General features: G+C 46.7%; 1 protein-coding gene across 3 annotated transcripts; it reads right to left on the reverse strand.

Annotated features, from left to right (window-relative positions):
* Positions 1-4,506: 4,506 nt before the first annotated feature.
* LOC144111161 (putative ferric-chelate reductase 1 homolog) lies at positions 4,507-99,330 on the reverse strand. Of its 3 annotated transcripts, none has more exons than XM_077644324.1 (17): positions 99,223-99,330; positions 32,387-32,598; positions 30,667-30,803; positions 27,815-27,906; positions 22,824-22,914; positions 21,699-21,914; positions 16,283-16,381; positions 15,235-15,400; positions 13,721-13,828; positions 13,468-13,583; positions 11,892-11,978; positions 11,079-11,135; positions 10,151-10,250; positions 9,322-9,468; positions 7,622-7,681; positions 6,458-6,555; positions 4,507-5,567 (listed from the first exon to the last, which is right to left on the reverse strand). In XM_077644324.1, exons 2-17 carry the CDS (start codon positions 32,571-32,573, stop codon positions 5,466-5,468), a joined length of 1,863 nt encoding a protein of 620 aa, XP_077500450.1. In that variant the 5' UTR covers positions 32,574-32,598; positions 99,223-99,330; the 3' UTR covers positions 4,507-5,465. The 3 variants fall into 3 exon arrangements, with proteins under 3 accessions (XP_077500450.1, XP_077500449.1, XP_077500451.1); XM_077644323.1 differs by lacking the exon at positions 99,223-99,330 and adding an exon at positions 90,148-90,813; XM_077644325.1 differs by lacking the exons at positions 7,622-7,681; positions 99,223-99,330 and adding an exon at positions 90,148-91,080.
* Positions 99,331-121,092: the final 21,762 nt, after the last annotated feature.

The raw sequence follows: 121,092 nt of genomic DNA on the forward strand, positions 1-121,092 counted from the left end.
GGAATTATTTTCTTTCTTACCCTGGCGTGATCTGTTTCGTGACGAAAAAATTATAGCGAAATATTAAGTAAAAATTTATAAATTACGCTTTCTTGATGTGTGGTCGTCGAAAATTGTGAGGTAATTTCTCTGATTTCTTTGACGCTTTCTTTGAGTTCATTGCCACATTTCTTTGACCAAAGCGCAAGCGAAGAGTCCAAAAACGAGGGAATAAATGTTAAGGCTCGTTTTCTGACCTTTCACATTTTCTGCGATTGGCATCACTCACACCTTCGTAATTTCGTAACACAGGAAAATAGAATGATTCTATTTGTCGCAAACGATTTTTGAGAGATTGATAAGTGTAATAAATCTCTTAATTTTTTCCTACACGTGCAGTACTATATATATGTTCGTTATTTTTGTAAGAAACGTTTTCATGTAACTATGCATGCATAAGTACATGATCATCTAAAAGAAGAGCTAATAGCGTCATGATAGAGAACAGGGCTTTGTGAACATGCTGGCATAAAAAAAAATTATAGCGCACTTTCTACTCAATTATTTAAGACCTTGGGGTGACTGACGAGGGTGTGAATTAAAATGACTCAAGAACTGCACCAGGTATACGTAAAAATAAAGCGCATTACTGAAACTAGCGCAGCAGTTAAATATTTGCACCAAATTTAGGTACATATCACATGCATAAATAACGAAAACACTTTTCATAGCCGCGCCCCCTCTCAATCTCGCCACGTGTCTGTTAGTAGCACGCCTGCTTCTTCAAACAAGCTTCGCGATCATGGACCACATCATGAAACATGGCACATGTGTGATTCAATGAAAAAGCATGTGGCGTTCAGCACACTTAAGGTACGTTATTCTAATCATGCCAACGTGACCGCGCAAGAACTTACCAGATTTCCTTCAATTCGAATCAAATAATTACGTCAGTCATATTTAAAAAAAACAATTTCAGGTATATATTAAATGCCATGAAACATGCTGTGCTATTAACAAAAGAATGCATTCCTTGGGGGCGAGTGAACCTGCCAGCGCTCCGTGCACACCGGCTCAAGGTGATAAAGTATACGTTCACAGCTATATATACATATGTGCTTTTTTTCTTTGCACAGTTATAAGCGCGCCATGCTGATGTTCAGGTGAATGAACGCAGTAGCTGGCATGCTATTAAGTGCATTGAGAGGCATTGCCTATCGACTCCCAGACTTCGCGCTTTACTACCGCGGCCCATTCCCCGTTAGCCAGTTTCCTAATGCGGTATTTATCTGCGAGAAACCTATCGGGGCTAATTTAAATTTCCTTTTGTGGTACTACGCAGATCCAACAGTGACGCAGCTGGTCATGTACATGCTGCTTCTGCAGTGCGCAGGCATGATGCAGCCGCCGGTAGCTGCATCGCTTTCTTTTCTGAGAGACGCTCGTGAGAACATGGAATCATTTTTGGTAAACTGTCGCATGTTTTTCTGTAGCCAATGAGTCGTGAGTGTTTGGAGAATTTCAGCACAAATTCTTCTGGCCGCCGGGAGAATAGACGCTCAAGTATATTTCCCACAAGAAGCTAAGATGATGCGTCCTACCGTTTGCACGACAGCGGAAACTCAGTACAGATATCGAAATAGTTGAATGACGTCCGATATTTCAGCCGCGTGTGCATCAAACAGCCTTGCATTAAGAGTGCCGGAAGTCATTTTGTTCCCTTTAAAAGCATCGCTAGCAGCTGGAAGGTTTGATTTGTCTCAATTTAAGACGTCTGCGCCGCTAAATTTTCCTGTACATACAAACAGGTCTTAGAGATTGCGGTCCTTTTTTTAACTAGAAACAGCCTGCTTCTCCATAGCCAGGCGAACAACCTGCGCGAATAGCAACAGATGAAGCCCTTTACATTTTTTTTTATTCGAGAAGTGTGCCATGAGGCATAAGTTGAGAAAGGAAAGGGGGGAAGGAATGCACGGGATTCAAAGTTAAAGAAGAAGTGAAGAACCGTTGCGCTGAGGTAGTCGCAGAGGTTGCTAATGAAACGGTTGTCCATAGTCCACTTCATGTTGTCACTTTCGCGGTTCCACCGCAGGCCAACCTCCCTGAGGAGCCGTTTTCTGATAGCAGCCGTCGCTGGGCACGTCCACAACAAGTGCCGCACATCACATATGTCTGGTGCAGCGCCACAGTGAGGGCACCTGTCAGGTAGTGGCAGATCTTTGGCACGCCACCGATGACGGACAGATGGTGTCAGAGCCGCCCCTGCCCGAATCCGGCGCACGGATACCTCCTCCTGCCGAGTAAGACTACGGGGGAGAAGGTGCGAACACGGAGGAATTAGAGCGCGTGTTCGCTGGCGCAGAACTTCGGAATCGGAAACGTGGGACAGGAACGGATCTGGGGGAAGAGGGGAAGGTGGCGGATCGTCTAATGTATGAAGATGAGTCATAGCATCCGCTTGAATGTTATGTGGATCCTGGGCATGGCCGCGAATCCAGTGTATGCGCACAGGACATGGATACTTTGCGCAGAGCACATGAATAGATTGTGAAATCTGGAACGTTCGTCGAACAGCCTTCAGCTGTTTAAGGGCGGCGCGGGAGTCGGTGTAAATGTGAACTGTATTGAATGTTGGAACGAGCGGAAGGGAAGCAATGGCATTATAAATGGCTTGAAGTTCCAATGCCAGGGGAGTGCACGTATCCGCAGTATACGTTGCGCGAGAGTTGAGATGCGGATGAGATGGACTATACACTGCAGTAACTCCCCTCTCTGCAGAATGAAATGCATCCGTGTATAATATGCACCCTTCAGGCAGATACGCTGCTGATACCGACGGGGAAACAGTGGGGCGATTATCAGTGAGCTGGCAATAGGACCACGGTGGAAGTGTCTTTAAACGATGAAGTTTGAGAGACTGTTTTCGAGCTCTATTTGCCACCCGTTGGTCGATGATTTCACTGAGTGTATTAAGTTGGGCGAACTCCTGTAGCACAGGTATGGGTGTTAAACGAGGCAGATATGTTATGACGCGCATAGCCTCACGATTGATAGCTTCAAGGGAGTCCCACTGTCTGCGGGTGAGACGTTGAAATTGAGCCGAACATTTCACTAACTTGTCAATATTTTTACTTACCTGTAAATTATTGTTCTGCCTGTATAAAATTCGTCGTAGCAGCTTACAATTCTCTCAAAATTGTGCAATAGGTTCACTTGAGAACAACGGAACGTTGAAAAAGATTTTCAATGGCATGTGGTCATGTCGGCAATGTGCAGTGCTGACCAAACTTTACTGTGTTTTAGTTGCAAACAAACATATTCTGGCATCAGCTCCTGCGGTCGTAGCTTTACATTGATAGGTACAAATTTCATTTAAATTCCACGGCTCGCATCCTTCTTAACGTATTTGTGGTAAAACATGGGTATGGTATCAATGATTGCATACAAAAGCTGGCAGGAAATTTTCGTTTTCGCAAATATTTGCCTTCAGATTTCCTACTTCTAAATTTTTTTGCTTAGCAGCACATTGGCTAGACTTCATCTGGGATACACACAGGATGCTAGCATTACCGAGTACAGCCTGGAAATATCTTCTCTTGCTCTTTTAGGAGCACAAAAATGAGTCTTACTAGTAACTTTGCAGATTCATTTCTCTAAGCGATATTGTTCTTACCAGCTGTTGTCCGATGGCTCGGCACACTTTTGAAAAGCAGGAGCACAATCATGGTGTTCTTTGTGCATGCATACTGCCGACCATGGGAAGCATCATCGGCATAATCGTGGAACATCCACCGAGGCCATGGAAGGCAACTGTCATGGATGTCACCAGGTACCCTCCCCTGAAATAAGTGCGAGCAAACCCCCCGGCCTGGCACCAGGCACTTCGTATGAGGCTGCAATGATCGGAACCTTCTCAAGCCGCACCACAGGAGGCCCACAAGTCTTGGAGCATCCGGCTTGATCTGTACTCCGGCCAGGTGCTCGGACACTTAAGGCCTTCATCTGTAAGCGGTGTCTATAGCGCACCGTCCTACGGGGGCCCTCGGACCCCCCTGCCGAACCACAGTTGGCCTTGTGGTTGGGCATCCAGCAAAGCCGTGAGAGGCACTTTACTGTCGTCGGAGAGCTACCAGTCGAACAGGTACGACGGCGCTCCTGGCCTAGTGCTCGGTGATTATGGGACCTTAACCCTCGGAAAGATGACCGAGCTCGTTCTTGGAAATGGCCGTGTTGGTACGGGTGGCCATCTTTCACCGAAGTGGTGGCCAGTGGTAGACCATCCGCCCCTCATTCGGGAGGTGCTGGGTTCGATCGACAGTGCCACCAGGTTTTCCAAAAGGTACGCGATTTCCCCCGGACTGGTGCTCGGCTTGTTTAGGACAAAATGCTTGGAAAAGGGCCTTTGGTCCCGTCACCCTCCCTCAATAGAAAATCTATCGGCGAGGAACCGAAGGCCACCCTGTAAGGTAAAGCCCACTGTGGCCCTATTTTTATTCACGGTGGGGTGCATGTAAAAATTCGTGCATGTAAAAAAACAACTATTTATTAACACAATATATTATTTCCTTATTTACACCACGTATTGAATAACACTGATTTGCAAGAATTTCGCAGCAGCGTGGATAATTTTTGGCCATGCCCTACATAAATGCTTTGATGCAAACAACAATCTATCTAAGAGCCAGCATTTTTGCGGTGCTAGCCACAGTGTTTTACTCTAAAATTGTCAGTTGAGGTAGAAGCACACAGAACATAACACATTATGAGCGGACATTTCGAGCAGTGCACCAAATTTGCTCAACCTGGTGTTACACAGGTAGGTACCAGAGATTAACGCTGCCTAAGAATCAACAGCGCTTTGCTTGAAAAATTCATTCCTCGAGCACTGCTGAAGGCCCAGCGTAAACAGGCAGCTTTGCTCACACTAAGTACTAGTTAAGTTCAAACACATCGATAAAACACGTAAGAAATAGCAAAGAGTAAAGCAACAGAACACTAGAAAACTGCTAAATAAGGCAAACAAGCACGCAAAGTATGTCTTTTCGTAAAAAAACAGCCTTGGCACTTCTGTCCATAATCACACTGGCGTTGGGTTCATGTACGCATTTCGCAACACAAGGTCTCAGACGCACAATGCGCTCAACGCCAAGCACATTTCGTAGTCTTTGTTCCACAACACGCACAGTCAGGGTCGTTTATTGCCCAACCAAGGCAAAAACAGAGGTGATGAAGACTGCAGTGGTTGGAGTCAGCGGCCCGTCGATGCACAAGTAGGTCAAAATGAGCGCAGGTGTTGATATGTTGACCGAATCTTGCTTGACTGCCCAACGACGAGAAGTACTCTTTGTGGTTCGTGACAAATGTCGAAGTCTGTCGAAAACAAATCGACATGAATGCAGCACGCACAAAAATTTGGCAATGTTTCTTGCTCGTTGAGGTGATCTTCTCGTCTTATTTGCACTCTATAGGTCGTGTTGGCAGACTTATCACGGTGCCGTGCTGAACCAAATGGTCGAAACCAACGCCGCTACGACGAGTATGGCCACAACCAGGTAGATACCGAGAATAAAACGTCTGAAGCCTCCCCCCTAGAACAAATGGAAAAGACAGCATACATCCTTCAGAAGTAGTTCGAATAAGCATTCATTGCGGCTTTACTGCTTGCGAGCGAAAGAATAAAGTTGGATAAAGGTGCACCGAGAACATGCGACACAGTTATGCATTAATGCAATAAGAGTCCGCTCACATCTTAGTTTGAATTTTTTGTCCCTTTTATTTAACAAGAACCTAACAGTCGCACCACCACACTCTAAACAGAAAGGCATAAAACAGGACTAAAACAGGAGTAAGCTGTCGTCTAGCACACACAAAAGGGTGTGTGTGCCAAAAGGACAGCTTACTCCCTTGCCAAGTAGCACAGGTAATCGGCCCAATACTGGCAATTGATTATTTCACTCTGGTCTGTTGCAGGGCCGGTACTTGCGAATACATTGCCAATAATGGGCCGATTAGATGCGCTGCTGGGGTTTTACTCCGATATAGGTGTATTCCTGTTTAGAGCGCTCACTGCAAGCAACACATGATTAGCGAACTACATGGCTTCCATACAGGCAACCTATTAGCTTTCCCGAAAACAGGTAAACGACGGATATATTAGTTATAACGTGACCTTCGTTAAGTGTCCTAGTTCCTAGTTCCTTGTACCGGGACCAAGAGCTCATGAATATTATCCACTGAACTGCCTTAACTTAAGCTGATTGTAACAAGCAAAGATACACCATAAGTCAGTTTGCAAACAAACTACTTGTAACGACCAATTTCTCCACTCAGCAACACCACAGATTAGAGTCTCTTGAGTGTTAATGAGAGGAGCAAGAGTCGGTCGACGGACCATAACTGCGAACAGCTTTACTGTAGATGCGACGAATAAATACGCTCAGATGTTCACTACCATATGACGCAAAGACGAATTACATACCGGGGCGTCTGCTGGTGGTTGTGAATCCCGGCCAGGTTCGACATTATGAACGCCGTTGCCTGCTGGCATATCTTGCATCTTTATGTCATTGGAAGCAGCTGTAAAGAAAAAATGGTTCGTAAGCTTGCGTTAAACGATACTTCTAAAGTACGTCCGCAGTTTTTACCTATCGTCAGCAGCTTGAGAGACAAGTGGCCTTAGAAGAAAAGGAAACCCAGTTGTGCGAATGAAGTGCACCGATGGATGAAGCATGCAGAACGGAAGAAGCAGAACTTTTCTATGTGAGCCAATCAGAGGTGGAGCTGCGGATCAGCATGCGCGCTAGTTTCGTAATCGTGGAAGCCACAGCACTGAGGTTATAAAGTTCCATTTTCGTTCAGCACAACTCACACTGTTCAATTATAGTTGCGCTGCAACAATACATTACGGTGTTGAAGGCACGGCGTTTGACGTCCCAAAGTGGCACATGTGCTCTCAGCGATGCCATTGTGGAGGCCAACAAATTAATTTACCATTGTGGAGGCCAACAAATTAATTTAGAGCACCTGGGGTTCTCTAACGTGTGCTGACATCTCACAGTACACGGGCATCTTTGTATTAACGCGATAGTGCCAAGGATCCCGTTCAGCCAAAAATTCGGCGTCGACGATGTCGTCGGAATTGAGAGCAAGAAAGCAGACTGCGACCACATAGATTAAGGGAGAATTTCGGGAACTCGGGCGCTCAGCACAGTCAAGGTAAACTTAAGTGCAAAAGGCACACAACCACTCCAGCGAGTCTTTCAAGCATTATGCTTTTAAGCACAGCACAAAGCAGAGTTTCATGTGAAAGGTAACACCTAGAAATTTAAGTTCCTCTTTCATAAGCAGTCGTGATTGAGGTATAGATTTGGACACATCTGTATGCCTCGTTTTGATAAAGAACTTCTACTGATTTTTTTAAGGATAATCTGAACAGATTTTCTCTAACTAGTCTGGGTTTATTGTTGTAGTTCTTTATTATATATATATATAATCTTTTTTTTTATTTTTGGAGAGTAATTACACTGTATACGGTGCCATTATGCTACATCTGTCCGATGCCTTTGCTATTCAGGTAAACATTCGTAGCTTAAAACTAATTCACTACAGTGCACAAAACTAGAGAGAGTGTAAAAATGCTCACCCAATATATCTCCTTGTTTCTTTGTGCTTGTTTGTGCACCGGGAGATGAGAGAAGAGGAACTGTGAATGGGCAGAAGTTCCCGCTTATCTTACGAACCTGCTCGTATAATTTGTTTCATGCGTGTGAACTGTTTCTAGATTACATTAAGGTAGTTTTTCCACAAATATTTTCAGCATTTGGAAGAATAAATCCACTTTTCCTCTGGTTGTCTTGAGGTCTATAAGTCTATGCGCTGAATGCTTTCGAAGTCTATGCGCTGAATGCTTTCGAAGTCTATGCGCTGAATGCTTTCGAAGTCTATGCGCTGAATGCTTTCGAAGTCTATGCGCTGAATGCTTTCGAAGTCTATGCGCTGAATGCTTTCGAAGTCTATGCGCTGAATGCTTTCGAAGTCTATGCGCTGAATGCTTTCGAAGTCTATGCGCTGAATGCTTTCGAAGTCTATGCGCTGAATGCTTTCGAAGTCTATGCGCTGAATGCTTTCGAAGTCTATGCGCTGAATGCTTTCGAAGTCTATGCGCTGAATGCTTTCGAAGTCTATGCGCTGAATGCTTTCGAAGTCTATGCGCTGAATGCTTTCGAAGTCTATGCGCTGAATGCTTTCGAAGTCTATGCGCTGAATGCTTTCGAAGTCTATGCGCTGAATGCTTTCGAAGTCTATGCGCTGAATGCTTTCGAAGTCTATGCGCTGAATGCTTTCGAAGTCTATGCGCTGAATGCTTTCGAAGTCTATGCGCTGAATGCTTTCGAAGTCTATGCGCTGAATGCTTTCGAAGTCTATGCGCTGAATGCTTTCGAAGTCCATGCGCTGAATGCTTTCGAAGTCCATGCGCTGAATGCTTTCGAAGTCCATGCGCTGAATGCTTTCGAAGTCCATGCGCTGAATGCTTTCGAAGTCCATGTGCTGAATGCTTTCGAAGTCCATGCGCTGAATGCTTTCGAAGTCCATGCGCTGAATGCTTTCGAAGTCCATGCGCTGAATGCTTTCGAAGTCCATGCGCTGAATGCTTTCGAAGTCTATGCGCTGAATGCTTTCGAAGTCTATGCGCTGAATGCTTTCGAAGTCTATGCGCTGAATGCTTTCGAAGTCTATGCGCTGAATGCTTTCGAAGTCTATGCGCTGAATGCTTTCGAAGTCTATGCGCTGAATGCTTTTGAAGTCTATGCGCTGAATGCTTTTGAAGTCTATGCGCTGAATGCTTTTGATGTCTATGCACTGAATGCTTTTGATGTCTATGCGCTGAATACTTCTGATGTCTATGTGCTGAACACTTTTCAATAGAAGTGAAATTCAATGGAGGTGAAATTCTAGAGGCCCGTGTACTGTGCGATGTCAGTGCACATTAAAGAACACCACGTGGTCAAATTCCTGGAGCCCTTCACTATAATAACCTATAACACCATAAAACCAATTTTGAATTTTGCTGTTGATTTTATCTGTATGCACCTTCGTATTGGCAATAAATTTTATCGTCCGAATACATTCTCAAATAGCCAAACAAGCAAAGCTTACGTATATTTTAATCGATCTTTCCCTTAAACAACCTTGCAAATTCTATTTATGCAATGAACAGCTTTATATTGATGAAATCCTATAGCTTATAACCTTTATCTCACGCATCCAATGTCTGGACATTACAGGATTAATACGTGATGCAAGGAAAGGTTTAAGTCCAGCTAGAATGATGGAAGCACTTGCTTTTCTTGGACATGAGAGCCGAGTGGAGCTGCATGATGATGTGCACGAGGACGTGGAATCCGATGAAGGCAGCCAAGATATACACGAACCAGTCGGCGCCTTTGAGCTGTGCCTTCTCGAGACCCGTTGCGAAGAAAATGGCGGCCACTGCAGAGCACAAACGACAAAATTACTGGGAACACTTCATGAAACACCACCAAAATGATATATTCGACCGACCTGGGACATCATTAAAGGCGACTGGACACTGGAACATTAGCTTAATTCACTAGCATATCCTGAAAACCAGAAGATATCACTTGTCCGATAAATTTTATATTTTCGCAGTACATTATCTTTCATGAGTGATAAGATTATAATGCTACATATTCCTGCATTAGCTGCACACAGCTAAGCTAAATGCAGCCTAGGGACTGCAGTGTACTGGCCCTAGATATATATATTTGTGTCCAGGTGCGTGGTGTCGCGGCCCGTCTGAAGACTGCAGATGTCATTGCAAGGACACAAGTGCAGCTGCCTATAACAAGAAAGTGCACATTTTTTAAATTTATATTTAACATCAATAGCTTTTTCTTTGCTTCAGAAAAGCAACAATAATCCCCAGACACACGTCAGTACACATGCTTATGCCCCTTTAATTCACACTGCGGACACCAGAGGAGAAAGCAAAAAAAATCTAATAGTGTACTACGTGACAAAGGAAAGCAAGGCTCACACCAAGCACAACACTGGATGTCGTGTCGAAGAGGCATCATGGTGGGGTCGTACGTCGAAACAAACTCGTGCTATACATCTTGTGAAGCACAGTCACACAGTCGCAAATGCTTACCGCCGATAATCTGCGCAGCGTTTCCGTTGAACCAGTGGCCCCAGTTGAAGATGTACCTGTTGTCTTCGTGTGGATGACAGCGAAAGAGGGCCATGATGGGCTGAAATTTTATAAATTGGAATCAGTCGCTTGGTTTTTGTGTATCTGCGTGGCCGCTACCTCACACATACACGACGACCCTTTATTTCTGAAATTATAACTGAACAATAAAAGCATTGTCTCTTCTTTCAGCTAGCTGATGTCCCAGCTTTAAAAAGCCGATATCAAAATTTTGTTAGCGGTGCTGAAGTTTCAGAAATCAATATGCTGCCAGTTAGAAACAATTATCACTGCGTTCATTTCGTTAAAATTGTCCCGAGTTGTGTGAAAGACCAAATCGAAAGACTCAAACTAAATCGAAAGCCCAGAGACAGTAGACAGTTTTTTTATCCGCCCTTTAAACACTATCAGAAAATGAGATACGTGTTTTGGATCTCGGTGGAAGTCATACGATCGCTATCCTTTTTTCTTCACACAGTGGCTTCAAGTCGTATCAAACATTTCCATCAGAAAGCAATTGCAACTGGCTGCAAGTTGACAGAAAAGGTTACGTTCAAACTGTATGCAGTAATGAGAACACTGTGTACAAACAACAGATCAGTAATTAAAAACACTGGGCGTTCAGGGGTTAAACTACTGTTGCAAATAAAAATTGGCCAGCAAATGGGAATCTTGGTCAATAGTCTCATGCACAGTACAAACAATAAGCTTAGATATAATGCCAGCTGGAAACATAATTTACACTAATTTTCCCGAGCATGCAAACCTTTTAACGGAAATGTTGAAATCTGACCACTTGTTCCTTACTGCATTAATGCTTTTTTCACATTTGCAAAGGCCATAAAGATAGCTGTGTCAACAGCGCGGCAACGAAAATAAAGAGGATTACCTGTAAAAATCCCAACACCGAGCAGACAATGCCCAGAATAGGGTGCGGATTTTCAGTCTGGAAAAAAATAAAAATAAATTGCAATAAACGTGAAAACAATGCACCTAAACTTAACAGTCATTCGCTCTATCATCTGTAGATACACACTGACAAAATACAGGCACTCGTCTTTGGACTGGTATCTATATAGAGTGAATTGATCCCGCAGGTAAGGAGTTCTCAATCTATTTGCTTTGGGGAAACCCAACAGCTTTCAAAAGTTACCAAGAACCGCCTGTGTCTTTGATACTATCCCTACTTGCCCGCACAGTTTCGCATCGTACTTGTGGCTAGTGAGCAAAAACAATGAAGCGGTAGCGGCAGCACTGCGGCACACCGCTATGCTATCAGTAGTGGAATTATAGCGATGATATGGAAAGAGAACACCCATCTCCGCTAGGGGGATGCAACTACCGATCTTCACGCAACACCGATGCCATACGCCACATGCATAAGGGAATTAACTTTCGCTCTGAATAAATGTGTAATGCCACATTTCGGCAGATGAGAAACGTGTGAGCTAAGACATGGTTATCAGCGGCGTCTGAGATTTGAAGCGAACTGTCCCATCTTTATGGACAGAATTATGAGCGTATCTACATGAATGGAGCGTGTCTGGGCCAGTCCCGGCGCTGAGGCTTGTAGATCCCCTATTTCTCGAGCAAGCTGATTGCGGCAGTAAGCTGTGAGAGATAGGAGTAGGCGCTGTCTTCGAGAGAGTTGTCGCAGATAACTAAGGCTCTGGTGAGTAAGTCAAATGGCCCCACAACTTACAACGCTCCATTGGCCGATCCTGTAGAAGATCAGTACAAGACCCGCGATGGTCATGGCCACCGCAAGCATCATGAGCACCCTGTGGAACTGAAATGAAAAAGAAAGACAGAACAAATTTTGAGGAAAATTCTTGTCTTGTACAAAAAAAGTCGATTTCAGAAGTTTTCGTTGTTTCTGAACACCTAAACATTGGAATTCAACATTGCCACGAACTATAAAAAGATGGAAGGCATTATGAAAACGAAGAGGAATCTTAGCAAATAGAGGAAAAGTTCCGCATTATTAAAAGAAAGCTTTGCTATGCAAAAGACTTACATGAGTAATTGCAACGAGCTGTCCCAGAACGTTTTACATTCTCTATGCAGATATATTTATTATACAAAAGTACCAACTCGTTCAGAGCACATGAGAAGGCAATAAAACCGTTAAGCTGCTGTGCTATTGTGCACTTACTGCTTAAACTAAAAAACTGGAACCTATCTTAACATGCGGAGTAAGGTGGACTGTTCGGCAAGCTGAATCGGCTTTATGATTAAAGTGGCGCGAGGGAGTTCTCCTAGCCCTCGGCGCTACTTTCACCATGAAATCAAAGTGCCAATCATAATGAAAGATAACATGAGAGAATAAAAGTACAGAATGAAAATAATTATCAAAGCCGCGACCAGGCCAAAAACGCCCCGCCTGCGAAAAAAGCGCACTACTGATTGCGCGCATTGTGAAAGGCCCCACTGGGCCGTGTAAAGAAAAAAGGAACCTCTAACAAGTTGTCCAGCACTTCGGAGGCACTTCAGTGAAAGCAGAACACTTGTCCATAAATACAGCAACACCCGCGCCACCATGCATGTTGCTGACTGACTACTCGGGCAGTTTCATACTGACAGTAAAGCTTTTCTCACAAGCTGCATGTCTCTCTTAGAGTCTTGGTAATGTAGTACCCATAGACAAGAATGCGACAGGCAGCGTATGCAAACCAGGCTACATGCAACGCTATCATGACTTTCCACAAACCGCAATGCCAAGACAGCTAAAAACTGGAATCTGAAACAATCAGTAGTGGTTATATCTAAGCGTGAAGCAATAAATATTTGTACACCCCATCTGTCCCCATCTTTCTGGAAGAATGCTAATCTAGTTTTATTACGCTGACTGATGGAAAAGATAAACAGAACTCACAGCTATACGTTACAACTGGTTAGCGCGTGGCTATCAATGTATTCGATGTAATCTCGTGGTAAAACAGTAGTGTTATCAGCAAAATTATGAGTTACAAGCGCACTGCAGAAGACGGCCCTGGCTGCCTAGAGATTCTCACTCTTGTTCTGAGTAGTATAATGCTTGAAACAAACGCGGTGGCAACAAGAAGCACTCAGTTTTTAATTAATATGCTGATAATGCCAGTGGTCCAAAAGACGGTGCTGATATTAAGGAAGCCATGCTTCTACCTGCTGTAACTAAAAGTTGAGAGTTGGTTGCCAACAACTATGGCAATGTTCACCATATCCTTGTGGTAAATCTTTCAAGAGCTGTTTATCTGTCAGCTGTTTCGGTGCGCACGGAAAAGTAGTGGTGTTCTTACAGCAAACCAGGGCTTTACACCGCAGATGGTTGTAGCCTCCCAGACATTCTTGTAGTGTCGCGCCAGAAGGATGCCCACGCTCACAAGCAGCACCCAGGCGACAACCATGAGGGAGCCTGCAGCAACATTAGCACGTATAAGATCACTGACTGCGGCGAGGAGGGGCTTTCTTATAGATTGCATCCCTGTATTTTCAATTGTACCCATACGATTCAAAGGAACCTAATGACAGCATAACACCACGAACACTCACCGTGAAGCTTGATGAAGATGTCAGAGCCAGCTCCGCCAAGTGCAACCTGCATCGCTTTCAAGTTCACTGGAGCCTTGGTGTAGTCCCGTTCGTAGTGTTCTTTTTTAACTGGAAACAAACAAACAAAAGTATGCTAAATGGATGACCTTGCCTATCAAGCGTTAGCACAACAGAAAGATTCAATATAAAGATTCAATATGTAAATTCTGATGCGTACGCGTGAGCTACATGGGTCATCGCTGAAAAAAAAAATCCGCATAGAAATGAGATAGGTCATTTCCCTCCCTGATCTAACATGGTGTTGAGTTTCGTAAAACGCATGCTCAAAAACAGCACCAAGCAACATGTGTCCCTGCCAAATTCCACTGGCAAGCGGCATAGCAAGAGATCAAAGCATATCTATGTAATTACTAACAGAGGGAACAAGGCTGAGTGCACCTTCAGTTTTGTGGTGAGGCAATCAAATTTGCTATTTTATTAACGACGGTTAAAGTTAGTTTTAGTTACCACTGTGTGATCCAGGAGGTACGCAATCCTGTGATCCCTACAGTTCTCCCCAACTCACAAACTCAGTAGAACAAGTCTGATCGGCGTTTAGACAGCGTGGGTATTCTGGCGGGCAAAACGCTATTCCCAATGAGGGCTGGTTCTACCCCGAATCACTTCACTGTAAATGTGCACCAAGAACATTTAAGAAAAAACTGCAGCTTAATTGTCCAAAAAAAATGAAAAAGTCATTACAGAGGTTTCTCACATGCGGCGAAACACTTCGCGCCGTCATTGCACATTAAGCCCTTTCTCTACTGCAGCCTTTTGCATTCCGACTTGAAATAATTTTGCCTGCTGTCTTCAATATCAGCATTTTGGATGAAAAGAATACATGTTAGAACACGCCAACACACTACCCCAATGTCCTTTGGGAAGAAAAAAATAAATTCAAATAACCTACCGCACCTACAGGAATTTCTAGCAGGCCTACATGAGGATCTCTGAGAAACAGTCCTGCCAGGTTTCCTGCTTTCTGTTCAGCTAATATTGCCTAGTACGGTTACAACCCAGCAGATTTTTAAAATAAAACTGTCAGCCCAAAAGGCCATTTCAACCATTGTTGAAAGAATGAACCGGACATTTCAATCGTTTGAGTTGCTCAAAATTCGAGGAAGTGGAGGTTATGACAAAATAAATTGCAAGACGAAAACGAACAGTGTTAGCCTCTGAATTCTGAAAGCACTGTAGTTCTGCGTTGCATTTTAGAATAAAGGCGGATTCACTCTGGCGAGTTGCAAACGTCGCCCGATCGATTTCAGTCAATTAGTTATGGTTTCCGAAGCACTAGGAAAGCGTGGAGGGAGTGCAACAAATCGATTTACACCTGTCGCGCGACCTCCACGACTCACAAGTGTGAACCTGCTTTAAGTGTGGCAAAGGAGACGCATAGACCTTTCCGAAGGCGCCACCGCGGAATTTCATTCCTTCTTGACTGAAGAGCAAAAACGGCTACAGAATAAACTTACTGTCAGTGTTCCCATCGAACTGTCCGGCCGCCAGAAGCAGGTGGTAGCTGTTCGTCGCGGTGTTGAAGGTGGTCTTCTGGACGCTCGTGACATGCGCCCGGTGCCACGAGCAGCGCAGCATGCCGTCGCTGTAGTCGCGTCTGGTGAACGTCAAGCCAGGAGTTTGCTGAAACGAGGAGGCGAAAGCAGCCATCTGAACTAAAGGTACAAATCAGAAAAGTTGTGTGAGAAGTGCAAATAAACCGATGCGTGCAGAATATCTTGCAGACAATGGCAATGACAGCGCTACATGTATTCAAGTATTTTCACATTAGATAAGCAGCAGCAGAAACAAGAAATAGTCTATATTTTTTCCGATTAGTGGTGATAAAGTGCTGCCATGCAACAGTGGAAGCGCTAAAACAACAGTCATACAAGAGCTTTTAAAAGAAGAACCTAGTTTCTTTCTCACATTTCTGTATAAATGGGCACTTCATCAATGCCAATTTTATTTGTCAAATTAGGTTTATTGTGGTCTCCAGACATCAAAGTGCACACCAGGCTGATGGAAAAACAACTTCATTACTTGTGGCTTGACCAAAATGACAAGCTTGCTGATGCAACTACCAATCCTATCTTCCTTCATGCTAATGCACTATAAAAAATTGAGTTACGGGGTTTCACGTCACGAAGCGACTCACGGCCTATATGGGACGCCGAAGGAGAGGGTTCTGACTTAATTATGCCACCTGTGGTTCTTTTACATTCGCTGGAGCTGTACGGAACACACAAATTCTTATATTCTTGTTTCATATAAAATAGAGCCACCAAAGCTGGGATCGAACCCGCGACCTTGGGGATAGCAGCCGAACGTCAAAGCACTGAGCCACCACAACAGGTGCAAATGCACTGAAGTCAAAGATATTGTAAGCAATATAATCTTGCACTTCGTACATGATGGCCTTAGTTGCCTGTGTGCCATAAAACCCAACCTAATGTACCATAGCCATATGCTGGCTACTAAGGCTTGATGCCACGGATGGAGAGCAGTGAGGCACGGCAGACTTACATTGGCGATTGGAATGTTCCGTTTGTTATCCGCATTCCAGGATTCACGCATCGACATCAGCCCATTGTGGCGAAGACACTCCACGACGCTGGCCATATCCTGAAACAGAAACAAGAAAATGTCATGCAAGCATAAAACAACGTGGGAGAAACTCTGTGTCTATTGTTTGAACCGATACATCAAAGCTTAAAAACGCTCAAGCAAAGCAAAGCTCTTGACGAATCGTGCCTTTTTTTTGCTTAAAACAATGAGCAAAAAAGACAAAATACAAGGAAAATCAAATCCTAACATCGATTTCACTGGCGAAGATGGTGTTTTGTATGGCGCCCGTATGGCGTCTAAAAAAGAAGTAACTGCCATGCGCGTATTATAAACCAGGCAGTGTGACCTGCGATCCTAGTCATGAGATAACTAAAAAGCCCGAAGACATTGTCATATTTTCTTCCTCAGCAAGCTAAGAGCGACTATTGATGGGTGGGTAATGCCATTGGCATCCCATTTTCAAGACATCCCACACAAATCACCAGGATCACGATCATAAAATTGAAAATTTTACAATCCACTGCCACACAACAAAGCACCGGCATTGGCGACATTTGGCTTGAACCACTTAAAATCGAAAAAAAAATTCGTAAAAATTTACGCCAACAATTAAATGACACGGAGCTAAGCTTTATGAAGCAGAAATTAGGGCGGGCTCCAGGAAAAAGTGGAGTCACAAACGTCTGGCCTTCTGTCAAACGCGCTTGGTGTTCTGTAATTCATAGCCATCTTCTAAAGCGGTGATGGTGTTCTCTTTGCCATCTGAGTTAGTTATGATTAGTGGATATTGCCATTAAACAGACACAGACAATGAATTCATGTGAGCTTATATCATTGATTACAACGTTCTAATGACAGAGTCTACATTATGAATAAAGGCCAATAACGAAAATTCAGGCATCGCCGCCATTGGCCGAATTCATAAACTGCGATGATGGCAATGCTTTTTTAGGCGCATTTTTGAGGCTAGACCTCACTGCCGTCGGCCTGTAGCCCGCTATCATGGAGTCCATAATGGTCTTGACGACATCATCAACTTCAAATCGAGAGGCCGGTAAAACAGATTCCATCCTCAACCCCACATTCCTGCTCTCAAAAATGGTCTTCTTCTGCCTAAAGAACGTCACCACAACCCTAGAAAGTCACAATATCGATTCTTGTGTAGAAGATAACTAAGTCGTCCTCAGTGGTGGTGGTAATGAAAACTTTAATAGACACAGGGGAGTTTAGGACACTCAGGTTCTTGGGCCCCCGCACGGCCCCACTGCCCTCAAACATTCATGTCCTGAAGGCTCATGAAGCTGGCAGCCCGTTCTGTGGCGATGGCTTGCTTGGCTGAGTCCTTGGAGCCCAGTAGGGTCTCCCAAGCCTCCCAAGTGGTAAGGTGCTCCAGGCCCCGCGGGGGAGGATCCGCCGGGCAGAGGAAAAGGATATAATCGAGAGTGGCTTAGGGGTGGTGGCAAAGGGTAAAGGAGGGGTTTGTGTGGACTTGGTGATAGCGCGAGCGTATATAAGGAAAGGGGAAGGTGCGTGTTTGGAGCCGCCTCCAAAGTGTCTGGTGATAATTGTCGAGGGAGGGATGGGGTTGGGGGTAGAGCTGACGCTCGGCTTTGCAGGCCTGCGTCAGTTCACTGAATGAATGCATGCGCTCCCGTGAGAACCCTAGATCATAGAACGCCGGTTCCCGGTTGAGAGAACCTCGGGTTAAATTGGCAGCCTCGTTTCTGGGATTCCCGGAGTGGGCAGGCACCTATATGAGCTCCATGTGGTGGGGCGGGTATGTGGCGAGGGAGTTCAGCATGTGAAATGCAGGGACGTGAACTCTCCCGCGAATAGAATTTAGTATGGCAGTTTTAGAGTCAAGATAGTACATACTAGGCCTCTGTGCACATGATGGCTAGGGCAATGGCGGCCTCTTCAGCCTCCTCCGAAATAGCAGTGGGAGATATGTGAAGGGTAGCAGTCGGTTGTAGGGAAGTGTTCGTGATGGCTACAACCGCGTCCGCGCCTGTGCATGCGGCATCCACCCAAACGGCATCCGATTCCGTGCCATAGTGCTTGTGGAGCGCCCGTGCGCGAGCTCTGCAGCGCGGTTCGTGGTAGGTGGGGTGCATGTTTTTGGGGAGATGTTTAATAAGTAGTTCGCTTTGAATGTGGTGGGGGACTGGCAGCTGTGTGGGAAATGTGGCTGGTATCCTGATACCGAGGGCGTGTAGGATGTGTCTGCCAGTGGTGGTTATTGCGAGACGTATGTATTGTGTCTCTCAGTGGGCGTCGATAAGCTCACCGGTCGTGTTGTGTAGGCCTAGCTGGAGGAGTTTTTCAGTGGAGGTATTTAGGGGTTGGTGTAGTGCTGTCTTAAATGCTGTTCGGATCATGGCATCCAGGGTGGAGATTTCTCTGCCCTGGAATTTCAGGAGGGGAGCGTGAAGAGAAAGCGGCTGACAACGAAGGCATGAATGAGACGACATAGGTCGTGCTCCTTCATGCCCTGGTGGTGTCCAGAAACTCGGAGGATTAGATGGGATATCGAGACCGCCGTCTGCTTGAGTTCGTGGATGGTGAGAGTTTTTCCAGTCGTTCTGAATGTGGAGGCCCAGTATCCGGGGAGTGTGTACCTCCGGGATGTACCGGTTTTTCAGTGTCACGGTTATGGGAGCTGTGAGGCAGTTTCGGGTTGTGGGGCGGAGTATGGGGAACTCCGACTTCGCCGGAGAGTGTGAGTCCGATACTCCGCGCATGTGTTTGGGTGTGGATAGCTGCCGACTGCAGAGTATTCTCTGTCTCCATCACTGCCATGGGTGGTCCATAGCGTGATATCATCAGCATAAAATGTATGACTAAGGTGAGGGATGGTTTGTAGTTTGCTAGAAAGGAGGATGAGAGTGACATATTGAAGAGAAAAGGGGAGAGGACAGATCCCTGGAAGGTGCCTCTGATGCGTTAAAACTTCAGCGAAACTTGGATTCCATCCAGTGCTGGTGCTCAAAACGGCAAATGTCTTTGAACCCTACAAAATGCCAATTTATCTCTTTCACTCGAAAGCATTCCCCTATACAAACAAGTTACTCATTACGTAATGTTCCCTTGCCAAAAGTACTTGAATATAAGTATCTCGGTGTTTATTTTGCATCTAACCTAATGTGGACGAAGCAAGTTGAGCATATTACATCCAAAGCCTGCAGAATGCTTAATTTTTTAAAATGAAATTTCAATAAAGCGCAGTCTAATGTCAAGCAATCCTGTATTTCACTTACATACAACCAATTCTTGAATATGCTTACATATGTGACATACTCGAGCGCGTCCAGAATAATGCTGCGAGATTTGCGTCCAATAATCCAGCTTATCAACTAGTGTCACGTCTCTTAAAAACCACCTTGGTTGGGGATATTTAGCTAACCGTAGGAAACATCTGAGGTTGCAAATCATGCATCGCATCTATTTTGGAAAGCTGAGCATTGACAAATACTGGTACCTGCTTCAACCTCACTTTTTTTTAGACGACTTGATCATTAGCCGAAGATCCGAGAGATTAAATGTAGTACAGATATTTACAAAACCTCGTACTTTCCACGGACGATCAATAAGTGGAACAGGCTGCCAGCCGGCGTCACTGAGTGCTGCACGGAAGGTCAATTCCGCGCATTTTTATCTGATGTGTGACGTGGCATGCAGTTCTCTTGCGTGTCTTTTCATTTCATTAGTGCCATTGTTTTTATGGAGCACGGTTGTCCTCCTTCAGTGCATGCTTTTCCTCATCTATTATTAGTTGTATTTTGTATTTTTTGTAGTTGTATTTTTTACAGTTGTATTTGTGTTGTATTTTTTTTATCCTCTGTACTTTCTGCCAAACGAGTAGAAGTTATTGTGTTTCCCCCCGGCAATAATGCCTTCGGACACTGCAGGTATCTGTAGTAAATATTATAAATAATAAATAAAAGGTGTATGGGCGGGATGTGTGGGGACTGAAGTGAATTTCGGCTGTGCAGTTAGTAAAAAATGCTTGAATATAGGTGTACATATGTTCACCTATGTTCAGGGGGGAGAGCACTACCATGATCTCTTGATGGTCTAGGCGATCAAAGGCCTTGGAGAGATCCAAGGAGAGGACAGCTTTTGTGTGGCCCGGCATGATGGGGTCGAAAATATCCTGTGTGAACTGGAGCATGGCGTCTTGTGCCGACAGGTGGGGACGGAAGCCCACCATGCTGTGCGGGTAGAGGTCTTGCTCCGCCTCCTCAGTGCCCCTTTAAGTCACGAATGCGTAAATTGTGTGCCATCATTGCAATCAGTCTAGCAAAGTTCAGTAAAAGTTGAAAATATTATCTTCCGATCCCCATTTATTATGTCCTACCTTACCTGTTCTAAAGCGAAAGCTTTACTACGCCAGCCAGCGAGCCATTTCGGCTCATCGCGCCGTATGCTGTGTGCCGTGGTCGATGAACGAGCTTGAGCCGCCGTTGCCTAGCAACGCCGCAGTCACGTCGACGCCACTACCGTCGCAGCTAGCTCCACCAGATGTGCTCCGCTGGAGTAGAGCGAGAGAAGGTGTCGCCTCGCGGGGTATATATATATATATATATATATATATATATATGCGCGCTTCGCCTCAGTGTATTGTCATTATGGAGAGCGTGAAAGAGACGCAACAGTGACAGAACGAAGCGAGGAAGATACAACGCGCTCCAGAGACGCCAGAAGAACGCACTGCACGACTCGAGAAGCGTCGTAACGAAGATGCGGCTAGAAGAAGTCGTGCCACGTCCCGGAGTGACTCTTCAACTGCGGAAGAGACCGGTTTGAGTTCTCGAGAGCATCGGAATGCGACGCTGCGTAGATGACATGCCGAGCAAATGAAGCTTTCGGGATTCAACTAGGTTTAGCCAGAGCTAACCCACAGAGAATTTTTTACTTAGCACTATGTTACGTAGTTATCACTGTCCATAAAAAAAACCCACGCGTTCATTCAAAACTCCGTTCATCGCAGTACCAGTAGTCTGTCTATACTTGAAAAGAGATGTAGCGCAAATGGGATGATGATGCGGTTAGTAAAGAAAATAGGGATCAAGAGAAAATTGGCAGTGGCTTAGCTCGGCTATGTCAGGATATACGTAGCGAAAAGCTAAGGCATATAGTTTGGTTAGCATTAGTTAATCTTCATTGCAAGTCCGGGTTAGCCTGGTTGTCTAGCTCGTTGTCCCATGGTTGGTCACATGACCAGTCATGTGGTTGGTCACATGGTGCGGTGCGAGCACGGCGAAACTGCGAGTTCGTGGCCAATGTAGCTTTCGCTACAAAAACAAGAAAAGAAAGAAGAAGTTGAAGGAAAACATTTGTCCCCTGAGCACAACAGCAACAAAAAGAAGCGCACCATGCTGGGCGTCTCGGAGATGCCGGCAGCGATCCACATCTCCTCATGGCGGGCGGGCGCGCTGAGCTCGAAGTCGACGCCGTCGCCCCGGGCCACGTACGTGAGCAGCAGGGAGCAGGAGCCCCGGGTGAGGCAGCCCTTGGGAGTGCCGAAGCAGCCCATGGTCTGGCCGCAGCCCGCGTACGCGCCGCTGGTGGCCGGGGTGGTAGCGGTGTCCTGCAGCACGGTAAAACGGGGCTCAAGCAGACGCTCTTGGAGAGACACAGTACACAAGCCTCTAAACGGAACCACCGATATCCTCATTAAATAATTTCAGACCCTATAGATATTTGCACATTTATTTTGCAGCGTTGCTTTTTGTGATTTCTCTAACTTGTTCACTCACTATGCTTGTACTTCATACTGAGACTGGGGAGCGCTACAATCAAGACAAGGGAACAACATTACATTAGAACACCACGAGACACGAGCGCAATATTGGTGTTCTTATGTGGTGTTGTCCCCTTGTCTTGATTGTAGCGCTCCCCAGTCTCAGTATGTACGACCAACTAGCCCCCTACAAAGCTTTTTTGTACTTCATGTCCGACATATTTTATAAATAAATAAGAAAGTGGGCGTGAGCTAGGGTACCGGTTTTGAGACAGTTCTTAGAGCATAATGAATACTGCACAGTGTGGTAGCAGCAAGGCACTCGAAAATAGGCTGTACTGTATCCCTCTTCTCGGGTCTCTTTCCTACCATGTTTTGCAGCCCTAATTAACATAACCACTTTTAGTGCACTGTAGGGCTCTAACACAACCTAGTAGACTCCATTGCACATTGTGTAACGGTGTACAGGTCGCTTTAATACGTAGCCCGAGTTAAGGGTTTGTGAAAAATTTTATGTAATTGTGCGTGCGTGAAATATCGCATCTCTTTCTATAACCTGCGACAACACAGTGGAGCGCAGCTCTCCACGGTGTGGTTTAGCATGAAAATGTAATCTTTATCCAATATGAGGCTGTCGCGTTTTTTTCGCCCAAGCTCAGATTTTCTTCCCAAACACCTTTGGGTCTACTGAAATAGCCAATAGAAACTACTTAACTGCAACTAGGAAGAGAAAGTTACCGACAGCGGCAACCATACCTCGTTCCTCAGATGAGGGGACTTTTCAATTGAGACAGGTGACGACAGGATGCGTTCCACGTAATGACTGTAGTCCTGCACGACAGTAGCGCTGAAATGCAATGAAAGAAAGGTCAGCTCTAAACCCTGAAATGCAGTACGCTGTGCCCTGAAATTACTATTTGGATAGCACTTTTTGGGTGATATTTTGATGCAGTGAAAGGCATTAATATAGGTGGCATGACCACCTCAGATTTTTTTGTTAGAGCTTTAGGAATAGGGCGCGGCAAATGAGTGGCACCGAATGCATTATTTTTCCCCTATCGAGATGCAATGCAACGAGTGACGGCAATCTAAGGAAATAACGGACTGTGCATAAACATGCCGCTTTAAAGCCACTGTAAACGCGCCATGGTGGCTCAGTGGTTATAGCGCTCAGCTGTTGACCCGAAAGACGCGGGTTCGATCCCGGCTGCGAAGTCGAACTTCAATGGAAGCGAAATGCTGGAGGCCCATGTACTGTGCGATGTTAGTGCACGTTAAAGAACTCCGAGTGGCAGAAATTTCCGAAGCCCTTCACTACGGCGTCCCTCATAGCCTGAGTCGCTTTGGGGCGGTGCAAACGAGACGAAGAGATGAACGCGTTGTTCTCATCCGCAATGAAGAGTAATGTGCAGACTGTGCGTAGCGACAAGACGGAAAAAAAAAGGACACTTAGTTCTCTGAACTCATTTTTCATGAAGCTAAACTTCGTTCCAACGGTCCCCGTCCGTTCCACAACAAATAAATTGTGAACACACCGCGATGTCTATTAAATTACGGCGCTAATATCGGCCATACTGACAACCAGACAGGCGGGGGCTTCCTTTTCACAGTACTGAGACGTTACTCACTGAAATCTCTTGTTGGGCTAGCTGCTTTCTACAATATTTCTGAAGGGAGGTTTGGAAAACAAAACATGCAAACTACAGAGGTCAGGAATGGTGTAAGCTTTTAGCAGCTAGGCTTAGCTTGCACTTAGGATACAGCAGGTACAATACAGGCAACGATCAAGCATGCCCATTGTGTCCCCCAAAGAAAACAGCTGGAGAAAAGTGTGTGCGTCTAAGACGAAACTATGCATGAAGTCTAGTTCTGAGCTAAACAGATGATAGCTGTCACTCACACATGCATCACCCATGTAATCTTATCAGGCTAAACAGGAGCACTATTGACCCCTCAATGCAGGGCGTGAAAGTGCAGAGTAATGCTATATAGTACCATGATTCTTTGCAAAAGCAGCAACTAAGTGGCACAGGAGATACTCCAAGCATGCTGCAAAAAAATGACAATAGAAAGGGGGCAGGGGGTGGAGGGGCGGTGGGCATTGCTTCTGAGAGTGACAGATTGCTTTCTCTCTTCAGCTCGCATATCTTATAGATAATTATAACAAAAGTGCAAAAAAATATGGATTAGCCCAGCTAATCCAGGATATACAAAGCGAAAGCGAGATTGAGGTCTGCACTGACGCACATACGGACCCGGTTGTGCGCCTTTTCTTATGTGAAAATGAACAGTCTTTGCAAAGTTGTCAACACCAATGAACTCTATGAAGGCCATCGGCTCACTCGTTTTGTTTGGTTTTTGAGGAAAGTAAATGGCACAGTAACCGTCTCACACATCTTGGTGGACACCCGAACCACACCTAAAGGAACTCATAAAGGAGGGAGGGAAAGAAGAAAGAGAAAACTGAAATTGAAAATTTGATTTTGAGAAAAGGCGCGGCGCTGTGTAGCGGGAACACCTGTGACTCGTGCTACTAGTGGCGCATGCGCAGTAGTGACTAGAGAGCGGGAGAGAGAGAAAATTGGCAGTGGCTTAGTTCGGCTATGCCAGGATATACGAAGCGAAAACTAAGGCATGGCCTTGGTTAATCTTGATTGCAAGTCCAGGTTAGTCTGGTTGTCTAGCTATGTTGTCGCATTAAAGACGACACAACTGTGGTTGCAGCGCACGCGAGCTCTCCTTTTCAGTCCTCCGACGTGTTATCAGGCATGCGACGCAGCCGGCGAAGCAAGCGGAGGCAAGCGCAACGACGAGGAACGCGGTGTGACGTCATACCAAACGGTTGCGGCGGCGAGCCGCGCGGAGTGACGTCATGCCAGATGGCGCGGCGAGCGCGCAAAGCACAGCAACCGTCTCACATATCTCGGTGGACACCCGAACCGCGCCGAAGGGATAAAGGAGGGAGGGAAAGAAGACAGAGAGAACTGAAAATTGAAAGTTGCATTTTGAGGAAAGGCGCGGCGCTGCGCAGCGGCGGAACACCTGTGGCTCGGTGCTACTAGTGCGCATGCGCAGTTGTGACTAGGGAGCGAGAGACATATGCACCGTGTGCCGTAACTGCTGCTCGCGCATGCGCAGCACGGCTCTCCAGGAATCGCGCGAAACTGCGCAACCTGCGGCCAGTAAAGCTTTCGCTTTAAAATTGCAGCAACGACCACTTAAAGTAAGAGGTTTCAGCGTCAGACGATACTACTTCATAACCTAATGTAGAGTTATGCATGATATGAGTCAATTGAAATTTGTTATTCAGTGAACGTTGCTGGAAGTTTAATTTTGTTGTTTTGGATGCAAACACACCACCATTCGCTTAGTAATTACACACCGCAGCACGCTACTAACGCGGGGGCTTCACTAACACTATCAAACGCTGTTTTGGTGCATGTTGTCAAAAGGTAAATGCGGGCCGAGCCGCGTACTAAGGAGGATTCTGAGCTCGTCTTTCTACCGCGGGAACTCGATCTGCACGCTCCAAGCATCCTTAAAAGCTACGAATTATTGTCCTTTGCGGCCGATACTCCTAATTTAGATCGGATTAAACATCCCGGCTCCCGCCTTTTTTTCCCCACCTCCGAAAAGAGGTGTCAGCTAATGGGTGGAGTCCCTTTCAGCCAGCCGCGTGGCGGCTTGCCGCTCTGCCATCGGCGGAGTGATACGCAGCGATCGGCGACAGCAAGCAGTCCACGCGTATTTTTATTTCCGCGGGTCTAATTTTCGGCTATGCAGTCTGCCACCGAAACTATTCACGGAAACCGAAAAAAACAAAGAAGCGATAGCGAAGCCGCCACGCGACTTGCTGAAAGGCACTGCAGGCGTTGGCTGACACCTACTCTCGGTCAGTTGAAAAAAAAAAATTCGGAAGCCGTGGCGTTTAATTCGATTTAATAGGGAAATCGGCCACACAGTATAATAATGCAAAGTTTCTAAGGGTACTCGGGGAGTTTAGATTGAGTTCCGGCGGCAAAATTGCGATTTCAGATTCCTATTTAGTGCATCTTTTAACGTGACAAGTTGGGCTACAGGCATCCTGTGCAGTTCAGGGGGCGCCGAGGAAAGGGACCTTTAACCACACGGCTTCAGCGCAGAGGCCGTGGCCTGCTTCCAAGTGTTGCGACTAGACATTTGTCTAGCAACAGAGTTACAGCGGTCCACTCAGTTTGAATCGGCGAGCTGGGCAGCATACTCAGCCGCCTTCTGGGTGAGGTCGTGAATCCGCAAGCGGAGTTTCCTGTTATGTTTCTGACGGCGCCACCTCTTAGTGAGGCTGCGCCGCGCTTCCCAAAGATGAAGGAGATGGTTGACGGGTTCACGCGGACGGGCCTCCCGGTAGCACCATTGGCAAAGTCACGCTTCTAGGGCCCTCAAGCTCGCCTTGTTTTGGAGGCTTATTCAAGAGATCCACGAGCACGGAAATTTTCGGATAAAAGAATTTGATGAGAGATCAATGAACGCGTTGCCCGGCAGATCAAGTATTCATCCTGAGCTCTTGTAATTTACTTTTTGCCTATACACGCAAGGCGGTGTTGTTGAGGGGTCATTGCAGAGGAACTATAAATAGAGCTGGCCGACCATCCCACAATATGCATAACATAAGAACGGTAAACGTCGGGAGCGACGCGTTCAGCAGATGAATTCCTTACAACTGCTGGCGTTACTGAAGAAAATGCAAACTTCCGATTCTTCTTCTAGGAGCGATCGGTGTTTGTATGCTGACAAGGCTTTGCTCTGCGAACCGATTCCACCAATACAACAGTGCTATGTTTAAATCCTGCCTTCAAAGCTGCGCCATTTGGTGTGTGCTTAATACGATAATATTGTAGTCAGTGAAAGTGAGAACAAATCAAATCCAATGTTACGGCATAATTTCAGCTAAACGCATATTGCACGACGCCACAATAGCATGTACCGACTACCTTTCATAACGTCGGCTAGGTTAATACAACATTGCTGGTTGGTTTATGGTTTATGGGGTTTAACGTCCCCAAGCGACTCAGGCTGTTAGGGACGCCGTAGTCAAGGGCTTCGAAAATTTCGACCACCTGTGGTTCTTTAAAGTGCACACACATCGCACAGCACACGGGCCTCTAGAATTTAGCCTCCTTCGAAATTCGACCTACCCGCCGCGGTGGCTCAGTGGTTAGGGCGCTCGGCCACTGATCCGGAGTTCCCGGGTTCGAACCCGAGCGCGGCGGCTGCGTTTTTATGGAGGCAAAACGCTAAGGCGCCCGTGTGCTGTGCGATGTCAGTGCACGTTAAAGATCCCCAAGTGGTCGAAATTATGCCGGCGCCCTCCACTGCGGCACCTCTCTTCCTTTCTTCTTTCACTCCCTCTTTATCCCTTCCCTTACGGCGCGGTTCAGGTGTCCAGCGATATATGAGACAGATACTGCGCCATTCCCTTCCCCCAAAACCAATTATAATATATAATAATAATAATTCGACCGCCGCTGCCGCGATCAAACCCGCGTCTTTCGGGTCGGCAGCCGAGCACCGTAACCACTGAGCCGCGGCGGCGGCCAATACAATACAACAATACTAAATGTGTGTCATTGCACTAAACGCCTTCTTTTTCCGAGACCTCTCCGGTGCTTAATGGTCCACGAAGAGAGTGGCAGCATTCCACTAAACAAGCACCAATTACCACCGTCGCCGACTTGCAACTACACGACTAAGAAAGTGAGCCTGCTCACCGGAAAACCACCTCGCCCGCCCAGTTTGCCGGCGGTATCCACGTGGCCTTCACCTGGCTCTTGACATCGCCGTCGGTGTGAGTCAGCGCCGCCTGTAGAGAGAAATGGCAAATATAGCAGGAGAAGGCATGTGGCCGCGAGAGTTGTACTAGCGCCTCGGAAAGCCACCTATCGGCCGTTGATACCAGCGAGACAGATGCAGTCAGCCACGGGGCGTCCGACACCGTACCGTACGTCCTTCCTGCAGCCCCTATATTTAGCCTGCGTTCTCTGGAAGCGGTCGTCAATTCCTTCCACGCCCCCCTCTCTCAAAAGTCCTGAGTATACATGTAGTTTAGGGGGCAAACCATACTCACTCCTAAGGAGGTTCACGCACCCCGAAGACGATGGCTGAACAGGTGGCAAGTCTTATACGAGACACATACCATGCTGTTTACGCAAAGCAGAAGAAAGCATAAGGTTAATCACTGCGACTATAGGCTTTGCAGTTCATCGTTAATAACGCGACAGCGTTCAAGGCCCCGTTACACAGAAAACCCTGAGTCTGCGTTGTAGGCGTTGCGAGCGATAAATAGGGTGCCGAAGGCAGCCACCCCCGGAAAAACAACCTAGGTGAGTAAGGTAGGTAACGTGACCATGTGAGGTTCTCACTAGAGTCACTAAATAAAGTCTTTATTTAGTGACTCTAGTTCTCACAAGCTACCCACCAGATTGTGAACAAACTAACCATCCTGGCAGGTGGCAGTTAAAATAATGGTTTATCGCGAGAGGTTGCTCGGAAAGAGTAGCGCGGGTCGCACAACACTCACCGGTGGCAGCACCTGCCATCGCAAGGCAGTGGCGCATCCCTCAACTGCTGCACCACTGCGCAAGGAGTGGTGCGAGGACTCCCAGGTACACATGAGTGTAAAGTTTAGGCAATTCCGCACATATGGGCATTCGTGTCATATCCTTAAGGCGCGGGAATATTCAAAAATTTCAAAAAGCGAATGAAATACCGTTCAATTCGATTTAGGAAAACAAGCGCATGTTAAAAATTGCACGAAAGGAATCGAATCCTGTCTGAAGCTTTCGCACAGTTTTAGAATAAATGGCACGAAGTTTTTAACAGAAGCCGCCGCAGTTTTTTTCGACGACTGTTCCATAAGTAGGGCCCACTGGGAAGCTGCAGAGCATGCGTGCTGCCGCGATTCGACGACACGACAGGATTCAGCCAGTTCTAGTGAATCCTTCGGTAACGCCTGATCTCGCAGGTGGCTCAACTCTCGCCCCTCTCACAAACTGCGTTTTCGAGCCAATTTGTATGCTATATCGGCATCAGTAGCAAAAACTAATTTTCCGATGGGCATGAGATGGCCACAGAAGTAATATATACTTCGTGTTACGTGCCGCCTAGTGGACATCACTGCTACGCATTTCAGCAACTGCAGCTTTAATTCCATGACATAACTACGGTTCTACCACTAGCATTTCGCTGCTCCACATGACTATTCAACTTGTGCGAATACCCGCACAAGTACCAAATAATAGCAGGATTATTCGATACGGAATCGACTCCGCTTTTAGCTCCACTATTTTTATACAACTCGGTAGCATGGCTAGCCTATTAAAATCCTATTCACTTTAGAAAAATCACTATTCTCAAATCACTAAGTAAATAGCATCGTCTATGTCGAGACTTGCTGATTGGGAGAAAGGAAGGATGTCTGATCATAGCCTACAAATCATTCGGCGATTATGGAAGTCAGCTGAGAGGACCTTATTAATTTGATGCCGAGGAACCGGTAGAATATCACCGCAGCTTTTTCACTCGGTATCCAAAATCCCTCAGTACACGGCAAATCTAGCGCACACAGCAAAACAAGCCGATGTAAAGACGTAGCACTAACTCAACACGCGATCACTACGAAACGGATTGCGACCGTTTTACACCGGTTCGCCTACATTTTTCCGTACCTCCGCAATAATGACGACTGTACCGCCGAACACGATGCCTAAAAAGAATAGGCAGTTAAATAAAACGTGTGCAGTTCTCCGCATGCAATAAGGAAAAACGGTGAACTTTTTCCGCTTGCATTCCTTAATCAGTGCCTTCATGCTGCTTCTTTCCTCCTGAGCGCGACTCAATGAAATTAGTTGCTTTATATATATTGCATATGCAGGTTGTACTTCTGTACTTATAGTTTCATGTTTTTTTACTGTATGTTGATATAGTGCTGTGCCAAATAGGCAGAGCTGACACATTTGGGGGGGGGGGGGGAGGTGGGGGGGTTTGTTGACACTTGTCAGGCATCACTGCCTGTTTGACAGCTCCCTAGATAGCTGTACCAAGTTCCTCAAATAGAAAGATTTTATGCAATTTTATTTGAACATTGTCCGCAAATAAATTAGTGCTAATGTTAGCGGACAAATAAATTAATGCTAATGCTAAGAAACTTCTCTCAAATTGCATGCAGCCCTTCACTTATGATCAACACGCCCCTAACCTTGGCATTGTCTGTCTCCATTTTACAGCTACAACTCTCAAGCGGGCTTTTACCGATTCGGCAGCGTCGACATAACACGCCATGACAGTATGCAGTAGCGTCACGCATAGCGTCCCGCGTAACGGCACGCATAACGGCACGCATAACGGCACGCATAACGTCACGCATAACGTCACGCATAACGTCACGCATAACGTCACTGCCACTTGCCATGATCAGTGGACCGAATACATCCACCATTTTTCGTGCAAATTTGAAAGAAAAAAAAACTTGGTAAACAAACTTCCCACTGCACGGGCCGTCAGGTCATCCGATGACAAGGTAAAAAGCTACAAATTGCTTTTAAGGCTAGTCCTCCACACTCACCGCTTCGTCGCCCAAGCAGCTTAAGGTGGCCGTGGTAGCGTTGTCGACAGGGACAAACTTTCCGGGCACCAGACTGTCGACGTCGTCCGCTTTTCTCGCCTGGATCAAGAAGCCCTTGAAGGTGCCGGTGAGCGTGACTGCGATGCCGCAAATGGAGAAGGGAGAGAAACAAGCGCGAAGGCACGAAGAGGTCAGTTTGAAAACCGAAACAAGAAACACAAGCTGCCGTCAGCTCCGAGGCAGCGTCACGGCGTTTTAAAGAAAGCCGTGTCTCAATCATGACTCCTCTGCTGTACCGTTAAGCTGCCGCTTGGGAAGGACGCTGAATGACGCGGCGTCACGTTACGCCATAGCCGTCACGTGACTGCACGCCGCAGCTCGTCAAGTTTCGTGCGGGGTTTCGCGAGCATGCGTCTAGACCGTGCAAGTACCTCGCTAGGGCGACTTTGGAGACATGTCTGGAACTGGACCGCAAGGGCGCGAACTGAGTACATGTCGAAGCGAGAATGGTTGCAATATGGGACTGACTGCCCTGTTCAGTCCTCCGTACGAACGGGTAATAATTGGAGATACCAATTAAGGGTGATATCTTTTTGCAGTTAGTCTCTCAAGGAGTCACTGTGGCGGAGTAATTGCGCAAAGGAAAAAGACCAATCGTTGTTCCAACCAGTTGGTCACTGAAGGGTTATCCTCCGAAACATTTAACTCTTGCTGCCTCAAACAGCATCTGTCAGCAGGCGACATTCAGCCTCAACTGAAACGGAAAGAGTCGTGGGATATCCTTTTGAGACCGCGAGTGCTAATAAGTGGCACCGATTTCCGTTAAGCGTTCAGGATATAAGTTGGTAAATATTTCGATCACATCGTAGTGGTAGTCGCCTGGAATTGTGCGTATATAATTATTCGCTGAAAATGCTTCATTACTTCCTAATGCGAAAGCATTATATGGTTATGTCGCGTAAGCAAAAAGTGTCCGCAAAATTTGTCCGCACGATTATGTCGTTCTGTGCAAATAAATGTGCAAAAGTGTGATTTTATTAGGTAGTGCGTGAGTAGATCTTGAAATGTGGTCAGTTTGGTTGATGAATTGTTATTAATTAAATTTAACTGATGAGAGTAGATGCTGAATTTCGAAGCAGGTTTTGTGTGACTGATTCGATGGAAACCCATCAATCAATCAATCAATTCTTTTTATTATCATTTCTTCAGTACAGTACATATCATCACTGTCTGGATCCTTAGCCAAAGGCGTGAGAAATGCGTGAGAAGGTTTACTTAGTATAAAAATAAAGTGACAAAATAAATAGGAAAAATAAAGAAAAATAAATCAAAAGAAAAGAAAATTCCAAATAATAAAAATCAAAAATAAAATGTACAATGGAGAGAGGAAAGAGAGGAAAAGGAAAGGCTTTCGCATTTCCTCCCTTAAGTAGACTTAAGTGCTACCCTGAGATTTTTGCTTCTGGTGCTGCGTTTCAGTGAGTTGAACAGTGTTATGCAGCTTCTCTTCCTACTGAACAAATGGCTTGAAGTGTCAGCTGCTGCTTTATGTCTGTGCATTGTTTTTATGCACACAAGCTTTCTGTTAAACTGTCGTCTGAAGGTGAAGGCAGCCTGGAATGCACGCAACTTCGGTAGAGATATATTTGAGATCAATTTTGGAACCCAGCACCTACTCCGCACAAGAGTTACGAGCAGCTCAGAAGGGCAAGCCTCTCACCGCGGACAGTCTGGTCAGGCTGCTTCTCCGCCGTGAGCTGGTAGCTGTCGGCGCCGGACTCCGACGGGGCACCGTGTCCCGGCACCATGGCGTCGCAGGCACCCTGAGGCGCCCCCGTGTGGTACGGGACGGCGGTTCCCAGCAGGACCAGGAGGACAGCCAGGAAGAATGGAAACCGCGTGGCCATGCTGGCGGTGGCTAACGTCCGAAACCTTGAGAAGAAAGAGGGCGGAAATAAGTGAGCTTCTTCACGTCGCACGGGGAACATTAGTGAACAGTTCTCAACCGTTGCTCAGCGCCTGCGTTCAGGGTTTTTTTTTTCTGCCGCGATGACTTTGTGATTAGCGTATTGCCTGCTGAGAACGAATACATGGGATCAATTCCGTAGCCGGAATCTGGACCGCGGCAGTCGCGTTTGGATGGAGGCAACACTTAAAAGGCGCCCGTGCGTTGTGCGATGTCAGTGCACGGTAATTAACTCCACAGTGGTTGAAATTTTAAGGCGAAAGCCTTTAATGGTTCATCGTTGTCCGTCCGACCGTCCGTACGCATTATGTGTCACACTATAACGTCATCAATGACATAACTGCTATAATCCATATACTCTTAGTAATTACTAAGTAATGGATGATTAGTAATTCGACATTAATTGATAAATATTCGTTATTTTAATTATGTATTAGTTGGTGATTGGTTAAACCAATAAAAATAAAAATTGTAAAACTACACAAAAGTTTCAAAATAAACGGATAAACAAATATAAACACAAAAAATTAAATATAAGAAGATAAAAATTACAAAAATACAAAATAAATAGCTAAACAGAAAATAAAAAGTTTCAAAAATGGGAATAAAAATACAAAGGAAAAAAATTAAAAATAACAAAATTAAAACAAGCAGCCGAAGAGGGCGCAGAAAGGCTTTCGCCTCGCGCACTTTAGATCGCCAAATTGCCCGCTGAATTGTTTTGTTAAATGCACCAGGACGAATTTTCATTCCAGTACGAAGCTTTAGTGAAAGCCGTATAACTTTTCTTTGTAGCCGTATAACTACACTGCCCCGACCCCCTCCCTCTCTCCTGCCGTCTCCTTGAATAATAGATACAAGCTTTGCTCTGACCTGGTGCTCGGACTCTCTGCTTTGAATTGCTTTGGAAATGGGTATGGGCCTTTAAACCCACCTTAAGCAGACGAAAAAACACATTGGCACATGGCGCTCTTTGGTCGCAGGTGCCCTTGCGCCGTAAAAATTCAACATTAGCGATGTACGAGTGCAACTGTTTACTGGTCTATTTTTCACTTCACTAAAAAGGCCAAATTCACGGCCATATTTACCGAAGTCAAGAACTTCCGTCTACACATGCAAAAAGAAATGTCAATCGAGACAAATTTATTCACTCACATCCTCCGTCGTACTAAAGACCAGCGCTCACGAACAGACAGAGGACGAGACGAGACAGATTGAAGGCGCTGAACTTACTGCTTACTTTAGAATAAAATTCAGTTGTAATTTTATGCACTTAAACACGCACGCGCGCAAAGGCGTCTTGTCAAACCCACATGCGATAAAAACGATAAAAACCAATTAGAAACGAAGGAACAGGAAACGCCCTTCCAAGGCATGCGCGCTATTATCGCAACCCAGCTACCCACAGTGAAGCATCCTCATTTCCCTGCATGACAAGTTAACCACGTCTCGTACTCTGCATTCGTAAGCGCTGGTTTTCAGTACGATGTATCACCAACTCGCCCAATCCTCAGTTCCACACTCACTTCATGACATGCTTCAGAATAGCAGCTGGCAGATGCCCCAGCCACACGACTTCATTCAAGCTATCTTACGTCGTTTTTCAGCCGCCGACATATATCTCTTAAGCAGAACTGTGAAATGAGGAACTTGCGCTGAAGTTTGCGGTGCCGATTGCAGCGCCATAACACACTGCCTAGTGAGAAGAGCAAGCAGTTTTGGATAGTACTATTAGTACTTTCCGCGCCACCTTCAGGCGCTTATTGGCGTGAGTCTCCGCGCTCTGTCGAAGGCGCACGTGCCGTGCGTCAGCTATCTGGGCTACGCCGAGAGAAGCTATAGGCAATGAATGCTGTCAGCGAAACGCGGGTATCTAATCGCGCAGAATGTGTTCTCGCGTTTGCAGCGGGCCAAGCAGCGGACAAAAGCAGTTTTGAGTCGCCGAATGGAACAATTGCAGTACAACCTTGACAGCGCAGGTTCCCTATTCTAAACGCTGACAATATTTACGCACCTCTACCTGCAAAAGCGACGAATAAACGCAGAGTCACGCAGGGCAAGCATGCCCAAGGAAGCCGCAATGAAACAAGGTGCGCTAATCCTCTCGAGACCGTGTCCGGCAGCTTTTGAGGTCACCGCCAGCTCGGCGTGACTTGCAAGTTAAGGCGGTGCGACAGCGCGTATCGCGGTTGCTTAGCGCGTCGAGGCTTATGCACGCAAGACCACGAGCACGGTTACCCACGCAACCAGTTTCTGGGCTATGCACTTTGCCCGGCGTCGAAATTCGCGTTTATTCCTCGACACGCGTGATCGGCGTGCTTAAACTTCGTGCCTACCGCCACCTTCTGTCCCGCTCTTGGTGCGACGCTTTTTCGGCCACCTTTGAATGTTTGTCCTCTTTTCTCGAAGTGTTTCCAGAGCATGACCACAAAGGCGGATACTGTACGGCGTGTGCGGCCAATAAAAATGCCAACTGTCGCTAGCTTCCTGCGTACTATCTTTAAAGGAAAACAAGGGACGAATTAATGTTTTCCTATACTAACTGATTACCCCGTTTTAATGAATAAACACAACAGAAAATTTTCTGTCACAACAGATTTTCCTGTAGTATTTTGAGCCCTGACAACAAACTCTTGTAGTAACAGCAGTACATTCTGTAGTAGTGGGAAATCTCTTGACGAAACGACAGAGCCAGTTGTGTCGCAACGGCAGACAACTCCGCAATACGGCAGAAAAATCTGTCGTAACAAGAGACTGGACGAAAAATTGTTGTATTTTGGGAATGGCTCTGTCGTTCTTTTTTTCCACCCTTAATTTAAAAGCTAGAAACCTCGAGAAAAAATGAAGTACTAGTGTCGCCGCCAGCGGTCGACGAGTCAATTGTGATGACGCGAGTATTTTTTCACGCGAATCTCTGAGGCTAGGACACACTGCCATCCGCGTCTTTGCGGGAGTCCATAACAGTCTGGCAGTCATCACCGACGTCACAAGCATAAATCTAGCCGTGGGGAAAAAGCATTCCATTGTCAACGATAACTTTCTTAAGGAATACATCTTTTCCTGCTAAAAGAAGTCAGCAAGACCAAGCTGTCCTCACCAGTCTCTCTGCAGGTATGACGCGCCGATTTATTCCAATTGAGGTAGTAATTGCTCATTATCAGCCGCCCAAGCGCAGTTACACCACTACAAAGGAAAGTTATACAGCTTACACAGTTTAAGAAAAATTCGTATTGGTCCTGGGGTTCAAAACCAGCGCCACCGCTTGATTGGGGCAATCGCTCTACCAACTGAGATAACTGGAAGGGCTAGCATACAATAGGGCCAAAGCAAATTGATCGAAAAATTTTGTTTCCAAAGAGAGAAAAATGTGGCGTGCACGTCACATTAAATTGAAGCCTAGCTTTCAATTACGGGCGAAATGAATTGGAGGGGTGGATTATAAATTCTATTCGACAACGAACAGCAGCGTTTCCGGAGAGTAAGTACCGTGCACGCAAACGACAAAAAGGTGTAATGAGAGCACCTGCTGGCTACATGTCCGTTTGCGCGAATCACAGCACTAGTGCCTGAGATATTGTGGACGCTCAGTTTGTTGAACGGAGCAAAGTGGCGCACAGCACGACGCAGAACACTCCCGAGTGAAATGGAGCTGCACAGGAGCCAGTGTTCCGGAATACGCGTACATGGATACAGAACAAAGTTGATTACGAAGTGTTTGCGCGACGGAACATTACCGCATTGGTAACACATTTACTGTCCACTCGGAAGGTGTACAAACACGAATGCTTAACTGCCCAAAAGCAGCAGGGTATTTGCCTAAGGAGACTAGACGAGTGTTTACATACAACGTCATGAGGGCATGGTTTCATATGCTGTAAGGCCGCCGCTCTTTTCCAGCTGCGTCCCTTTGCAGGACGCCGGCACACGCGGAAGCCGCTTTCCATTACAAGAGAGAGCCCCGCAAGCAAAGTGCACACGGGAAATGTATTGACGGGGCCGTTTGACGCACCGCTGGTATCTTGACGAGACCTCCTTACGCAGCAGACTAGCAGGCTATCATCGGAGAGGCACACGATGTCCCACAGCGTCCCGCGGTGCCTCGTGGCCAAACAAAGGCGTATCTCAAGGATCGCAATGACGAACACCTGTTAAAGCAATTATGTCGTACTCACCCAAGGCGTGAGAAAACAGGACCGTTCCTTATCTGGTTTGCTGAGGTGGCAAAGAGCCCCCAAAAGGGCAACTGCGGCGTTTTTCTGGCAATGGGCGGCAAATAAGCCCACCCATTCTTATTAGCCGTGTCCCGCCGTCGGTGGTGCGGCGGCTTCGTGGCCCTTTCGCTGCCTCTTCTGTTGCTGACGGGGGACGCGGACCGATGATGGGTGGCGGTGTGCCTGAGGCAAGTCCGATTAGCTCCGAAGGGAGAGCGTGTGGATACTCTTGCTTGAGAGAGAGTGGTGGCGTATTTGTTTTTGAGTTGGCTTGTCTTGTTAACGAGACCCTGGGTTCGAGGTTAAGCTCAACCCATGGGGTAGTTCCTATCTCGCATTTTATTGTTGATTGGAGAATTGATGCTTAGGGCCGGCCACTGAAAATGACCGCCCTTAGTCCTTTGTTAATTACGTGCTTAAAAGCGCATGCGAACAAATTCAGTCCAGTCCAGTCTGAGCTGGGGCTCCATGCTTAGCATGTAACGTGATGCTACTTAGGCTATAACCTGCCCGGTCGATGAGTAAAGTAGCGCAGTTTGTTCTTTTGTAAATTTCTGCTTCTTCCAGTTTAACTCTCTGTATGTATGTATGCTCTAAATATATGCTCTGCTGTCATCATCTACAAGCTCGCCTCCTGTCCATCTTCCAAGCCGAACGACACTAGAGGAATGGTACGAAAACCTTCCTCAAAGAAACGGACGACCTTTGAAATTCTACTGACGCTAAAAGGAAAAACAAACAAGAAATAAGCGCAAGAGCGCTGCCTTTGCTTTCGACATATGCTGATAATCCGTGCCACTGCTAAAGACTACCGCAGTACTCTCTTCATATCGGTCTGTACTGTGGAAAGCGCTAGTGATCACTACCATGAGCAAGTGATTGGAGATAGCTTGCCCCCGAGCGTCCATGCGTGCTGTGACAAGCCTCATTTTTACATCTGTCCGAGAGATGCCTCCGCGATACAACCCGCCTCGATAGCCGCACTCCACGCAGAAAGTTGAAGCTGGTGTCGAGTAGTTTGGTTTATGGGGCTTTAACGTCCCACAGCGACTCAGGCTATGAGGGACGCCGTAGCGAAGGGCTCCGGAAATTTCGACCACCTGGGGTTCTTTAACGTGCACTGACATCGCACAGTACACGGGCCTCTAGAATTTCGCCTCCATCGAAATTCGACCGCCATGGCCGGGATGGAACTCTGTCTTTCGGGTCAGCAGCATAGCGCCATAACCAGTCAGCCACCGCAGCGGCCAAGGTGTCGAGTAGTGAAACAGAGTGCTCCATGTATGCTTCCCTTGGCGACAAACATTTCCGGCTGAATGACAGAGGGTAAGGAGCCATCTGGAGTAAATACTGGACATCTTCCACAGGAGCGTACGTTCTGCCTGTTGTGCTCGTTATCAAAAAAAAAAACTTTCCAATGGCGACGCCAATATCAACACATACTAATAAAAATTACTAGTAAAAGATAAACACATACATTCTAGTAACCGCGCGAGAATTAAACCCCATCTGCGCGATTCGCTGCGGTTACAACCTAATGTCAAAAAAACTGGAACTTTCTCACTAGAAGGTACAAGACTGCACATAAACACACAAGAAGGCAGCAACGATGAAACCTAAGTGCTTCGTTACATTCGACTCGCTAGATTCCGCACATACGCAATGTTTATTTGAACAGCGCAACACGCGAAGATGCCGCAGACCAAAGTCTGGCTTCCGGCTTGCCTTGAAGGTCTTCCTTGCGCCGCACTCCAGCGCTCCCCTCGCCCGCTTAGTAGTATTTCGCGTGCTTTCCTTGCTTTTCGTACAACTGGCGACTCCCCGTCGGCGAACATCGGCAGCCTCTGCCGCTGCTTCCCAAAGACGCTGAAGGTTACCTCATCTGCGAGCATAATGTTCCGACGAAACCTGCACGCTTCCGCTTCTTCCGTAAAAAGAAAAAAAAAGGAAAACAAAACCAGGCAGGCTGGCATCCGTGACCAGAACAGCAAACGTAAAAAGCAGTGATGCGGCGTTGGAAAGCGAGCCAAGGTTATAGGAAAAAGAGGCAGCAAAACACGCGCGATGATCGTGCAGGAAGGAGGGTGAGGAGGCGAAGGCTGAGGGCCAAGAACCGCCGGTTCAGTGACTCCCACGTAATAGCCGAGGCTGAGGAGGCAACGACGTCCGTGTGTACTGCGGCGGGGCCGGAAACAAAGGCCCGGCCAACGGAGGCCGCCGCCGCCTCGGCCAGGGCGCGCACGCAATTTCGGATGCACGAGTACACGGGATGTTCTTGGTGCACGCCTGATGCGGGGAAGGGTCGGCCTTCATGCGGGAGACCGTAGCAACGTATGCGGGGCGCGTTAGGTTAGGGTGGTGTCCGGAGACGGGGATAATAGATGGCATGCCGGGAAAAAGAGAACGAAGCGCGTTATGTCGGCCAAAGGAGTGTTTTTATGAACATGCCCGAGTCGGGCCTAATGGTATAACAATATTAATCATATTATTGATAAATTTATTTCTGTCTCAAAAACTACATAGAGGAGCTGCAGAAAATGTCAAAAAACCGCTTGACAAGGCCGCGGTCACATTTTACAAAGCAGCAGCAGCAGACAGAGCAACGACTCAATAGGTTTGTAGATTTACACAAATGCGAAACTAAAGAAAAAAGAAAACGAAGTATTGTCCAGCAGAGGACACAGTTTAAAGGATCATAATAATATGAACCGAGCCGACTGTCAACTGCGGAGGTAAATAGAATCAGCATATCGTCATCGTCAAAGTATGCAACCCGCTTTGGAAGGCTCCACTAGATGGTTTTAGACAGCCATCTATCTATTCAAGGGTGCCTCGATGTTCAGATGCATCGATTTCGGTGATGACAGCTATGCCACTCAGTCATATGCCGTATTTTGTAACGTTTCCTTTCGTTCCTTTTCTTTTCTTCTGTTATTGGTCGCAGCTTCGCGATGACGTAGGCGGTGGCAGAAGGCGACAATGACAGAACACCAATGAAAATATACCCTAAACAAAACGTTAAAATTCACGACCCTATGACTCCATCCGTGGTGTCGTAATTCTATTACGAAAGGGCGGATTTTCAGCCGTCCGGGCCCGGAAATCGTTCGATACAGATGCTGAGCATGGAAGTCTCATTCAAGGAGAAATTTAGAAGCGTCAGTAAATTCTCGTCAGAAAGGACGAAACGTTCACTTGCAGCGTTAATCTAAATACATTTATTAATCCTTGGTGTTCCCATGAATGTACAGAAAAAAAATCTGCAGCTGTACACGTCAAGCCGTTCTACTACGCGTTTTCTGCATGCTCTCTTCTACGGGCCCCTGTACCTTCAGAAACATGCAACATCTGATTGGTTTATGGTTTATGGGGGTTTAACGTCCCAAAGCGACTCAGGCTATGAGAGACGCCGTAGTGAAGGGCTCCGGAAATTTCGACCACCTGGGGTTCTTTAACGAGCACTGACAGCGCACAGCACACGGGCCTCTAGAATTCCGTCTCCACCGAAATTCGACAGCCGCCGCCGGAATCGGACCTGCGTCTTTCGTGTCGGCAGCCGAGCACCATAACCGCTGAGCCACCGCGGCGGTTAGTGGGTGTTTAAATAAAAAAAAATACTATTAGTAAAGCAAGACATGTGGTAGGTATACATCCCATACAAAAATGTCATATGGCCGGCTATAGGATTTTGGCCCAAGTAGCTATAGACCTTTCCTATTTCTGTCTATAGCTGTATATACAGGCTGATATATTTTTTCTGTAGAGAGCTTAAGACAGTTGTATGGTTTTAAAGCTATAGCTCTAGTGGCATAGATTTTACAATAGCTGGCAATAAGCACCTCTGTGGGTGCTTATAGACGTTCATACAAGGCCATAGACGGACATTGCTTTTTCCACAGACGCCCATAGGACGTTTTTGTATGGGATGGCCGCTGGAAACAAATTTGATTTAGACAAAGCAACCAACTTGGAAAGCTGCACAAAGCTCCCCTATTGTTACAAAATTCTTGAAAACTGACAACCTGGAAGCACAGTGAGTACACTGACTTCCAGTAGCTCCTAGGTCGATTAATTGACGCGTTTCTCGTTCCAGTCCCGTAAAAGACAAATTGCCTTGTAAGATACGCGAGATATGGTAACGATGTGCAAGATGTGTACGCAATGTACGCTATGCACTGAACTTTGTCATCCCATTTCGTACACGTCTCTCATACGATCTCTCTCTAACCGAATCTTTTCCCCGCGCAGAGTAGCAAGTCGAAGGATTTTAAACGCTGACCGAATTCTCCGTTTTTCGAATAAAGAGCTCCTCTCTCTCTTTCCACACCGAAAAATTGGCTTCCACCATGCTCAAGAGACGCGCTGACATGGAGGCACCACACAAGTCTTTCCAGGCGCGAAACTCTGACGTCACGGCAATTCTTTAGAGCATCGCAATCATTCTGACAGGTGGTACCATGCACGGTTTATATTTGTGGCCTAGCTTTTACGATGCGCCACAAAATTTTCTTCGTTTCTGGCGCCATACTAATCTCGACTGCCCTTTGCACAAAATGATCTGAAACGTTATCTCATGCAAGCAATGAGTTAAAAGGACAATAGATTACCGCTTTCAGTTGAAACAAAATCTTTCATCGAAAGCGAAGTCTTTGGAGGGTAGAAGAGAACAAAAAAAAACAATATAGATATCACCGCTACTAGCCGTTTTCGCACGGAAACTATGAGACCGGTTTTTGTGCAAGTATCCCCAAGGCTAGCTACACCGCCATTCGCTTCTAAACGCTGATCACGGAATCATTTTTGATCCTGACGTCATGAGTCTGAATCCAGCGGCGGGTAAAAAAACATTCCATTTTTAAACCTAATTGTTCTAGCTATCAGTGCGTATTTTCTTGCCGAACTATCATCACCATAGCGACAAAAATACAATAGATATTATGGAGTTCGCCTCAGTCTCACTTTAAGTCTAGCGTAAAATACAGCACTCCGCCTGAGTGCGAGAAAAGGTAAATGCTGTCCTCCCAAATATTAAATGAAACCTTCTTTATCCCTTCCTTTACAGCGCGGTTCAGGTGTCCAACGATATATGACAGATACTGCGCCATTTCCTCCCCCCCCCCAAAAAAAAAAACGAGTAAAAAGCTGGGACCGGTTGGACGGCGCAAATTAAAATGTCTATAGAGTTCCCATACCGGTGTTGTTCGCAGCCTAATCTTTCTTTGGGTTTGAGGAAAGGAATGGCGAGTGACTGCCTCACTCTGTCGGTGAACACGACAACCTCGCTCACGGCGTGGTGGTGGTGTCCACAAACAAAGTGAGGAAGGCATAGGCCTTGCCTTTCCTCAAACCCAACAGACATTTTAAGCTCCGAACAAGAGCACTTGGGAACTCCGCAAACTGTTTAATTTGCATGGTCCAAGCGGGTACCGGTCTCAAAAAATTAGTTGTGGTTTCTAAACGGCTGGAACTAGTAGGACGAACGAAAGCTCTGTTAAGGAAAGCACGTGAAGGTAAGCACACGTCCCGCGCTTTTATGTAGCGAACGGCGCCTCACGCGATTTTCGACAGTTGCGAGAGTGCTGCCGGCTCCGCATACGCAGCTTTGGCGAGCCGCAGGAAGTCACGTGATTCGATGATTGCGAGGATAGCGGGCGCCGTCGGCTCAACGCTCGCTTTTGAAGTGAGGCGTGGCGTGGAGAGTGACGTGGCATGACGTCAGAGCCAAGCCCCCGCTCCTCCTTGTTTCAAGGTCAAATTTCATAGCCACAGGACCTTCAGCTCTGTACGGGAGAGTAGTAGAGCTTTCGCTCTGAAAGCACTGAAGCGCGTTCGCGCCCATAAGTTATGTGCCCACCTGCCAATCGAAAGAGTAGGGCTGCTTGCAGTTTTTTCACGCGTCCATTGCACGTGCGTCCCTAGCACGTGGAACAGCGGTCCTAGCGAAACAGCGGTCCTAGCGAAGGTTACTGATTTACAAGCAGCGCCCAATGCTATCGCCACTCGGCGGTATGTAGCGCGTGTGCGCATTCAGTTCTAAGGCAATCCGCTACTGCTCAGTAATTAGCGTATCTACATCAAAACGAGCGCGCTTTTTATAACGCGACACAGTTCAAGGCACAGTTCACCAGATAATCTGGTGTGGGCGCTGCCGGCGTTGTGAGCAAAAAATCACGGGCATGGCTCTGGCAGGTGGTACCCACAGAGCAGCCTAGGAGGCCGGTGGGCCACTTGGGTCACGTAAGCTTGCGGCGTCATCACTACTTGCCGGCTGGATAGCAAGCAAACTGCACACCGTGGTAGGCGGAAATTAAATGAATGCTTGGTCGCTCGGGAGGAGCAACCTGAATCCCACAAGCCCCACCGCTGGGAGCACTTGCCATCCCAGGGCAATGGCGCTCCGCTTAACCGCTGTACCACCGCGCAAGGAAGGGGTATAAGGACTCCCAGGGATCTATGGATGTTAGAGAATGACCAATTCTGCATATACAGGAATTAACCTATTATGTTATCCGCTGCACCACTGCGTAAGGAAGTGGTATAATGACTCTCAGGGATCTATCTATGAATGTTAAGTAGAGAATGACCAATTCTGCATAAACTGGAATTAACCTATTATGATATCGCGTCATACACTTAAGGCGAAGCTGAAGTGTCCCCTACATTTTTTTTCAAACATATTCCGAAAAGGGAGAATAATGCCGCGAGTCTTTATACTGTTTGTTCATTCTTCAAAGCTGCCTGCACGCCGCTTCATCGCTTTGTTTGCGAAGCAAGATGCGACAAGATTTATCTCGATCGTTTGCACCCGGGCGGAGCCGATTGTAGGCAGTTCCAGAATGTTGTAGTAGCTTTGTAAGCCTTGTCTCGAAAGTTCGCTGCCAGCTTTAAATTGAGCACGGCCGAGAGCGACGGGCATCGTGTTCGACGACCACCGAGCACGCTTGTTGCTACGCCGCCGACGAGGGATTCAGTCCACTGAGGGCGCAAGTCAGCCCAGATAAAGAGTTTAGTTTAGACGCCATTTTCGCTGTCTTTCTGCACCCCGGACTGCAGCCAATACTCCGCGAAAAATTTGTAAACAGTGTTCGTCCAGGTGCTTGTCTCTGATGCAGTGTGAGTAGTGTTGATTCCAGTACTCTGTGCACACGAGGTGATACTGAACAAAAATTTCGATCGCTCTTCTGATGTCACTTACTTCCATCCAGTCCTGATTACTCTTTTTCCTGGCGGAAACGCACCCTGTCGAGCCCCTTTCTAAATGCTAAGCAGTCCGTAAACCGCTGCTGATGCTAGAGCAAGTAAAACATTTGCAAATTTCCAGCAAATATATCAGAGCCTCGCCATCATTAGCTATAATCGCCTAGCGTGTGCTTTATTAAGCAACGGTGCTTGCTAAATGAGCTGCTAAACGTTTTTACATGCATAAGCTTTTATTTTTCAGATGGTGAAGCAAAATATTGCTTAAAGGGTTACTGAGAACAACTATCCAGTTTTTTATTTCAGTAAATATCGCTTCTAACGCACTCTCTGGCTTTGTTGTTGAGCGTCAACAAGCAATATACCCCTTTATTGCTGGTATAATATTAATTTAAAAATTTCCCGCCACTTGATACAGGCTTGTGACGTCAAGATAGAAGAGGACTCCGTGATCCCGCATCGGCAGTCAATCGCGGTGCAGCCTACCTTTCGGGATCCTTTCGCAAACACTGCGTCGACGCGCCAGTTTGCTTGCAGAATCCGCCGGTCATGGTGCCACTTGCGTTTCATTATTGGCCTTCCCTTGCTTAAAAAAGCTCGGTTTTCGCTACGAGTAGCTGGTATGGTATATGGGGCATTGGCTATGAGAGACATCGTAATGGAGGGTTCCGGATAAATTTCGGCCACTAGAGGTTCATTAACGAGCTGTGACACCTAATAGTACACGGGCGCCTTGCATTTCGCCTCCATATAAAAGCTGCCGCCGCAGTAGCGATCAAACCCATCTCTTCTAGCTCAGAACCCGTGCACCTCAACCACAGAGCCACCGGGGGGGTGCAAGTAATATTTCTTGTTAGAATGTGGTAAACTATCATTTCAGGCCACCTTAACAGGGACCACAGAACAGGGGGGACCGCCCCCCCCCCCCCAACATTTTTCCAGAGGTTCCCACCCCCTCAGTCTCCAATTGCTTGCACTTGGATCAGATTTCTGACAATTGAAACATTTCAGTTCTAGGACTCTTAATACAAAGCACAGTGGGGCTGAGCTATTTGGCTTCGTAGCCAGTTGTAAAGCATTTCGTAAATGAGTAACCTAAACCAGTCATGTCCCAACAGAAGTGGACTGTCTGACCCGTGTACATGACCATGACTGGCCGAATTTAAACAAATTACGCACAAACTTTTTTAAGCAATTGGCCACTCCTCGTGAGCACATCTATAAAGCTGCCCATTTCAGTTTGTTTTATATTGCCGCGAATATATGCACCGTTTGATCGTTCGCATACAAAACCGCCGGCACACTGCTTTATCATTTTGTTTTCAAGTTCGAGGTATGTGACCAGACTTATCCCAATTGATCGTGGCCATGTGCAAATCCTTCCACATGTTTCCAGATTGTCGTAGGTTCCGTGCCAGCTTCAAATTGAACGCGGTCAAGAACTGCATGCATTCAGTTCGATGACCGCCCAGCGCGCTTGTGACTATTGCCGCCGCCGAGTCATTCAATTCTTAGTGGGTGAGAGTCAGCCCCTCAAACAGTTTCTTTTGAAAGCCTTTTCGTTGCCTTCCTGACTGCTGGAGTGTCGGCACCACAACGTGACAGTTTCGATGAACCCTTGAACATTGAAAAATAAAAAATAATATAAAACTCATTCCGTAAATGGCATTAAATAAATAAATAACAAAAAACTCGAAGTCTTGCCCCCTCCACTCAAAAAAAAAGTTGCGGAGTCCCTGCACCTTAAGTTTGTCCTCAGTTCGCCCTTAATTAGAGCCCTTAACTAGTGCCATTATTTATATTTGTTTTGCGATGGTATTTGCTGTATTTCGTTTATGCCTTTGTGCCTCTCCTGCCAGGACCCATTTAGGGTCTGCAGTATACCGTAAATAAATAAATAATACAGGCACCCTCCAGGTTTGTGCTTAAGCGGTTCATGTGCCGTTGGTTACGAACGCTGCAAAAAAAAAAAAAAAACGCACACCCCTCGTACATCCTACGAAGCCCATCTGCTTGCTGCTGTGCCGGACGTAGAGTGCATTTCGATTCGAAAGCAACATAAAAAAGCACTAGCCAGGACGGTTGTGGGCGTGCAAAGCGAGTGGTGGAGGTGAGCATGTCCGATTGGCATCTTACTTATATCAAGAAGAAAAAACGAAAAAAAAAACTTTCCGCTCAAAGATTTTCAGCATGTGCGCTGCAGGTGTGCTGCGCACGTGTGTGAAAGCTACAGCACACACTTCCTGATGAGTCCGCGACGGAGGAAATTGCTGCAGACCTCAGCGGAGCGCATACTCTAGATACTCGCATAACAGAGCTTTTTTTTTTTCCGCATGACAGGCAAGCTGCGCCCGTCACACATCAGCGGCTCACACCGACCTACCATCGTGATTTACACTTCAGTGTCGGGGCTCGAAATTACGAAGCTGTCCGAGACGTAAACAACATTGTTCACGCGGCGCAGTGCGGGATAAAAAAACGAATCTCGTCATGTCCGTCGGAATTGCGCCGAGTACCTGCGCACTATTTAGAACGCTGCCCTATTTCGCACTCGCATTCCACAGGCACTGGAATCCGGTCAGACAGCAGCAGCTCTACACCTTGGCAGGAAAGCCAAACCCCTACAACGTGAGCATTAGTGTCCGGGGAAACTAAGAGCTTTCAGCTACGCCTAGGCACCTCAATAAAGAAAAAAAGAAAGGAAAACAAAACAAGTTGGTGCACAACAGCGCAGCAAACATGGACAAAAAGGAGACTAGACAAAGCAACAAAACCAGCTGCTTTCGCACCTGTTATACCGTTTTCACAGCCGCTTCTCTAAGCAAAAAAAAAAAAAGCTGGCTGAAAAACTTACCCCGCGACATTCTAATGACCGAAAATGACTTCTTCCGGCACGACCGAACCAGAGGAAAAACAAAGAAAAGTGTTCTCTTCCGGCGGCGTGAGTATGGTGTGCACCTATGTCCGTGTGGCCAAATCGAGCGGCACCTAAACGCTCGCTACAGCCCTTTCCCCATACGTCCTTCTCTCCAAGGAGGCGTGTCAACCGTCCAGCACAACCGACAAGTAAACGCGCTTTTGCATACGCCCCAGCCCGTCCAAGGTCCAGCTAAATCGACGACGTCTTCGACCTTCCGCGCCTGTCGCACGGCGCATTGCCAAAGGTCGTTCGGGATGGCAGCTGAGTGACAGCTGGTCACGCGCGAAAAAGCGGCACTGCGTCCAAGGCGATGGCAAACAACGAAGTTGGTTAAAACGAGTAAACAGGGTCTTTAGAAAGTGAACTGACCTCGCTTGGCGAAGAAAACAGTAGGTTAAAGAATGCAGCGAAGGTGCTTCGTTTTCGTCCCTCACCCCCTTCCTCCCCCACTCCAAAACAGTCTGAAGTTTAACCACGCCGAACTCGTTAAGCGAACTATAAGATAGCGGAGACGACTTTCCAGGGGGTAACTGAGAACGAAACTATCGTTTGTTACGGACAAAAGTTTTTATCTTGCGAGAGTGAAGTAAACGTCATGACTACGTACAGCTGAGCCTACTTACAGCGGCTGCAGATATAACGAACGCTCGCTTATACGAACGTTTCAGGTGCCACTGAAAATATGCATTAAGGCAATGCAAATTAGTCTATTAGCCAATTAGACGCGAGTTCTATCCCGGCCGAGATGGTTGAATTTCGATAGAGGCGAAATTCCAGAAGCCCGTGTGCTGTGCGATGTCAGTGCACGTGAAAGAACCTCAGGTGGTCGAAATTTCCGGAGTCCTCCACTACAGCGTCTCTCATAGCCTGAGTCGCTTTGGGACGTTAAAACCTCATGAACCAAACCAAACCAATTAGGCTCAGATACAACGAACATATGTGGCTGCACAACTCGGGTATAGCGAACAAGTAAGCGTCGTAAACTAGGCCTCGAAGTTGGGAAGCTCATGCTTCCAGCAAGCGTGGAAACCATACAGCGTCTCTCAAATCGCGCGACGCCACCCTCAAACGAAAATAAAAGGGTGGAATACGCAGCTGTCGGTAACCGCCGGTCAAGCACTCGCCGATCGCCTTCAAAGTCAATGCTTGCCTGCATGTGCACCGCTTGGTCAATTCATCTGAAGAGGAAGCAGAAGACACTCCGCACGGTCGTGGATCAAGTAACGGCAGCGATCTGAGAATCTTAATTCCCTGCTGGCCACGCTGTGATATGCGCCGCCTGCCCAGCTGACTCCACCATTTGTGCGGCTACCATGTATAAGCGGCGACAGGTACAGTGCAGCTGATTTGTTCTGTGCGCATGCGCTCTGCGTTGCTTTTGTCGCTGCATATGCCCAGGAACGACAGATGACGCTGTCGTTAACAGACGTGCTGGGACGCATGCAGATTTGTGGCAACGCGCCGTTAATGCATAGCTGGCCGGATGTTAGTTAGGACGACAACGTTCGTGTGGAGACATCGCAGAGCCTTGCCCTTACGGAGCCGTGGTATGCAAAGTACGAGAACTCAGCAGCCGCTAGGAATGTGATCTATACGACAGACCTGCCACCAACTTCCGTGAATGCTTAACCACGACTAGATATATTTGATTTATGGGGGCTTAACGTCCCAAAGCGACTCAGGCTATGAGGGACGCCGTAGTGAAGGGCTCCGGAAATTTCGACCACCTGGGGTTCTTTAACGTGCACTGACATCGCACAGTACACGGGCCTCTAGAATTTCGCCTCCATCGAAATTCAACCGCCGCGGCCAGGATCGAACCCGCGTCATTCGGGTCACAAGCCAAGCGCCATAACCGCTGAGCCACCACGGCGGCTTACGACTAGATATATATCCTGCCCCTAAGGCACATCTTTAGCAGCAAGGGTCTAAGCGATACCGTTTTGGAGAGTTTAGAAAGCGCCTCGGTAGGTTGTGCTTTCCGGAGGTATACACGCATGATGCAGTCTTTACGAAATTAAGGCCACTTTTCGCGGACTTATTAATTTTGGCTATATTAAAGGGAGTCCACTTACTACGAGCATCGGACACAACGTACACAATTCGCCTGACAGCCAGGTTCGTTAGAAGTGAGCTAGGTTGTATTGTAATCGGCTTGAAATGGTACGAGGTTGTGGCAGGCGCTCCGCATCCTATTCATATGCTTCCATGCAATGAATTCAGGGCTCATTATGAAATACAACAGTGGCACATATCTGGAGTAGATGTATCGGTGTAATAATCGTTACTCCGAGACATCTACTCCACAAATACGTACGTGGAAACTAGGCTTCACAGGGGTGGTATGAGGACCCGCCGGGACCTATGAGTGTTAATTAGAACTTCTTGTTGCTAGCTGTTCATGGTAAATATTTAAAGACGCCAAAAAGCGCGCCTGCACAAGAGGCTAGCTCCGCCCCGTTGACTTCTCGTGTGCGTGTGCGTGCGAGTGCGCGCGTGTGCGTGCGAGTGCGCTTGTGTGTGTGCGTGTGCGCTTGTGTGTGTGCGTGTGTGTGTGCGTGCGTGTGTGGTGTGTTTTCTGACGCCTTTAAGAATTTACTACCAGTGTAAAGCAGAGAATGTCCAATTGCGCACAAATGGGTATACAGGCAGAGCCTAGGCGACTTAGAAGGAGTACTTGCGCGGGAGGTATATATACTGCTATCACGTTGTGCTCTTTAGGGTAGGTTAAACGTTATGTGATGGTGGAAGAAAGAACACTGTCCGTGTCTGCGCAGTGACAACCATAGGGAACCCCATGCCGCTTAAGGGACTCATTAACGCTATCGCGTCACACCATTAAGACGAAGTGTGTCTCTTCCAGTCTTATTTTTTTAATATAAGAGAACACTGTATGAGCACTCACCCAATGAATATCCAGTAAGTATAAATTACAAAAGCCCTATTTCGTGTTCTCTAAGTAGTCACTTTCTGAACGCAAGACAAGCACAGTACATCATCATCTCTAATGTAGAGATAAAAACAGAATTCATAATTGTGCGTGAACTGTGTTTCCATTGACATTGATACCACCGGTAGACCCGAGTGTGTATAGCCGACGTCAACTCTGACAGCGCTTAAGCACTGCAATACTCTGCACACAAAGCGATATCTAGCCGTTGATGCTAGGTTCTACACAGAGGTAACATACATGTGGAGCCGTAAAAAAGTATAGTGTCTACGTGCGCGGAAACCGGCAGTAATTAATTTCCGGTCCTTCCTTGCGTCTACGATGCGTTCAGTTGCAGTTTACAGTGCATCTCGCATGCTGATACGCGAATGTTCAATGACGTCGAGTCCAGCTCACCTTCAGCAAACACGCCTGTTAATGTAGACCAGCATTCAACCGGACGCCTACAGAATCAGCAGGGCAACACATGGCTATGGCAAATGGGGTTCTCGACCAAGGGCTCCACTCTCTGATGGCCTCCCTTCAACCTTAGCTCACGATAAGAAATCTCTCTCTTTCAGCACGGAAGGAGGTTTATCTGGTTGGTATACGTGCATATTCAAACAAATACAGGCACTAACTTCGGGACACGAAGACAACAAGAAAAAGAAAAGGGCAGGACAAAGCCCTTTGTCCAGTTTTTCTTTTGCTCGTGTTTCGAAGTTAGGGCCCGTATGTTTTCAACACGAACTTACAGAATCTGGTAGCCCGATTCTCCAGAAGTATCGCACTTCTTTTAGCGTCGCCGGTGATGAATCCCAAGTAGTTAATAAACCACAACAAACCATAAATCGCAGGATAGCCCAAAACTGATCCGTGCACCAGTGCACAGGGCGCCTAGGTGAGCCCAGCAGAGTCCCCAGAACACGCGCAAAGCGGTTGCCATCCCAGTTCGGCGAGGAGGAAAACCAGCACGACGTGAACGTGAGCAATCGCTGTCCTCCTCAGGAAAACTCTTGCTCTTGCGCCCTTACTGCTCCTTTAGTTTCCCGTTTAAAGTCTCTCTGCTCATCTGACATTACACTGTCTACTTACCCCTCTCTCTTATATAACCCTGCTGCTTGTGCTGTTCTGATTCAAGTGGTTCATCTCATAAGCAGCACAATTCCTACACATTCCCGATAAGTTCATTCGTCACTCATTTCTCCCGCACAAGCTCTGTACAGAGAAGTGCTCTGTGTTCCTTTGCTGGACAAGGATGCATCGTTCTGTGGCCTGACACTGTGTTTGGACCAATTGTGCCTGTGACTATCTGTGCTTCTGACTGTCTGTGGTGTCTGGACCAACTGTGCCTGTGACTGTGCTGACATTATCTGTGACTATCTGTGCTTCTGACTGTCTGTGGTGTCTGCACAAAGTGTGCCTGTGACTTTATCTGTGCTGACATTATCTGTGACTTTATCTGTGCTTCTGACTGTCTGTGGTGTCTGGACCAACTGTGCCTGTGACTTTATCTGTGCTGACATTATCTGTGACTTTATCTGTGCTTCTGACTGTCTGTGGTGTCTGGACCAACTGTGCCTGTGACTATCTGTGCTTCTGACTGTCTGTGGTGTCTGGACCAACTGTGCACGTGGCTTTATCTGTGCTGACATTCTCTGTGACATATGTGCTTCTGCCTGTTTCGTGCCTTTGGTGTTTCGTGTTTTTAGTTTTTTCTTTGTTTCTATTTTCCTGCTTTTCTCTTTAAATTAAGTTTCTTTTTTTAGCGTTTAGCTCCTTTTCTTTTCCCTTTTTATTGGCTTTAAGCCCGGTAAAGCATTGCTGGTCCGGGCTCCCTCTCTCTTTAATTTATATTTTTTTTGTATTTTTTCTGAGAGGGCCAATAAAAGGGCAGCCTGGTATCTTTTACTCGACAGCGTACGCAGCTCGTCCGGTCGAAAAGCCGTCGGCGTAGTCGGCACCGCGAGTCGGAAATAATCGGGGGCTGCGTAGAAAAAAAGTCGTATCATGGTATTTTATGGTTCCAGTGATTAATTATTCAGTGGTGTGTGATAGCTGGTGACTAATTAATAACATCTTTGTAATTAATTGAATAATTGAAGAAATGAAAATGAAGAAAAGGGGTTCAAACGTGTCAGAATGCTCAGAATGAAAAGCCAATACTTGATTATGCTAATTAGCAAAATTTAGCAAAATTTCAAGTGGAATTGATCAATTATTTCAAACAACTGAAAAATGAAAAATGCGTTCAAAGGTGTCAAACTGCTCAGAATGGAAAGCCCAACCCACTACGATATGGTATCATACCCTTAAGGTGGAGCTAAATTCTCCTCTCCAATTTTCGGCAATGACTGTGCCTGCACTTGCTTCTAACTGTGCCCTCTTTCTCGCCTTTACCCTTTCCGGCACGGCGCGGTTCAGGTGTTCGCACAAAGTAAGCCAGTTCCGGCGCCCTACATTTCCTCATAACCTAATCCAACAACGCCAGCACGTGCTCGCAACGAGGCAATGCGGCTTAAGAAATGCGCGCTATTATTTGGGCGGAAAATAAAATGCACGCAGCGGGAAAATAACGACTACGGTGGTGACGGGCGCGAAACGGATGAGCACAAATGTGTGCAACCACCGCAGGAACTCTTCGTAACTTCGTGCGTTGTTGTTACGACAGAACACGTGCTTTCCTTCTTTCTTCGCCGGCGCTTAGCGAACTCAGGGCCCAGCTTCGAGGCAAGCGGGTTGGGAGTGTGACGAGAAGGAGCTGTTGAAAAGCGACTGTTCATATTTCCACTTGCCCCAGCACTGGCACAGCTATTCCCGCAGCGCGCAAGGACAGTTTCCTCCCAATAGCGCTTTTCAAGAAATTAATAATAATAATAATAATAATAATAATAATAATAATAATAATAATAATAATAATAATAATAATAATAATAATAATAATAATTGGTTTTGGGGGAAGGAAATGGCGCAGTATCTGTCTCACATATCGTTGGACACCTGAACCGCGTCGTAAGGGAAGGGATAAAGGCAGGAGTGAAAGAAGAAAGGAAGAAAGAGGTGCTGTAGTGAAGGGCTCCGGAATAATTTCAACCACCTGGGGATCTTTAACGCGCACTGACATCGCAGAGCACGCGGGCGCCTTAGCGTTTTTCCTCCATAAAAACGCAGCCGCCGCGGTCGGGTTCGAACCCGGGAACTCCGGATCAGTAGTCGAGCGCCCTAACCACTGAGCCACCGCGGCGGGTTTCTAGAAATTCACTGCGTCTGCGAATGAACGTGACGTGCACTTGCGAATGTTCGTTCCTTCCAAAAAACGGATATCGTATACAATGTCACTGCCACATCTGTGCACTTCCGTATATTTCCACTGCGCATTATAGTTTAGTTATATTTCTTAGGCCTACTATCGTTAATGCTTCCAGTTGAGTTCAGTGCCAGTGGTCCCGGTAGTACCGTGACTGGTCACATGGGGTGTTGGTCCGTGGTTCGAACCTCGAATAAGGAATTTTTCATCATCTACAATGATTTCAGAAAGCTGTGCAGCATTCCTCGATAGCCGCAAGGCTCAGCCGAGCTGAAGTTTATGGCCAAGGACTTCTTCTTGCCTATCAACTAAAAAGTAGTAATCGTGATTGCCTCCAGTTTGACGTTCAACAGGAATTTCAAAGCCCACTGAGCTAAACGACCTGACATGGCCTCTTCCTCCCGGAACATGAAGACATCTTAGGTACCGATGTTGGTCATCAAGATTGAGTTGGCTGAGCGTAAAGGTCCCGATTAATTTGACGATTCAGAATGCGCATTGAAAGTGGGAGGCCAAAGCGCTCTCACAATTCGATACAATCGATACGCGGATGAAAATCTCACAATATATCCAAGCCCACGACTTCGACACCGTCCCCTTTCATCACACTTCGTAATCGACAGAATGTGTCAGGCCCTGCTTATCCACAGCTCCGAGATTTCGTTGCCATTTGAGCCCAGCCCCGCATTAGGCAAAAGGCGCATCGAAAGCGTGCACCTCTCGGGTTTGTCCCGCATTACCATAGCTCAGTGCCACGCCGGCGCTCAAGGTCAGGAAAGCCAGGGGAGCGTGACTGAGCATGCAGCAAGAAGCACGCAGAGCGGCCCGGAAGACGCAACCGTCACGGCCCGCAGCCGCCAATACCATATGCAACGCGGAGAGACCACTCTGCGGTGGCCGTACTACGCCTGCCTGCGCGGGCGTGTGGTGCGGGGTTTTCTTTTCGGCATAACCGCACGCACACCCGGCGCGGACTATCACGCATGCGCAGAAGGCGTGCGCAGCAACGTGCTCCTTCCGCGACTGTTCAGGGCTTCAGCGTCTACCCACATGTTGTAGGTATACACAACGAAGAAGCCCATGGCAGGGATGCTGTCGTAACACAGGATCTTGCTATAGCATGTGCGGTTAGACAATAAAGCAGGGCAGGGATGAATAATGGTGGCAGTGAAGGACGCATGTGCTTCGAAGTTGCGCGCGTGCACGGATGTAGCTCCGCCGGATGCAGGAAAATGCTGCGGAGAGCCGACTGTATACTCTCTCCGAGATAGCAGTGCAACGAACGGGACATGAAAATCGTCTAGGCCTCTGTTTTCCTCTGGGAGAAGTCAGCTTATATAGACTGGACGCCTGTTTTTACGGCTCTCCATTATTCTAAACGATAAAGGCTGACAGCAGAGGTTAAAAAGCCCTCCCTTAAAACAATTTTCTTAGTCTAGTTTAGTTTATGGTGGTTTAACATCCTAAAGCAACTCACGCCAAACGATAAAGGCTGACAGCAGAGGTTAAAAAGCACTCCCTTAAAATAAGGTTTATGTGGGATTTAACGTCCCAAAGCGACTCAGGCTATGAGGGACGCCGTAGTGAAGGGCTCCGGAAATTTCGACCACCTGGGGTTCTTTTACGTGCACTGACATCGCACAGCAAACGGGCGTCTAGAATTTCGCCTCCATCAAAACTCCCTTAAAATAATTTTCCTACTTTAGTTTATGGTGGTTCAACATCCTAAAGCGACTCAAGCCATGAGGGACGCCGTAGTGAAGAGCTCCAGAAATTTTGACCACCTGGGGTTCTTTAGCGGGCCCTGACATCGCACAGTACACGGGCGTCTTGCATTTCCCCTCCATCCAAATTTTACCGCCCCGGCCGGGATCGAACCCGCGTCTTTCGGGCCAGCAGCCGAGCGCCATAACCACTGGGCCATCGCGGCGGCTAAAACTTCCTTAGACATTCTTTAGACTGTCCACAGACTTTTTCCAAAAAATTCTGTACACTTTATACAATCCTACAGACTAGTCTAAAGAGAATAAAACTAATTTAGACAGTCTATAGAAAATCAGTTCACAAGACGAAATATCGATAGGGAGGCAGTGAATCTATAGAAGTCTACAAAATCGAAGGAGTATTTTTATCAGGGTATAGGCAAACTGGAGTTGGCTGATATCAGTTGATTACAGCACTCCCATGACAAAGTGGTTGCTTTCATTCAAGACTAAAATTAATCAGCCTGGAAAAGGTCAAAACATGAAATAGAAGTATCGCCGGCCTCCGCCTTTTCCACAAGCAAACAGCGCCGACCATGACGTCAACATTTTTTTTATTATTTTTATCAATACGGAGCCGTCCTCTATAGACATCCCTCATAGCCGATGTGTCGTTCGTAACCTTAAAACGACACGCTGTCGACTGAAGTGAGCTATGGGACATTTAAATATAGATTAGATACCTTCTCCGGGAGAGACTATAATGAACTAAGGTACAAGCAGCGAAAAATGTCGAGTGCCATGAAAGTTTTTATTTTCTTTTGTCACGCCCACCGAGCGCTCCATAACTGCTCCTCTGACAGCTCAGCCAACGAGGCTGATCGATAGATGTACTCAGCGCCACCGCAAGTTGGTCAAAACGCTGCCTTAAGTGTCATTTCGATTGAGCGATTGTCAGTGATGTTTTAATAACTTCGCTGGTGGCGACGTAGCATGGTCTCACATAACTGACTGTGTTTATTTTTATTTTCAGTACGGCCTGCATCGCCGAAGTATTATAGTAGGAGAGTGGGTGCAACATTAAAGTGACGAGATGTAAAAAAGAAAAAAAAACTCACATGGAAGAAAGAACAAAAAAGCTGGGGCGAGGAGACAAAGGAATAATTTATCAAAATAAATTAAAGAAAAACATACAAAAGGAGGAGCAACGGTGCTTTCGGTCAACAGATAACTGTTTGAAAGAACAGTAAAATCACAAATAATTGATTAGCCGCAAAAATACATCTCGTTGTACACTCACAACTTCAGCTGGGAACTTGTTCCAGCTGAAGTTGGAAGCTTTGGAAGCGGCGCATACTGATGTGTATCATGATGAAGAGGAGACTAATACCCCTGTCACACGGGACTTCTTCACGGCCTTTGCAGTAAAGTTGTCTTATTGCACTAAAGGAGGAAAACCGAAAAGGAGCAGCGATGCTGCTACACGGCAAATCCAAAGGAGCTAGAACGCGGCCTCCGTGAATGCCAAAAGTCACCGCTGTGTGTGAAGCGGCGCTAGTAACATTATGAAATTAAAGCAGACTGTAGCACTTCAGCTAAGTGGATTAGAGTGCTTTTGTGTATGTTTAAAAAAGTGCCTATCACGATAATAAACGAGCGTTCTGATGGTGAGAAACAGATATTTTGAAACAACTTTCTTTTTTTTTTCATCGTTCCCGGTCCGATCACGGTAGGCGCACTTTTCGTTCGGCTCCTCGTTGTGTGTGAGAAGCGTGCTTTGTTGCTTATATCCTCGTGCGTATTTCAAAGAAATTAGGTTGTGCCTGGCTAGCGTGCTGCCGTAATCATGTGCGACGAACCGCAAGACGTTAGAACGAATTGTGTAATTGCCATGAAGAGCAAACGAAGAAAAAACAGCAAAGCGAGAAGCGCAAGCACGTGTGTGTCGATGCGGCTGCTGAAATGCGTTCAAGTCCTTTCTTAGCAGTGTAGATGTCTTAAGTCATCCTCCCCTACGGTTAAGTGCACTATAACGCAAAATTACTCATAAATAAGATAAATTAGGTATTTTTTTACGTTTTCAAAACTAAATATTGCGTCAATTTTTTATTCTTTGAGCTCGCTAGCTGGCGCTGCCGTCTGGGTTGCTCATTTAAGCAACTTTAAGGCCGCTGACGGCCGCCTTTTCGGCTACGCACCATTTTCGCAAAGGTCTCGACGCTTTGCCGTGTAGATGCGCGTCAGGCGCCTTTGGGGCAAAGGACCTTAATTTCTAAGGCCTTACACGTGCCTGTGTGACAGGGGTATGAGACTGGTTAGCGTCCTTTAAAATTCAAGACACTGAAGAACAGCTCGGCGAGAGATACACGCGAGCTAGGTTAATGATAAGATGGCAGGTTTTTCTAGCGTCCCGCGTGCTGTGCAATGTCCGTGCAAGTCCAAGAATACCAGCTGGTCAAAACCTCCAGCATTTCTCCTCCATGCGACGGCCGCGGTCGGTCCAGCAAGGACCTGAGCAGCGAACTGCCAGATATAAGGGGGCGCAGTTAGGGTCTCAAGCACGGGAGCAAGGCTAGAGGAGTCGTGGCTTCGTTGTAACCGTCACTCGATGACGACAGATTAATATTTCGGAAGCAGGATGTTAGAGATTGGACAGCGAAGGCAAGAAAGCGCCGGGAAGACTTAAAAGCAGAGACATGGTATTGGTGGCGGTAAGTGAAAGCGCCGGGAAGACTTAAGAGCAGAGAGATGGTATAGGTGGCGGTAGTTCTTCGGCGCAAGTTATCAGGGAATACAGCTCCGGAGAGGAAGAAGTGGGCGACACGCATAATAAACGGGGGGATAAGCTCGAGGAAAAAGTGTTAGAAAGGCTGACGGCGCCTTGCTGGAATCTGTAGGCTTCCTGCTCTTGCGTAACAGCAAGGAAACAACTCTCAGGTCGTGCGTTCGCATCAAAGGCCGCGAAGACTCGATGTACGAAGCGGTGCAGGAGGAAGGGAACGCCGCGAGTAACTGGACCAGATAAGGTGAAGTGCCTCGCCGCGGCAGCGCCGATCATATCGCGGAGGCAGCAGCCGAGCACTCGTATACGCGCGCAAGTTACTCAACAGGCGAAAGAAAAAAAGAATAACAAACAGGGCACTAGCAAGAATGAAACGCAGCACGGATAGGCCGTGCGCGTATGGAGAACACCCAGAGGCAAACGTTCAACAGAGCGCAGTTCACGCTCCGCGCCTTTCACCGTTATTTGCACATGCATGCGTGTCGTCACGTAAGGGCTGCGCGCCAGTGGGAGCCTTGTCAGCCTCGAGGCTCAGTCGAGTTTTGCCCAACGCTTCTTAGAAAGCCCCCGCCATCGTTTGGCGAAAGGTGCTTGGCCAACTCACGGGCGGGGCACGCCAGGTCGAAAACGCCCATGGGATTTAGTATGCACGTGCAGGCGCGCGCAGGAGAGATATGGGACCCTCGTTGGCATAGGGCGCTGGAGGAATGTGCGCGCAGGTTTCACGCCTCGAAGGTGCTCTCGCGCGTTGCTGCTGAGCATGGAGGAAACTCCCCGACCGTCGGCCCCGCGAGGCGTTATTATGATGCGTCGGTGGAAGCATGAAGTCAGCGAAAGGTGTTGTTTTAGTCATGGAAAACTGGCCGTACTCAGCAGGGGAGCACGTGGAAACATGTCCTCCTGGCATGCGTGCCTACAGTACCTTTTCTTCGTGCGTGTTGAGTCGTGTAAATGTGCGCATATGTATGTATGCAATAATGTATGCATGCGCATGTGTACATGCAGCGAGCATGTGTACGAGATGCAGTGAGGGCGAGTATGTGTGCGAGAACGAGTCGGCGATCAGTGGGCATGTGCGAAGTCAGTGGGCATGAGCGAAGTCAGTGGGCATGTGAGAAGTTATTGTGCATGCTTTTGAGAAGAGACATTGCCTTAATGGGGGCTTTCGTACCTCCCTCTTCGTAAGACAGATTGGCCAACCGTTTAACAAATCATTGAACCAGTGTACAGCAGTCACTGCAGACTGATAGGAGGGGCTTTTGTTTTGGAGTGGGCGGTAAGTAGGCTGTTGATTCAATTCCCGAGCGCTTCTTCCCAAGGCTGGTAATTGTTTACTGGTTTCAAAAGCCAGTCATACATACCTACTTCCACGAGTACGATCACTCAATTGATAAGACAAGATAGACTGCTTTCGTCTTGCACTTTCCGAGTACCTACCGGAAAGAAGCACACTCTGCACTCCACACACGGAGCGCTGAACCGCAGCTCAAATGGGACTGCCTAGCTAGATTCCAGAGCAAATTATTCAACCGATTTCTGGCATGTACCAGAACTTGAGATATGCCCCAATTAAGCGCCGTCCGCTGAGCCCCGCTACGTCATTAACAGCCTAAATTCTCAAACGCCTGATGAAATTATCTGTCAAATAAAAATGGAAATCAAGTACTCAACAGCTCAATGGTAGGACGAGAACTTCCCTGCGCACAACTGAGCGATGTCGCCAGCACAGGGAGCCATAGCGTGACTAAACCAAGAGGCAGGCGCACGCCAAGGCTTTACAAAGTCCCGGAACAAATCAAGCCTGGCTATTTCAGTAACAAAAAGATGCTACCGAACCCGTTTTCGACCAGCCATTTAGAATCACAAATTGAATCCGGTTACAAGCGTCCAAGGCAAATGGCAACAATTCCTCTTATGCGACACGTACGCATTAAACTTTCGCTTACAAGAATCGCTTCAGCCTCAAGTTTCCTTTGTTTTTATATTCCGTAACCGGGCGTGCAGTGAGAAAGCGAAGAACCGCGAAGGGCTGACAGCGCAATGGCTCTCCTCGTCAGGAATTCCGGACGCGGAGTGAAAGCGCGAAAAAAAGAAACGAGAATAATGCAGCCGCGGACTTTGCATAGCACCGGAACTTTCTCAAGCCATCCGCCGAAGAGCGCTGGCGATAAGGGTGTCAAGGTAGCGGTGGCAGCAGCTCACTTGCCTTGAGCGACGGTTCAATGCACGGAAGCAGCGAGCACTGTTCTCTTCTTTGTGTCCCCATCATTCTGGGTCAGACGGACGCCCGGGCACTCTCTCCCAGTCTGCCTGTACATTATAGCACGCTCCCCACCCTCCTCCTCGTCCAATCGGAACCACTCGATGATGCTTTCATCACAGGTCGGCACGCATGCGAAGCCGCTGCCTCTTTTGTTCCTCGGGGACTCGCATGCTTCGCAGGCTACGCCCGAGCGAACATTGCTGTTCTCTCTTCATTTTCACTTTTACGAGTGTTCGATGTCCACAGCTTTACGATATGCATGCAGCTGCGCCGGAAAAATCCTTAGTGGTTAGATTTGACCGAGCACTTTAAAGCCGGGAGCTACGAGATGGCACGTAATTTACCGGAACAAGTAAAATCAGGTACATCCGTGTCGAATGACTCAACCCTAAAGTCGGGACTCCTCAGAAAGCACACGTCGCGACTTATGCTGTCGGCATACGAATAAGTATCTTTTGAGACACTGAAAGACAGCAGCTCCAACAACGGCTAGAGTTAGTGGAGCTGCCGTGTACCATGTACTCCGCTTTTTAACGATACTAAGATCTTGTAAAATCGTGAAGATGAACGAAGTAGAGAAATCAGCAAAGTATTTCATATTCACAAAAACTGCGGCACACGCGTAAGCACCCCATCCGTCCTCGTTCACGACTGTGAACTATTCTATCTCGATCACCATGACTGAAGTTGTCAGCTTATCAGTGTTGTTGGCGCAGCTCATTGGCGCACATGGTTGTGAAGAGGGTATATTTTATGTGCTCCTTTTCAATAAACATACAGTTGCTAGGCAGCGCCTTTCCCGTCTTCTGTCTTGTCCCTGCGCTGTTTTTATTCAAGTATGTGCAAACTCGCTCAACTCGCCGTTTTACTGAAGAGTTAGTCGGACAGCTAAAATCTGACTAGATGCGACACCAGAAAACCCACACTTGTCAAGCTACTGCTAACGCTCAATCTTCAACGAAAATCAGTGAGCGAAGTCACCTGCAGACTCAGCCGCCGTCTCCATTACTGTGTGCTGTCTGTTTTGGCGCTAAGCCCTTTTAGGGCAATATGCCGCCTCCCCCCCCCACCCCCCCTGGAAGCATTATTAAATCCGGCACCGGTCGCAATCGATCAAAACGCAGCGTATGCAGTCCTGTCAACTCTATTCTGCGACCATCACATTTCATCCGCACACATTACATGTCCTCTCAACATTCCTTTTCTCTAAACTTGCGAAAAGAGCTCAAGTTATTGTTCTAATACGCGCTGTCCTCTGTGCCCATTAACTTAATGGCTGTATGCCTTTTTTTTTTTCAGGAACACGCAACAACACAGCCTCAAAGACAACGGCGGTAACTAAGTAAAATGCTTACCGCGAGTTTAAGTTGTCTTCTTGGTAGAAAAGACAAACTTAGAGCTAGGAAACCAAACCGAAAAGCAGGCAAGAACTGCGCGATACGCACCAATGAAGCCAGCAGAAAGAAATGCGTCGACTAGATATCGGGCTCAGGGATGAGGGCAAGAAAAACAGAAAGAAAACAATGACAACACCGGAGCACGCGTAAGCGGACCTGCGCTATGTCGACCACATCATCAGATGTCTGACGCGGACCAAAAGAATTTCAGTCACATGGAGTTTGGCTCGCTTTCCGAACGCCCCATACTTCGAATTCCTTTGATGCATCGTTGCTGACCGTCGGGATAGGAGAACAGCAAAGAATGCACGACAGCTGCCGGCTGTGGCTTGCAATAAGGTGCTCGTTTCCATAGGAATAGTACATAGGAATATTTAATTCGCGACCGACAAGCGTAGATACTGTTTAGTGGCCTAGCCATTGACTAAAGTATTCTATGTTAAGGTTCTCCCCGATCATAGATGGAAGTTTATCAATATCCGTCAAGAGAAGAATATAAAGTAGTTGTATCTTACCGGTGAGACCAGTAAGATACAGCTTATAATGGGCAGAAACGTAGAGGCTAACGGAATGGGTTCAGCATATGTGAAGGAACAAAGAGCAAGCTATGGAAAGAAAAATGATAGGCGTAATGTTAAGAGACCGGAAGCGGGCAGAGTGGGTGAGGGAACAAACGCAGGTTAGTGACATCCTAGTCGAAATCAAGAAGAAGAAATGGGCTTGGGCAGGGCGTGTAATGCGAAGGCAAGATAACCGCTGGTCCTTAAGGGTAACGGAGTGAATTCCAAGAGAAGGCAAGCGTAACAGGGGCCGGCAGAAGGTTAGGTGGGCGGATTAGATTAAGAAGTTTGTGGGGATAGGGTGGCCGCAGCTGGCAAAGAACCGGGCTAATTGGAGAGAGAGAGAGAGGGAGAGAGATAGCTCTTTAATCAGAAACAGATTTTAGCCGGCGTGCATATTCGCTGACATGTTACTCTGCGTAGTAGGGGAGGAAGCTGGGAGTAAAGATAGTCAGGCTGATGATGATGATGACTAAATCTATTGCCGCAATGATATGCAAAGCTGTGTGAATCGAAAATCCAACAGTGGCGCGCCACTGGAACAGCATCTGTTATCTGTACATCTGATTCAAAATATAGGTGAAAGAGTTGGCACATCCAAACAGTGGTTTTCATCTCAGACGCGAGCCTATTACTAACCACAGGTGTGTCATGGCACCCCCGCTAAAATGGGGCGAACCAGCACCCGCAGGCTTTTTCGCAACCTGCGCGAGCGGCACCAGGACCGTCCGACGTTATGACCGCAATACGTCGTCGCATGCTGTCACCGTGTGCCAGGCGCAATTATGCGTTCGCAACCTCCGGTCAGTTTGTTCGTTTGGACAGGTTAATAAGATTGGCTTTCGTTAGACGCGGGACCCGTCCTTATTGCGCTGCACGTTTTCACGGACTGGTAGACTAGCCAGCTGTAGATAAAACGGCGGAAAACCAATAGCAGCCCCTGCGATTAAAACGCTTGGAGGCAGTCGGTGCCGGCTTGCGCACGACACTTCCGCCTTTGTGCTTTTTGGCTGTGTATGCACTAAATGTTCCAGCGTTACGACATACTGCCGGGCTGAAATAATAAAAAAAGGTTTAAGAAAAGGAGTGAGCGTTGCAGTTTCGTACAGCTTGCTAACGTTTACGGGGGTTTAACGTCCTAAAGCGACTCATGCCATGAGGGACGCCGTAGTGAAGGACTCCGGAAATTTCGACCACCTGGGGTTCTTTAACGTCCACTGACATCGCATAGAACACGGTCCTCTAGAATTTAGCCTCCATCGAAATTAGACCGCCGCGGCCGGGATCGAACCCGCGTCTTTCGGGCCGGCAGCCGAGTGCCATAACCACTGAGCCACCGCAGCGATTTTCCGCGGAATTTGAGTCATTTGCAGTTAGGGAGAGCTAGTGATGAATTTTTATGACGCAAGGATAGCTTTGGCCGATGAACGCCTTGGCGCGTGGTATTTTCGTCTGCACGAAAATGGGTGAAATCCCCTTTTACCAGAATTTCCACCCAAAATTAGAGGAGCACCAAGTCAGGGGAAAACTTGTGCAATGGTATCACCGGCGTGTACCCGTCGGCACAGGGGATCGAACCACGCACCTACTTTGGGAGAGCTGAACAATGATACAAAGCGATTAATGCAAACCCACTCCTAAACTGATTTGACAGGGGGGGACAACGCCAAAAAAACCGATTCACGGTGTCGTATAGGCGGCACATCAAATTTTTAGAGATGTCAAAAAACTTCGCTAGGGAGGGGACAATAAAAGGCAGAGATACGTAGCACAATATAAGCAAGATGCGTAGCACAATATGCGGGCATTCGGATTGGGCACCATTTGCACCTATAGTGCGGTTTTGTGTGCGCCGGGCTGACAGAGGGCTGACTTAGAAAACGGTTTAAATGACAATGAAATCCAGAAGAGTGCAGTGAGGGGCTATTTGGTACACTATAAGAAGGAGCCTGCACTCGTCCGGTGTGCTTCTCTCTTGTCCCGTCCTTTTTGCGCAGTTATTTATAGTTCTTATAATGAAATGTATCATGCTCAGTAAGGAAGCCCTTTCTGATCTACAGCATCACACAGTACCGCCTGTAGTGGTCCGCCCTGGAATCTAAAAGCTGTATTCTTTCAACACTGACTGGATACTGAGGAAGATTGCGGAATCTTTCCGAATTGTTGTAATATCTCTAATGGAACCCTTGAGGGTTGATAAACAATGATGACAGCCAAAAGAGGATAAAAGTACCAGTAACATCTGAGACACATGGCACCATCGAGAATCCATATATCCAGAGACAATGCTTCACTGATTGCACAGTAATGGTTATCAGCTTGTACGCCTATCAGGGCAAGCGTGTTTTCATGGTTAGAAGTTGTTTTTCTTGGAATAAAAGAATCCGAAACCACCGCCCGTGTCGTCAGTACTTTCTTTGGTCTAAGAAATTTTTGCAGCCGAAAAAATACCAAAAGGGAGACACAAATTATGCAAGCTTTACTTGAGGCCAACCAACCAATCAACTAAACTACAAGACGACGACCCTGCTTCTCCTCGCGTCTCGGTTTCTTCCACAACGTCGTGCTTATCGGGGTACACAAACATTCGTAATTAGGAACTGACCAGCCCATACCAAGATTTAAATTCCTTTAATACTCTCGTTCTGAGCGGCCGCTATTGCTGCCAAATAAACTGTTTTAGTCTGTTCCCCTAGGTACTGCATATACATATTTTCGGAATATAGTTCCGGCTTCATACTAATAATACTATATCAAAAATTCCTAACGGCTGGATTCAACACTGCCTTGACATCGCTATCTGCAACCTACGCTCAGAATTTTTTTTTCCCCTCAGAAGGAACATTCTCCGCAACGCCCACATTCACATGCGTATTACGCTCTTCATACGAATAATCATGAGCTCCGTATTTAAACAAACAACTTTTCACGTAAAACGCAGGCGTTTTCACTATCGATGCATTAATCTCATGAGTAACTGCGGCTTAAGATCGCACCTACAAGCGAACGGCAGCGATGCAACTTTTGATAACAAAATACCGCGGAGATCGGACGTTCGAAGAGTGATATCACAGAGATGCGCCGACGCCACGCTGTTTCCTTTTACATAATCTATCACCAGCCACACTCCAGACTGTTGACAAGATAACTCGACCGCTGCGGTAAGGCAGAGCGATAAGCGCAGACTGCGACAAGGAGCGAACACTTGACTTAATACAAAGAGGCTTATTTACACAGAAAGGCAGAGAGATCGACCTGCGTTATCCCCTCCCCTCATGTCCTCGACCCTGGATAGAAGAGAAGAGGGCTATGGCTGGTGATGAAGAGGGCAGAGAAGGTGCGCCAATATATACAATTTAATACAAATAAGCCACCAGTGCGCCATAATAGCAGCCACAAGACGACGTCCACAATACTCAGGGAACGGCAAGAACGGTAAAGAAGAGAACTGCCTGGCAATATTTCTTTCTGCTTTCAACCAATCATTCACTCGTGTCTTTTACGCCGAGATTTAAAGCACAAGCAAACAGCCGTTCAACGGTAACTTGAATCTTTGGGTCCAATATACAGAGGCAGCGAAACCACAACCAGACGCTGCGTGGTTATAATATCATGCTAAAAAAAGAATCTGAACAATATATAAGTATGCAGCGACTTGAAATTTATCAGGCGGTACCGTAGAAAAAAAATTCAATGCATGAAAAAATGTACATCTGATTTCGAGCAGCCCCTTAAGTTCGGACAGGCTGGATATAGAAACACTCAATTGTAACATAATTTAATTGTTTAGAAGCCGCGACGAAGCATCTGTCTGTCATAGTTACCACTGCGGTATGGGATTTTAAGTTGCGTAACTGCCCTTCTTCGATACGACAGATAGTTTCGTGGCAAAGCTGCTATAGTAACATAACACGCTGCGAGGAAAATTAGGGAGTAATTACTCATTGGCACCCTGGGGGATTCCCCTAAATATTTGACCAACACTGCTTCCACTTCGGGATTGATCCATTCGCTCTCGCCCTACCATAAGCTTGTCGCCCCGGTTAGCTCAGTTGGTAGAGCGTGAAGCGGTGGTCCCGGGTTCGAACCGCGGACCAGGATGAATTTTTCTTTAACATGTAGCCGTATGGCTGCGCTCGGGTGGATTCCAATGAGTAATTACTCCCTTATTACAAATCTACTACACCCTGTGGTATTCCCCTAAACATTTGACCAGAAAAATAAGTGCTACGTTATTGTTAGACAGCTCATATTGGCGGGAGAACGACAGGACAAGCCCTACTTTAAGCTTTTTTTCAGACCTTTAAAGGACTGAGGGTGGGTCCCTTTTACTAAAATAGTACTAGCGGGGCAACGTGTGCCTGTATATGATGTGCCATGTGTACACTAACCTCTTTATAAAGACGACACCGTTAGGAAAATTAAACTAGACACCGTTTACTTTCTCGTTTCTTGCTTTTATTCTCTCAGTTCCCGTTGCTTAGAATAGGCGGCGGCACTTCCCTCCAAGGCAGGATATAAAGGCGTCGGCGTCGCGCACAACAGGCTGACCTCAGCCGAGCATCCGGCCGTGGAAGGATACGCGTCTCCCTGCGTCGTCGGTCCGGGGCCTGCCCCTCAATCCTAGCGTCCTTCCGGTATAGAGCGGGGAAAAAACAAGAGAACGGGACACAAGCCGACGGCGCATCCTTTCGCGAAGGCTGAAACAGGAACTGAGCCCGATTGACGGTCACAGAGCGCGGTCCCGAGATGACTGCGTGGTTGCTTCTCCTGAATTGCGGGGTCTCCATCGAGGAAGTGCCGAAGGCTTACGAGACTCATCCACCGCCAGAAGACTGTTGTTCGAGAGGCGTGGGAGAAGAGCTGTGCGGCGTGACTGATCGCCAAATTGCACAACTGCATCCGCACAATGGCGGCTCTACAATTGCAGAGTAGAGTATATAGCTCCTCATACTCCAGGCTGACTGTACAGCGTAGATGAGCCGTTCCTGGCGGTAGTAGAAATAGATGCTTCCATCCCAGAAACCTACGATCGCTACCATATATAAAAACGCAAGGTAAGGCACGTAATGTTGCTTTCATTGTGCTGGAGGGTTGCAAAGAGTGTGGAAAAAGGGGGTAGCGTGGTTAAGGCATAGGCATATGTATGTCACCGATACGATAGACTCGTGATGTCTATACAAGACGGAAAACCGCCGCACGCTGAATTGCCTTGATGCTACGCGTTGCTGCAGGAACTCAGAGGCACTTTACGAGTACCTGTCAGCGTCAAGGCAGGGATCAAGGAAGCCGTGCTCGTTGTATAGCTCAGCCCGGATAGATTTATGATGTGGGCGTTGCAAACCGGAATTCATCATCATCATCAGCCTTACTACGCGCACTGAAGGGCAAAGGCCTCTCCCTTGTTTCTCCAATTAACGCTGTCCTCTGCCAGCTGCATCCACCCTTTAGAGGAATTACACTGAGTTTTCCCTTTTTTATTGCTGGTGTCGAGTGCTATATTAATGCGAAAGCATTTCTTGTCTCATAAGTGGCGTGTACAGGACGAGTCTGCAGAACATGTCCGCAGAGCGTTTCATCAGCGCGTGTACGCTCACATGACCTCATTCGAAAAACCAAATTCGCCGGCATTGCGGTTCGAACCCAGGCCCTCTGTCAGGCGGGCACGCTACACAAACAGCACGAAGGGTCGTTGGTTCAAGAGTGTTAGAGGGGCACGAAGTGAACGGGTTGTGGTGTGTACGACGGTAAAATATGTTGGGGATATGCACTGATGTTAGACAACGATGAGTTGCAAAAGAGTTGCAGACGTCAACCAAGGGTGACGTGTAAGTGTTACGGGACGACAATGACTTGCAAAAAAGTTCCCCGCGTCAAGCAAGGATGACGTGATAAATGTCACCAGACAACGATAACTTGCATAAAAAGGTTAGAGGTCACTGCGGCTACCCGCCTTGGAGGAATGTTAAAGCACTGACGCCTCCTAGACACTCGTCGCCTTTCTTCGAACCCCTTTGACTCCATTGACGTTTGCTTCTAATTAAATAACTAATTATTCTAAGTAAAACAAACTTTTCGTTCGATTATTTATCGCTCATCAAAAACCTTTGAATTCATTTCAAACTTAATTTTCACTTTGCCTATTTTACCGCTATTCTGCCGCCCATGGCTATTTTCCCGTCCACTCACTATAACGCTATTTCGACGTTTTTTCACATTATTGGCTCTAATTAACTAATACTATTGACATCAAATTTTCCTCTATCGATCGTAATTATTCGTTTTATGCTGCCTCTTCTGAGAACGTCATAATCGCTGCGGACAAGTTTTGGTGATACGCTTTGCTGACACGACCCCGTCGACGTAGCCTAGAAATGCTTTCGCATTAATAAAGTTGCTGACGTTCAAACGCAAATGCTTTCGCATTTTTCCAATGTAGAAGAGTGCCATTCTCTCCCATTTTTTCTTCTCCCGCGCTATGAAGTTGCAGAATAAGTGAAAGGGATTGCACGGTGCAAGTTCTACAAAGGGAAAGAAGTCGCAATGGAAAGCAACTCATGTGATCCCGTGGGGAAAGCGATTGCACGATGCTTCCTTCGACGGCCGCAATTATATCCCTTCGCAACCATCCTTGACACAGTTTTCGATGTTTAATGTTGCGCATACGAAGCAATTTACGGCACTTTTTAAAAGAAATAAAGGTTTGCCAACAGCCCATAAGCACCTCATCCCTCTTTTTCCTATCTGTTTTCATTCATTTGAAAGGTATGTCAACCAACCGGCGCAAATGAGCATCATACCGAGTTTCACGGTACGCACTGGCTTGAGCAGTGTGGAAATGAAGAAACAGTTCGTAGTTACGAACACGGTTCATTTTTTTTCCGCGACCTAAAAATTCATTTCAGCATCGATGCAACTAGAAAAAAATTATTCAGGAAAAAGGAAAAACTTGCTTCACTCATACTGCCGAAGCAGCCGTTGCATCCCAATAATGCGTTTCCTTATAGGTCGCTTTCACCACTACACTACGAGGCAACTGACAGATGCAGTTCAGCGATTAGACTAAAACCTCTATACTTAAAGGCTATTAACTAGGTAACATAACCCGTGTGCTTCGAATTATACGGTAGAAATCACGGCAAGTGTAAGAAATACTTGAATGAGAGAAGCTGTCGAGCTAGCTGGTGATGCATCATATTGGGTAACAGCACTTAGACACACGGACGGAACACAAAACACGACGACATATGCGCTTAACTTCGACCTTATTCCAAAAGGACCGCCGAGCCTGCTTATATACTCGCAAGACCCTCATATATCCTCGTCAGACCAGAGCAAAGTTCTGTCAGCGTTAATGCAAATACATATTTTAAGCCTCGGTGCTCCCGTGAGTCTACTTAGAAAATCTAGCAGCTGTAGGTCCAACAGTTCTTTCCTTATGAGTTTTCTCTGTGCTTTCTGTTACGGGCACCTTAGCCTACATAGACGTCCAATAGCACTTTATGGCGTATGTTTAGTTAAATACATTCACGACAGAAAGCGTATTGGAATTAAAATCCAAGACATCTCGTGGAAAAGCACGAGATACTTGGGAGCTGTTTGGCGCTGGGGGCAGGAATCTGGTTTAGACAAATCAACCAACTTTGGAGGCTGCTCAGCGCACCGCTATTGTTTCACACATGTTGAAGAGCTGGCTACATGGAAGCACATTCACCACTCTCACTTCCAATCGCACTTAGGCTGCGGGAATGATGCGTCTTTTTTTAGTTTTCTGTACAATGGAAATGTGCATTATAATGTACGCGGGGTCTGACGAGGATATGCCGGAAATATAACAGGAATAGCACATCCGCCACGTTTCTGCCTCCTGCAAAAGATTACGGCCGGCATACGTGTCCTTGTGCGTACAATGAATTGCACGGCGGGAGGCACAATCGCTTAGACAATGGCCCACGGCAAGCATACGTCAATTTCCAGATAGCGCATAAATTGCGACCAAGCAACTTAATTGCAGTCGTGTACATATCAAGGTCGTTGAAAGCGAATGCCAGAGCAGTTACGCCAGCATGTTTTGTGTGATATCACATATCTCGAACTCCAGCGATAACGGACGTGGTATCGGACATGGCCTTCTGACGTCACAGGCAGGAAACGCTGGCAAGCCATACTTATTAAACAGCGTGCGCTAACAGAACGTACAAAGGAAACTTGGAGACAGAGGAAAGAAGTTTCCTGTGTACGCCCTGTTAGCGCACGCTGTTTAACAGAGATGTACCAACTAGCCCGTCAGAAAGTTCTACTACGCCATACTTATATGACCCAGATGCCTGGCGGTGGAGATGCGATTGAGAACTTTAGCAGCGCAATGTGCGAGCAGGTTCAAGCCACTAGCGTGAATGCTTCTACATTGGGTTTACGAGCGTTCTTTGATTAGTCGCGAAAAAAAAAATCCGCGATGTCCACACAAGTTATTAGGTGATCCCAGTGGAGATTTGGGCACTCAGCTAGCAGTAACGGCGCGCAAGTTATTTTTATGTTTTCAGCAGGGGCGCGGCAATGCGCTGACCGCCGATTTTGGCACAAACGGGCGTGCAAGACGGATCACGCAGTAAAATTTAAAAACAAAATTCAAGCACCCCACCCTGAGAAAAATAAAATACCTGGTGTCGTGGCGCTCTTTGGCCATAGATGCCCTTGCACCATAAAAATACATAATCATCATCAAAAATAAAATTGCATGAAAAACACGAAACGTAAGCAATTGAAAATAACTTTTGTCATTACAGAATTAAGCTGTTTGGCTGCTTATTTACATCCGCCCTACTTCAGCGCCTAAAATTTCTTCATGATCTCACATGTAGTTTCGACTTCCTCTTAGAGTCTACGGCTAGTGGATTTTAGAAGCGGTTCCTACCTGTTCCTGACATGAGTGTCTCCTACAATCTTTCTGTATGTCTCTGTAAACAGATGTTGGAGTGTGTCATAATATTCAAATTTATACTTCTTGGTGCGCCCATTTAATTTATTGTACCTTTACAGGTTTGTCTAGCTAATGTTGTCTTTTAATACCTACGCTGCGCTGTAGAGGACCGGAACAGAGGCCTCGTCCGTCGCTGCAGCCTTCAACTGCTGCCTCTGCAGAACACCATGTAGGTCTGCTCAAAAAAACAAGTACGCACACTATGGAGAGTTGTGCGGCTCGTGTGAGGCAACACAAGCAATATTTGCCTACTGATTTGATCCAGTTTACTCTCTTCTATAGTCGGATACAACTCAAAAGCAAAGCGACAGATGCCCCTAAAAGGAAGCTCTCCAGCCAATGGCGTTGAGCGATTTCCGTGACGCTGGAGTTCGCGAAATGTCAGCCACAGCAAAAGTGTTTATCCACCGCCTGTCCATACTACTGCGCTTTTTCATTCAGAATGCAAAAGACAGGAATGATCGTCCCCCTGTTGTCGTGCTCCACTCCACAGAATTTCGAAAGTTATATTGACAAAACAATTTACTGATATGTTAACTAATATACTCTATTTATCCCTCATGTAATATCGCATATCTGGGGCCCTTGAGGTGTATTCTATAATGAATAAATCCGATTTCGCCCCATTCTCCTCTGCTCTTTGGAGGGAGGAGAATCGGTAGACGCCATTGGCTGGAAAGCCTCCTTTGAGGGGCCTCTGTCGCTTCGTTCTTGAGTAGTACCTGACTATAGTGATCCCCTTTTCCCCTTCCGCTCTTTCTCCTCTGGCATTGACGAAGAGGAGACGAGAGACATGGGTTGTTCAAAACGGAGCAAATATCGCAGCCATGACTGCTCGGGTGTGGGGCTCGGCGGAAACACCTGCGGGCGAATGCACATGTGTGTACTCCAGAGCGAGCAGCTGTATACGATTACTCTGTTCATTTATCCTTTGGTGAAGGTTTTGCTTCTTTCAAGGCCGACCTTTTCATTTCGACCCGCGAGTCCCGTGTAAAGAGGGGTGGGGCACATTGTGTTTGAAACAGGAGAAAAGATAAAGTAAAATACGTCACTGCGCAGAACCGGAGACTCGGCCGACGTTGCCTTGCGCTCTAAACGCGGCCCCGGTAACTATGCAGAAGAGAACATGTGCACGCGGAAACTGGTAATTATTAGAGGCACGCAAAGACTCGCGCGACGCGATCAGATTAGTTATTAAGCAAATATATGCCTGGAACCTGTAGCAGGCGAAGGTAACCAGAATCGACTAGAAATCTGTCCTACGAACCTGGTCCATTGATTAGTGATCAGCACATCATGGTGCGATGGCCTTCTATACTGCAATGTCGGATTTTTAGAAATAGACTCCACGCGTGACGTCATGGAACGCACTTCTAGAGGTTCCTCGAAGCCTATTAAACTAACGCCACTTCTAATATGCCGCGCCGGTTCACTTAACCGTATAAGGTGCTTTCCACACGACTGTGAACATATCGAACTCTTTTTTCTCAGATTGTGCTCTAGTTCGCACTAATTTCTCCATTCCAGGCGAATTCAGCATCCTTCACTTCCCAAAGAGATGATTTTTGCTACCTAGTCGATGCCGCAATTTATATTTTGATTAAACCAATTAAACGGTGAGCTTGATAGCGCGTATTCATCCATTCACTTGCAGATACATTTGTTGTTGTTGTTGTTGTTAGCCTATCAAAAGATCGCCACCACTAATAACGCCTTTTTTTTTCTTGGATTTCTGGCATGAATGCAAATACGAAACAATATGTTTCCACCGCGCCTCTGGATTTGACTTCATAATTCCTCATGTTTTAATGGTTTATGGTTTACCTGGGTTTAACGTCCCAAAGCGACTCAGGCTATGAGAGACGACGTAGTGAAGGGCTCCGGAAATTTCGACCACATGGGGTTTTTCACGTGCACTGACATCGCACAGCACACTAGCCTCTTGAATTTCGCCTCCATCGAAATTCGACCAGCGCGGCCGGAATCGAGCCCGTGTCTTTCGGGCCAGCAGCCGAGCGCCATAACCACTCAGCCACCGCGGCGGCTCCTCATGTTTTAATGTTGAAGTTTATATTTTCACAGTGTGTACAAAATTTTACACGTCTGCGTGTAAAATTTCCAGTCCTTGCTTTCCGCTGGAAAACTGACTAACTGGCTTTCTCGAGGGCTGCCCGGGCAAATACGAAACAATATGTTTCCACCGCGCCTGGGTATTTGACTTCATAATTCCTCATGTTTTAATGCTGAAGTTTATATTTTCTCGGTGTGTACAAAATTAAATAGTGTGTACTATTTAAGCCGAAAAATATCTCTTTTGAACCGAAACGAAAAAAAAGTAGCCTGAATTCCCCAACGACGGTTGTCATGCGACCAAAATTCCAGCGAGCGGCTTAGGTGGGCGGATGAGATTAGGAATCTTGCAGGCCTAGGGTTGGTGCAGCTGGCAAAGGGCAGGGTTAATTGGAGAGACATGGGAGATGCCTTTGCCCTGCAGCCGGTGTAGTCAGGCTGATGATGATGACGTTGATGATGCTTGGGGAAGGAGGAAAGGTTGAATTTCCGCCTGTTCCTAGCGACGAGTACCAAGTGCTGCTTGCGTTGCTTTTCACCCCGCGTCTACGGCTCCCGAGAGGTGCCTGCTTGTTTTATGTTTTAAATGGAAAAGCTTTAGATGGGCATGTCACATCAGCAAAACCTTCTCCGCATGATTGCGTCGTCCCATAAAGATAAATCTGAAGAAGTTTGATTGTGTTAGATAGTGCGTGATGAGATCTTGCTGTGGGAAAATTTCGGTTGATGAATTATAACTAATTAATTAAACGTGATAACTTCAATTAGACGTCACAGTAGTCACGGACGTCGACATAGCACCTGGACGTCAGAACTAAAAGAAGAAAAACCAAATAAAAACGAAAAATAAAAATAAATAGAACGCGCACTGGCATCATGGAAAAGGAAAACTGCGTGCTCGAAAGTTCCATGCTTTCGCATTCCTCCACGTAAACAGACTTCAGTGCGCTCAGAATTTTTTCATTGTGTCATTGCGTGCATTAAGCAATAAACCTCAGTTGCGAGCTCACCCTGTCCGCCCTTCGTGTTCACACCAAGTGGCCCAAATTTCGGTATTGCTTTGCCTGCACTTTTCAGCGTTGCATTCATGTTACGCGGTACTGGAATTTAAGCTGGCTTTTGATTTACACCAAAAATTCAGGGATGGAGAAAAGAAAAACTACACAGAATGTTTCCTACGTTATATTCAGCGCGAAAGCGCGGATTTGTGCTAGGAAGAAGACGGCGATGAGCGGGCAGTGCCGCCGAACTGAGCAGATGCAAGTTGATGAAGACGGCGCTCTCCAATGAACAGCGCGTGTGTGGTGCAGTTGAACACGAGGTAAACAACAAGACCAACACGAGGCGCGTTTGGCTGCGGCGATAGCGGTCCGTATTCAGTCCCCTGTGAAACAGTGTTGCCCACTGTTCCCACTCCTGTTCGCATTATACTTGGAGACACTGCCTAAGTGCTATAAACAGCGCAGCCTTCAGTGGTTTCCGTATCATGGGTCGCGAACTGAAGGTATTAGCCTATGCAGATGACCTCACGTTTTTATGCGCTGACAAGCCAAACATCGACGAGGTTATTCGTTTAACGGAAGACTTCGGCTCTCTGTCAAAAGCTCGGATTAATCGTTCTAAGAGTTGCGGTCTCTGTTCGGTATGTGGGCAACGACACCTGCCGAATATGCTGGCATACAATGCACGCGTACGCCGCCAAAGTACCTTGGCGTTCCTTTGAGTGCTTATAAGCAGAGTGCACATTACTGGAAAGACCACGTGCCAATGGTTGAGCTCTGTGCTCAGGTTTGTGCCCCATCGTCTCTCGACTTTTGGCAGGTCGACCGAATGCAATCTGTTTCTCGCCACTAAAATTTATTTCGCACTGGAAATTATTCATTGCACAAGACTTTATATCCAGCATTTCCACAGAGTGTTTCCAAATTTTGTGTGGGATTCAGCTTTTAAATCAATGAACCGCGATACCCTTTTCCTGCCTGTAAGCGCTGACGGCCTTGGCTTAGTCCACCTGTATGTCCGACAGGTAGTTTCACGGTTCACGTTTTTTCGGGACACCACACATCCAATAGCGCGTGCATTTTTGCAAGTAAATCAAGTTCATGCTTTAGCGAGCATCACTGTGTCTTCTAAAGTTTCTGATCGTTTCCGTCTGCAGGGATCCATACATGAGGTGTATTTGGCTGTTCGTTCCCTGCTTGTCGGTTTTTTCCGTAAGTTGTGTTTTTCGGTGCCGAGGAAATAGTTGTACAAGGACTTAATTTATATGTCTTCCCTCCGCCAGTGTATTACTGTATGTATTTTAGTTTACCGGGACATCACGTATTCAAGAGTGTACGTAAAATGCCCCTCTCGCCATGTACAAAAACAGGTTCTTTTTTTCAGCTATATACTGAGACATTATCGGTTAACACATGGCTAGAGAAAAAGGGTATTCTTGTGTTTACGGTAAATTGTCGCCTCTGTGATGCTCCTGAAACGATTCAGCATTGTTTCATCAATTGTAGAGATGTAATACTGTTCTGAGGCACTCATTCACATTCTTTACAATGTCACCGCACTGCCATTTGTTGATGAACCCTTAGACCTGTTATTTTTGATTGGATTACACAGCCTCCTGGAAACGCGCATGATGGACCGACGTAGTGAATCTGTTTCTGCTAATCACCATGCATTTCAGTAGAAGTATTGTGCACTGAAAATATTTGTACGCCCAGACAGAGTTTGAATGGGAGTGGCACGGCACTGACTCTTGTGCTGTGATGTCCATTGCCTTTTTTTGAGTTCTTAGTTGATCAGATGTGTCCTATTATGATCTATTAGCTATGTGCTCCGAATCGACTCTTTTCTCCTGCTTCGTTGCTAATGTATGCTGATTTGCCACGGTTTTTCTTAATGTTTGTAGACAGCTCATGTACATAACACATCGCATCATTGTGATAAATACCATGTTGAAACAAAAAACGCGCGGAGAGCCTAGTGGTCTCAAGCAGCGGCCTATGAAACTGATCTGCCCGCGATACCACCGGTTAGACACCCAGTCGTGGATAGTGATGTGATTTCTTTTTTTCTATGCTCCAGAGGTGCACAAACATGCAGTAAAGAATTTACGGTGCAGCCCCGTGGTTCAGCCATAAACTTTTTCAGGCTTTTACTGGGAGCCAACTACGGCTGGCCTTCGTATATAGGCATTGGGGACAGAGCTCCTCTGGGTCGTATCGACCACGCAAAAAGTGCGCGTGCTATCTGGCCGTGCGACCTGTCTGCATCGATTCCCCGCACGTGTCGACGACCTCTCCGCCACGCATGCGGTCACGTTTCCGGGAACAGATGGAGAAATCAAGCGAGAAAGGCGTACACAACAGTACCAGTCGATGCGGGGCCAATGCGCGCCTGAAAAAAACGAGGTCAGATCGGTAAGCTAGTGGAATCAAGGGGTGGAAGTCGAAACTAGATAAAAATTGAGAAAGTGGCTCCAGTTCTGGACCTGCGCGCACTGCCGCTGTTGAACAATTTCACTTCGAATACTCCCCGAAGGAAACGGAAGCCAAGTACAATTCGAAAGCGTGCTCAAGGAATCGTCCCAGTCGGTTCCGCAGCAGTGTAGGAGCCGTCCTGGTGACTGCCTAAGGTGGTGAAACAAAATAGGGATGAAACGTTAACTTCTAACTAGAGCTATTCCGGTTACGCAGAAAGAGCAATCTTTTCTACGCATTCACCCCGCCGCGGTGGCTCAGTGGTTAGGGCGCTCGGCTACTGAGCCGGTGTACCCGGGTTCGAACCCGACCGCCGCGGTCGCGTTTTTATGGAGGAAAAACGCTAAGGCGCCCGTGTGCTGTGCGATGTCAGTGCACGTTAAAGATACCCAGGTGGTCGAAATTATTCTGGAGCCCTCCACTACGGCACCTCTTCTTTCACTCCCTCCCTTATCCCTTCCCTTACGGCGCGGTTCAGGTGTCCAAAGATATATGAGACAGATACTGCGCCATTTCCTTTCCCCAAAAACCAATTATTATTATTATTATTATTATTATTATTATTATTATTATTATTATTATTATTATTATTATTATTATTTGTACGCATTCCGCTTATAGTAAAGTGATCCAGAACACAGCGCACTGAAATCGGCGATGCACTACAGGCGCTCGAAAACCATGCAGCGATTCGAGATTCAAGAGTACTTGCGCCTTGTGTTGTACGATTACTGCCCGGCGTTGCAACAATTATAAAAGCTCTCGCGATTTTCCTCAGCTACAACCGGAGACATCGATATTTAACTTTTATTTTACGCCGTGCATTCACACGTAGGGACTATAGACCGGAGACGTTTTCACGAAATAAGTTTGTTTCTACCCCATGCAGCCCGGTGGAACAACCGAAATCATCACGAGGGAGCAAACTACTCTCCAGTCTGTGATTCGGGTGCCTCGATGCACGTCAGCGGTTAACAGGGCGAGCGTATTCAGCGCGCAGATCCGCAGAGGAAGGGGCACCCGTACCAGTGACGGAAGCTGCCTATCCTCGGCGCAGTGCACCCGTTAGAGCGAATGCGGAACAGGTTTCGGAGAGATAGTGAAAGGCTTTTCTTCAAACTTCCGAGCCTCCAGTCGGCGTGCAAAAAAAAAAAAAACGCGCCGTAATCCCGGGCGGTGGCGGGGCGCTCGAAGGAACAACGAGTTTCTTGAGCAACGCACTGGCGCCACGAAACGACGACTGACGACGCGGCGCAGCATCCCCCATTTATTTCCATTTTCTGTATTTGAACATAGTGTATATTAGCCCTATACCCCTATCATTTCTCTCTATCTCTCCCACCTTTCTTTCCCTCTCCCTGTCCTTTCATTCCCGCTAGTCACAGCTCAGGAGCTTCAGGTTTCGACGGCAGATGCCGCGGCAAGCAACATCTTTTCCTTCCATCGTTATTTTATTAATAAATAGCCACTAACAACAAGAACAACGCTAGGTGAAGCGACGAAATCGCACACCAAGTTGTGCGGCGATAATGCACAATTGAAATGATTCATTTCGCCGTCTGCACTTCGGCTCAAATGCTATCGGCTTCTATCAAGCTAAATTAGAGAAAGGCCCAACCCAGCAGAGCATTATGCGATACAGCGCGAACAGAGACAAGGACGAAGAAAGACACGACACCACAGCGCTGTGGTGTCGTGTCTTTCTTCGTCCTTGTCTCTGTTCGCGCTGTATCGCATAATGAATTACCAACTAGCCCGATCCGCCACTCTCCCCAGCAGAGCAGTTGAAATTCCGCGTTAACTATTGACCGCATTGTTTGCCCCATTCTGAAAGTCCAGATATGGCCTGTATTCGCAGCATAGCAGCCGAGTGGCGGGTCTAAGTATACGGATGTGTACAACAAGAGGAACAGTGACAGATTTCTGCTCATATGGCCGTCCGCGTCTGATTGGCATCCGTCGAATACGATCTTGTCAAACGAACGAATAACGAAATGGAATCTTTACAGTTCTGGCACGTTCCAGTCAGCTAAAGGTATACTAATATGTAAACCCACATGAGACACTGAGTCACTTAAAATTCTAAGAAGACGTGAAGTCTAAACCAGGTGCCTTTCCGGCGGAATACTGGCGACGGAGTTTGTACACAATATCAAATATGTGAAACTAAACTGGATATACAAGAAACATCCCCGCCCCCCCCCCCCCCCTAATCCGAATTTTTTTGTAAATCTGCTGGTCTCGGAAGTTGTTGCTCTACATGTACAAATCTTGTAAAAAGAAGGATAAATCATGGTACTGTAATTGGTATTAATATAGTGTGCTTTCCCGAGACGTTTCCGGAGCAGCGAAACCTGTCGAGCATGCCAAAACAAAACGCGCTGCACGGCCCTGCAGAAAACAAAATCAGCACAACGAAAAAAAAAAACGCCTTCTAGCTAATACTCTTAAACAACACTGAATGCATTATGTGCTGCGAGAGTATACGAATCGGCTCTTTTCGTCCCATTGCTCAACAGAGTAAGCAATTCTCTCTGAAAGCTGCCATTTCAGAAAATTCATGAATGAACCTTTATATTCAAACATAATAAGGCGTGTGCACTTACCTGCGCTCGATGCAGTCTGCACGTCTAACCCAGTGAAGCGAAGCGGCTACTTTTACCCACGGGAGACGACACGAAACCTTTTAAGTGCTTGCCATCACTCGGCCGTCGTGGTGCAACGAAGTCCCCAAGGTGTACGACCGATACTGGCAGTGCTGCGCATGCGCTGCTCGCTTCCGTGCTACGTGCGCGCAGGGACGACGATCTTACACTAGTCAGTTGCAACACCTTGGTTCGTTTCAATCACCGTGTCGTAACCACTGCGGCAGTATCAACCACTGGGCCCATGTCGCAAGTACAGGAAATCACTAGAAACAACGGAAACAGACAGTCCTATAGAAAGGGCTGCCTCAACAGACGCGATTCATGGCTTTATTTGGTATAGAGGGTGAAACACAGCTTCATTGTTGGCTGCGGGACAAAGGAATCCCCCATATCTTTAAAACTAAGCCTGTGCTATGCGAGCTGCGGCCACCATACCCTCGCAAGCTTGCCAGTCTCATCCGCCCAGATGACATTCTGAAGCCCCCTGCTACATTCGCATTGTCATGCAATCCACTGCGTATAACCACCGTCGGTTATCTTGACTTCGCATTACATGCCCTGCTCATACTCCCTATCAATGAAAACGCAGTCAGACGCTCGCCAACCGCGACCATGAATCTTGTCAACCGATATGACGGTCTTGAGCCGTTGTCTATAACAACAGCGACGCCACATTAATTTTACTCTGCGTGAAATAAATGAATGAATAAAAGAAATATTGCCGCGACTGGGCTTCGAACCCGCGGTGGCGCGAACAGATAAGCTTCGCTGGACAGTGCACGAGAGCACTAGGCTATCGCCGCAGTTTTTATTTTTTATTGCATGGAAATCAATCCCGCTGAGCTACCAAATGTTCTACGAGCCCACACACTACTCCGCAATGCAGAAACACATCGCCGCAGCCGATGACGCCTCGTGTTGTTGTTGTTGTTGCCTTGGTGACATGGCTTGTTTTTGTTGCCTTGGTGACATACCACGACGGGGGATTGGCCAGGATTCAGTGGGGAGACCCCATAGAATAGGTTAAACTGGTTCCAAGCTAATGATTGTGCCTTGGGTGGTATGTACGAGTAATTGAAAAGAAAAGTAAAAATCAAAATATCGGGAGAGGATATCTGAGAATTAAATAAAGATATGAAAATACCCAAACGCTCTTTTGAATGCGAAAATTTTGGAAACAATTAGCAAGGGAATCTGCCGGTACCTGGTATATAATTGTGGAGGTATTCGCAAACTTGATGCAATGCAAAACCTCTGGCGCTCGCGCCGAAAGAGAGGAGGAGGTTAACCGACAAAGTCAGACCCAACTTTGTAACTGCAACACACTCTCGCGCTGTGCATTGCACATAGTCGCCTTCATCAACTTCGATCTGCGGTGCTAACAGATCAGATCAGCTAAACCTCGATGGGAGCTTAACGCGAGTCTAATATCTTCGCCAGACGGGCCAACGACCGAGCAAAGCAAAACTATGGGTCAATCAGGATGAACACATGCTTCCGCACGTCTGTTCGGTTTAACTATGTTTCAAATTTACCATTTTTTATTCTTGATTTCGACTGTGGTAGGATAAAACATAAGAATGTAGCGGCTTTTCCCCGTCAAAGCGCCTTCTTCCAGCAAATGGCGTCAGCAGATTCAGCATGACGACCCTGATAGACTGGCAAAGCAGGGAATGGTAGATGAAAAGGAATACTCCGTTCCCTCTATGTTCGGGGATAAACCCCTATCTCTACTGTAGCACCGCTCCTTGAATTGTCATGCTAGCAGGGTCATGAGGAACGGCCGACGCCATTGCCTGGAAGGGGGTCCTTTGACGAGGAAAAGCAGCTGCGTTCTGGTGTTGCATCCGACTATAGAATTTCGTTAACTCGCGTCTGTTCCCTGACCCACTGTGCCCTCTTCCAGTCTCTAAACGTTGCACCTATCAATTTCCTTTCCATAGAGCGCTGTGCTGCCTTCACATTGAGTTCGACCCTTTATTTTAGCGTCCCACCCTTACAAATATTTTTAGAAGTCTATAGACTGTCCATAGTCTTCTGTCTATAAAGTCTATAGGCTCTCTATAGACAAACCCTAAAGAACAGTCTATAGGCAATACAAATCCTATAGACAATCTATAGATTCTTAGCCATAAACGTTTAGTAGACTTATGTACAGACAGTCTATAGACTATGAATAGACGAAAAGAAATATCTATAGGAAGGCAATCGAGTCTATAAGAAGTCAATAGACTGCCTATAGAGCATATTTGTAAGGGCTGCAGCTTCTACCCCGTACGTGAGTATCGCTAGCATGTAACAGTTATATACCTTCTCGAGAGATACTGGTAAACTGCCACTCACAACCTGACAGTACAAGACAAGTTTCATTCTTACGTGTAATGAAATATACTGCAAAGCTTACTGCGCTACAGTCTTTTTGTTTTCGGCAGATACAATCCCATTCCAAGTTCAAGGCGATACTAAGGAGGTCGGGACGACATTCAACAAATCCGCAGGCGAAAGGCGCGAAATATTCCAACAAGCGAGGCGGAAAACATCGAGCCATAAGCGTCACTCCGGACATCCGGCCGACGTCGAAAGCAAGGGTGTTCATTATCTCTTATGCCTTTTTTTTCTGTGGAAAACTGAAGCAAACTAATAAAATGGAGTACGCCGCGGTATGCACATTCATCACAACAATCGCAAGAGCAGCGCAAAAGGAAACTATTGCAACAAGAGAGACAAGACAAAATTCCAACGCTTTTGGTCAGCAAACCTTCATTTTCTTTCACCGGCTGTAAACTAATGGCTCAAAGTACGAGTATGAATTATACTAACCTCAAACACCATTGCACCTTAATCCACCCACTAATCTACCCTAAAGCGCCCGCTAATCCGCCTTAAAGCGCCCACTAAACCACCCAAAAGCGCCCACTAAACCACCCTAAAGCGCCCACTAAACAACCCTAAAGCGCCCACTAAACCACCCTAAAGCGCCCATTAAACTACTCTAAGATGCCCACTAACCCACACTAAGAAACCCACTAATCCGCCCTAAACGCCTACTAACCCACTCTAAGACACCCACTAACCCACTCTAAGAGGCCTACTAACCCACACTAACACACCCACGAACCCACACTAACACACCCACGAACCCACCTTAAGAAACTCACTAATCCACCATAAGACACCCATTAATCCACCATAAGACACCCACTAATCCACCCTATAACACCCACTAATCGATCCCATGACACCCACTAATCCATCCTAAGGCACTCAATAATCAACCCTAATCTATTTTCTCAGGAGAGCCTACCACCAAGATTTGAGGTTCTTTTAGACCAACAGGGCTTGGGCAAACTTCCAAGTGCTATCGCATTTTTTTTAAGAATGTCCTTAAGAAGGCTCCAAGATAATTTTTTCTCTTCCTAGCCCTCGTCCTTATAAAAGCCCCGCTTCCTCGTTCAGCGCCTTCACTTGGGATGAATTAGCTTAACAGTAGCCGAAATTGCTGCAGTTCAATGTCACAACTCGGGGACAGCAATCCTAAACCAATTTTTGCCGTAATTTTAGTGAACCGGAACTCGCACGGTTTTCACTTTATTTCGCACCAATCCTTTTTCAGCGTTTCATTTTTTGGTTTTTAATGCATTTAAGAGAACTAAATGTCCAGATTGTTACGCTTTGATGTCAAAGTATTCTATGAAGCGTACAAGATGGCAAAGAGTGTCCTAAGTATAACATTATGCTCTTATCCTCACGGGCACAGCGGTGTCTTAGATATTCTAGAACAGGCTTGCGAATTTTTTTTTGTTACAAGCGAACAGGCATACACCCTTTGAACAATCTTGAATACATTAGGTGCTTAAAAAAAGAAATTTACGAGACCGAAAGTTTGCGCGAGTTGGTGCGGTTTTCGGTAGCGCCCCAATTTTTAATGAAATTGATGTGCAAAGAGTGTGTTGCGATTTTATTATTTTGAATTTATTTATGTGATACGTTATCTCCACGGGCTGTATTTGTAAGGTATCTTTGTGAGGGACCCGACACTAGCCTTGGCTATGGATTCAGTTCCATTGTATATAGTTTCCTTGTACTTTTTCAGTTTTGAAATAAAAAAAAAACGGGACCCAGTGCAGCGCTGCTCTCATGTTACCGTGAGCGGTGACGTTACCGCAAGAAATGTCCATATCAGTTTAGGAATTTCGAAAATGGAGTTAAACTCGGCGCTGTGGTCAACGAATTCAGCTTACATCGCGCCAATACACATACGCTTTCGAAACGCTTGCAAGCAAAGCAGCCCATTACGTACATGTAACTCGTAAAAAAAGTTAAAATTTGTTGGGCCACAGTGCAGAGAGTAACTGCGTAATCAAAATTCTTAAAACTGATATGTATATTACTTACGGTGGGATAGAGGCCTCTCAAATAAGCAGACTAACGTTCATAATTAAAACGTTAACTATTAAATATTAATTGACAAGCCCACTAGTCAGATCTTAGCTGTATTAATAAGAATAATATTTGTATTATTAATAATAAAAAATTGTAGAGTTTCTAACACCAGCATAAGCATGCCAATTGCGTATCATCGGCTCTGACAGCTAGCAACTATGTACTGATCCCCCACATCGAAATAAACGTGCACAAAAGGTTCATAATCAGTCGAACCGCAGTCGATAATGCGTTCTTTGCTGTCCTCAAGCCCCTAACATGCGTAGGTCGTGACGTCATGCGCACCGTGACTGTAGTCATTGCATAGCTTTCCCAATGCACGACCGAGCAGGCTGAGATAAGTGGATTAGATACACGACAAAATTGCAGCCGTGCTCCGGATCTCAAACATGGCTGCCAGTGAAAGCCGTCTACCCTTTATTTCACACTAAACGCACGCTGAAAACATCTCCTTCGCCGCCTTGAACCGCCATGCGCCGTAATAGCTTAGTCATACAGGCGCTCCAATCAATAAACGTATAATATCGTAGGAAAATCGATCAAAGCCCTTACTGTAAAGAATTCTTGTCTGCAGGTAAGTGTCGGGGACCTGAATGTGCAAGAAATATAAAATGAAATAGCGTTAAAATGCAAAAAGAAGCCACTACTAGAAGCCACTACTAAACCACTTACTAGAAGCGTTGCGTTTGCTGGGTCATCTTTTTCTCCGAACAGCTATCGACTGCCACGTCATTCCTCACGTCATTGCTGTCGTCACCTGCCCATCGACGTTCGCGACGACCGTTCCTGATCATGTTAAAATATTGTGATCTTATTTAAAACCCACCCCTTACGTAATATTTCCAGAGAGGTCTCTAAAGGGGCTCTGAAACGCCTTCCGAGGAGAGCACATTAATTCACTCATTCACTGCACTGCGTTGCCATGAAAACCAGAGCCAAATAATACTATTCTACACGCAGCAGACGACCCACAATCGCGCGTCAAAGTTGGGGAGCCCTTCCCGGCGACTTTTTCATGCACGCACCTTCCTCTGTCCCCCGCATCTGCGTAGACAAGGTGAGAGGTGGCCATTTGTTAGATTCTTTCAGACGTCAGGCAGCTACCGTGGCCGCGGCCAATAAGCCGCTTAGCTCCGCTCCCAGAGGGGGTCGGCGAAGGAGCGCCTACCTTCCAGCGTGCAAAAAGTGACGAGAGTAGAGGGAAAGGCGCGAAGACGCTGAAATTCAAATTTTAACTACAGATAACTCAGCTTCTACAAAGCGCATTTAAAAAATCCTTGCTGCACACTATTCGTGAAGCGGCGTGCTTGAATATCACATGCATGGCGCAATTTATTGAGCCCCTTTAAGGCAGTAAAACGAAGCAAAACGAGCCGAACAAATACTGTCAATTCCCGTTTGATGCGCATCGCGGCTGACTTCTACAAAGCTCCCTTCTAGAATGCATGCCTATTCTCGCGGCAAACAGCGCTGGGGCGCCAGTCGGCTGAGGAGGCTGCACCCTGAAACTTCCACAGCGAAAAAGGTTGCACAAACGAGTCTTCCTGCCGAGGCTAACAGAGCCACAAGTTGCATGAAACAGATCTCGGCCAGAGGGTGAAATAAATGTGCAGAGGAAAACTGTTGCGCCCAGCTGGCGTGCTACGGCATTAGAATTCCGTACGTTACACGCGCAATGGAAACCTGCAGCAGACGTGCGCTAAATATCGCTAGGCGGGGAGGGTGAATTCCTTCCTGGAGAAATCATTGGGATCACAGTCGTCCCGCAAGCGTCATCGGCCGGCAGCGAGGCTACACCGTTCACTCAAATGTGCAGATGCGTCCTTGCCCAAACATCTCGAAGCTTCTTTGGGAGCAGAGACGCCACTATCCAGCAAAACTAAAGGTAAACAAGTACTTTCTATCCGGTAGTTTCACGATGGGTGCCAGAGTAGTTCAACAACGCGTGCTTTAGGGGTAGCTAGACAAAGCCGCCCGGGGTCAGCAGCGACTGTACGCCCATGAGGTAGCGGCGAGTATCGGACACCACACCATCCGACACGCATATTCATAAAATTCATGTCTATAGAAAAAGTGATGCCGGCGACATCGGGTACCGACGCGGTGACCACGCTCACGTGCGCTGTAACCAACCCCAAAATGCGCGAGAGAATCGTTTACACAGCCTGTGCGCTGGCTACGTACTCCGCAGCGATGTTAATTGGTAACGTGACGGCAAAACTGTCGACAGAAAAAAAAATCTCAACGTTCGCTGCTTCACCGAAACATGAAGCAGAAAAAAATAAAAGCCGGCGAGATAACTAGATGAATGTAAGCGAAATATAACGCTTGGAGCGCACGCTGATTCCAGTGTTTTGTTGCATACTTGATGACGCACCGCTCACTGCAGCGTTTCCCCGCTCCAGCTTGGAACGGAGGCGTCTACGCAGATCGCGGTAACACTGACAAACGTGTTGTTCCGCTTGCCGTCCCTTAAAGAGCGACGTCAAATTTCTAACCTCTATTCCTTCACGGTCGGGACATTAGCCCGACTCACGGCGCCTAGAGTACGTTTTCGCCTGCATGCAGACTGTTCCACTGAAGAATTTCATAGCGGCTATTTTTGCTTTATTTTTTTTATTTCTCCCTATTCTCTTCTTAGGGCGTCTCTCCCCTTCAACCGCGTCACAGAAGCAGCGTGTATAGCATGTCGGCGCTATTTAATAATAAAAATTGGTTTTTGGGGAAAGGAAATGTCGCAGTATCTGTCTCGTATATCGTTGGACACCTGAACCGCGCCGTAAGGGAAGGTATAAAAGAGGGGGTGAGAGAAGAAAGGAAGAAAGAGGTGCCGTAGCGGAGGGCTCCGGAATAATTTCGACCACCTGGGGATCTTTAACGTGCACTGACACCGCACAGCACACGGGTGCCTTAGCGTTTTTCCTCCGCTAAGGCGCCCGTGTGCTGCGCGACGTCAGTTTACGCATGCTTCGCTTTTCGCGCTGTCTGCACTCTCGACAACTTTTAATCATTCTAATTCGCTGCACCTACGCGATATCTCAACCGCACTTTCTCCTCGGGCGAATCAGCTTACACCGGGACTGCACCGCGGTCAGTAGAGGGTGAGAATTCATTGCTCTCCGCCGTCTAAAGCGCTTGCCGCAGTCTGAAGTGTTTCAAGACACCCCCCCTTTTCTCGTGCGATACGAACGGAACGAAAGCCAACGCCCGGCGCTTATCAATATGCTACTCGTGGCCGCTGCTTCTGCCGTAGATGCAGGTACAGCATATATAAATAGACAACATGTCGCCAAGGCCAAGGCTGAATGTTCCCGAAGCCGGAAGCTCAATTAGATGACGCACCATTTAGCCGTGAAAACGTCGAACGAACAAGGTGGTAACGGCGGCAAGACTGGTTTGATGCAGCTGCGAAATGAACGGTGCCTTTTGACGCGTAAATAAAGAGCTCACCACTTATCCCTAATGCGTAACCGTAGCTTTCGATAAGCCGCTTTCTCTAACGCGACAGGACGCCTCGTGTAATTCCCTACAGCGGCCACTTGTACGTATAACATCCCCATTCATCACATGATGAATGCGTTTTAGGTTACGTCATATTACGACAGCATTCACCGCTAAGAAATCCTATGTCTCTGCGGATACATTTCTTGCTTGGAGACAACTATTTAACAGTACGGTCAGCGCGTTCCAGGTGTAGGTTTAACCACTTTAATTTGTACAGCTTATATTGTTACACAGTTTGGCTCATTCTTGAAAGGAAAAAAAAGAAACAAACTTACCCATACGAACACAAAATGCTGGCTGCAACTACAAGCTGCATAGACTTACTGCCACTGCTTACATGTATTGTCTATCGACACTATCTACTAAGTCACTACTATACTATACTATACTATACTATACTATACTATACTATACTATACTATACTATACTATACTATACTATACTATCAACTCTCATGCTCCTCTTAGAAGCTCACGTGGATTACATGCGTAACCTAACTTACTACTTAGGCGGACATATAGGGAGTGTATACACCCCCCTTTAAACTTTATGCAACGCAGCTGTGGCGGAGAGTTTCCTAGCCTTCGAAGCGCGCTGAGTGATACTTGATGGCGCAGTGCGTAATCTGCATGCACAGAATTGGGCTTACCGCCGGCCGCGGACGTTGCTTTTGATGGAGATGAAATGCAACACGGCCGTGTACTGTGGGATCCACATCTGATCCACATTAATCCGGAACACTGCGCTACGGCGTCCCTCAAAGCGCATGAGTCACTTTGAGGGCGTTAAACCACACATACGAGAATTCGGCTCTAAGTTTACCCCAGCTTGCATGCGAAGATGGCGGTGAATGTAATTTGTTTCGTTAATTTCGAGTGTCACGCATTATATACATCGGCACAGTACGCTTATGAAGACATGAGTGGTATTGATGGTTATCAATGTGATGTGTGCCGTGCGACTGGAAGAGGAAGTGAAAGTCTCCAACATGCTCCAAGATGCATTTCTGCACTGAAACCTTCGCTCGCTTGTTCAAGGACGAATAACTGCCACTGGCCGCGAGCAGAACACCTTGCATATATTCCTTGCTAAGTGGAAACTTTTGTAACAGTACAAGTGAGTTCCAGGCTGCGTTGACTTACTTTAATTTGTACAGTTTATACATCCAAGAAGCCGCCGCGGTGGCTGAGTGGTTATGGCGCTCGGCTGCTGGCCCGAAAGACGCGGGTTCGATCCCGGCCGCGGTGGTGGAATTTCGATGGACGCGAAATTCTAGAGGCCCGTGTGCTGTGCGATGTCAGTGCACGTAAAAGAACCCCAGGCGGTCGAAATCTCCGGAGCCCTTCACTACGACGTCCCTCATATCCTGAGCCGCTTTGGGACGTTAAACCCCCATAATCCAAACCAAACATCCAAGATAGTGAAGTTGCAGAATTTCCTATTCGTATTAAAAGAAAAACCGGTAAAAGAGAAAGGATTGGAGGCAATATGAAGAGGACACCGCCTTGTTGAGCGCACGTCTATGGCCATTTGTGCAGTGTCATGTTAACATCCTTTTCGGCTATGCGCTTGCACGCCTAAAGGCTTAAAAGTAACATACAGCCGGGCGAACCTTCGGTGACAAAGATCGGTCGAATACTACCACACATGCGTCGTCTACCACGTGTTAGGTGTTTGTCCTTTTCCGCACTGTGAAACCCACACGTGAACCTATAAACGCGAGGCCACCTCTCATAATACGAGCGATAAAAGTTTTGCTCATTTGACGGGTTCAGACGAAGTCACGGCAGCCTAGCACCACATGTTCTATTCGACAGTGAACAAGCTTTTTTTTTTTTTCACCTTCATCCTAACGCTGAAATTTTATCACATCCGCAACTGGAAACGTTGTGAAAAATGTCACATGTCCTAATTCAGCTGCGCGCATGTCAGATTCTCGAAATCGCATGTTCGTTTCTAACAGGCCATCACTTTAAGGCTAACCATAGACACCATGACCTATTCAATGTTGTCAATTGCAGTCATACAAATGTTTTAAAAAGGCTGGCAATATTTATGTGGAAAAGTTTAGCATCTTACTGCACAAAGCGTCACAGCAGCGCTAAGGTTCGACGACATAAGTTCAAGAGCCATTCGAGGCATATACGGGCGACTTTCAACGTAGCATCGATGTATACTACGAAAGCAATGTATACAAAAGTGCACATCCCTGTAAACGAGTGTCGACAAGAATCCGTGCTTGAAAAGGTGCCTCTCCGTTATTTTCACCCGTCCAGTCTGGCTCTATATAAACCTCACGCAAATTCATTTTCAAAGTCCTTTATCAAAGCCTCATTATTCTAGCGCGTCCATGCCTCGCCAGCAGATTCTCTACCGCCAGTTCTTTTATACTTGCAGGCGAATGATATTTCACCTGCCAGATAGCAGGGATCAGTGTGATTTTACTCAAGCCTAGCCGGAGTTAGGGCGCTGTGTGGTGTTTTTGGTACACGAACCCAAAAGTTATAAGGCAGGAGCAGAATTGCGTTGCGTCGCTTGACACGTGCAGATTAAGCATATACTGCGGTGAAGCTATGACCTGAGCAGACATGCATTGCAGAAAATCTGAAAAAAAAAAAATGATCGAAAACGCACCGATAAACTAGCGCGCAAGAAAGCGCCCAAGAGAACGCCGCCTACGCAGTTTCCGCAACATCGGCTCCGAGAGTCGATCCGAATAGAGGTGGCCTGGTTCGATTCACACGGAAGACGAAAGCGCTTCGGCGCCGTGCTGCGCTTGAAATGCACAGATACAAAAAAAAAAGAAAGGAAAATGGACAAGACTAGCTGAAATGCGCCCGCGCTGACCACACAGCCTTTTTCACTCGCGAGTCTGTCCGAGATGCCAGTGCCCAAACCAAGTCATCCCAAAGGCGAAGGTTCACGTCACTCGCTCGAAATTGGCCGTCGAAGACGACAACCTGTTCCGTTCGGCGTTAACAGGACCGGACGGGTTTCGAAAACCGAACGCGAGGGAGGCGGTGCCAGTGTGCCTTCCGCAGCGACCTCCGTATACATATTGCTCGGAAGAAAACAACCGGTTGTAAAGGCGGCGAGGAAGGAACGAGGGGGGGGGATGGCTCACCTGTCGTTGCCTCGTGCTCGACGAACGCGGTGCTCGGTAGCCGGGCCGCAAGATAACTTCCCGGTTCGAAGTTCGCTGCCTTTGGCTCATTCACACGGGGAACCACCTCCCTGTTCTGCTTGTTTTCGCCAGAAACGAAAATGGCGCGCACAGCCGCCACTCGAGAAGAGCAGACGACGGAGAGCAGACGATTCCAGCGGTGATGACAGCGGCGGGGCGGTGTTGTTCGAGGCTCTCCGACGAAGACTCTCACCACTGTTGCGAAGAGGGTCAAGTATTCCGCGGTTGCCGTCCAGCACAACGGTTCACACGGCCGGAGAGACGAAAATCCATTTCGCCACGCGCACCTGTCACTCGAGCCGCCGGCACATCCTCGGCCGTTGCCGTCCGTGGGACGATCTCGGAAACGGGGTGTCTCTCCTGGAATCAGCGTCGGCAACAGAAGCCGACAGGCCCGGTGGACGACGTCACGAAAAGAAGAAGAAACGGAAACGGGGCCGGAACGCAAGCGAAGGCGACGTTTCGAGCGCCCACCACCGACACAGCGCCGCGCTCGGCCTGCTAGCAAGCAGCAACGTCGCGGGAAGCCGAGTTTGCGTTGGGCCTCGCCTGCTGCTGACTCGGAGTAGGAATGCTGCCGAGCAGGTAGGCAGCTTTGAGCTGTGCGCGCCTCCGACGTGAGCGCGCCTGAACGCACACTGCTGAGAGGAGGGTCGTTCTACGCACTCTCTCGCTCTCTTTCTTTCCTTCCTTTCCCCCCTCGCTACAAAGCCGGGGCATCCAAAGCGCGCGAATCGTACTACCGCCGGCGCCGCGTTCGAAGGGGTCCCGTAGGCTAGCCTGGTAGGGGCGAAGACGCGGCGCAAGCTAGCGCGCGCTCTCCATGGGAAGCCGGTTTCCCGCCACCCTCGCCGCGTGCCGTTCGGTTTCCTCGGGGCGTTGCTGCTCTTGCTCATGGCTACGTCACGGTTCTGCGACTGCGCGCGTTTCCTTGGCGTTCTTTCTTTATTTCGCTTTTCACGCGTTGCTTTTTCGCTCCCTCCCCTTTCACTCATTTTCGTCACCGGTCGCCGCTACGCAGGTACGCAGGCGTTCCAGCGTAGAGGTAGGGATACCGAGACCGTTGCCGACGGAGCCGATCTCGGAAGTCACTTCGCATCTTCTCGCCCACGGCTTCACTATCTGAAAGGTGGTACCGAGACGGCGGGCATTTTTTTTTTTTCAAGCGCGGCAGTTTTGAATGCATATGATGATAATAATAATAATAATAATAATAATAATAATAATAATAATAATAATAATAATAATAATAATAATAATAATAATAATAAGTGTTTTTGGGGGAAAAGAAAAGGCGCAGTATCTGTCTCATATATCGGCGGACACCTCAACCGTGCCGTACGGGAAGGGATAAAGGAGGGAGTGAAAGAAGAAAGGGAGAAAAAGGTGCGAAGTGGAGGGCTCCGGAATAATTTCGACCACCTGGGGATCTTTAACGTGCACTGACATCGCACAGCACACGGACGCCTTAGCGTTTTTCCTCCATGAAAACGCGCAGCCGCCGCGGTCGGGTTCGAACGCGGGAACTGCGGATCAGTAGCCGAGCGCCCTAACCACTGAGCCACCGCGGCGGGTAATGCATACGAGCCGCGAACCAAAATTCTATGGGAGTCGCTATTAGTAACACGATTAACAAGATTAATGTGTTTCACTTGTCTCGCTTTTTTTCCTCGGGGTGTCAGGACCGCACATTATGCCACACTTTCCATCGGCGAGAGAGAAGTCGGAACACCTCCTCTCTGGACTGTTGCACACCGGTGCCGCTTCAGTCTCACTTTAGCCTCAAGTGCACGTTACAGTCCAGTGACCAATATGGGGACGCCCAAGAGGCCATTATCAAATGTCTTCAGATAGTGCATTGATATTCTGCGTCTCTCGACCGCCTGGTGTCGTGAGACTAAATATTGTTTGCAAAATGACGGCGAGCTTTTCGCGGACGAAATTTGTAAGAAGTTTGCATCTTCGCTATGAAGCCAGTTATTGGAAATAGCCAACTTCCAATTGGCACAAAATCTTTTCCTTCGCAAATACGGGGGTTTCTTTTGGGAAATAAGTGAAAAATCATTCTGTTGCCAATATTTGTAGCAGGTGATAAAGGCGCTTTTGCAGTTCCAGGGCTAGCAAAAATCTTTTCCTTCCTTTTTACTATTATTTTAATAAAACCACTACCACCACCACCAGTTCCGTAATCCGAGCCACGTACACAAGACATGTGGTGCACATGATGGCATGGAGCCGAAAACAGGTAGGAGACATGTCCACTCGAGACTGATACCCCCTGTCACACGGCCAGTTTCAATCACCCTCGAGTCGAGGGTCTTCGAGATTCTCAATCGCCATCGAACTCGCCGCTGCTACACGGCAAATCTCAATGGCCATTGAAATGGTTCTCGTGTCTTACGCCACGGATGTGTGGCGCCACAATCGCTACTTTGGATTTTGGAAAAATAACAAAAATATTCAATAAATGTATACTAAATGCTGAAATACAGGCATACGCGAAAGTCGTTCAAAACCCTTTTAATTGCACGTACGCGACGGACATATGAATACACTGCTGTAGCCACTCTAATACAAGACGAGCCAAAACTAAGCCAGTCCAACTGCGTTGGAGCGCTGCTTCGTCAGGCTTAAGACCTGGGAAATCGCCATGTTATCTGAAAAACAAGAGCTATTTATCTCTTGAAACTTTATGCGAAGGTAAGAATGGGCAAATCGAAGGCGAATACAACAGCTTAGAACACGATATTGCTTTGAGGTATTGGCGACGAAGCTGTTATCGCTGTGAAGCGGGCGGGCAGGGTGCCGCCATGTTGTCAACGTTAAGTACGCAAACAACGCAAAGACTGCAACGCAAAATTAATGCGCTTAATGCACTTAAAACCAGTCTAATATAATTTTAAAATAATTTTACAGGCTGCTTGCATTAAATTTTATGCGAATAAGGTTTTTTCATGTTTTTGCACCGTGAATGTGTCGTGTACGAAAGTGCCCTTGGCGCCGCTCGAAGCAACGCTAGCAACCTTGGGCAGCGCTCGAAGGCCCTCGAAATCTCGATGGAGTTCTGCGCTACTCCGTTGACTCGATAGGCTATTGACTCGATCGCCATTGAAACTGCCCGTGTGGCAGCGCTCGATCGCCTTTGAGTCGATAGATTATCGGTTCTAGGGCCCTCGAAATGCCCGTGTAACAGGGGTATGACACTGACTGCATCGTGTAGCGGGTGAACCTGAAATCCGCTCTGAGCCGCCGCTTGTCCGAACCGGTATCTTTGCCATCGTGGTGTATTGTTCAACTTAGGCGCATTGATTTTTCAAAGCAGCCGCCAAAAAATTCGATAAACGGTGAACTTCATGTGAAGAACTATCTTGTATGCGCACTGTCGCCGAAGGGCAATTCAATGATTTCACGTGGCAAATTTTGTGCAATATTTACCGCGGGCTTTGAAAATTAGCTTCTCAACGAAAAAAAAGATATGTAAATGGTCCATAAGGTTGTGTAAGCGATGGTACGGCGGCATATAGTTCGGCCAGGAATCATGGTTGATGAAGGTCACAGGTCGGTAAGTTTCACGTTCGAAAAAAGAATGTTGTTTCGGGAGCGCCAAGAATAATGCTTCTGGTGTTTGCGAACCAGGGAGCCATAGCGCTCTCGAAATATCCTTCTTTTTTTGACCACGTTCAGTGACTAGTCAACTTCATCATACGTGAGATTGTGTGTATCTTACTCCACTTGGTTACATTCTTAGTCGGCGCCGTGTCAACTACCCGACCACACCGGTACAAGAAGTAACGGAGGTGACAGCTTTAGGCAAGGAAAGAAGGGCAAACGAAATCGAAGCGGAATATAACAAAACTAAACTGTAGCGGTATCATCAACCTCAGCCTGACTACGCTCACTGCAAGGCAAATGCCTCTCCCATATCTTTCCGTTAATCCTGTCCTTTGCTAGCAGCGGCCACCGTATCCCCGCAAACTTATACAGCCCACCTAACTTTCTGCCGCCCTCTGCTACGCTTACCTTCTCTTGGAATCCACTCAGTCACCCTTGAGGAACGGTATATGAGTTAAAGGGACCCAGAAAGGGCATCTCAATAAAGGTGCGATATGTCTGGGATGTTAAAGGATGACGGTTCATAATTACCCTCCAGCAAGAATTATTATAATGCGTTTTGTGGAAGCTGAGTTATATGCAGACGAAATTTGAACTTCCGCGTCTTCGCGCCTTTCCCTCTCCTCTCGCACGACAAAACGGCGGCGCTCCTCCGCCGGCCCCACTCATTCGGCCCCTCCCCTACCTCCGCCGGCTGCGGAGCGCGCGGAGTGGCCGCGGCCGCGGTAGCGCGTGATGTCTGCAAGAATTTGGCGCTGTGAATGAATGACAACCCCCGGCTGCTGACGTCATTTGCAAGACGTGACGTCGTCTGCCAGGTTTTCGTGCGAAAGCCCGGCACCGCGCGTCGCCGCGAGGTGCGAAAGCGGGAATTTCTAAAAATTTATTGTAAATTTCCCCCCTCGCTTTTGAGGTCTCGTACGCGACATGAGCGCTCGGTCGCCTGTACTCTACATAGTGCAAACATTTTAAAACCAAGCTCAAACACATCTTTCTGTGGCCCCTTAAGTAAAAACGCCCGCCCAAGTCCTCGCCTCCGCGCCAGTAGATTGTGCGCGGGTGGCAGCGCCGTTTAATGATTTAAAGGAACGTCGAGGAAATTTGTAGGGCAAATATGTCAAATTATTGATGTTGATTAAGGATTTTTTTTCCCGCAAGGGCATCTGTGGCTAAAGAGCGCCATGGCGCAAGGTGTTTTCGTTTACTCAACCTGGAGTCGCAGACCCATTTTCCCAAGCATTCCACCCCAGATAAGCTGAGCACCAGGCCAGGGGAAGTCGTGCACGTATTGTATCACCGGTGGGAACCCGGCGGTACTCGGGACCGAATCTCGCACCTTCCGTATACGAGGCGGATGCTCATACTACTAGGCCACCCCTGTGGCCCCAATTATTGTTGTCATTAAAAATTGGTTCTCTGGTTTATTATGACTACGCTGACGTTCGTCCTGTAATAAAGGATGCATTTATCGCCTAGCAGGGCTTAAAAATCTTCCCGCCAGTTGTTTCGAACTCAACTCGTGATGTCCTTACTGAAAAGAACGGGTTGATTGTTTCTGAAGAGAATGGCAATGTTGCGCAGACTGTGCGATGCACGCCCGAAATTTGGTGTCAGTGCACACCATTTACGAAACAGGCTGGCGATGGTGACACCTGTATTCGAGGTTCCGTCTTTTCTGCCTAACAAAAGCTTTGTTACCTGTGAGGAGGTCTCTTTGTTATTAGAAAGCAGTAACCTATCGACAGACGTCAACTACTATTTGTCCGCTGTGTGCCTTTAATTCACAACGCCCTAGATACCAACATCCTGGAGAGTTTTCACAACACTGTTGCAAGGAAAACTCCTAGTTTTTTTGCGTCCTAGCTAGGGCATAGAGGTGAGCGCAGAATCTATGGCGTAACCCTCCCCCCACCCCCCGGCCTTCCGCTCTCATACCCGCCTGGACTTTACGGCAGCAGACAGCTGTATTTGGTCATGACCACAAGAATGTGGTCGCATACAACTGTCAGTGTGGAGAATCACAAAGCCAATAAGCAAATCGATACAATGAAGATCCACCGCAGAAACGCAGAACAAAATTCACAACCTTCCTTGACTTCACCAACGAACGCCACATGTCGACAACCAATGGCCAACACTGGACAACTCAACGCGGATACTTTCATTTGTAATTGCGATGAAACTACGAATTGCGGCCAAGTCTGCGCGGGCGTGTTAAATTGATGGCCTACTGCTCTATGCCTCGAAAAACGGTACCTGATCTCGCAAGGACAGGTTTTGAGGGCGTTTGAAAGTCAATGGCGTGCACTAATACTTGCGTATTCTCACAGTAATTCGGCATGGTGAACACCATGCGGCACATAGTGGCTGCCCTAAAAGCTATACTCTGTTTCATACATCAGGTGCAACGCTGCCAAAGCTAGCGCTCTTGTTTGCGCTGCCTGCATCCGCGACCAAAGAGTAGTTCGTTCCTTCTGGTGAGCGAAAAACAGTAAATGCTTTTCCTGCAGGCTTATTACATGACACATTTGTCATGAGCTTGGTTAAATGTACTCTTATTGCTGACGCCTCCATAGTTTTTCAGTGCTTGCGGATATGAAAGCGAGGCTGAAGCGTCGCCTTTCCACGCAGGATATTAAAAAAAGTTGCAGGGAACATTTAAGCTCCGCCTTACGGGTATGAGGCGATAAAGTTAATGAATATATGCCCATACATGAGGAATTTGTAATCCTATAATTTACATTCGTAGATCGGTCGGGGTACTCATATATACCACTCCCGGCGCAATGGTGCTGCGAGTAAATGATGCACCGGTGCCCTGCGATGTCAGGTGTTGCCACCGGTGGGCCTTCTGCAGCCTAGCTAGCTCTTCATGAGCAGCTTCTCGCGACAAATCATTTATTTGACTGCCACAGCTGGCGAGCACGTTGTGATGACAATGACACCAGAAGGTGATGAGATCTCGAGTGGCCGACATAGTTTCCGGAGCGGCTTGTTGCTCTGGCCGCTCCGGCTGCGAGGCTTCAAACAGTCGCCAACGCAGAACAGTTTTTTTCCCCGACAGCAGGGGTTTTAGCACTTTTGCGTTAAAACTGCTGACGCGGGCGGGCTGACTGGCTGGCTGGCTGTATTGAATTTTTATTTATAATTGCGTTTTTGCTACCGTCAGAAGCATTCCCCATTGGTTTTCTGTGGCGCTCTTAACTGTTCGATGCCAGCGATGTAAACGCTCTAAAAGAAAGATTTTGCTATATATCGGCAGAATGGACCATTACCTTCAATATTTCAACGCCAGAACCTCACAGTTTTCTAATATTCAAATTTTTTGTGCAAGAATGTTGGTCATGTTCAACCATGCACGGCGCTTGTATCGCGGCTCTTTAAGCCGATTTAGCAACGCTGCTTGGTACTCAGTTTCAGCGTTTCCTTTTATATTTGCTTAGTTTTTGAACACCAGTGCAAGTTTACTGATTTAGTAACGTATCAAGTGCATGTGGCAGCATCTGCAAGCCAGAAGAGCCCTTCATTACGTTGCGATTAAATCTAGACAGCCTGCCTACAAAATTGGGGCGGTTGTATCTAGCTGGGCTAGAAAAACGAGTTTCAATATACAGCACGAAAATATTGAGCGGTGGAACGTGAAAACTTACAGGACATCGTATGGTGATCAAAGGTTAGAAAATAAATTACCCCGACTTTTCAGTAACCTCGCACAAAACAATATTGTTCTTAAAAACGCTACACGCCGAAACCTGTTTTAGCGCTTTTTGCATATATTCTAAAGCTCCCCTTTCGTGACTTTTTTAACCTACTTTTTTTTTAACTCGCTAAGATTGTGAGCTTCTTGTATTCACGGGGCTCTTTTTGGTGTGGTAATTGCTAGAAACTATCATGAGCCTTACTCTCTATGTTGCTTTTGCTTGTGTTGTTTTAGCTTATCTTGAGATGTAAATGCGACGTACTTTGTATTTATGTCCACGTGCCAGGCTACTGAAATGCTGCCGAAAGGGCGGTCCGTGGCCTTGTCAAGCTGGCAAACGACCGCTTTTACTCCGGGCCCCCGCCATCATTTGTGCCATGATGGGAAATAAATTGAATTGAACTGAATTGAGTCTGCAGCACCCAAACTCTGTGTGCTATCAACCCCATACCCGACTGCTGGTTTTGGAACGCACGAGACCTTAGTCTCTGCTGGACCCGAAATTTTCCTCAACTGCGTCGACCGTTTCGTTTTGCAGTTCTGGTTTGAGCGCCCGCCTCGCATGCGGGAGGGGCAGGGTTCGATCCCGAGTGGCGCCGGGTACCCACCAGTCATACAATGGGTACAAGTTTTCCTCTGCCAAGCCGCCGCAGTGGCTGAGTGGTTATGGCGCTCGGCTGCTGGCCCGAAAGACGCGGGTTCGATTTCAGCCGCTGCGGTCGAATTTCAATGGAGGCGATATGCTAGAGGCCCGTGTACTGTGCGATGTCGGTGCACGTTAAAGAACCCCAGGTGGTCGAAATTCCCGGAGCCTTTCACTATGGCGTCTCTCATAGCCTGAGTCGCTTTGGAACATTAAAACCTCCATAAACCCATAAAACCTTTCCTCTGCCTGGTGTTCGTTTTATTTGGGGCAAAATTCCTAGAAAATGAGTATCTAACCCCACCTTGTGTAAGGAAAAGCCACCTTGTGCAATGGCGCTCTTTGGCCAAAGCTGCCTTTGTGCCATAAAAACTGACCCTCATCGTTTTGCCATTCTGTCTTCGACGCCGTTGGCACTCGGCACACGCATGTCGCGACATTGGGAGACAATGCACGAATCATCAGCAACACGACGCCGCAGGCGATCGCTCTGTCCATCTTCCACACGTTTAAAAAGATAACCCATCGGAGTTCCAGATACGCGAACTATGGATTAGCGTGTTCCATCGTGGGGGTGTATATCCTCCTCAGACTAAGCTGCGTATTTAACTATGGATGTTACCTTAAACACACAAAAAAATGGCAACCGTAGGTCAAACAGCTCTATCTTCATGACATTTGCCCATGCGCTGAGCAAGAGGTCTTCAGCAACACCCTGCAGCGTCTTATGGCGCGTATTTAGTTAAATACATACCCCGCATGACCAGTATTTACATCACTATTGCAAGTTTTTTTGGAGTTGCATGCGAAACATGGCACTTAACTGGCCACCAGAACCAGAATGATTTGCACTATAAGCAAACCGACTTCTAAGACTGCTCAGAACGAACAACCTATTCACTCCACAAATCTTGACTAGGGGACTGCCTGGTAGCACGTAGCGATTTCCAATGACATGCAGGATGCAGAATTGCCACGTTAAAATTTTGAACGTGCTGCAGAAGACAAGCCGTGCATTGCAAAGAACGCGGTGTCTCTGAAAGATGAAAAAGTTGCTTACCGGCGCAAGAGTGCTTTCGAAGCCCGTCGACAGCGGAAAGAAGCAGGCTTGCCGACCCGGGACTTCTGGCGAGACACCCTGTCTGCGTTAAAGTGTAGGCACCGACAGGGCGACACTTGCAACGGCGTTTCGTGAAGGTTACGGCAGTCGTGTCGTGCCCGGGTTGAGCAACACCTAATGAGAGCCGGCGAGGCAAGACGGCGGCGGCCTGGTCTCGCACTGGGCCTACATATCGCAACGCACTGGCTACGGACACGCTCCGACGACGCAGCATTGCGCATGCATGCTCGGGGCTGACGAATGCAAGAGCTCAGCTTTTGATGCTTTGTGCGCTGAAATAACGGTGCAGCGAGTAAGGTAGCCGCATTGCGCGCAAGAAAGGTGCTGCGCCCCAGGCCATCTCCTGTGTATATATATATATATATATATATATATATATATATATATATATATATATATATATATATATATATATATATATATATATATATATATATATATATATATATATATATATATATATATATATATATATATAAGTGGAATTAAGCGTTGTTAGAAAACAAGATTAATCGTCCCTGGATGTTCGCCAGCCGTTCTTTTTGGGTTCTATTGCTCCCAAAACAATATAGCCGATTTAAATCTTTTCGAAGATATCGTAACGGAATCCTAACTTCTAGGTGAGTGGCACTTCAGCGTACATTTTATGAGCGACAAAAAACAGCCTGCAGATAAGTAAGACGGGCTATTGGGCGATCTGATTTGGCATCTTAGGCTTAACTACAACGTAAAGGAAATATTCTAAGTTGCGAACACTTATGATACGCGGTAGACATTGCCTTCTAGACAGTTTATTCTTGGACAGAGTACCTGAATATGTATCTTGTTCTGCAATGCACAGAAGAATCAGAGAGGAAACAATGAAGAAAGAGAGAAATCTGAGGAGACACTCTAGTCCTGAATTTGACAGGACGATCAGTGCCGCTAACTCATCAATGACCGCTTCCTTTATTCCTAAAGCTTCCAGCAGTTCGATTCATGGTGGTGCTAATATTTTTAGCATTACAGGAAGGTGGCTAGAACGCGCGAAGTCCCCAAAACACTGATAAGTACGCATCGACTTTTCTCTAGACTTCATGCTGAATCCCTTACCCGTTCATCGATGTAATTGTCTGCCTGGCCGACAGAGGATTCGACGCGAAGCGATGGAATCTCACAGATCGCTCCTCATTCGCCTTGCACTAAGAGGCTGGTGCACTTTCTTTAACACTATAGCTCTAAGACTCCCATTCTGCAGATAATCAGCCATAGAGCCATAGGTGTTGTGAGCGAAAAAAGAAGTTGCTTCCGCTGCCACCTAGCTCACGTGACCTGGTGACGTCATCGCAACCTGCTCACCACGTTAGGTGGGAGTTAAGTTAATGACAAGTCGCTAAATAACGCTTTCGAAGAGCAAACTGGGTATCACAAGCCCCACCGGTGGCCGTATTTGGCACAGCCACCCTCAAGTTTTGTTCGCAGTTCACTACAATGTGAATGCACAACGTCAGCACAATTAGCCATTGAAGTTAGACATGCATTCATCTTTCAGGTTGTTCACGAAGCGGCTTCCCACCGGCCGCAGTCGGAGCGGTGGTCAAACGGTGGCTTACGAGTTCACAAGGCAGGGAAGGAGGGCGGTCGTAATGAATGGAGACATCGCCAGGAGCAGCAGCAGCGACGAAGGACCCAGTCAAGTGGCTCCAGACTCTTCTAGCCTCGGCTCCCAAAACGTGTGACCTTTTATTCACAGAACTGTCAGGTTTTTTTTGTTTTTTTTAGTAGATGGATTATGCTCTCTGAATATGTTTTGAACAATCCTTAAATATGGTAAAGAACCCAGCAATGACTTAAGCTAAGGAAAGCAAAGAAACATGTTTATTTATGGCCAAGTTCATTAGAGGAGGGTGTCAGTTGCATGATCATTTAAATAGATATGGTTTGCACAAGTAGGCAAGACAATAAAGCGGGTTTGTTGAGATCCACACCTACTGTACCTGCGATTGTTATGTGGTGTGCTCAACCAACGTCAGCACAATTTGCCATTGAAGTTAGACATGCATTCATCTTGCAGGTTGTTCACGAAGCGGCTTCCCACCAGCCGCAATCGGAGCGGTGGTCAAACGATGGCTTACGAGTTCACAAGGCAGGGAAGGAGGGCGGTCGTAATGAATGGAGACAGCGCCAGGAGCAGCAGCAGCGACGAAGGACCCAGTCAAGTGGCTCCAGACTCTTCTAGCCTCGGCTCCCAAAACATGTGACCTTTTATTCACCGGACTGTCAGTTTTTTTGTTTATTTTAATAGGTGGAATATGCTCTCTGAATATGTTTTGAACAATCCTTAAATATGGTAAAGAACCCAGCAATGACTTAAGCTAAGGAAAGAAAATAAACATGTTTGTTTATGGCCAAGTTGATTAGAGGAGGGTGTCAGTTGCATGATCATTTAAATAGATATGATTTGCACAAAGTAGGAAAGACAATAAAGCGGGTTTGTTGAGATCCACACCTACTACCTGCGATTGTTATGTGTGGTGCTCAACCAACTGAGTAGTATCTGCAAGGCAAAGGAGCAATGACCTTGCCTCAGTTGGAATAGCACTGCATGCATCCGGCACAGATCATGCGTTTCGGTTCCATCATTGGCAGGTTGTTGTCTTAAGTCTTGTTAATAATGCTTACGCAATCAATTCCCCTCTGTAATCAGCACTTGTGTTAAAAAAACCCTCCGTGCTGTTGCTTGCTTTTTAATATTGTCAGATGGTGGTGACGGCAGTCCGGCGTGCCGGAAGGTAGCGAAAATGACCTACAAACGAAGCCCTTTATTAAGCTGACTTGCGCCTGAAGAGAATTCGGCGGCGGCGTAGCAACAAGTATGCTCGGCAGTTGTCGAACAGAATGGCCGCTGCTCTCGGCCGTGGTCAATTTAAAGCTGCTAGCAAACTTTCGACAACAGTCTGGAACGTAGAATCGGCTCAGTCTGGATGTGAATAATGGAGATAATTCTGGTCGTGTCTTGCATCACAAAGTCATAAAGCCCACCGCCGGCAGCTTTGAACAATGAACGAAGGAACAGTACAAAGATTCGCGGCAATATGTAATATACGCCCTAATAAACTTTTCGATTCCATGTCATTGTATGCCGATGCGCATTTAAAGAAGCTTTTAAAGCCACTGAACTATTCGTTAATAAACACTTAGTTTAGCATTTTATATAGTCACATTTGTGAATGTGCTTCCCTTTTGAGTGTTATATCGTTGGTGCCTTTTGTAGATATGTCTTATTGCAGGTAGTGATGTTTGGAGCCATCAATAATTGACGCCTCAAGCATGCTGCTGTTTTCTAGCCTTATGTGGTATTCAGATTTTTTAATTTTGTGATTCCTTTTGGAGAATTTAAGACACCTTTTGAGTATTATGCTACAGTTTTTTAATGTTCATATTTGAAAGTTCCAGCTGGTGAGAAACGCTTGATGATTAAAACATAATCACCCTGTTCTCTCATGACGTTATGCTTCTGCTGCTGGTGTATGTACACTCTAGTCAATGAATTGCCCCTGGGTTGCGTTTTTATTGCCTCTCCATTGTAAACCGTGTGATTATAGCTACCTATTTCCACACTTGGTGCTCCCGTCTTTGTGGCTGGTGTGTGTACATCCTATGATTCGTTGCTTGCGAGTTTCAACGTTGTGTTCAGTTCAGCAATGTATAACATGTAAGCATAAATTCTTTCTGGTGCATGAGAGCTTCGTTTTTATCCTACGCCTTTCAACTTTAGTTATTTATTGAGACATTAATAACTTTAACTGCACTACATTAGGACCGACGGAGCATGAACAAGTGCTACTTCTACTGCAACTGGCGTGTGTGGATTCCAGTCATTCAGTGCTCAATGCTATATTCACTACTTCATGCCAGTATCACTTAATTGCACTCGAAAGTGCAGTTGATGGTTAGCACTATTAAAGCACGCATTATGGTTATCCATTATGCTTGTAACTGTTGATGCTATATCTGACTGGCGTGGTTGTGCTAGGCTAGTCTTTGGAAGCGCATACTGTTGTGTTTTGAAAGCTTTATGGCTCTTAAATAGTTTTATGGCATATATGGTGCAGATTTGTTCATACATTTGCAAATAAATCCTTGGAAACAAAGGAGTCCCGCTGTAATTTGAACCGTTGTTGAACTTGAGTGTTGCGGAAATATGTTAGGTTCATTTTTACATTTTGCGTGAATGAAACTTCCTACACTTAAGTCACTCACGAATCTAAATTCAAATCAGTTACCATATGTCTATCTTGCTGTTTGTCAGAACAAAGCACGCGCTAGGCCGCGAGCCGTTTCTGCCCGGCCGCCGGGCCATGGACCGCGCAGGCACGACCAGGACGCTGGCCCGACCCCCCTTGCCAGGAAGCTGCCGCTCGTCGGCAAATGAACGGCCACGGACAAAAACCGAGCCTTGTTCGAAAAAAGGCGGCCAGAGTCGGGCCAGTAATTTATTGCTTGGCAGTTGATGCTGGTCCTGTTGTCTAAAGAGCTCGGTTTTTTGCTTGGGATGAACTCCCATTCACCTACGAATGCAAAGTCGAGAATGACCAGTTCCACATATGTTAGCATTAATTCATTGACGCTATTACGTCGTAGACTTAAGGGGGAGCTTAAGTGCTTCCTCCAATTTTTATGCTTTCTGTCAGAACACACCACGCTGTTTTTCGAGATTACTGCACCCGTATTTCTCAAACTTTGAGTCTGCAGTGATGTGGACCTTCAAGCATGATGCATGTATTGACTGGTATTCTTGAACGTATTCAGGAACCACTAAGTGCCGGGATGGATGAAACGTAAACAATTGTTTGCATTTCGTAAAGTGGCACTTAAGTACCACTTTTTCCGGGACGAAGTGAGTTGCATTTTTGTGCTTTTAAGTGGAAGGTAATTGAGGACTGATCAGAGTTAAGAGCAGAGCCATACCAGTTAATCCAATCCCATGAAAAAGGAGATAGAATAGTTTCATGCCTTTGAGTTCATCAATACGTAGAATTTAAACGTTTAAACTATATTTTGTTTATGCACCATTGATGATAACACCTCCTCGTGAAAAAAAGAAATTAATAATTGCTCACAGTGGGTTTCTCAGTGCGAGGCATGAAACTTAATGAGTGGCCATATTTGAGCATGTATTTCAGTGCAAAAAGAACTCGGCATTGTCTGTGCATGCCCCAGGCTGAGATCGAAACACTAGAGAGTGCTTTTTTATTTTTATGTTCTTCTCAATCAGTTTTTACACTAATAATCAAGACATTTGTTGGCGACTGATGCCTTGATGTTTGTGCACATGTAGGCCAAGGCCGGAAGAGGTCACTGTACTAAATTAGTCAGTATTGGGTCAATAAAATCAACAACAAGCATGAAGTGTCAGGAAATGTGAAAAACGCCCAACTAACCCGAAATAAGAGCACGGTAAATTAATTTAAAGAAACGCCCGCTGACACCTTACAGGCTGCACAAGTAAGTGAAACAAAGGGAACATTACACTTGACCTATTTATTTTTACTTATTTTTTTAGAAGATACTGCAGTCTCGGAAGACGAAGCAGGTGGGAGCATACAGATACAATTTTTAGCCTAGCAGTGCTTACAGAAGCATACCTGTAGCGTGAACTTGGTTCAAGAGAAGCAGGCACTAAAAATGGTATGCACAACGGCTTATCAAGAGCCCAAAAAACACACCAACAGAACAAAATTATGATAAGATTACACATTCGCAACAAAGGCTTGCGAACAAAAACGATAAACACAGTAAAGTCGAATACGGAACTGCGCCTTCGTAAAATAATCACAGTTACCTACATCACAAAGAAACCTCAAGCGTACATCAAGATTAAACACAGCAGTTAAAGCACACTCAAAATTTTCCGAAGAAAAACTGTTGGAGGCAGATCATTCAACTCGGTTATTCTTTGCAGGAAGCATGAAGACGAACAAATTTGTCCGCGCGGCATATGGGAGCAAATTGTGGACGTGACGATGTCTGGATGAACGCGATGGAAACGGCATAATATAGTGTGAGTTAAGATTTTGGCGCTCTGTATAAATGGCAAATAAAAACTTTAGTCGTGCAATTTTCTTTCCGAATTCAAGAGCTTGGATGTTATTCCCTGCGAGGACCTTTGAAATAGAATGCGTAGTCCCATATTTATTAAATATAAAACGAACTGCGCGTCTATGAACCATTTCTGTCATTTTCTTGTATTTTATGTAGAAGGGATCCCATACCAGTGAAGCGTACTCCAGTTTTGGTGAAATAAATGCTTTACAGGCTTGAAGTTTTAATTCCGAGGGTGCCTGTTTTAACTTATGTCGCAGAAAGCCAAGTTTTCATGACCATAGATACCCCTAAACACTAGGGCCTCAGGAAGAGTGATTGTGCCTGCATCAACATCGGGATGGACACCATCACATTTGAGTATAAGGTGTTCTATTGTTTCTACAGATTTACCACACAGCACACGTGTCAATTTATTTTTGTGTCCTAAGACACCCTGACCTAGCCTCAAAGAGTAGGGCACTGCCTCTTGAGTTATCATGGAGCGCTTCCTTTCTGATCTGCCTTTCCCAGTATCGATATAGTTCTACACTATCTTTTCCATTGAATTTATCCAATTTTTACCTTCCGCGTTTTTAGCCTGTGTAATCCTCTTTCCTTCTCCATCCTCGTGTCCGGCATACTTACTGGTTAGTTTCCTAGTTCTTTTCCACAATTGTGAGTCAACGCTCTTTCTGTACAGGTATTTAAATACCTTAGCTGCGGAGCTGTTATCGTCCAATTTCCTCAGGAGTTCTTCGTACAGTATTTTACTCTGACCTTCCCGCGCTTCGAAAGATGCCGAGCCCATATCCCCTTGTACTGCCTCATTTGTGGTTTCGCCGTGGGCACCAAATGCTCTTTCAACAGCTCTTTGATTTACTTCTAATCTCCACTGAACTTCTGCCCTTAAGCACAGAACCGCATTCCCGAAATTAAGCCCTGTTACCATTATTCCTTTCGAAACACATCTCAGTACTCCATATTTGTCGCACCCCCGTAATGCTCTATCTTTCATTATACCAGCATCGTGTCGCGCTTGTGCCATAATAGACTGCTCGTGCTTTTCCGTGTATATCTGCCCTTCATTTACCCATACTCCGAGATATTTGTATTCGGCTATTCTGGGTATTTCATGGCCTTTTATTGTAAGCACATGATCAGTTGTATCGTTGAAAATCATAACATCTGACTTAGTTGCGCGAAAACTGAAACCTATAGTGTCTCCTTCGTCTCCGCAGCAATTAACCAGAGTTTGCAAATATTTCTGGCTATCTGCTAACACTGCAGTATCGTCCGCATACATTAAACCCGGTAGTCTTTGCTCAACAACCTTTCCGCCTAATCTGTACGACAGATTATAACCGGAATTGCTTCCTTGTAGCCTTCTTTCCATATGAATCATATAAAGCATGAACAGCAGCGGTAATAAAGGACAACCTTGCCTTAATCCTTTGTGCACCTCGACACTTCTCATACTCTTAATTCCTTCCCATGTTATTTCAACTTTATTTTATCAATATATTTCCTGCAGAAAATCAATTACCTCGTGCCCGATACCTTCATCTTTTAATGTGTTCCATAGGACTTCCCTGTTCACGTTGTCGTATACACCGCTTATGTCCAGAAAGGCTAAATACAGAGGTCTCTTTTCCGCCTTAGCTATTTCTATGCACTGGGTAGGCACGAACAGGCAATCATCTAAGCGCGTACCACTTCTGAACCCGTTCTGAAGTTCTGCGAGTATTCTATAACTTTCTACCCATGACTGCATTTTTAATTTCACCGCCTGCATCGGCAGACTATATATAACTGATGTTATCGTAATCGTTGGAAGGATTTTATGATCGTCTTATCGCCTTTCCCTTTATAAATCAAATTCATTTTCCTCTGGTTCCAGCTGCGCGGAATTTGCTTTCTTGTTATGACTGCCCCCAATACATTTATCAGCGTTTCCTTGCCTCTTGGGCCAAGTTCATTAATGACATTGATTGGAATTTCTTCTATCCCAGCGGATGTGGATTTTCCAATATTCGCTTCCGCATTTTCCCAGTTAAGACTGGTCAGTTCCACGCTGATTTGTATTGTGTTCTCCTGTGTTGCTCCCTCATTTGGGGAGATTACCCCCCCCCCCCCCCCCCCCGCTCATAAATGGCTCAGGTATAACTGATGCAATGTAGTTCACAGCATCGTCTCCCTCTGAACATTTTCCCTCAGCATATTGAATCTGTTCCTCCTTTCTTTGGTTCGGTTTACGCAGCCAGCTTATATGCCCCCCCCCCCCCCCCCCCCCACACACACACACACCGAATTGTCTTGGCCCCCCTTTACTTGCATCGCGAACGTCAACCTTTCAGATCAGACGCCTATTATATTTTCGCCTGGATAGTACTGGCAGCACCATCTCGCGCCCATCGGAGAAAACAGCGTTCTAGCATTCAGGCTGCGGGAAAACGTGAGGTGGGGTTAGCTGCTGCGCGGTTCCTTTGGAAGTGCTTTCTCGACTACTTTATCAAAATTGGTGCAGAAAACATTGCTTTTAAGCGACTGCCGCCCTGCACACGCCTTGCGTTTCTCACATACGGTTCTCCGCCACCTCTCAGCACGGTAGAGCACTCGTTCATCCAAAAGGCGCTGCAAAACAAGAGTCACCGCTGCAAAAGTTTGCTATTTTGGTTCTCCATCGCTGTAGAATATAGAGAGTTAAATTTAATTACGATCGAGTCAAGCCAAGTACCTCACACAAGCGTAATAAAAAACAAAAGTTAGCGCCAAATTCCACCTAGACGCGAATTTTCAGCTGGAAGAAGCGAGCGGTTAGCCCGAGAGAATTTTTTCGATTTGCTAATCATGAACTAATCACGCGCGCAACCTGGACACATTTCTTCTTGTGTAAATGATTTGTGTATATTACCTCTCCCCCTATCCTCTCTTCCTGTCCTCTCACGTCTTTCATTTCATTTCTTCATTCTGCCTGCTATCCTTTATTTCCTCTGCCCCAGCTCAGGTGCTTCAGTATCCATGGCAGATGCCGAGGCTAGCAAAAATCTCATCCTTTCTTTTTATAATTACTTTAATAAACCACTATTACTACTCAAGGCTACTCAACAGAAAACTGAAAAAGAGTTTTTTTTTAGGAAAGGAATTGAGGCAGTAACGCTCTCACATCTCGGTTTACACCCGAACCGCACCGTAAGGGAAGGGAGGAAGGTGGCAGTTAAAAGGTGCCGTAGTGGAGGGCTCCGGAATAATTTCGACCACTTGGAGATCATTAACCTACACTCACATCGCACCCGCCACGGTGGCTCAGAGGTTAGGGCGCTCCACTACTGATCGGGAGTTCCCGGGTTCAAACCCGACCGCGGCGGCTGCGTCTTTATGGAGGCAAAACGCTAAGGCGCCCGCGTGCTCTGCGATGTCAATGCGCGTTAAAGATCCCCAGGTGGTCGAAATTATTCCGGAGCCCTCCACTACAGCACCTCTTTCTTCCTTTCTTCTTTCACTCCCTCTTTTATCCCTTCCCTTACGGCGCAGTTCAGGTGTCCTCCGATATATGAGACAGATACTGCGCATTTTCCTTACCCCCAAAACCAATTATTATTATTATACTCACATCACACAGCACATGAGCGCCTTTGCATTTTTCCTCTATCGAAACGCGGCCACCGCGGCCGGATTCAAACCCGGGAACTCCGGCTCAGCCCCGCCGCGGTGGCTCAGTGGTTAGGGCGCTCGACTACTGATCCGGAGTTCCCGGGTTCGAACCCGACTGCGGCGGCTGCGTTTTTATGGAGGCAGAACGCTAAGGCGCCCATGTGCTGTGCGATGTCAGTGCACGTTAAAGATCCCCAGGTGGTCGAAATTATTCCGGAGCCCTCCACTACGGCACCTCATTCTTGCTTTCTTCTTTCACTCCCTCTTTTACCCTTCCTTGACGGCGCGGTTCAGGTGTCCAACGATATATGAGACAGATACTGCGTCATTTCCTTTCGCCCAAAAACCAATTATTATTATTTTTATTATTAAGCTTCAACAATGAATAAAGGCGTATCTAGTGAATGCACTTTTCGATGCAGACGTTTCCGCGCTTTCGCTACGTGTATCCTGGCCTAACAGAGCTAGGTCTGCAGCAATTTTTTTTTCAGGGCAGCTTGTATCTGTTGACACTCGATGCACAAATCACTTCATTAGTATTTAATTGCTTATGAGGAAAGTAAAGACGCAGAAACTGTTTTGCTAAAGGCGGGCATACTAACCGAGCCGAGAGACAAAGGATAAAAGAGGGATTGATATCCGGGATGGGGTCCCGCCTCCTGGCACTCGGCAGCCGGGCTTTGTGGCAACTGAGACGCCGCGGCAGGTGTACCATTGCAGCCACATAATACAATACAAAGCGTGTGCGACCACAGTAGGGAATTCGCACAATTATAAGTTTCGGGCAGTGTCTATTTGTGTCTTCAACTTCTTCTTGGCATGCTTGATAAAAAGCCTTGCGCAACCGACGCAGTGACAGGCTTTTTTGTATCTTCAGTCGAAGCGACCTAATTTTCGCGAGTAATAATGGAAGGATCTTCGCACAGAAATCAGCCTATCATGCATCGTTTTGTATCAGTGCGTGGAAGCCCTTCCGTTGGAGACGTCCGGTTCCATACGCAGTTCTTCCTGTTTTGGTAAGCTTTCACCCCCCCTAATTTCGTCCATCCAGTTCTCGACGAGAAATGAATTTTTTCTCAACACGGTGTGAAAACCGTATGCAGTCAGCAACGTCACCTATACATGCGTCTCCATGGCGAAGAAAAAAAATGGTCGCATAAAGAGGAAATCATGCAGTACCTCTCTCACATCTCGGAGAAGACCTGAACCGCTCCGTAAGGGAACGGATTACAGGAAGGAGTGAGGGAAGAAAGAGGTGCTGTAATGTAGGTCCCCGGAATAATTTCGACCACTTGGGGATAAAATTTAGCGTGCACTGACGTCGCATAGCACAGGGGAGCCATATTGATGGTTGGAGAAACTTTATTGAAGCGAAAGCTTTACTGGCCGCGAACTTGCCCCCCCCCCCCCCCCCCCCCCCCGTGTTGGGGCTCGGTGATGGAAGGAAGGGGGGAGGCTCGGAAAAAGATTTCGCGGCGGGGAACTTTGAGCGGAGAGCCATGGTGCTCTTGACAGAGAGAGCGGTTCACGCTGCCCACGCTAGGCCAGTTGTTTTGACCCGTGTGATTTTAATAGTTCGCACAGTGTTCGAAGACGTACTCTAGCCTTTTCTTGCAAAATGCCGCTGGATCACCTAGTCATCAGAGATTTCCCAGGATTTCGAAACCAACACTATCGCCAGCTGGAGGGAAGTGGCGGAAACGGGGGAAGGTCTTGACCGCCCAGGCACATCAATATCATGATCCTTAATTATTAGCAGCAGGTATTCCTAGTTTCTGCACAATAATTGTCTTCGGTTGCTGGGTAATGCAAAATATTTAATCAATATTCTGGCAACTTTTAATTTGGTAGTGGTATATCAGAATTCCCCGAACACATAAGGATACACTGTTATCATTATCATCATCGCCATCATTTCTAGAGTCAAAGGCATGCGTCATTGCATGATCCTTGCAGTATGTCATACATGAGAATTGGCGCGTTTACCAGCTGGACAATCTGATTGTCATTAATGCAGACCTTGTTGTGGGCACTATTTGTCATGCGTCAAGCGCGCGTGTGTAGTATTGTGGGATCCATATGGATCTTGAAATCAGGGTGGAAGGGGGTGGATGGGGGCCTGGTATGACGAGAAATTACATCGTTGTCACGTGAGTAGGTGTGATATCATATTAAAGAGTCGTCACGTGACTATTTTTGATGGCATGTTACCTCGCTGTCACGTGACCCGGTATGACATCACACTCACATGATGCCATCACTAATCATACTAATTAATTAAGAGTCACCTAATTACATTACTTTCATTAATTGATTATGCGACGCCATCATCTTCATCGCGTGACTGGTCGGCTCGTGACGTCACAAGGGGCCGTTTCTTGCGGACACTTTTTTGCGAATATGGCCTTTAAACTCAGCCATCTAATGCTTTCGCATTAATAAAAGAAGCCGCTCGCTTCTGCACAGAAATAAATACAACGTGCCTCTGTTGGTGCACTACAGTCGCAGCTTGATGAGTGTTTTCGAAGGCAACATACAGAGGACGGAAAAGAGCATTCCCGCTATACCGTACAGAGCCAGAAAATCGAAATATACTGATATGCGCCTGCATAACAGTCGCATTGGAAAGTACGTCGATGACCAGTTTCTTTATATTCGGTAACTATTCTCACGCCTAAAAAGAGTATCGTGAATACCTCCCTCCGACTTCCCTCCTACCAATTTCTGGTAGATGGTGTAGAAGGGCTCTATTTGTCAATCGCCGGTTCGTGCGTGAACGAGCGAGAGGCTTCCAATACGAACAAGTATACACGAAACAGGTTGCCAACTATTTACACTTATGAGGTATTAACCGATGTACTGGTTGTAACCGCGTATGGCGCATCCCTGCCCGCAGGCCATATACTCTCTGAGGGTTCATCTCACATAATAAGCTTCTCCTATTGCGTGCACATCAATAGTATCTGTACACATCATAATAAAAAAACCATCATCATTTAGGCTTTCCGGTCTCACAGGATACTCAGAATTGTTTTTAACTGAAAAACTTCTTAATAGCTTTTTGTTTTGTTCTTCGTTTGTTTTCTGAGGTCGAGCAGCCGATTTCAACCTCACACTTTGAGGTTGAGGTGAGGTTGAGTGAGGTCAACAGTGGCCTCCGGAAAAGTGAGGTGAAGGCTTCTAAGGAGACCTCCACCTCAAGTGATGAGGTTGAGGTTGAGCGAGATCAGCAAATTCTTTTTGAGGTCGAGGTGAGGTCTAGATTTTTTAGGTCAAATGTCCATCTCTGATGATTAGCGATTGGAAAACTGAGACTAGAAATTTTTCGAACGGCAGGCTGAATTATACAGCCAGTATCGCTATTAGGAACACAAATTCTCTCGGCCGCCGAATGGATGCTATATGATTCCCTCTGCTTTCTTTCCTTCCTGGGAATGAAGCAGCCCACGATTATGCCCGATTATGTTATTAGACAGCCGGGCTGTGGGCTGCTTAAACCTGACATCGGCTAGGGAGCGCATAATTACGTACGAGGAAAAACAATGCACTATCAAAATGATAAAATGTCCTAACCCCCCCCCCCCCCCCCCCCCCCCCCCCCCGGCAAATCTCTTTGCAAACTCGAGCAGGTAGCATGGAGACAACTCCGGGTGGTTACTCTTCCCAATCCATATAAATAATGTATGTGACGCATTGTTTATCCCGCATGATATTCTCCAATATGCATATGGTTCTATGGCCATCCCAAGGACAATATAGCTCATATATTTAAGAATGCCCTGAAGACCTAGCTCCTAAGCGCCTCTATACAAGCAGAGTGGGAGGACAGGGTGAGCAGCTCGAGCTGAGACCCTCAAACCAAAAGTGCACCATGCATCGGGTTTTGGAAGTCGCAATATCCCACTTCATGGGTCCTCATGGTCAAGGCGAAGAAAAGAAGACTTGACACCGCTCGAAGATCTGACTATTAATTGATCGTTGACGAAAAATCATGGAGGGCACTTGCGACTATTTACGTGCTGTGAATGCGAGAGCATGCGCGCGGAGTGTTGGGATGCAGCGATGGCGTACTACTCTAATGCAGCGGCCAGCGAGGATGATATGTTCGCGCCGCACGAATGGAAGTTGATGAAGACGACGATACCCAAACCCAGCGTGAGAGGGTGGCAGGTTAGCACCTTAGGTGTGTGCCATCGCTTCTGAGGCAACAACAGCAGCATGCGAAGTTTTGTGCTGCGGTGATGGCTAAATTCTCTAATGAAGTGGTCAGCGAAGTTAATCGATCTGTTCGCGCCCGCCTGAGTTAGAAACTCAGTTGTGGAGAAATTTCAGTTTTCTTTCTTTCCTTATGATGTAGAAGCTGCCGATGACGTCTTAAGGTCACGTGGGTTTTCGGACCGCCTTGAGTGGACAGCTACGACAACGCCGGATTTTCCCCTCATTAACCATTTAATGCTTTCGCATTAAATTTTTATCATTATCATCATGCCTTTCCTTTGAATGCTGATGCCACGAATGAATGGGGGACGATTTTGTCTTCAGAGCGCTAGCTCTTATTTATCCCGTTTCTCGTAATCTTGGGGTCTGCTACCACCTCCCTTCGGCGTGAAGTTTTCTGTCTGCGGAATTCAATATGGCGGTCCCTATAGTAAATCGATATACCAACCCAATTGAATTGATTGGTGGCGTCACTTATAAATCCAAGTTGTCGACCAATAAAGGTAATTGATTTATGACTTAATTACTTCAAGTTGGCGGCCGACTTCGACCGCCAAGCGACTAAGACAGTTTGTGTAACCAGTCGAGTGAATAATTTGATGAAGGTGCCAGAGAAGATGTTAAGCAGTAATGTGTGTGATAGTTGGTTGCAGCATGTACAAGTGAAATGCTTGAGGGTGTGTTTATCGTAAGAAAAAATACGCGTACAAATTCGTATTTCCATTGGTGTACCTCACTTTAATCTCATTCATATCAATTCTAGTAAACCAAACAGCTAACGCTCGTTACTTCAACGTATTCCAGACGGTGGTGGCATCTTTTTCATTTGGTAGTATTGTAACTAGGGCTTTGTGGCGGCAGAAATATATTGGCATGAACATGGGCATCCTGTCTTGCAGCTTGTTCGCGTGCAGCGTTTAGACTGCGTCCGTCCCCAGTTCTAACGGGCGCATGTTCGTGGCTCTGCCCTCCCCAACACATGCGGCGCTCAGAGCAAGACGCAGCGCCCAGACTGCGTCCATGGTCCTCCCAAATGCGACTGAGGCGCAGGATATAATCTTGAAGCTATTATCTTGATATTATCTTGGCCCGGCGCCGTGGCCATGAAGTCCGCCTCCGTCCACGTGGCCCCGCTCACTGCGCGGGACCGCCTCCTCTCCTTTCATGACGTATGTCACCATTACCGCCTCGGTCACCTTATATGCCCCCCTGCCCACCGCAAGAACTCTCGCGAGATTCGGGGGCGTCAGCTTCAGACTCGGACTTTTCCTACTCCTGCCTTCCGCCACCTCATCCACCCAGCTGTCCATCCACCCTCTGCTTGTAACCTCTGTCCGGCCAGAGCCAACCTCGACCACATCATGTAAGATTGTGTTCGTCACCCCCTACCAAAATCCCTGAATATTAATTAAAAGGAGCAGTGGGAGGCTGCCCTAAGCAGCCCAGCGCCTGATAGTCAGCAATTTTGTTTCTGATGTTTTTTTACCACTTAAGGAATTTTTCTTTCCTTGTAGTTTACTTCATTGCCACGCAGGAAACAAATCTACATAAAAGATTTCTTCAGGACCCTATTTCTATAAACGATGGCGTCGAATCCTATATATATAGGGCGGAAACTGTGCGAGAGCCCTCTTAAGCTACCTACGGCATCAAGACTGCCAGAACCGAGACCCTCGTTAAGCTATTAGCAGATAAGTTAAATGAAATGAGGGGCCCCGTTTGACAAACCTATGAAGGGAGCTAACTGCCACCGAAACCAAGGTGCATAGGGGAATGTTTTTTTTTATGTGTTGTGCTTATCAATGGGATATTATAGTACTTGGATTAATAACTCGCATATTTGGATTAATAATGAATTAATTGATTAATAATTGGATTAATCGCTTAATTGGATTAATAAATCGCGCTGGTGAACACTCTCAAGGTTCGCTTACACCCAATGAACATAAATACCCACGAGAGCAGGAGATTGGACAGCCGTCGCCGTTGCTCAGTTGGTAAGAGCACCGGACGCGATATTCGGAGGTCGTGGGTTCGGATCCCACCGGCGGCATGGTTGTTTTTTCTGCTGCTTTATAATTAATTTTCTTTAAGCAATTTATTAATCCAAGTACTATAATATCCCACTGATAAGCACAACACATAAAAAAAAAACATTCCCCTATGCACCTTGGTTTCGGTGACTGTTAGCTCCATTCATAGGTTTGTCAAACGGGGCCCCTCATTTCATTTAACTTATCTGCTATATATATATATATATATATATATATATATATATATATATATATATATATATATATATATATATATATATATATATATATATATATAGAGAGAGAGAGAGAGAGAGAGAGAGAGAGAGAGAGAGGCCACCAAGGCTTGCTGGTTGTAAAAGATCAATAAAACGAAGATTGATGTTAATGTTTATTTTCAAGCTTCCGTGATGATTGTCAGCTTAAAATAATTTGTAGACTGTGATTAATGCCTGTGAGAGAGACCTTGAAACAATTCTTCGCACTTGTTATGCTGAGCTGGTCATTGCACTCCTCATATTTCACTTTTGGCTGCTATTTGCATTCGTCCAAATTGCATCACTGTTGCTCTTGAAATTTCAGTTGCCTATGCACAACTTTCTCGCATCTTATGTCGTGAACTGGTTGACAGGCTCAGTGGCTGTAGGAGAGAGGAGGTTGTCCTTCCACTTTTGCCTGGCACGTCACTAGTACCAGGTTTTGCGGAACTTCCCACTACACTTGGAGTAAATTCAAGCGAATCTATCTTGTACCTCTTGCTTACCCTGGGAAATTCGCCCTCAAGCCTGTATTCAAGTCAAGAGTTTGCCAAGGAAATGTTTATGAAATGTGCAATGACTAGCAGTGTTCATTCGCTGCAGCGCATAGACATTCGGGGGAGGATTATCAAAAATCTATGTTGCCCACGCCTCCGATACCTCCGTTTTACACCCAGACAACTTCGCGATGCTTCATATTTTGTATGCGCCGTCTGTCCTGCTCCATTAAGACATTTCGTCATCATCACCTTTGTTATCTTATTTCAGAAAACAAGACATCCGAATCTCTTAGACGCAGATGCTTTAATCGTGTCATCTTTGCTGCTGAATAAAATAATCCGGTTGGAATAATGGCTCTTTAATAAAAAAACAAGAAAAAGTGGGCGTTACAAAAAATATTCTGCCTCTATATGCAACACAAGGCAACCGTTTATAACCACTGAACCCTGGTGTTCTATATATAGGACGCACATATTGCGGCATGCTGCCACAAATGTTTTAACCGCACAGAAAACTTTCCGTGACTGTTAAGGCCTTGAGTATCTTTGAAATAATACGCAAAATTCTAATCAGGAACACAACTGTAGGTATTGAGTAAAAAATGTCAAAAGATGCGCATACCATTCCAGCCGCTGCTTTCACTTTCCGCCATATTTTTTGTTTACTTTCGGCGTTCGGACGAGGACGAAGATAAAAACAGTGATGCCTACCCTTATGGGGAAATCATAGAAGCCGGCTCAGTTATTATTTCAATTTGTAGACAGTTTAAATCCTGACTTAAGTTTGTTTTTATTCGTGTCTTTTATATAAGACACTAGGCTCCTAAAGAGATATTAATTGTAAGGAGCAATGAGAGGCTGCCCTACGCAGCCCAGCGCCTGATCGCCAGGACAGGATCCTAGATTTGGCTCGGAGGGTTGCGGAGGCCTACCCAGCCTTGGTCCTCTCTCCCTCCGTCGCTGCCCCCTTCCTTTTAGAATAAACAAATTGTCAATCAAATTTTGTGCCGACCTCCCGTACACGTGCTGATTCGATGCGCAGGCAGGGCTCACGGAGTAGTCACGTGATCGTGGATGCAGCGCCATCACCGCCGCCGCTCAGATCGGAGGAAGAGGAACCTAGCAGCAATAGCTAGCGTTGTAAAATATAAAATTGGTGCGTGCAGCTCAAAAAAAGGGAACGTCTTTTCCAGGAAGCGAAATCATCCAAGTGGGACTTGGATCATTGCAAATTCTGCGATAAGTACAATCATATGGTCATTTGCAATTCCGCGAGGGAGGCCGGCGAGCAGGCGCAATTTTTTGAGGGGGAAGGCTGGAATTCGCGACCGCCGGGACACCAGTCGTACGTCCTGATGTCCAGCGGCATCGATGAATATTGCCGCGTAAATGAATTGACGGTTGCTTCCGGAACAGTAGGAAAGGTCATCGTGTCGAGGCATCCGATGTAGGTATGTAATTGTCAGAAAGATTTTCGGGTGTACCTGGCCGCGCATTAAGCTGCCCACGGGAATAAAGGTCCCGGCGGGACAACACCTTCGACAAAGACGAAAAACCCTGTGTTCTCGCAAGCACTCGAAACCTTTTCCGTGAAGGTGAGGCACAAGTGGATCCAATTTCTGCGAGATTTCCCCAAGTCGAGTAGCTTAAATTGACACGTCACCGCTAGAGACTAGGCAACTGGCTTTTGCAATACTTGCTTTAATACGTGCCTAATAAAAAACTTTTTTAAGAGTTTGCTCTCTCTATAGCATGTAATTTAACGGCCAACCGCTAATGTTATAGTTAATGCTTTTGTTAGCCTCTGACTTCACGAACCAGCCACGGATGTCTGCCATTGTTTCATTTGGTTTATGGGGGTTTAATGTCCCAAACGACCCAGGCTATGAGGGACGCCAAAGTGAAAGGCTCCGGAAATTTCTACCGCCTGGGGTTCTTTAACGTGTACTCACATCGCACACACACGGGCCTCTAGCATTTCGCCTCCATCGAAATGCAACCGCCGCAGCCGGTCTGCCAACGTTTGGTGCTGTCCTAGACAAGAGATGGAATTTTTCTGTTAAATATCAAGATGGCGAATACTACAAAAGAGAAATAGAAAATCACTATTAAAGAGAGAGATTAAGCGCTCACAGATTCTAGGCGTGCAGAGCCACAACGCACTGGTCAGCTAAAGTCCTTAGACGCCATCCTTCAAAGTCGGTAACAGCAGTCCCAACAGCAGCCTCTCGAGTCTTGTGCATATTTTGGCGGTAATCACCTTGCTCACAATAATGAATAGAGTGCCTCGGTCACAAGAGAGGAGTGACCGGGATCGTTGATAATTTCCCCGAAAGTAACGCTCCCGCTAAAAATCCCACAATTGAAGTTCATCATACTCTGCATCTTAAATATATTCAAAAGTGTGCCTCCAAACAGACATCTTTCTAAATTGTTCTGTGTCTCCTCTGTGTAAATTTTGTGTATGCTCTCATTTTTTTAAGTATTGTGGCAGTCCCAAGTACTAGGCAAGTGTGAAAAGTGTGAGCGAACTGTGATGTCGACTACCCCTTCAGTCGGCTCTACAGGGTTCAGCGTGATGCTTAATAAGATAGCATTAGGAGGGCCATGAAGGCGAAGACTCTCCGGCGGCGTCGCCGGCACCTCCACCCGCTTAGGGTGCCTCGATGCGCGCGCCCTCCGCCGCTCCGCGGAGTGAGGCGCGCGCATCGAGGCACCCTAAACTTGCTATGTGGTGTTTAGGGAGATTTGCCTCTCTTCTTCTTCTTCTTCTTCTCCTCAAGTAATATGGCACATACCCACGTGGGGGGGATTGGCCAAGGTATAGAGTAGATTGCCAATGAAGCATTTGCGCGGGGAAGGAAACGTCAGAAGACTGAATCAAGGTAAAAAAATTGGAAAAATAAAATGAATTCAAGAGGTATGAGTCATCCGGAATAGAATCAATCTAGCCTTTTTGGACATGCGAAAGAATTTTGTATATAGCTAACAAGATAATCGATTAGTTGCACTATGTAATCGTGAAGGTAGCCGCATACACTGCTTAACGGGAATCCCTTGGCGCTCGCACCGAACGATAGAAGGACTGTAAGAGACAGAGGCAGTCCTAGTCTCGAAAGGGGAACCTCCAGATATTGCTTTCTCTGAACCGCGAACCGCCGGCAAGAAAGGAGAAAATGATCGATTGATTCAACTTGCCCACATGATACACAAAGGTTTGTCGCAGCGAACCCGCACCTGCATAAGTACAAGTTTAAGTGAGGGATTCTACATCGCAGGAGCGTCATGGACACTTCACAAAGCCTTGACTTACACTACCGCATATTCCATGGGTACTTTAGGTGTTGAAAGTCCACGGTATTGAGCAACGGATCACTCAAAGTGGCTGAAATATGTTCGAACCGCTGGAAACGTGAAGCTGCTAACAGAATGAGGTGAGGGACGGGATATATTACAGGTGCGCTGAGAGCTGACCTTGCCAATAAATCAGCCACCTCATTAAAATAGACGCCTGAATGCCCAGGTACCCAGACCAAACGGATCTCGCGCACTGTGCTCGGAACAAAAAACCTTAGTGAACGAGTCAAGAAAGATTTTTCCGAATTTTGGAGAGAGACAATAACTGAAAGGCAGTCTGTAAGAATAAGAACCCGTGCGACATGTCTGGGAATTTTGAGAAGAGCCAAACCAATGGCCAAAAACTCTGCGAAGAATATAGGAGTATAATCAGGGATACGAACGGAGTAGCTCCAAGCTAGATCCTGCGAATATATGCCAATCGCCGCCTTCTCACAGCTGCCGGAGGCATCAGTGGAGAGAACAGTATGATGTGGAAAATTCTGTAGGTGTTCAGAAAGAAGACCATTTAGGGTATGTGCGGGCATGTGCTTCGCATGGGACGGGAAAATAAAGTCGTAATAGAAGACGGTATCAGCCTGCGTGTCAGCAACTCGTTGCAAGGAGATCAGGTCAACCTGAAGCGGAGCTAACAGATTCTGCGTGAACCTAACTTGCGGAAACTGATAACGTGGCCAGTAATTAGTCAAAAAAAAAGGTGTGGTTGGGATACAAAAATTGGAATACTAACGCCTGGGGCCGGGTCAAAAGACTTGAGGAAAGTACGCACTGTTAGAAGTTGGAAGCGGGAATAGGGGTTGGGGATACGGGCTTCCAGATAAAGGACAGCGTTGGAAGCTGATTTTGGGAGCCCGAGGCATAGCCGTAGGGCACGCCTTTCCAGTAAGGCTAATAGCTGCAGCTTGTAGTTCGCGCTACCAGAGAACAAGAAGCAACCAAATTCCAGAATCGGTCTCATATAAGCCTTATAGAGCAACAGTAGCGTGTCACGACGCATGCCAAACTTTTTATTGCCAACTCGGGTCAAACGGCCCAGTGCACGTTACCCTTTAATAACATTCATCTTAATATGGTGTCGCCAGTCCAAATTTTGGTCATAAGTAACACCTAGGTATTTAACCGACTCCACCTGCGGAATTGGAGTGGAGCGGTAGGCTAGCGAGATGTACATAGGAGCGTCGGGTGGAAATACCAGCACGCCACATTTGCTGACATTAAGTGGTAAATTGATTTGGTCCAACCAGACTTCAAGAGCATTCAGATATGCCTGCAAATACCCGTAGAGCACATGAATATCCTTTGCTGATGCGAAAAAAGCTATATCATCTGCGTATACATAAACTGTAACGTTAGGATGAATGGGGAAGTCCCGAACTAATATGTTGAAAAGCAGCGGAGAAAGAACAGAGCCTTGCGGCACACCTCTTGATTGACCATAGGTATTAGAACAAAAAGATCCGTCTGTACAGAAGAAAAATCTATCTTTTAGAAATTCACAAATCCAGGCGTAGAGGTAATGCGGTGGTTGTAGTTGAGCAAGATTGTTAATGAGGACTGTGTGCTCCACGCTGTCATAGGCCTTCGCAACGTCAAGCGTCACCAAGGCCGAAACTTCTCTCTGGCGCATTGAGAGTCGTATTCGGCTCTCGAGATCCACATGCGCGGACCATATGGAACAACCGCGACGAAAGCCAATCTGTGCGGGGCTGAGGCCGTTAATATGAACAT

The sequence above is a fragment of the Amblyomma americanum genome, chromosome 11, assembly GCF_052857255.1.
Source record: "Amblyomma americanum isolate KBUSLIRL-KWMA chromosome 11, ASM5285725v1, whole genome shotgun sequence".
NCBI classification, from domain to species: Eukaryota; Metazoa; Arthropoda; class Arachnida; order Ixodida; family Ixodidae; genus Amblyomma; species Amblyomma americanum.

Excerpts from the sequence above, each read along its gene's own strand:
- LOC144111161 (XM_077644324.1), bottom strand. The coding sequence starts at position 32,573 with ATGGCCACGCGGTTTCCATTCTTCCTGGCTGTCCTCCTGGTCCTGCTG. Across the intron at positions 27,907-30,666 it reads GCTGCTTGGGCGACGAAGCG|GCGGCGCTGACTCACACCGA; the intron begins GTGAGTGTGGAG and ends TTCTCTCTACAG. Across the intron at positions 15,401-16,282 it reads GGAACATTCCAATCGCCAAT|CAAACTCCTGGCTTGACGTT; the intron begins GTAAGTCTGCCG and ends TCCTCGTTTCAG.